A 114,578-nucleotide genomic window follows, 5' to 3' on the forward strand; every position below is an offset into this window, starting at 1 on the left:
CAGTTAAATTGAATAAACTGTAGTGAGACATTTTATTCCAAAAAAACTGACTACATTGTTCAGAGACATGACTGAGATATCAGACAACTAACTTTAAACGGTCAATAGACTTGAGCTGCTGCAGATGAGCAGTCGCCATAGTGACCTTTCTCTATCTGCTCATGAGAATAAAGAGAAGTTAGGTGGGATCAAGGTAAATGTGACCTGTGACTAAGTGTCATTGCTGCTTTTAAAACTGTCATCACTTTCAACCCGATGTGTTGCAAAATGATCATGTGGTCAGTTTGTATAACCGGCCTGAATCGTGAACCAGAAAATACAATATGTTATGCAAAAATTAAAATAGGACAAAATAGGAAAAAAAACCCAAACAAATCTGAATTGAAGCCAAGATGGAGGATGTCTGGGATGTGAAGATAGCGTGGGAATAATTCTCTTCATGGCTACTGCTGATGCTTTGTAGGTACTGAGGTGAAACCAGGGTATGTATTGATTAGCTTTCACAGAAGAAAGAGAAGCAAAGAGAAGTGGGATGACTAACTAAAAACAGTCTTTTTGATAAGATTATCAAAGTTATTGATCAAAACCTGAATAATCAAATTCCACGACAGTGAAAATAAATGATAGTTTAAGGCAACAATTGAAAAATAGTTCCTGTATATACAGAGTTTGAAGGTTAGCTTGTTGTATTTGAGTAGTTTTCAGTTTACTTCTAATTTTGTCTTCATGCAGAAAACATTTATATGCAATGTCATTTGCATTTGTTCACAAAGTCTTTTAAGGACACTGAAGCCACTTTCCTGTTTTCAACAATCAACGCATGATGACCAGCGATCAAGATCCTTGTGCATGATGACTGCTTCATCTGAGGCTGTATCTGATATAAAGCATGTCTGACATCTGATATAAAGCTCTGGCATTCGCACTGAAAATATTACTTTTCTTAGTGGCTGACAATGTCGTTTATCTCATCAGGGGCCATTATCAAAAGCTTTCGGGGAAATGAACACTTGAGCATCCTAATTTCCTTCTTATCACCCAGCTCACTTACCTCTTTTTTTAATCTTTGCTGAGTCTAATAGCCAGAAAGTCCCCAAGTTGCGAAGCAACATGTCTGCATTTGCATGTGCAAAATGTGCTATATACAAACATATATACAAACAATATATTCATAATTACAGCAGGGTTCCAACCAAAAATTACTTCAATATGAATGAGTCAGATAATGACACCCTTAATCTACAATTGAATACAGTAATTAGACCAAAAATCTAAATTCAAAAGGTACGTTTGATTTTGCATGTTTAAAAAAAGGCAAAAAAAAAGAACTAAATCCTCATATGTGAGGAAATGAAACCATAAACATACCCTATATTTGCACAACTCATACACAAGCTTTAACAGAGACTCTTCCTTCTTATAACGTTTTAATCTGGATTATTTTCCAGACATATGCTAAAAATGTAAAATGCGAGAAAATATGTCTTTTTGAAATTTTATCATTCATATTTTTGTGATCAGTGTGGTTCTATTGCCCTCAGTGCAGTATGAACTTATTTGGGAAATAGGCAGGCGAAAGTAAAACATCCAAACTCTGCAGGGCTCCTCTCGTCCTCATTTGTGTTTTCACTCAGTGATGCAGATCAAAAGCCTGCACTGAGTGTCACCTCTTAGCGCCCATTTAAACATATTTAAAGTCACATGTAGCTGTTGTGTTCCTGCCCTTGCACCCTTTCTCTCATTCCACCCCTCCCTCCCTCTCTGACTCATTTTATAAGAGCACTTAATACTGTATACTGCCCCCCTCCACGCACACACACAGCTGGTGACTCTCTCCACTTCCCTCCATCCCCTAAATGCCAGAGGAGATGTGTTCCTATGGAAACTGACATCAGAAAAAAAAATCCCCAGTTTTAGGTGGTGACCATTAACTGGTTTGTATTGTGTGTGTCTCATCACTGCTTCAACACTTTGGTACCTGCACTCTGCCAGCCCTCCTGTTCATTACAGCTTAGAAACCTTTTGCACTCAAAGGGAAGCCTTAGAGCTTATACACTGCTGGCTCACTGAAACAGACACAAGCTAGGAGATCTGCAAAATCATGCTGTTAGCTGGAAGTTAGCCTGAGTGGAGGCAGACACACACTACTTATTAAAAATCGAATCCCTGCAATCAGCACTTACAGACATTTCTCTATGTGTATGTGGTTTCCAGTGAACTCTCTGGTTGATTAGGAGAAATGATTAAAGCCTCCGACCCCGTCTTACAGAGAAACAAAAATACAGTTTCATGTGACACCTGAAAATTCAAGAAAAGTCAGTGTCACTTTGCTAATTTATTCTCTTATTTTACTATATTTTGAACTAGAAATCACGTAAAAAAAAAAAACTCAGCTCAACACATGCATTTGATTCTGATGCCCGATATAGTGTTATATTATCGATATAAGCTACACTATAGACAGATATAGACAGTTTTGCGCCTTTAGATCGGGCCCCATATGTCTTAAACAAATAACTGCATAAACTTTTATTTTCAATTAAAGATGCATAAGATACGAATAGTCTCACAAACAGCTCTCTGACATTGCAGATGTGCTAAATAGATACAAAGAGAGAGTTTAATAGTAAACGCATTGTTCAAAAAATTTCAAATGACTTGTCTGACTGGATTTCATTAAGTCTGAAAAGCTTCTGAGAAAATAAAAGCACAATGGTGAACACAAAATGCAAATAAACTGTGTCATAGTAAGGTATGTGAGTCTTGGAGGGGTGGGAGGTAAGTTCATGCTACTATCCTTGATCTCTTGGTCTGGGTGTAGCAGTAATATAACACACTGGCTGCAATCAGGTTTGTAACATGTAATTTTGCTAGGTTGCCAAAGTATCTGTCAAACTCATTTTAGTTCATAGGCCACAGATCCCTTCATGTGATTGCAAGTGGACTAAAACTTTTAAAAAAAGAAAAAAGAAATCAGTTTTTTTTATTGTAAAGAAGTAGAGGTGCATTTTATCAGCATTAGCATTTGATAACAAAGCAAATGACAACAAGCCTGGGATGTCTTGGGAAAAAAGGCACAGGTTTTCAGTTTCAGTCCATTTTCTGTAATTAAAAAGAAAGAAAACGCTCCTTAAATTAAACAAAATATGCTGCCTTCTTCAGTGTGCGATGCCAGGCTGTGGTTGATGTCTTTGTCAGTGAGAAGACTTTAAAACTTCAGATGACTTCTTTTTGCTTTGTCTGTTACACTCATGCATCCTCATGGGAACCACATTTTAACTCACAAAACCAAAACCATGCATAGACTACTATTCCTCAGATTTTCCACTCATGCATTACTATTATGCAAAATATTAAATGTGGTGAGGTTGGTTTAAAAAAGCAAGACAGCAACCATCACATGACAGTTTCTGTTGAATTTTATGCTTCTTCCAGGGGTCTCTTCAGTGGCCTGAACACCACCTGCTGTGAAGAGACCAGATGTTTGGGAGTAGGACACAGTTTGGCCTCCTACTGTGGCCCTCTACCTGTGATCACTGGTGCCATGGGAACAAGTAGAGCCAACAGGTGAGCCCAGTAATATCAGCCTGATGTAAATTTACTGATGCGGACCATTGGTCTTTGAACTCATTTTACTTGGTGTTGCTGGAATTGTAGCATCTCATTATTACTGTATCAGCTCTGTTTGGGCAGCTATCTTTGAATTCTCAGCTTCATCTCATTATTTCCTGACTAATTTGTAGAGGATCAAAGACTGCTGCGTTCACTGAAACAATTTCATCCTTTTTTAATTTGAACGTTGGTTGGTTTAGAAGTATCCAACCGTCCGGTGAGAATGGGCTTGTTAATTTGGGTTGGCAGGATGAGTCAGGACCAGCTCAGGGATATTTACAGTAAGCAGATCCTTAGAAAAGGCCAAGGCCGTCCTACGCTGTCCTGACCAGCGGCACATGAAGAGCTCTCGGCTTCAGGTAGCTGCAGCAGGTCTCGCACAGTGAAGAAGGAGGTTGCCTTGATGTACTATGCACTATGTTCATTTTTTTCCATTCTGTGTGTAAATCAATAGTCGGACACCTTATTTTTTGAACACACAACACCTAATTTCTTTCTTCTTTAACTGCTTGTTGTGACTTAAATATACCAAGGCGGTTCTTATGGATTTCATTTTGTCTTACAGTTTTGTGTCTTGCGAATCAGCATGATGTTTACCCCCAGCACCACAACCGCTCACATCCCCACCCAAGAAAAACAACACATAACATCGATTTGTCATTGTCAACATAAACTTAGCATCTCTCAAACAGAGCTCTCAAGTGTCAGTGGGTCAATGAATGATTAATAGAGTGTTAACACTCATTTACATATGATGAAGTGCCCCCACAGTACAGGCATGTCCATCCCAAAATGATTTGTCTGACTGACACTGAGTCACGTATAATCCTATAATCTGTGATGACAGCGATCCTTCTCACGCAGCTAAATTGAACTCACCTTCCTAGCAGGTAATCCTCTATGTAAAGGAGATGCTGATACACTCAGGTGAAGATGAGTTTGGTCAATTTAAGTAGACCATTTGTGACTCTGAGTTCAATATATGTTTTGTTTTATGACTGGAGTCATAAATGTTACTTGATGCTGACCTTCCAATCTGACTGGACTGAGAATGAGTAAAAAAAAAGCAGCCAATGTCTAAGGACAAACTTTGAAAAGAGCTTCAGAAACCCAGAGAACTATTTCTCAACACCCCTTCAAAAATTGGAATTGGAAATTCTGGAGCTAATTGGAAGCAACAGATAAAGAAAAGAGTTTTGCACAGTACGCCACAATCAACTAAGAATAAAAGAAAAAAAAATACAATTTTTAATCCAAGTCCCTTTTTTTCCTGACAGGTACAGCATTGTGTCTGATACTTTACCAGAGGAAGAAAGGCAAAAGATTTCTAGCTTAGGACTCCATAACGGCCACAGTTCACCCAGATTCAGACTGCACTTGGCCTGCACCTCAGAAGGAGAAGACAGGAGGAGGTCAGGAACCTCCGCTATCGTGCCCAGCACGACGGAGCAAGGAGTGATGAACAACTACAACGGAAAGGTTCTGACAAGGGGCTCCAACCAAGTACGGAGCCGATTTGTGAAGAAAAATGGACAATGTAACGTTGTGTTCACCAACATGGAAGAAAAGGGGCAGCGCTTTCTAGCTGACATCTTCACCACCTGTGTGGACATCCGCTGGAGATACCTGTTGGCTGTATTCTGCACCAGCTTTCTTGTCTCCTGGCTGTTTTTTGGTTTAATCTTTTACACTGTTGCCCTGGCACATGGGGACTTTGAAGAGCACCCTACACTGAAGGGTGATGGACTGACACCTGGAGGTCTGCACGGAGCCACATCTGGACATACAACTGGAGAGCAAGCACAAAGGATGCCCTGCATACTTCATGTTCAGGGGTTTATTGGGGCGTTCCTGTTCTCCATGGAGACCCAAACTACTATCGGTTACGGATGGCGCTGTGTTACCGAGGAGTGCCCTGTTGCTGTAATAACAGTGGTGATACAGTCCATAGTAGGCTGCATCATTGACTCTTTCATGATTGGCACCATTATGGCCAAGATGGCTCGGCCAAAGAAGAGGAACCAGACCCTCATGTTCTCCAAAAATGCTGTCATTGCGCTGCGTGATGGCAAGCTGTGCCTCATGTGGAGGGTGGGGAACCTGCGGAAGAGCCACATTGTGGAGGCTCACGTCCGTGCCCAGCTCATACGTTCGTATGTCACAGCTGAGGGCGAATTCATCCCTTTAGAGCAGATGGACCTCAATGTGGGCTATGATGAGGGCACAGACAGGCTGCTTCTAGTATCTCCACTGGTTATAGTCCACGAGATAGACAAAGATAGCCCCTTGTATACTCTGAGCCGAGCTGATCTGGAGGCAGATGACTTTGAGGTCGTTGTGATCCTGGAAGGAATGGTGGAGGCCACAGCCATGACCACCCAGTTCCGTAGCTCCTACCTTTCCAGAGAGATCTTCTGGGGCCACAGGTTTGAGCCTGTGATCTACGAGGACCGCGACCGCTACAAGGTAGACTACGCACGCTTTCACAAGACATACGAGGTGCCGTCAATGCCCCATCTCAGCGCCAAAGAGCTGGATGAAGCTGCGAGCAAGGCTTCTTCCGCTGCTTCTCCTGCGTCTGCATGCAGAGCCACAAAAGACTTGATCCCCATGTCACTTAACGCTTTCTGCTATGAGAACGAGGTGGCATTGAGCTGTGGGGAGGAAGAGGATGATATATTTGACTCTTCTCAGATTGTAGGGAAGGAGAGGGCAGAGGAGAGAAGGACTTCAGTTTCTGTTGACTTCCAAAATATGTTCCACGACAACTCGACCGTGACTTCAGGCAGTCACAATGTCATGTGTGTTCTTGACATGGACAATAACCAGATGGAGTTTGATATCTTACAGACTGCAATTCCTCTTGATCCAGTGACCTATAAGAGCGAGCAAGAGATTCAGTGAGAAGGGGGAGGGTATGGTCTCCCATGCTCCTCCTGTTTCTGGACCTGTTTTCTGCATGTCCCATACCCCTTTTGCCTTTCCAGTGTTATTTTATATTCACATTCAGTGGCTCAAAAGTACGAAATGTTTCCTAAATAGTTTTGTGATGGAATTTCTTAGAGCTTTTGTCAAAGGTTCTTTGTGCAGAATAAGTCTGGCTTTTTTTATTTTGGCTCCCGACAGGATTTTGGCTCTTTTATTATGATTTGACAAAGGAAAGCACAGTGGCAGAAAAGCCCACAAACTTGGACTAAGAAATGTATATTTTGCATAATTAAAATGTTCTTTATCTTAACTTAATTTCTATGTGAACATAAACAATATATTTTATGAAAGAAATAGCAATTCTGATTTGAATTCTCTTTATGAAGAGAACCGAAGTTCTTCAAGTTTTATGCTCGATAAACTTCAGCCGGTTCGTGGATCATCATGCTGGCAATAGTTTCCCACATTGTCTTTTATATTCCCATTTGTATTGAAGCTTGTTTCTACTGATGAAAGAAGTCAGAATATTTGACTTACAAATGTACATTGAAATGGAAAATATTTGTGCGCTGCAAATGTTGAAATTTACAGGAGAGAATCTTCTATATAAACGTTCATTCAAGTATATTTCCTAAAACTGCCCTATAATAAGTTATTTAGCATACATTATTGATAAACTTTTTGATTTTGTACAGTAGCAAAAAAAATTCTAAGTGCAATCACTAAGTGTAACAGAAGATGTTTCCTGAAGAACGTAATAAAGTTTCCTTAAGATAAACTTAGAGGGATGTCACTGGATTTAAAATCTAATGTTTAAAACATAGTTTTGAGCTTAAAGTTGATTTGTTAAAATGCTTAATTTTATTAGTGAATCAAGACTAAAATAACTTTATTAAGTTAGGATAATGATTAAAAAGCAGAGTACACTATAAAAAATTGTGTAAAAAAAAAAAGAAGGGGGAAATGTCCTGGTAATTTTCTGCCATTACATTTTTAATGGAGGTTTGCGTATTTGGTAACTGGTAAAATTATTGTGTGATTAAAAAATACAGGAAAAAATCCTTAAAAAGTTCATATGGAAAATGATTTCATTTTAAACCAGCACATTTCACTGTATTTTTACAGATTTTGTTTTTACTGTGCAGATTTCTTGATCGCTCCTTCTGAGGATTTCTTTCTTGGTTTGTTTCTTGCGGAGGTTGCAGGCTGTGATTACAGAATCAATACTGAGAATCGGCTTCAAAACACATTTGCTCTGTTACTGTCCGCCAAAGAAAGGTGTGGTGTTGGATAACAGTGGCCCGTGTACAGTACTTGCGTCTATGATAGTAGGAAGCACAACAGGAAACAAAGGGACGGAGGCTGTTTGTGCAGTCTCAGGAAGTGCAATAAGTATTTGGATGTGGGTGGACGGGATTATTACTGATGTCTTATGAATTGTTGCAGACAAAGTTGACATGATGATTGTATGATAGATGACATGAGAAATAAGTTTCCAATATTTACTGGGAAAGCATGCTGAGAGAGCCAAATGATATGATAGATGATAAAAGTTTACCATGGAAAATACTAAAATACCTGTAAATAAACATTATTTACTTTACTGATTGTATCGTCAAATATTTCCCATCAATTAGTTTCAGACTGAGGCCTGAACAAATATTTGTAATATGTTTACCCCATGGCTTTTACATGCAGTAATCAGACTGTACCGACTACAATATTCAGTCTGATGGTTTTTATTTTATTTTATTTTATCTTATTGTTTTGTTTTGTTTATTGAGACTTTTATGAGTTAAATTTTTTTTTTTTTGCTGACTGCTAGCAGGCGTGTTTGTTTTGTATTAATGTGAATGTGTGGGAGAGAGACTGGATGTAGAAACGATGTGCATCTGAGCAACAAACAGTAAATAGTTTTAGTTTTCATAATGTTTTATTGTCAAAATTCTCAATCCAGATAACTAGGATTATACAAAGCATATGTAAAGCAACTCAACTGACAAACATACACTGCCAGCCAAAGTAAAATACTTACTATGGTTTAATGAATTCAACACTGCAGGATGACAAAATAAAAAATACAAACATAACTGACTTTTAAATAACTTACACTTTGATGTGCATATCAGTTTCACGTTTATCATCATGTTTATTCATATTTATAAATGTTTTTGACAGTACAGTGCAAGTTTTGGTGTAAATGTTTTTTTGTTTGCCCTGGTACATCTTGTAAATAAGACTGAAATTACTGTATCCATAATAATTTTCTCAAACATTCATATGAAATGCATATTTAACACACTTAAATTCAAATTTTACAATTGTGTGAATTTGATTTGACAAGGACACCTTAAAATACGGAGGACCAAAACATTACTTAATTAAATTAACATATTAAATGAAAATGTGCCTGATTTGGCACATTTGATGGCATATTCATTTAGTTACTGAAAGCAGGTGAGCCACCGAGATGCAATAAACAAGTAAAATTGGAGTTCTGGACTTCTGATTCTGACTTTTTTTTAGTGTGGTTGTTCGTGTAATTTCTGAAATTTTACTTTATATTTATTTATTGAGACATATACATTGTTGGTTTTGGTTCTCCATATTTAAATGTCATCAGATTCTGATTAAAATGTTGTTAAATTTCTATACTTGTGTACAGATTATTTTGACATGAACATGGGCAAAAAAAATACAATTTTAAGTTACTCTGAAATTCTTAAGTTATTTTAAAAATAAAAAAGTGAAAACACATTTTTCACAAGGTTTTGACTGGCAGTGTATAAAAGTCTTTATGCAATGTCAGTTCTGGATTGTGTAATACTTGACAAGAATGGGTGTTAACTTAACAAGTATGTGCTTTGTATCCTTTGCTATAAAGTCTTCCTGCTTTGTAGAAATCAAATGATTTTCCATTCCTTCCTTGGGGATTAACACACGCACTGAGCAAACTACTGTCAGACTGAAATAAGCTGAAAAGATTAAAAAAAAAAACAAAAACAAAAAAAACCCCCTGAAGTACAAAGCACTTTATTCTTTCTTGTACATTTTTTGATGTTGCAAATAAATATTTCTGTAATTATGTCTGTAATGCTGTTCTCTGCTCTCTCTCTCTCTCTCTCACACACACACACACACACACACACACACACACACACACACACACACACACACACACACACACACACACACACACACACACACACTCCTTTCTAGTGTATGCACTGAACTCCTCTGCACTGTTTGTCATTCCTCTCCGCAGCCACTAGATGCCTCTGCAGGCGTTTCCATCACACGAGAAGTGTATTGCTGCTTTTAAGTGCAACCTAAATTTATAATTTTGTTTTTCTTAAAGGCAAAACTATAAAAAAGAAATATATCACTGGAAAAACAAGAGTTTTGGCCTCAGATAGTTTGATGTAATTTCAAATGTCTGCCTTTTTGCACTAAAGGGCATTGCCCTGGGTGTGGCATCTCACAAGGGACACCACAATGGTGCCAGAGAGCTGAAAGCATCATCATTATAACATATCACTTGATAAACAGAGAGAAAATGTGACTCAGATTTTGATGGGTTTTGGTCTTTTTTAAACTTATGTCCTGGAAATGTGAGGTTCTTTTTATAGGATTGTTTTTTATTAACAGGAAAACTTTTATGAACCTCATTAGAGGTTTCACTGATGAGAAGACACAAGTTATGTTTGAATGATTCAAAAGGTACAAGCTTTAAACTCACGGCAGCATTTCCTGCTGCATTAAAAATATCTGACCCCCCAAAAAGCAGCTATATTTTCAAATGACAGTAATCACAGCAGGCCATGGTACATATCACATGATTAGCTTTCAGTGCTACAAAGCACAATCCTAGTGACTGATAAATGTTCAAAGGGCTCTAAAGTGTGCATCCATCCAGAGTCACATGTCTGTTGTGTTTTCCTCTGAGATGGATGGTTTGACCAGACAAAAGAAAATCAAAGGAATATCGGCAGAAACTCGGAATGAAAGCAAGCACGTCAAACCAGACTGATCATTGTCTTTAAATGCATATTTGTTTGAATCAAAGGAACAGATTGACAACTGAAGACCCCTAAGGGTAATTTTTTATCCAAAATAGGTCATTTACACATATAAAGCACACATTTTGTTTCTGTATGCAAAGCACGGGTGGAGTTAGTGATAGCTGGATTCTCTTAAGTATCCCGTAAAGCTATGACAGAAATCCTGCACAAAAGCAGGCCAAGTGGACTTCAGCTATTATCGATACACCTGTGCAATCCTAAACTCTGACAACTCAAAATATCTGCAGTATTTAGTGACTAAAAGAGATGATCTAAGGTTATATTTGAAGTTCTCTGTTCAATGTCCAGGGACACTATACCATCATGCATTGTGATGAACAAAAAAGTAACAGACGGATGAGAGGAAGCAGCGAAACAACCTCAACTGATGACGCTTAAAGTCGTTTTTTTTTTACTTATAAAAAAAAGTATTTACTGTTTATTCGTTTTAATCTGTCATATTTCATTTGTGTGGCAGAAATAACATAATAATAGTGCAGGAATAACAACCTATTTCTGTATGTAGGAAAGAGGGGATAAGGATTGATTTGGGAAGCAAGGCATTTGTCTGCTGTCAAAATGAAGATTAAACTACAGAAATTCAGTCACTTACATATTTAGGAAATATAAATATGCTGTGTTTTCTCAGATGTATTTATAAAGCTTTAAAACTATTTTGGAATCGGATCAATTCAAAACAACATTGTAGGATGGAGACATAACACTTTTGAAATATTCTAGTCTCGGAGACTTCCAAACTTTCCAGATCTGATGACTTCATGATAATTTAGCCAAGAAAGTTTGCAAAATTAATGCAAGTACTGGAACTTCTTGTGCAATGGAAGCCAGCGCCCTCTGCTGGACAAGTACTAGAAATTTGTTCTTGACTGGACCTTTTTCATCGGTGACATTCTAGTTTGATGGAAAAGATTGTGTGCAAAGAGGGAAGAAAACTGACTGGCTTCTAATAACTTCATGGACAGCAGTACCAGCAGTCTTTTACACTTCTAGTCAAGCGTGTCTAGATGCAAACTCTCTATGAATCTTATCCAACTATGCAAAATTACTGCTTCTGATAACGTAAAAATGCAGAAAATCCAACATGACACAAACAAGCAATGGTATGTTGATGTCATTTGGTCGATCAATCAATGGAAGTTGATTTTAAGTCACAGTCAAAGATCAGTCCTACACACTGACTATGGCCAATTTAGAATCACATAGAGAGATAAATATATCCTTTTTGGAGTCTTAATGATGTAAAACTGATCCACTGATTTGCAATTCAGCAGGGTGTAGTGTCTTTCAGGTCTAAATACAGAGCAGACCTCCTAATGTTACACATTTGATGAGTAACTATAAAGGGAATCCAGCTTCTCAGTGCATAAGTTATTTCTGCAAATATGGGTGCTTAATAAAAGGGGTCACACTGATGGGCTGCTTACAACATTAAGAGTTGTGAGACCTCACAGCTGATGTTAATATACTAATATCCAAAATGCATTTTGTGGGTTTCTGATTAAATAATTTCTCTCAACTTTCCTGTCTTCTCACCAACTTCTTAATTATATGCCATCTCTGTCTGTCAGTCTAAAGCATTTCCCATGCACAAGAATCCTGACAGCAAAAACAGGCGACCTCTGAGCCACAGGAGAAGTGGAGAAGCATTGAAAATGAAAAGAGGGACAGGAGGATGAAGGGGCAAGCTGCTCAGTAACCTCGGGCCTCGAGGCTATCGGCTTTTCATTAGCGAGTCAGTGAGTGAGTGAATGAGCGCAATCCTTGGAATGGTAAAACAGGAGAAGCCGTGCTGGGCCACGTCGGCTATTAGGGTGATTTGGGGGCTCCCACTGACTCCCATTGTGCATTGTCTCCAGAGTGAGCAAATGAGGCCCAACAGTAAGCCTTTGTGTGGGACATTTAACTGCCGTTTAGCATGCTAATTATGGGAAATGTGTGTTTCTCTGTGTGCCAGCAAGTATCCATCATGTTCTGGTCTCTTCCATCTCTCTCCTGGGATTTACGCTCTTCCAGCTCCTCTCTGTCTCCGTTTTCTATCTTTCCCCAAGGCACCAAGCCCCACTGATCTCAGAGTCACTGCCTGACCCCGGTTGAAGCTCCTTTCCTGTTGTGTCCATCTTCTTCATTTTCTCTCTTCATTCCTAATCCTCTTCTTTTCCCCCCTCAGTGTTATTTATTTTTTACTTATCAGCTGTTTCTGATTATGCCATGCTTGGATTCGTTTCGCTTTCGCTCGATCGTTCAAACATTAAGCCTCTCTTAAAGTCTGTATAGGACATTATCCTCACATTTAGCCACGGAAAATTTCATCTTCAGACATGCCCTTCTTTGATGACTCCTTCTGAAAAGTTTAGCCTGTGCTTCCTCTGTATTTCTTTTTATGTATTATAGGTGTATGACTCCAGATTCCCAAATTATTTTGGCCTAAGAATTCCAAGAATGAGGATGACAAACACATTTTCAAGATATATTTTTTCTTTTAAACACATGAAAATCCAATCAAAATCTTAACCATTGGATTTTCTTATTTCAGCATTTCAGTAAGGCTTGCATTTTAATAATATTATGTCCGAAAATGTGGAATCTGCATTCTTTCTAATGCCCAGAAGTGGGCGACACATGTGGCTACATAAAGCCGTCTGATTCTATAGAAGTCTATGAGAAGACGTCCCTACTTCTTACTTCATTTATGACTTTAGTACACACGTTTCAGTCTCAATCGCTACCTGTAAGTCACACTCAAGACAAGATTATGTTTATTTTGTAAATGAAGCTCTAATTGTTTATGTCAGGATCATAAATTATTAGCAAAAGTTTAACAAAAGTATCGCCTAAACTGTTTAGGAATGACAGCCATTTTTATACAAGTTCCCACATTTTCAGAGACTCAAACATAACTGAACAATTGACTGACAAACAGTTTCATGATCAGGTCAGGTGCTCATTTTATTCAGTGACAAATTACGCTGCTTAAAGTGCTGAATTCCAAGTTATGATCTTTCATTAGGGTCACTGAAATCTTTAAATATGAGGTCCAAAGAAATGTCCATGTAAATGAAGGAGGTCACCATTAGATCAAAAAACGAAACTAGACCTATCAGAGAGATAGCAACAACTTTAGGAGTGGCCACCACAACAATTTAGCTCATTCTTACCATTCTGACCAGCTCAGCAACACCAAAAGGCCTGAAAGACCATAGAAGACAACTGAGGTGCAGGATGATGGTTAAGAAAAACAACTTCACAGCATCTAACCATGTGAAGAACATTCTTAGGGCGGTAGGAGTAACACTGTTAAAGTCTACAATCAAGAAACGTCTCAAAGGGTTTGAATTGTACCAGAATGACAGGAAACGAAACGTCTAATTGAGACCAGTTCATGATCTATAGCAGGGGTGGGGAACTCCAGGCCTCAAGGGCCGGTGTCCTGCAGGCTTTAGATCTCACGCTGTGTCAACACAATTTAATTACGATGATTAGTTCATTACCAGGCCTCTGGGGAACTTCAAGACATGTTGAGGAGGCAATTTTAGCATTTAAATCAGCTGTGTTGGATCAAGGACGCATCTAAAACCTGCAGGACACCCTGATCTATAGTGTGACCTGTCATCTGATCATCTGTCAAACATAGCAGAGATAGTTATGGCATGGGCATGCATGGCTGCCAATGGAACAGGGTCTCCATTGGTTTATTGATGATGTGGCCGCTGACAGAAGCAGCAGGATAAACTGTGAAGTGTACAGGGCTGTACTCTCTTCTCAGATTCACATTCAAATGCTGTAAAACTGATCGGGCAGCTCTTCGCAGTGCAAATGGACAATGACCCAAAGTGTGCTGCAAAAGCACCCCAAGTTTTTCTCAAGGCAAAGAAATGGGATATTCTTCACTGGTCGAGTCAGTCACCTGATCTCAGCCACTAAATGCCAGTAGAGCATGCTGTTCTGTTATTAAAGACAGAACTGAAGGGTGGGAGAGCCACAAACAAGCACCAACTGAAGGTGGCTTCAGTAACACAGCATTTCATGATATCCACGCATTCCGGGCCTATAACGCAATCCTTATATTTATGTTAGTTTGATCAATTACTTTTGAGTCTTGGGGGACTCGAAATGGGCGACTGTGTGTAAAAATGCTGGTACCCATTGAAGTTGAAGGTCTACACTTCAATCAGACATTGATATTTGATTTAAAATCCACCGTGGAGGCAGTACCAAAAACACACCCCAAAAAATCACTATCCAAAAACCTATGGACCTGATTCTAAATGTTGCTATAAATTCCTGGACGATAGGCTCCTGCAACCCTTTACTGGATCAGTGGAAGAAATGGACTAAATTCAGTTTAAGATCTTTTTATCTTATTTTTGTTGTTGTTGTTGTGTTGGTTCTTTTACTCGTCATGGGAGGCAAATTCAGAAACTGAGTCTTACTGCTACTAACTTTACTGTAGGATGCAAAATTAATGGTTTTCACTGGTTGAAACAGGCCATTTAAATTTTCTCTTTACTTTGTTGAATGCCACATTTAAATGACTGTCTACAATCCATTTCCACAACAGAGCCCTCATATGTGTGGCATTCACAGGGTGTCTTCAGTGTACAGTGAGCTGATGTCAGTTAAACAGCATTATTTCAGATGATTCGGAAGAAATTGAAAGAGCGCGACAGAATCAATGAGAAATGTCACTCACTGTTTACACAACAAGGGCAGCTTTGTTGGACCTGATAACTCGAACCATTACTTTGATGTCGTTTGTCATCTGAATGCTTTATACTGTGAGTAATGAAGTTACAGATGCTGAACTTCAATCATGTCCATTACTCAAGCCAGGAGACAAGTTCTGAGGCTAACTGCTGTGCTGGGATATTTGCAGAAACATCATGGAAATAGGGAGCTTCATCTAAAGAAGAGGTCAATAAATTTTTCCTGTGGGGCCGCCTCTGTGGAAGAGTGGACTCAGTTCTGCTCAGTATTATTATTTTTATCTCTTTATAAGATTATTGGTTCAGCTCTCCACAATAGTTCCAGTTTTTCATGTGTACCCTTCAACCCAAACAAAATAAAACCATGCACTGATCTTGGTTTTTGAGTGACCTTTGTAGGAAAGACTGTGGCCATGGAAGAAAATAAAGAAAAAGAAAATTTAAGAAATAATTAATTTGCAAAAATGAATTTGCAATTTGAGTTCACCAACTTTTGTAACACTGTAGCTACAAAACATTCACTTAAAAAATGTTAACTGAACTAGAACTCGTGGCTGTGTTTGTGCCTACAGGAGTATTTTAATACAATTATGTATGGAACAGTGGCGCGGCTGCCCCTCTGTTGGTCTTCCATGGTTTCTTGTGTTCTGGGGGCCTCTGGATGTCTGGAGTTTTGATCTCCTCCATACCTGCTTCACACCCTGGAGGACGGGGCTGTGGCCCCCCCACACTCCCTAGCAGATCGTTACATGGAGAAACCTTTGGAATACAAGCGCGCTGATCCACACAGGTATGCACACGGGTGTTCACTGCTCGTAGACCCAAATTACACCTTTCTTGGCTGCTACTTCGAAGCACATCTGTCCTGCGTGCTGCACAACAACATTGAATATTTAGTATTTACTGCTGTTTACACTTAGCTAGATTAATGCGATGGTGTTGTGTTTAGTATGTTGCTTTGTTTTTTTTGTCTTTTTTTGCTTGTTTTCTATTCTTCTCTCAACAGGTGATCCAGGAGATTTTTATTTTTTTTCTCCCCCCCTTTCTCACTGTCCCTCTCCCCTTCTGTTTTTCCTTTCCTTCCTCTTTCTTTCTCCCTTTCCTATCTCTCACTCATGTCTGTCCCGTCTGTAACATCTGAAAATAAAATATAATAAATAATAAAAACAAAGATCGACCAAATGGACCAATACGGCAATGCCACGATGATCCATTTGGCAAAGTAAATCCATTGGGTATCCTTGTTGGTCTTCAGACAACAATTCTGATGGCTAAAGAACCAAATGGGACAGGCGAAAAAAAAAAATGTTAACAAATCACTTAAAAAAAGATAACTAGTTCAATCATATCCATCATGTCTGCTGTATGGTGTATTTTATATTATGTATTTTATTTCCGAGCCTTCAAAAATAGCATTCAAATTTTAAACCTGACAAATCTGATGATTTATTTTCTTATATGCACATTTTGAATTTGATGGCAGCAACGCATATATATATAAAAAAAGCTGAGGCACTGGTTTGATTACCCATGATGCATCATCTCTTTTTTTAACAACGCTCTGTCGGCATTTGGGGACTGGGGCGATCATCTGCTACAGTTTTGAAAGTGAATCATTTTACGCATTGTTGCTTAATGTCCAATTTTGAGCTTATCAGCAGATCAGGGAAAGCTTTGTTGTATTTTTCACTTCATAATGGAACAAATATTTTTCAGTGGGTGACGACACCGAGCCATTTTAGCAGCTCGGCTCTTAGTTTGCAGCCATGCTGCTGCAATACACACAGGATAAGCTTTGGGATTGGGTTGCTGAAACATGCAATGCTTTTTCTTGCATACATTTTTTCAGCATTAATGGTGCCTTCAAAACTTATACAGACTTAATGCACTAATGCACACCACAAATGCCTGTGTGCTTGTAACCTTCCACTTCACTTTAGGATACTGTGAAAGAAAAATCAGTAAAAAATCAGTAAAGAAATATTGTTTGGTGACGACATAGTTCAATTCATTTTATTTATATTTCTAATTTGCAATAGCAGTCACCTCAAGACACCTTATATTGTAAGATACAGACCCTACAATATCAGAAAGAAACCCCAACAATCAGACGACGCCCTCTGAACAAGCACTTGGCAACAGTGGGAAGAAAAAACTCCCTTTTAACAGGAAGAAACCTCTGGCAGAACCAGGCTCAGGGAGAGGCTGCCATCCTCTGTGACGGATTTGAGTTGTGGGGCCAGAGACAGGATAAAAGACAATTAATAAAATTGAGGTGTATAAAAACACAGATGTGAAAAGAGGTGAGCCACGAAGAAATGCTAAGTCCATCACAAACCAGCTAAAGCCAAGAAAAGGTGCATTTGTGGATCCAATTTTTTCTTTGCATGGATCTTTTTTAATCTTCATTTGTGGACAAAGAATGAAGATCATGAGCCTCCACAGTTATTTCCACTAAAGGATCGTGTCTGTTTCAAATGAAGTGATGTACGATCAGTGACATTATTTTTTCAGTTGACCCAGATGCTTTTTGCATGTGTCCACCCTTGGTTTCTCTATCTCTTTATTTAGCAATTGCAGTATTTTTCTTGCTATGTTTTTTTAAACGCATTGAGCAGATTTAAATGATCTGTAAGATAATTTCATTCTATTTTTATTTACATTTACACAGCAAACTAAGGATTGTAATTTGCACATCTACCTAAATGTTGAAGTTAGGCGTTTTTTTACATGCATGTGGACAAGTATGCGCATTTCAGTGTATGGATGTGTGTGTATGTGTGTGTGTGTGTATATATATATATATATATATATATGAGCAGCTGTGGGCCCTGCGTTTGAACTCTAGCTCACATGGGCAGAGTGAGGGAGGGCTGCAGGGTGAGAAGCCGATAGGAGAGGGGACTGATGCTCGACAAACTCGCCATCTCCCTCTCCCCTTTCATCTCCCTCTCCCAGCATCAAACAACGGACTCTTTCATTCAGGCAACTTTGCAGCAGCCACCCCCAGACCCTCGAGGCCCCCACCCTTTCACGCTGCTTAATTCAATGTTCCGAGAAAAACTCATGATTGGAAAATGACTTCTTTTTTTTTTTTATCCTTCTTGTTTTCCGTATCTCTTCTTAAGCATCGGCCCTCTTCCTCTTCTCCCTGACTCTGGTTTTCTGTCTATCATCAAAACAACTCATGTCCTGTAAACACAAAAGAAGTAAAACCCAGGTCAGCCCTCTCCCAGCGCTGGACTACACAGTGATGGTTCAAACCACTTCCAGTGAGCTTTCACTGCCTGATTCGGTTAAGATGCATGAACATTACATTACGATCACACAAATAATGTTACCATGTTTACTGTTTTGAATGCAGTTGATCAGAAAAGAGAAGAGGCAACTACAATGAAAGTTTGAACCCTGAGTAATAAAGATGTGACGACGTCTTCATTGTATACGCCCTACAGAACCTCCTCTAAAGCTGTATGACTTTAAAAAGATGCTATAAATGTGAACCTGTCATAAAATGTCAAAACATATCCTAGAGTATGTTGAGCAGTGTTTGGTGAATGGGACGTTATCAAACCCTGACATCAATGAGCGAATCTCTGAATGTGTTCACTTTTAGAAAACACTATGAATAGGTTCTGTACAAAATAACTAACACAGGCTACACCAGTCCTGCAATAACACCACCTTTCATTAGAGTTGCACTGGAGTTAATCCAATGTTATGATCATTTTAGAGGCTGTAGTTTATCAGAACTAGTTCTATTTTTATATGCTACCAGGTAATCTCCCAGTTTACATTTATTTAGTATGTGTACAATTAACTAAGGTAAGTAGAATATCTTCAGTTGATATAAAATGGCATCTGTAAAACACGGCAGAGGCACTATCGTGCTTTGGGGCAGCATTTCGGCCTGTGGTGTCAGGGATCTTGTCAAAATTGATTGAATTATGAACACAGAAAAATATCATCAGACTTTGATCCACCGTGCAACCATCTAAAAACTGTCTGATTGGCAGCAGCTTCATTTTCCAGCATGACAATGATGACAAACACACTGTCAGTACACTACAAATAAAAGAAACCACTCATGGACTGGCCCCAGAGCCCAGACCGCAACATTATTGAAGCAGTGACAGAAAATGGATGAAAAACATCCAACAAATAAAGAGAAGGAAACCTGGAAAACTATTCCTGAAAACGGCTTAAAGAAAGCTGCTTAAGAGAGATCAGAGTGTGTTGAGGAATAAAGGTGGTCATGTCAGATATCAACCTAAAGGTTTGTTAGAATTATACAAACTCTTTTGGGGCGATCGTGGCTCAAGAGTTGGGAGTTCGCCTTGTAATCGGAAGGTTGCCGGTTCGAGCCCCGGCGTGGACAGTCTCCATCGTTGTGTCCTTGGGCAAGACACTTCACCCGTTGCCTACTGGTGGTGGTCAGAGGGTCCAGTGGCGCCAGTGTCCAGCAGTCTCGCCTCTGTCAGTGCGCCCCAGGGCAGCTGTGGCCACAATGTAGCTTGCCATCACCAGTGTGTGAATGGGTGGATGACTGGTTGTGTAAAGCGCTTTGGGGTCCTTAGGGACTAGTGAAGCACTATACAAATACAGGCCATTTACCATTTTGCCTCATGTGCTGTATTTACATACATGTCTGATTGCATGGAAAGGTACGTTAAGTACCTTTTGCATGGTGCCGAATGAGTGGAACTATACAGAATGATTAACTGTAAATTCTACAGTATCAAACTCGCTGCAGTTACTGAGTAAATACACTCCATTACTTTCCATCAATTGTGTTTGCACGTATCTGAAAAGCATGTTGTTGTCCTCAGCCACTAAAATGTCAAGCCAAATAAGTTATTTATTAAGACTTTTGTTTGGTGACCAAGGGTAAAACAGTCTGAGAGAATCATTAAAAAATGAACATTTCAGGAAGAAACATCATTGCTGTGCGATGATGTCCCAAACAGCAACCAGCCAGAAATGCAGCAGAGACATCCAAACAAAGGGGACCCTTGTTCCCCGCTGAATTCTTGAACATCATTTTCTACATTTTCCTGAAAATGACTCAATCTCCACATCCCTCGCCTCTCATTCCGCCCAATTATCATTTTTCAAGTGTGTCCCCTCGTCCTACAGAGATGGGTTGTTTGGGAGTTTCCAGATATTACCATGTGTATATGTAGGGACGTGTAACAGAGCTTTCAAAAATTTAACACACACATATATGTATATATAGGTAGATACACATTATATTGTCTGGTATATGCAGAAACTGGTAGATATTTTTAAAAAATCATAGTAATATGACTGGGTTTTCTTACAGAAGAGACAGATGCAAATGATACAAGGCACCATTGAGGTTAATCTTTCTCTTACTCCTTCTGCATCATCCCTCTTTTTGTACTGTGTCTCTTTTTGCAGTCACAGCTGCAGCTGGGCTCAGCAGGCCATGGATTTATAGGCTTCTCTTGGTGGATACAAAAGGATCATGCGATGCAGCAAACTGCAGCCACAGAATGCATTTATTTCCAATCAATGTGTAAACATTAAAAAGATATTTTCTTATCATTTAATATACAGGCATCTGTTTGGTGACTCACTATGTGCTGCATACTGTTTTACTGTAAGTGGAAGAGGTAAAAGCTTCTGAGCTAACAGCCTATTTTAGTAAAAACAAAAAGAAGCTGCATAAGGGGTTAAACTAATGTCAATAAACAGATGGCTTAATTAATCTATCATGGCAATTGCCAGTTTTCCACTTTTCTTACAGTGATTTCTTTGAGTCTTTTAATATTATGTACCATAGACTAGTTTCTGCAATTTCATCTTATTTTTAAATTGTTGAACTATTTGCCCCACAGTGTTTCAGAGTAGTGAACTCCTCCTCATCTTTTCAAAAGACTCAGCCTGACTGGGAGGCTTTTTTCTTTTTTAAACCACATTGCTAAAAAAAAAAAAAACAAGTATCCATAACTCGAAATTTTGAGTTATTTTTTTGAAAAACAGAACTCCGAGTTCTGTTTCTCCAAATTTCTAGTTACTTTTCTCAAAATGTCAAGTTAATAACTCAGAATTTCGAGTTAGCTCTGCCAATCAGTAATCTACGTGAATGAGGTCACTTTCTTGTTACCCGGAAGCATATGGCGCAGAGTAACGCGCACTCAAAACCGGATTGCAAGTACGTTGGCTGATAGTAACGCCATGTGATTCAGCTAATAACACAAGGATTTCATTATTTTTGAAGTCACGATGAAAATACTCAGCAATCTGTGCGTTCATGACTGGATGTAATACTGGTAGCTTAGCTGTAGCATTTGTAGCTGAGGGCTTCAGCTTCCGGGTAACAAGGAAATTACGTCATTCACGTAGATTACTGATTGGCAGCGCGAACTCAAAATTCTGAGTTCTTAACTCGAAATTTTGAGAAAATAACTCGAAATTTAGAGTTATGGGTCCTTTTTTTTTTAGTGGCAGAAACGGGCTTCCATACATTGCTGACCTGTTTCCAGTTCATTAAGAGTGAGATGCGGTTGAATTTCCTGGTGCCTTCATGTAATAAACAGCATTTGCCCTTTTCCTGATTTCTTAGGTTTTTGAATGTTTGTTCAATTTAAAATTTTCAGATCGTCCATCAGATTTTAATGTTAGATAACGATAATCTTAGTAAATATAAAATGTAGAGTTTCAATTTGCATTATTTATTTTTATTTATTAAGGGAGGAAAGTAATTGCGTCCTCTTGTTATATCATGACCTTAGCTGACTAAAAATGTTTTTTAGAAAGCTGAACTCAGTTTAACCAGTTACACCCAGGCCACATCTACCACATCACATCTATCAGTCTGGAAAGGGTTACAAAGCCATTTTTAGGCTTTGGGATTTGAGTGAACCGTGGTGATAAGTGTCCAAGAACGCACCAACAACTCATCCAGGAGGTCATAAAATAACCCAGAACAGCATCTAAAGAACTGCAGGCCTCCCTTCCCAGAGTTCATGATTCAACAATAAGAAAGAGACTGGACAAAAATGCCATCCATGAGAAATTTTCTAAGATGAAAACTGATGACCAACAAGAACACAAAGGCTCATCTCACATTTGCCAAAAAACATGTTGATGATTTTGAAGACTTTTGGGAAAATATTCTGTGGCAGATGAAGCAAAAGCTGAATTTTTTGGAAAGTTTGAGTCCCATTACATCTCGTGTAAAACTAACAATTTTTCATAAAAGAACGTCATACCAACAGTCAAACACGGTGATGGTGGTGTGATGGTCTGGGGCTGTTTACTGCTTCAGGACCTGGATGACTTGCTGTAGTTGATTCGGCTTTGTACCAGAAAACGCTGAAGGAGAATGTCCATCCATTAGTTTCTGCTGTAAAGTTCAAGCACAGCAGGTTATGCTGCAGGGCAATGATCCAGACACCAGCTGGCCCACCTCTGAATGGTTTAAAGGAAACACGTTTAGCGTTATGGAGTAGCATAGTCAAAAGTCTGTACTTTAATCTGATTGAGAAGTTTTGGCATGATCTTAAATAGCCTGTTTATGCTGGTAAACACGCCAATGTGGCTGAATTACAACAATTCTGCAAAGAAGAGTGGGCCAAAATTCCTCCACAGTGATGTGAAAGAGTCATTGGCAGCTATCACAAACACTTCATTGCAGTTCTTGCTGCCAAGGGCGGCACAAACTGTTGTTAGGTTTAAAAGGCAGTGACTTTGGCACAGATGGTCAGATAGACTTGGATAGCTTTTTATTCTTCCCTTAATAACTGAAATCATCATTCAAAAACAGCATTTTGTATTTCCATTGGTTATCTTTGTCTAATATGTAAGTGAGACAAATATGCAAAAAAATAAGAAATCAGGAAGAGGACAAATACTTTTTCACAGTTAATCTGTTAATTTATTATGTTTTTAACGTTGCTGTTTTAGTGACGCCTGTAGCATTCTCTCTGATCTCCTTTTTCTTTTCTTGTCATGTCTCTGTGAGTATTCTCCAGTCTCTGTTTTTGGTATCTGAAGAGAATGGATGCCTGCTCAATCAACTGCAAAACAAATCTTTCTTAGAGCATCAATAAAAATGTTTGTCCAAAATGCACAGCACCATGTTTCAGCACAAACCCCTCTTATACTGTCATACTGTGGAGGCATGATGATTTGGGCTTTTTTGCAGCCACAGTACCCGAGCACCTTGCATTCAGAGTCAACTACAAATTCTTCTGTATAACAAAGTAGGGACGCTTGGCATAACAGGAGAATGATCCTAAGCAGAGCAGCAATACTACAACAGAATGGTTGAAAAAGAAAAGAGTCAAAGTGTTGCAATGACCCAAAGTCCAGGCCTCAACCCAATTAAAAAGCTGCAGTTGCACCTTAGAGAGCTGTAGACAAATGACCTGCCAGCCGGTACAGAAGAGTGGGCCCAAACTGATAAAATCATGCAGAAAATTATTACTTCAAGTTATTGCTGCTAAAAGTGTTTCTAAGATCTACTGGGGTGCACTTAGTTTTTCATAGAACAGTATATGCACTTTGTCAGCATGTGCAGTAGTTTTGTGAAACATGATCAGATCGCTGTGAAGACATTTGTTTTTAAAGCATGCGGTCACCTCTGAATATCCCTCATTTTTGCAGTTGGTGCATGTGATGGACCGAGTTGAAAAACAGGAGGAGTCCCAGGAATTATTAGAAAATATAGTTTCCATTTATTTAACCCCCAAAAATTATATTTACAAGACTAATAAATGTTGAGCTCATAAAAGAGGTCAAAGAAACAAAACTGAACTCAGGCAAAGACTGCAACCTTAACAAACCAAATGACTGCCCAAACGTACATAATTGACCTAAACATGAAATGACATACAAGGGTATATATAATGGCTGATCAGACCATTGTGACACATGAGGGGTAACAAACAAAACACAATCATAAACCACAAACGATGCAGTACAATCTAGTTTGTTAATAAACTAACCACTAAAGAAGAAAATCAAAAACCCCATTAAACCCTAAACTCAAATATTTAATTAAATACAAATACTTTGTTTTTAAAGTAAAGAAAACACACATTCCCCCTTCAGCAGGAAGTGGTGGTGTGGTCCAATTATCTTCCTTTGTATTTAATGGTTTCAAACCCTGGCTACCATCTTTTGTCCAGCAACTCCCAGTGATGATGGCAGGTAAGAAATAAAAAGACAAAGGTTAGTCAGAAAGCAAAGAAATGAAGTAGTATGAATACATAAGCAAGCTAAATGTGCGCGCTTACAAATAGAACAAATGTATCCAAACCAATCAATGAAGTTATTGGCAACTAAAATGTATTACTATGTTCAAATGAAGAATGAAAATACAAAAGTTACCGACTTTAGAGTGTGGCCACGGGTTTGGCCATCACACACCCCCCCACTTCTGGATCTTCCATCAGGCAGCGGGAGAGGTAATCAGCAATGGTGTTGTCTTTACCAGGGATATAGTGAACCTTAAACCGGTATGGCTGCATAGCCAGATACCACCTGGTGATTCTCCCATTAGTGTCTTTCATTCTCTCCAGCCACTGCAGGGCTTTGTGGTCAGTTTGAAGGATGAATTCTCTTCCCAGCAAATAATACTTGAAAGAGTCAAGTGCCCATTTAATGGCCAAGGTTTCCTTCTCAACCGTTGCGTAGCGGCTCTCCCTTGGTAGCAGCTTACGGCTGATGTAGGCGACAGGATGTCGATCCTCTGGTGGTCCCTGCAGAAGCACTGCTCCCAAACCCCTTTCAGAAGCATCAGTCTGCAATGTAAAGTCTTTTGTGAAATCTGGTGAGTGCAGAACGGGGTCCTTACTCAGGGACTGGCGAAGGTCTTTGAAAGCTGCAACAGCTTCAGCTGTCCACCGAATCTTATTGGGACATCTTGAGCCAATCCTGTCCGTCAGTGGGGCTGCTCTAGCTGAGAAGTTGGGAATGAATCTGTTGTAGAACGCAGCCATGCCGAGGAAGGATCGCAGCTGTTTCCTGGTTTGTGGAAGAGGACATGATGCAATTGCATTAATTTTGTCAACCTGTGGTTTAATTGTCCCACCTCCAACAGTAAACCCGAGGTACTGGACTTCAGTCCTAGCAAGAGCACACTTTGCTGGATTGATGGTAAGGCCTGCGGAACACAGCCGATCCAGCACGATCCTTAGGTGATCCACATGCTCTTCCCAAGTTCCACTGAAAACAACAACATCATCAAGGTACGCACAGGTGAATGCTGAGAGCCCACAGAGTACCTTATCCATTAGCCTTTGAAATGTTGCTGGGGCCCCATGCAGACCAAATGGTAAGACTGTGAACTCGAACAATCCCCACGGAGTACGGAATGCTGTCAACTCTTGAGACCGTTTAGTGAGAGGTACTTGCCAGTATCCCTTGGAGAGATCAATGGTCGTTAGATATTTTGCCTTCCCCAAACGCTCAATGAGATCGTCAATGCGTGGCATCGGGTAAGAGTCAAATTTTGATATGGAATTGAGATACCTGAAGTCGATGCAAAAACGTATCGAGCTATCCTTTTTCGGAGCCAACACAACAGGGTTGCACCACTCACTTGTTGAAGGTTGGATGATTCCAAGAGACAGCATGAGGTCCACCTCCTCCTTTAACTCCACCAGGAAGCGTTCCGGTATCCTGTAACTCATACGCTTCACAGCTGCATCAGGTTTTAAAACAATGTCATGCTCCACCAGACTCGTGCGACCTGGGTACTTTTGAAATATGTCTGAATTAATCAGAGGTGTTACCTGAGACTGTTGCTCACTGGTGAGATGGCTCAGGTCCAGGACAGAGACTGTTACTGAAGGCAAGTAGTCATTAACTTCTTCCTCCTCATCCACGCTGTGAATAAGCAAACCCTCTGTTTTATTCTCAGTGCGTGGAATCCATTCCTTAAGAAGGTTAACATGGAGCACTCTACTCCCTCGCTGGAGACCTGGTGTAGAAACTTTGTAGGTAGTAGGTCCAAGTTTCTTCTGTACTTCAAAGGGTCCCTGCCACTTTGCCAGCAACTTGCTGTCAGAAGTTGGCAACATTACCAAAACCTTCTGGCCAGGGACAAAACTCCTGTGGCGAGCTTTTTTATCAAACAAAGTCTTTTGTTGCCTCTGAGCAGCTTCCATATGACTCTGAGCCAGTTCACTCATCTGCTGAAGCTTTTCTCTCATATGAATGACATATGAAATAACATTGACCGATTCCTCTTTACCTTGCTCTCCCTCCCATGAGTCCTTTAGCAGGGTCAATGGGCCTCTCACCTCATGGCCATAAAGAAGCTCAAACGGGGAGAAGCCAGTGGAGGCTTGAGGAACTTCCCTGTAGGCAAAAAGGAGGTATGGCAGCCACTGGTCCCAATCAGACCCTGTATCATTGACAAACTTTCGGAGCATTTGTTTGAGAGTTTGGTTGAAGCGCTCCGTCAGTCCATCTGTCTGTGGGTGATAAGGGGTTGTCCGCATACTCCTGATGCCTAACAGCTTATAGACCTCTTTCAACATTGTGGACATAAAATTAGTGCCCTGGTCAGTTAAAATCTCCTGTGGGAATCCAACCCTTGAGAACAGTTGAATCAATGAGGAAGCTACAGTTTTTGCTTTAACAGTTTTTAATGGAAAGACTTCAGGATACCTCGTAGCATAGTCTGTAATGACTAGCATAAAGCGATTTCCAGATTTACTTTTTTCTACAGGACCAACTACGTCCATGCCAAGACGCTGAAATGGTATACCAATGATTGGGAGAGGTTGGAGTGGTGCTTTGGTGGGGACTCTAATTGAAGTCTTCTGACATTGAGGACAACTCCTGCAAAACATAGCAACATCTGAGCGTAAACCAGGCCAGAAAAAGTATCGCTTGATGCGAGCGGTGGTCTTATGCTTCCCCAGGTGGCCAGCCCAGGGAATGGAGTGCCCCAAAGTAAGCACTGTTTCACGGGCTACTTTAGGGACCACTAACTGTTTAACCTGGCCGTGCTGGTGGTATAAAATGCCATCTTGCAGAATGTACAGCTCTTTATTTGTGTCAGATTCAACAGAGTCCTTTTCCTTAGCCCTCAGCAACATGGCAGACAAAGTTGGATCAGCCTGCTGCATTTGTCTGATGTTCGTAGGTACTGAAAAACCTAAAGGCATATCTGGAGCAGCCTGAACTGATGTCTTTCCAACAGTGTGTTGAAATTTTTCACGTCTTCTTTGACTGCGTGGCTTCCGAGACTTCCCGGGATCTGTCTCTAGTTCAGCCTCAAAGAAGGGTAAAGCACTGAGGGTTGCATAATGCTCATCCTGATTTTTAGTTTGAGCCCTTGTTATAGCAACATTGCACTCTTACACTTCTCTCAACAAATCATAGATGACTGGCAGATCCTCCCCAAGAACTACAGGATAGGGCAGATTATCAGCTACACCAACCTTTAACAGATAGGGTGTCCCCTGCACTTCAATAAACAGATCAGCAGTAGGGTATGGTCTTTCATCACCATGTATACAGCAAACTGATATGGTTTCAGAGGGGCATGTGTAGTCTTTTGACACATATTTCCTGTGTACCAGAGTCTGTGTGCTGCCAGTGTCTATTAAAGCATTAATTTCTTGTCCATTAATCTTAACTGTGGTGATTTTATTTGACTGCTTTCTCTCAGATTTAATATCCACATTCTGGTGAGGCACAAAACACATCTGAGATAATTTTCTTTGATTATTAGGACACATGGGCTTAGTGTGACCTTCCTGTCCACAAAGGTAGCACACTGGTGGCCTTTTACCTGGCTTCGAGGTATTCAGAGGCTGCGTTTCCCTTGTAAAGGGCTTACCCACACCCGTCGCTGACCTCTGAGGATGCTGAGGGGGTTGCGACCGACGTGAATCTCTGGCAGCCTTCCATGCACTGTTGCTCCATGGCTGACTCTTACTTCGGGCAGCTACAAACACATCAGCCAGGATGGCGGCCTCTACAGCAGATTTTGGATTATGCTCCTTAATCCACACCTGAAGCTCAGGACACAGCATTCTTAAAAACTGCTCCAAGATAATAATTTCACCAACTTCTTTTACAGTTCTGTTTTTCGGCTGAATCCATTTTTCATAAAGTTCTTTCAGTCTCGCATACAGTTCCTTGGGACTCTCATCAAAAACTTCAAGACAGCAAAATCTTTGCCTGTATGTTTCTGGGTTTATATCGTATTTTTGCAAAATGGCAGCTTTTACCTTCTCATATTGCAGTGAATCGTCCACATCCATATTAACATAGGCACTTCGAGCCTTACCAGTGAGAAGAGGAATGAGGTGAAAAATCCAGTCTGACTCTGGCCAACGACAAGCAGCTGCAATTCTCTCAAAAGTGGTCAGAAAATGTTCAACATCATCTTCAACAGCTAGTTTCTCCAGTTTAGGATGATGAATATGCACAGACTGACCTGTTAATATGGAGGCTGAGCCAGAACCCTCATGCTGAGATGTTGCTTGTGTCTGATAATCAGCTGGAGTTTCAACAGACTCTGGATCAGTTGATGTGGGCTCTGGAAGTGGGGTGGTTCTGGCCTGCACTTCCATTTGCAAAAGCCGAAACTGGTGTTGCAAACTCTTAAAACGCTGTTCTTGCAGTATAGCATCCTCTCTCTGCTTTTTATCTCGAACTTCCTGTTGTCCCATGAAAGCCTGAAGAATCCCAGCAATATCAAGGAGAGTTGGCTCCCTGGTATCCTCTCCTTCAGTGTCTCCAGCCACAACTGAAATTCCTTCTTCCATCTCCTTCTCCCTCTCTGGCTGCTGCAAGGCCTCTCTGGCCTCCATTTTATTTCCTCTCTTTGGGCGCACAGCATTCTGCATGGCTCAAAAAGTTTGTCAGGGGAGGAAAAAGGGCAGAAAAATGCAAAAAAAAAAAAATCCTGTCTCCTCAACTGAAGGATCCCACTCCTGACACCACATGTGATGGACCAAGTTGAAAAACAGGAGGAGTCCCAGGAATTATTAGAAAATATAGTTTCCATTTATTTAACCCCCAAAAATTATATTTACAAGACTAATAAATGTTGAGCTCATAAAAGAGGTCAAAGAAACAAAACTGAACTCAGGCAAAGACTGCAACCTTAACAAACCAAATGACTGCCCAAACGTACATAATTGACCTAAACATGAAATGACATACAAGGGTATATATAATGGCTGATCAGACCATTGTGACACATGAGGGGTAACAAACAAAACACAATCATAAACCACAAACGATGCAGTACAATCTAGTTTGTTAATAAACTAACCACTAAAGAAGAAAATCAAAAACCCCATTAAACCCTAAACTCAAATATTTAATTAAATACAAATACTTTGTTTTTAAAGTAAAGAAAACACACATTCCCCCTTCAGCAGGAAGTGGTGGTGTGGTCCAATTATCTTCCTTTGTATTTAATGGTTTCAAACCCTGGCTACCATCTTTTGTCCAGCAACTCCCAGTGATGATGGCAGGTAAGAAATAAAAAGACAAAGGTTAGTCAGAAAGCAAAGAAATGAAGTAGTATGAATACATAAGTAAACTAAATGTGCGCGCTTACAAATAGAACAAATGTATCCAAACCAATCAATGAAGTTATTGGCAACTAAAATGTATTACTATGTTCAAATGAAGAATGAAAATACAAAAGTTACCGACTTTAGAGTGTGGCCACGGGTTTGGCCATCACAGTGCAGTTTACTGCACAGCAGCTTCTCGCCATTAGCCTGACTCTGTCAGATAAGAAGAGTGTTTCTTTCTGTGCCTCGGTTAACACAACATTTCCCCTCTGAGAGTCATGTGACAGCTGAATTACATTTGTTTGACCTCGCTTTAAGGAGTGAGTGGCTGGATCACGACTGTGCCTAAAAAATATTTAGGTGTGGGAATTTGGACCAGTGTGGTGGCCTGCCACTGCATCGATCCCACTCGCCTTTTGCAAGTGAAAATCTAAAATATGTCCTGGTTCACAAACAAGTGGAATGAGGATTAAAGAATCCCAACAAAGAACAGCCACAGATAACTAAACGGTCCCTCTCTCCATCTCACCTGGGGCCCTTACCCCATTACCCCCACCCACTCCAACACCAGCACTGCATTTCGACCCACACCCCCCACCTCAACCCCCATATATCAATTTCCTTTAGATGTTCCCCCTCACACAATTGGAGTAACTAGAGTCTTGCCTTTTTGCGGGCGGTGGAGAGATGAAGCAGAACACACAATGGCCTATTCATTTAGGTAACAACACACACAAACACACAAACTTTAAGCACATAGACTTTCATGTAAACACATTGTACCCACATATTACACACTCACACAGCATCCCACCTCACTCCCCAGCTGCAGTAAAAGTCCCCCCAACCCATCCAGCCTTACAAACTGGTAGAGAGAACAGGCGCTTTGGTAGTATAGGCACAAAGATTGGATTCACTGGTGGCCAAAGGGAGACGATTTAAACGAAACACAGCTGCAGGAATTTAAGAATGATAGATGAAAGGAAAACATGAGGAAGAATGATAGATTAAATAATTTTTTATTATCTATTTGAAGATCTCTTGATAGTATAAATTGGATGTAACTGATATGCATCACTCCTATAAAATAAACATAAATTGTAAAAGTTCCATTATTTACAGTGTTTGGCTGTGATGTGGGATTACTACAGGCTAGTTTTAATTTGGAGAAACGATCTAATGTGCAGAATGAATAATGATAATGAAATCAGGATAAACTCCCACAAAGTTCTTGGGAAAGCCTCTGAATCCTTACCGATTCCAGCTGCGCCACTGTCTGCCGGACCCTGACCTCTTTAGGGGAATTAAAGAGGAATCCATCAGTATCTTGGTATTATACTCTCTATTACTCAGACTTGAGTGAATTTGTCAAAAAATATATGAAAAAAAAACGAGTTGATTACATTTGTAATGACTTAATAACTGCACTATTAACTTTGCACCGGATCCTTCTGCAAGGTTCACTGACCTACTTCAACAGGGGGACACTGAAACACCTGCCGTTTGCTGCACAGGTGCACAAAATAAAGAGAAAACGTGATTAGGGTTAGGTAACGTTCTCAGCATCTGAGACCTGGAGACTTACTGAGTGTGTTACTCTTCTCCAACAGTGGCTGTAACATCTTTCAGAGACCTCAGGACATGTTAAATAAATCTAAACAACCAGATTTTTTGCATTGTTTTTTGTTTAAATGAGCCTTTTAGAAAACAAAAGAAACAGTAATATAGTTTTAGATAAAGGTAAAGTGCACCAAGTAACATGCATGAAAAAAGATTTTTAAATATCTATTTAAATACGAAAAAATACAAAAAATTTATTTAAATACATATTTAAATATGTTAAATATGTCATCTTTGTGATTTAGTTGACTACCTTAATACAGCTAATAAAGCCTTTATTAACTGGTGCAAATAGCCTGGTGCAAAGTCAGTTCAGTTCACACAACTCCCAAAATAGATATGGTGAACTTATTTATTAAAGAAAATGATCTAACATTTGATATCCCTGTGAACCTCTAAATGTAAGTAAATCTGTCTTGATTTAAATTTTAGTTTCATTTGTATCAACATTTAATGACTTTTAGGATGTTTTATGTCATATTCATTCAGTGGGGTTGTCATCACAACATTGATATTTAAGCATGAACTATGATTATTGTGTCATTTTTGTATATATGATAATAATGTGTATAATTGTGTATTTGCTCTCCTGATATGTTTTTGAACGAGAGCTTTAACGTTACACCAAAATGTATTTTCATTTCGAATTTAATAATTAAAAAAAACAGATGATTAGACTGACAGCATTAGTCTCTTTAATATTATTTTACATTTTATTGACCTCATTGATTGCGAAATGAAAAACTGCAGAAATATAGACGATTCTGAAGGTTTGAATGTGTCTTCATATAATTTTTAAAACCTTATATATTTTAACTTTTGTGCTATTTCTGCGTAGTGATATACTAGGTTATAGACATATAGAAATAACCTGACACTAAAGACGAGACACAGCATGATATGAAATATCTCTGTGTGATAACAATGCTTAATAATTTAGTTCCTACTACTTTAAAAATTCTAAATTAAATGTATTTTCTCCATTTATCATTTGCTTTGTCCTCTAAAGTATGTTTAACACCGCTGTACAAAGCCAAGTTGAGTCTTAGAGACGATGGTCGGCTGTGAGAGGATAGCATGACCCTGCGGCTCTGATGGGGGTGAGCCCCCACCAACACACACACACACACACACACACACACACACACACACACACACACACTGCCATGGTCACAGGACTGCACCGAGACTTCTCTTTTGACACTGCCAACCCACTAACTGCCGACCTTTAGCTGTCATCCTAAGAGATGTTTTCATGTGTTTGTATCTCCAAGTTTGACTTCGAAAAACATCTTCACATGACAAAAGGACTTTTATCATTTGGGCCTGTTTGGGTATACATTCATGTTGGGAAATATGAATCGCCCACTGACTGCTTCAGTGCAGGAAAGTACAAGAAACTGCTAAAATGCAGTAAAACGACATCCCTAAGAATAAGAATAAAAGATGAGCCATCATGAAATGTACATTCCAGAAACAACAGTGTTTCCACTGTGGCGTTTTCGGTGTAAGAATCTCGACATTATATAGGGGATCGTTTCAGTTCACTACAAAGCTTTTAAAATATTTTTCTAACAGATTTCAGGATGTTATTCAGCAAAAATTGCCCTAATAAAGTTTTTAAATCTAATATGACTTACTTTTTAACTACTTTAATAAAATATATTACTTACGAAAACAATTTAAATAATACAAATAAAGTATTACAATTATTATGATACAAATAATTCTTTCATTTTAAAATGTTATTTTAATTATTTAACCTTTGACGTTTTCCAATAAGAAAATATTAACCGTCTCCAAGACGAAGCCTTGGACAGTAAATACATGTAAGAGAAGAATTCATGATGGTTATGAAAAAGCCACAATGAGCTCTCCCAAGGCAGTCTGTTTAGAAAGACTCGGTGCATATGTGTATCGCACAATGAATGTCTTGTTTTTCTGAATGCTTAATCTATTTCTTTGCTTAATTGAATTTCTCTCTAAACGAAGTGCGCATAATGTCAAGCCATCCATCACCAGGCTATCCGAAGCGCTGGAAGGGCAACATTTTCGTACGAGAAAATAAAAACTAGTCTCATCTTTTCCCAGAAAGACGCCAACACAAAATAGTTCTTAAAAAATTTGTATATCAAAATTATGTAGCTGCCTTTTGTTCTTTATTGCTTCAGAATCAAAATTGTGGTTCAAACATTAAAAAAATGACGCAAATTTCAGAAACCAGCGCATTTTCACAACCATCTCTCTTCCAGAAATTACACAAATTGACGTTTATGGTCTCACACAGAAGTATTTAGCTCTTGTAGAGAAAGGGGCTATATTTTGGGGCTCTTCGCCCCCATTAGCATCATTTCACAAACACAAGCCAAAGCACTCACGTCAACCCGAGGCCGGGCCGCAAATCCTCAGCTGCACAGGAGGGGGGGGGGAATCCCGGAGTGTCTCTCTCCGCAGGTCCTCGATTTACAGCTTCAGGAGCCGGGAAGTCCCAGCACAGCTCCCCGGGTTGTGTCCTCGGCGCTCCTGGAGCATTTTTTCCCTTATATGCCACAGACTGAGACTCGGACAAAGAGTGGCGGTAGATGGGGGAGACACAAGCGTTTTCCACAATTTTCTTTTCTTTTTTTTTTTATAGACACAGAACTGCTTTTTGTCCCACAGTTCTTTTTTTTTAATTTAAGGGAGAAGAGGGTGCTCGTTTTGATCACATGATTACAATTCACCTGAGATAGAAAAAAAGAAGAAGAAGAAGAAAACAAAGGGAGCAAAGAAAGGAGGGGAACCGGGGGAATGAAAGAGGCAACACAGAGATTCACTCGTGGTTAGGATTCCCTTATCACAGTCAGCATTCATGGATAATGAAAAAAAGTGGTGATTTTTGGACTGGGGGCCGGTGTGTCGCATGGCGGGGATACAAGGGGTCATTGTTGCGAGGAACAGCGCTGGTGGTTGTATCCGTGCGGCCAGTTACGTCCCCTCGCCGTCTCTCCTTTCTGCTTACCAGCACTGTTTGGTTTGAAACGCGCGCTCTCTCTCAGTTAGAGGCGCTGATGCAATTATGAAATCCACACGAGATGCAGCACAAACTGCACGAGCTCTGAAATTGGCGCTAACACCTGTGACTCAATCTGGCTAAAATTAAACACGTTAAGCGGTTTGGATCGTTTTATACTAGGCCAAAAAGGTGCCCATTTTATATCCGTTTCATAAGACATGCCTGATTGTGTTGTGGGTTAATTTGTGTTTGTAAACGTAAGCTCCCTATGCGTTGAAGTAAAAGTCAGAGAATATTGCTATATTTCTTTCTTTCTAAACCAAGTGCGCAACTGGTGCGTAAAACCTGCCATTTCCAAACTTATTTGAGGCCTGCATCGCAGAGCGCGTTTAAGTACCGGGTCTCTTTCTGCTCACAAGGCCAAGACTGACGCCCATTTCTTCTCTTAGTAAATAATCCGGACTCGGATCTGTCAGTGCTGTCTGTGAGCATGTTCTGAAATGAAAAACCCCTTCTCCATAGCCACTGTGTTATATAAAGGAGGAAATTTTCTCTCACTCCTTTTCCCCGAAAAAAGCAATGTACAGGATTGAGGCTTCAATGTAGATGTTTCAGACAGTAAATTAAAGATTCTTTTTTAGATAATAATAATAATAATAATAATAATAATAATAATAATAATAATAATAAAGCTGGTTTCCCTGCCAAAATTAATACCCAAACACAGATAGCCCAATTTCACCTTTATCGTCTTATCATTATTGGTGTGATGAAACTATGCATCTCCCAAAGTAAAATAATTAGAAATGGGTGCTCATGTACCCAATTACTCTGTTTAACGTAATAAAAAAATACAAATGGTGCGATGGGTCTGGATAGATAGACAGATAGAGGGAGAGGATGTTAAGGAGCTAGAGAGAGAGAGAGTCCCCGGCCAATCAGAGAGCTCAGAGTCTGCGCCCGTATATGTGCGCTGGTCCTTTAAGATCTCTCCTCCGCATCTTTTTCATTTTTTTTCTCTCGGGCGCGTACAAGGAGCTCTTTAAGCCCTGGTACAGACACACAGAGCAAGCATTCATACTCGGGCGGCGCGAGCGAGGGGGCTGGGGAGCGAGCGTCACTTTGGAAACTCGGACGGGAACTCACGGATTCTCGTGCTAAACCGACGACCTCCTTTTCCTCATTACTGAAGTAAGGCGCTTAGCATTTCCAACTCTTTCCTCTCTACAGCTGCTGCTGCTCTCACTCTGCCGTTTGATTATTTCTTTTCGTCAGAGTCCGAAACTCAGACTTATCATGCACTCTTACCTTTCATAAACATGGATCATTGTTTAGTTATTTATGGTGGGGGGGTTTTTGGGGGGTTTTTTTGTTGTTTTTTGTTTGTTATTTTAGCCACCACAATGATTCTGTTAAACCATGTGAGAATAGTCCTGCTGCCAAAAGTTAACGATGTTGTAGGGCTACAGTAATATCACCTCTCCTCTTTTCAACAAGTGCTGCGAAGTTTTCCAGCCGATTTGTGTTGTGGTTAAAGTTTCATGTGCCGATCGTCATAATTTATTTGGTCTTCAAGTGTTTTCCCCCTTTATTTTCTTCAGGATTTCATCATTAATTAAAGAAAAGTGCACAACAAGCGCAACAAAGGAGACTGCCAGAACTAAAGGCGATTTATGACTCGACACTTTTACACACGTATTAAAAAGTCCGATTATCCCCCATATTTAATCGAGTTATATTTCGGTATCTGGCAGACACTTAATCTTTAGATTATGAACAACAGGCCCTTTTTTTCAAAACCAAATGAAAGCCAGATTTCTGGCAAGTCGGGTGTTGAGTGTTAGTTCAGTGGGTAGCCCACAGTAAATAGCCTCAGTAATGTAATAACACGCGTTATCTAAAGGGTGGGTCGAACGCAGTTAAGCTGTTATCAAATAAATTCAGCGATATCTGTTGTTCTGCTGCACATCGGTAGATGGGTCCAGTTGATTTTTTTATTGGCTTTTCCACTGATTTGATCTTGGTTTGATCTGCTAAAGAAAAAACATACTTAACCAATTGCTCGGTGGCGAAAGCAAATGATCCCCGCTCGGTCAGGTGACGCTGCTTGTTTCATTCTTAAGAAACAACGAAAAGGCACCGATGGTGTTCGTTGTTTCGTAAGAATGAAACAAGCAGCATGTACTACAAACACAAGAGACGCGCGCGTAAATGCGCTTTCCTCAACAGTTTACGCACACAGACCTTTAGAGATGTGATGACAGCCCGCGACGTGCCCTTGCAGACCAGGTGGCAACCGAGCATCAAAATACGCTTCGGACAGATGGAAGCTGCACCAGCCGCTCTGTTGGAAACGAATACAATTCCTAACATCCAATTAGATGTTAGGCTAATTAAAAGCTGGTGTTGGAAACATGTATTTAGAGTCACAGCGCTCACAAATGTAATTTGAACTCCTGTGCCGTTTGTAAAATTATAGATTTGGTTAATTAATTATAATTGCGCACAGCAAACGAACCGCCAGGAAATGCAGAACATTGATTCGGACATGTAGTGTGCTGCATGATTACGAAAAACTGTAAACGTATTAAAAAAGAAATATGAGGGAAGCGGGGCGTTGAGAGGCCAACCTTTAAAAAAAAAAAAAAAAACAAAAACGACCAGAGCGATTTTCTAAATAGAAAACAAATAATCGGACTGCGTGTTGCTCTTTTCCATGAAGTTTAGGACGCAAACTTCCAGACAGGCTGTTGATTTAATGGACAAAACGAGGACAACTTTAAACCTGCCCCTGTTTAACAAGCTAATTTACAGGAGTGCCCATACACACACACACACACACACACACACACACACACACACACACACACACACACACACAAGGGGGGGGGGGGGGGGGGGGGGTTATGTTTCCAGCGGCATGATGTATTTATTCAAGAACCACGCGGTATAAATCCGACTTTTGTGCTGCTGTGGTCTCCTATCATTCCAACACATTTTCTCCGGGGAGCTTGCAATAACTGTAAAACAGTAGCTTGTTTTGGGAGCCGAGGCCCGGACCTGCAGGGGGGATGTGCGCTATAGAGGGCCACAAATATACACATATAGGCATGGTTTCACATATCGTGATATCGTGTTGAGTATTTATGTGGGGTTAATGCTTTCAGATTCAGGACGTTTAGCATCTTAATGCTGGATTCGAAAAGAACAGAAAGTTTTGCTAAATCGTGGCCAACCGTACCCAAATCCGCTGCCGCTCTACCTCTGATTTATTAAGCTGATGCTCCTCATCCCTCTGCTGTTTCAGGTCCTCGCTGTTGGATCTCGATCGCGGGATAAACGGAGGAGAGAAGGAAGGTGTAGTCAGGAGGGAAGTAAGAGCGGGTGAGTTTGGCGGAGAGAGTTGCGCAATAGCAGGTAAACTGGGGTCCGAGGTGCGCATCGAGCCGCCTATGATACCAACAACACGGATGGAAAGAACTTTAATGTGGAATCCTCACAGAGTTTTGCAACGGAGGCTGAGAGTAGAGACAGACTGGCAGTTTATATTATAACTTAGATGAGGCCAGAGAGACAGCCGACCCTCCGTGCGTAAACTGCAGAGCTACACAGAAACAAGAACCAGACAGGTAGAGCTGAGCATTTAAGAACAGCTTTTTACATCCTCTGCGCGCCTGGAGGCTTGTGTGAAGGACGATGTCCAGAGAGGAGCAGAGCTTTTCAGAGGTTGAGCTCAGCCCAGGGATGTCTGACGACAGCCGCTCCCTGTCACCGGGTCATTCCTCCGGGGCCGCTGTTGCTGGGGACTCGCCTCTCCACGGGCAGCAGCATCAGCCGCAGCTGGTCGGGCTGGACGACGCGTCGGCGGGTTGCTCCTCCGTCAAATCCGACGACGAGGACGACCGCTTCCCCGCGGGAATCCGCGACGCTGTGAGCCAGGTGCTCAAGTGCTACGACTGGACCCTCGTGCCCATGCCCGTTCGCGTAAGCAGCGGAAGCAAGAACAAACAGCACGTGAAGAGGCCAATGAACGCCTTCATGGTGTGGGCGCAGGCGGCGCGGAGGAAACTGGCCGACCAACACCCGCACCTGCACAACGCGGAGCTCAGCAAGACCCTGGGGAAGCTCTGGAGGTGAGCAGGCCGGTTGCTTATAGTCCGTCTTAAGGCCCACTTTAAAATCCCGAAAACGTCTGGCTCTCACACACAGTAAATTGAATAATAAATTTAGGTGAATTCTCGTTCCACCAAACAAGAAAGAGACGATTAAGCTTTGACAGATTAAAATGTCCCGAATAAACAGCCACATGAACACCACCGCTCAAGGGTCACAGCTTAAGTAGCTACTCCAGGAATAATTGAATCAGACACTGAAGACTTTTTATCAAAAATGAACACACGCGCGCGCGCACACACACGTTAATTATAGTTACAGAGGCATCATCTCAATAAACCGAAACATATCAGCTCAAACACATCAAACACACGTTTCTATTTCAGCTTCTGCAGGCTCACAGAGAGGCCACTGTATATTCACCACTTTGACTCGTGTGATTTAGTGCACACCCTCCACTTAATGTTCTTAAAGTCGAATACAATGAAAACCAACACAGTTATAACGTGTTTGAAAAAAATGCCTCGCTCTGTTTTACACGTGATATTATCTGTGATATGTTTCCTGAAAAAAAAAAGAAGTATTTTTAGACTATTAGGAGGCAGCTCAGTCTTCTTTCCCGCTTTAGGCCACAGTTCACCAGTTGAGCAGCTCTTGTTTTTTGGTGCAGTGAGTGCGCCCTGGTCACATGTTTCTGAATCCTGGCTAATTCAATTCACTGTTTTAACTCCTGGGAAACATTAGCTGGAAGGAGTTCCCCCCTGGCAAAGTTCATTTAAAGTACATTCAAAGTTTAAGAAGAAGAATGATCTAGCCTTTTTTATAATTAATAAACTTACAGTTCCCTAATATTCTGAGTCTTTCATTGCTTCATTTGCTTACAGAAAACCTGCACTTCTTTCATTTCAACCTTCTGTCAGGCAGGCACTGGAGAGTCTTTCCTTCTTGGTTGCTGACTTCTTCAGATTGCTCATTATTTCTTACCAAGAAGGACAGAAAAGGTTAAATGCATTACCTTGCAGGGATCATATTAATTTGATAAAGACTTGACCTTGGGCTCAGTCAGTAGTAGTTAATTGACCCACAAACACGATGAACAGGGAGGCTGAGGAGGGTCAGGGTTTTCTCATGCCACTCCTGTCAGGGGTGTAATAGTAGGAGCTCAGTCCCATGTTGCAGACAGGATGCAACTTTGGGCTGTATCATTTCATTAGAGTTTGGCAGTCAGAAGCCGCTGGCAGGAGTGACATTAGATGCAGCTGTGGAGATGTAGCAAATGAAACTATTGCTGCTAACAAAGGAAAATATGTCATCCTGGCAGGGTTGATAGAAATATGATATGAAGGATTAGCAATTATTTAAACACATAACTGAAGATAGGGGACAGACAACATGCCCCCCCCCCCCCCCCCCAAAAAAAAGGAAACCAAAAACCCAAACAAACAAAAAACAAAAAAGTATTGTTAATGTTTTTATAAGACAGAAAGTGGTAACATTATTGGGTGTTAAAGAGCATTTCAGAGGAGTAAAGAGAGGCTTTTGGAATCACTTCTTCCTACTCTGGGATCAAATTCATTCCTTTAACTCTTAATCAACCTTAAATCAGTTCACAGTGAAACATGAACTGATTTAAGGTTCAGAAATCCAGATTTATCTCATTATGAAATTGAAATGGAAAACAAAAAAAAAAAAGAAAGAAAGAAAAAAAGCCCCGAAACTCTTCAGCATCTGAAATCCTACACCAAGGAAGAATTGGAAAACATTCAGGTTCCAAAACTGGAACAATCAGTCTCCTCGGTTTCTAATTCTTACAAAGTGTTGGTCAGAGATGAGGTGTGTTCTCTGAGGTGCTCGGTCATCCAGCTTCACGGGAGTGTGAAGTGCTTAAATCAAAGATGAGGTAACAAAGCAAACCAGTAAATTATTTCTGTTGCTGGCTCATTCAAAATGAGCGTATTCTTCAAAATCCAAATATTTTACCCTTTCAGCATTTATCATACTGTCTTTCTACACATTTCAAATAAATCTAAGGTTTTAATCATTTGCAAATCACTGCCAGTCATAAAGGTTTATTCTTTTTTATTCTATGGTCTTTTTGCACCATCCTGTAGAATATGTACTGTATTCAACAGGAAAAAAAGTGACTATGGATCTTCGTAACTTAAACGATCAAATTTACCATTTTTCCCCCCCTGAGGCTTCTTAATGAGAGTGACAAGCGACCCTTCATTGAGGAGGCAGAGAGGCTGAGGAAGCAGCACAAAAAGGACTACCCTGACTACAAGTATCAGCCGCGACGCCGCAAGAATGGGAAGATTGGTTCTGGGTCAGGAAGCGAGGCTGAAGGCCATTTGGAGGGTGAGGTCATCTACAGCCAGTACCACTACAAAGGCACCCACCTGGAAGTGGCCTACAGTGGGGGAGCCGGGTCCCCTCTGGCAAATGGGCATCACCCTTATGCTGTAGGTGGGCTGCCGGCTCCCGCCCGCTACTCCACTGTTATGCCTGAGTCCACTGAACATGATGACACACGCTTAGGTAATTGTCTGTGAATCTGCAGGGCAAACGAGCTGTAACTGCTTTCTCTTTTGCCACAGGTCAGAGCCACAGTCCTCCAACACCTCCCACTACTCCCAAGACCGAGCCTCAGTCTGCAAAGGCAGGAGATGGTAAGAGGGAGGGAGCCGGGAACGGGACTTCTCGTGGTACAATGGGAGCGGAAGGAAGCTCAGGTGCTGCGGGGTCTGGGAAACCTCATATCGACTTTGGTAACATGGACATTGGTGAGATGAGTCATGAGGTAATGGCTAATATGGAGCCGTTTGATGTCAATGAGTTTGATCAGTACCTTCCCCCTAATGGGCACCCAGGGGTTGGGCCGAGTGCGGGGGCTGCAGGAACCACAACAGCTACTCCGGCCTCTCCGTACGCCTATGGGATCTCCTCAGCTCTGGCAGCGGCCAGTGGACACTCAGCAGCCTGGCTCTCCAAGCAGCAGCAGCAGCCGCCACAGCAACACCATGGCTCCCCTCTGAGCTCAGATCCCTCCAAAGCCCAGATTAAGAGTGAGGCCGGAGGTGCTGCGGGTCACTTTGTGGAAGCAGCTTCAGCAGGTTCCCACGTCACTTACACCCCCCTCAGCCTTCCTCACTACAGCTCTGCCTTCCCCTCGTTGGCCTCAAGAGCTCAGTTTGCAGAATACGCCGACCACCAGGGCTCGGGGTCATACTACGCCCATTCGAGCCAGGCTCCGGGGTTGTACTCCGCCTTTTCTTACATGGGGCCTTCCCAGAGGCCTTTGTACACTGCCATCACTGACTCAGCCAGCGTATCGCAGTCGCACAGCCCCACACACTGGGAACAGCCTGTCTACACAACGCTGTCGCGGCCATGACAGATAACGAGACCAGAGCGTGCCGGTGCAGGTTCAGCCCCAACGTCAGACCAGAGGAGCAGAGACAGCAGCAGCAGCAAGAGTCGCGCTGGTGGTGTCAGAGTCGAACGAGATCTGGTCTGGGGGGAGTGGGCAGGCACTGGGGGATGCGTCTGGGGAGGCAGAAGGGGGGAAACACCATTCTGCTCTTGCCCAGATGAAAACATGCTGTCACAGCCTGAGGATGAGCTTGGAGCGTGGTGCTTTTGAGGAGCGGTCGATCATTTGCGGCACTCGGTGGAGGAGTCAGAGTTCAATACATCGATAATGCAAATAAGTAAAATAAAATAAAAATCACCCACCCAACGCCACCAGCAGCACCACAGCAAAGCCTTTGGCACTTCTGGCTGTGTTCATGGGTGGTATGAGATCACGTACTTGTCATCGTGTATCGCAGCAGTCCACAACGCCACGGGCAAACGGAGGGGTCAGAGGTGACAGGGACACAGCGAGAAAAAAGCAAGACTTCGATCTGTGAGCGCGACAAAGGAGACAAATTCATTTTACCCGAGATGTTTGTTTTAACGCCAGGAGAATGGAGTGCCAAACTATTTGCCGGCCTTTCACTTCTCAGGCTTGACTGACCTTTTGTCAAACAAACGTTAGCCTTGTATTCCTTTCGAAAGTCAACACAACAAATACTCATGACATACTGTCCTCTCAGAGCCACAGTCGTCCCTTTTTGAATTCAATTTGTTTATGCTGTGTTCACTTAAAATGCCTTTGTACACTCGACAAATGGGCACGGAGGGGAAAAAATGCCATAAATCCATGCTGTGCTTTTGTTAACTGAAGTGTATATTTAGCTTATTGGGTGTACTTGAAGTTGCAAATGTACTTATGTCGATACACACAAACATGACCAAAGTTTTGAGACCAAAACCTGTACTTTTTATAAAGAAGAAACTGTTCTTTTAAAAGAAAGTTTCTCCCAACATAACATTCAAAGCTACCTTACATTTTGTGGCCAATTAGTGTTTTGTTTTTTTGGTTTTTTTTCTTAGCTTTGACTCAATTCAAAATGCAATCGTGTCAAAAACTTCCTTTAAGTTTGTAGCACAAAGGCACTGACTCATGATGAAAGGCAGTTCTATTCATCTGCTGATAATCCATTATCACTCAGTGTTTCATGACAAAATCCTTAACAGAAACGTACTTGTTGTTTTAACAACGTGCTGTGTTTACTGTACTGTTTAAAATGACTTTTTGCCATTGTTATCCACTGAAGGTCTACAGCACTGCCTTTGTCTGTTGTTTTTTTTTTGGTTGAGTGTGAGACAAAATGATCTTTTGATTATAGTTTAAAAAGTTACATTGTAAATAATGCCAACACTGAGAAACAATTTCCAGGTACTGAATGTTTTAACGTAGCCTGATGTCAAATAGAAAATGTGCCTTGTCCTAATTATGACTTTACTACTAACAGCTTTTGTATCAGTACTTACCTTTTGATGATTACTTACCATCTTTATTTACACGTTATACCTGTTATTTCTCTTCCCTACATCCCGCATTCTTCTTCACTGCTTCTCAAATATATCTGCATTTTAAATATCTTAACCTATATCTGCAAAAGAGCTAAACTGAATTTCTTTGTTTTATACGTAATGTATATCGGTACTGCACACATGTGGACCATATGCATGCACCACAGCTCAGGCAGAGCTCAAAGTCAGTTTTACTTTAACCAATTACCTCCAGCATAAGAGTTAAGCTTACATTCTCATTGCTACTATATATGTGTGTGTGAGCTATGGGTAATGTTTTTAATTCCACATTTATTTATGATTTGGTTTCATGTTTGCGTGCACATCCTTTCTCTCAATTTCTCATTTGAGCATTTCACATTTCTTGTGTAACTGCGTCTGAATAACAGCAGGTGTGAAAGCCTGAACACGATGATGATGATGATGACTTTGTATTCTGACGTGAAATAAAGCTTTGTTATTTCTGCTTGAATACAAGCTTGCCTCTTGAAAAGTCATAAATACTACAAATTATGAAAAAAGGTTCCTTTTGGTTGTGAAGACCACAAAAACTCTTCTCTTCTGGCTACAAACTGCAGTGGAAAAAAAACAAACAAAAGCTCACGTCTTTGGGGCATCTAATGACTCAGCCCATGCTGCTCACATTCCCAACATAATCTCTTCAGCTACTGGATAATTCACTTTGGCTGGCTGATGCTCAATCTGGCCACTGGTAGAGGTAAGCTGGACACGGCTGATAGTGACGTGCATGTGGAGGGCGATGAATGAGACTGATGCAGCTACCTTCCTTTACATAAACTTAAAGTAATGCAGCCTCGGGGGGCAGGGTTGGTTATGCATGCATATTTCAGGTTCCTTATATTGTGTGTGTATGTGTGTGCGTGTTGTGGGTTAAGCCTGACTTTTAATTCCCTCTTTTTAATCGGCTGTGTGATACTTTGCAAAGACAAAGAGGGCCATTGAAAGGGATCTAGGGGGAGGAGGGAAACATGGGCAATGAGGGAGCGTACCCATAACTGCCTGGCCTGCCGCTTCAGCAGGATACAAAGGGACTCCTACACTCCATGCAGAGACCCAGCAACCCTCGCTATCTAAGCGTCCCCAACACTCACCCCATCCTAGTACAAAAAAAAAAATCAGATAGAAGCTGAAATGGGATTCAAATAATGAAAAGGAGAAGATATAGACAGAGTTATGGGATTTTGTGTCAAATGAATGTCAAAGCAGGTGTCAGACAGGTGACTGTTGAGATACTGCTCAAAAGGCTTCATTTGATTCTCGCAGGCAATGAAACGTTAGCTGAGCACATTCTGTTCATAATCTCCTTCGCCTGAGATGTGAAAGGAGGTGGCACGGTCCGCTCTGATGATCCATGAAAAAATAGAACAAAGGCTCTGTGCTGATACGACCAAACTGACAAACGCAAATGAAGAATCAGATGAGAAACTCCAGAGTGCAGTAATAGATCAGCCTGTGATAATCCAATCTACTGATCAAGTATAAAAGAAATCAATTATAGAGAATCAAATGAAAGTTTGGGAGGGTGCAACAGGTGAAAGAAAGAGAGATGAGACTCAGTTGTGTTGCAGCTATGAGATGACCACTGCTGATCAAAGGAAGTAAAATGCAGTTCAATTTGTTAGTACAGGGTTGGACCTTCCTGAGATGTTCCTCTGAGATTCTGGTCCATGTTGACATGACAGCATCACACAGCTGCGGCAGATGTGTCAGCTGCACATCCATAATGTGAATCTCCTGTTTCACCACATCCAAACGAAGCTATACTGGATGGTGATCTGTTGACTGAGGAGGCCATTTAAGTACATATTTAACATGAAATTTCCCACTCGTGGGACTAATAAAGGTATCTTATAAACTCAGAAACCATCAAGATGATTTGAGCTTTTTGACATGGTATATTATCCTGTCATGATAACATGTCCAATCCTTTTATCTCCATCCACAAAGGAAAGGAAATGTTCAGCAACACTACTCAGGTAGGCTTAGTGCTCAAACGGGCCTAAAAGCTGCAAAGAAAATAACCACCATGCGATTACATCACCTTTTTTAAATGTTCTTTTTATATTTTTTTTATTATATCAAATTCTGATCATCCAATCAGAATATCACAGGAGAAATCAGGAAACACTTTTTTATGAGCTGTGCAAATTGTAGCCTCAGTTTTCTTTTCTAAGTTGAGACTAGTGGCACAGGTGTGGTCTTCTGGTGTGCATTCAGACTTTAGTTGGTTAAGTGTTTTTTTTAGCTTTTGCCACATTCCTCTCAGCTTGCCTCTCACCTCTGGCCATTCTCCTCTGTATCCCCTAGAGATGGGTGCGTGGGAAAATCCCAGCAGATCAACAGTTTCTGAAATACTCAGACCAGCCTGCCTAACGCCAACAACCACGCCTCACTCAAAGTCACTTACATCACCTTTCGTCCTCATTCTGAAGCTGAGTTTGAACTCCAGCAGGTCATCTTCACCACATCTGCATGCCTGAATGCAATGAGTTGCTGCCATGTGATTGGCTGATTCAATATTTGTGATAATGAGCAGGTGAACAAGTGTACCTAATACAGTGGCCAGTCAGCGTATATCTAGGAAAGCAATAAGAGAAGTCATGTTGTAAAGGACTGAAAAACAAATCAGACAAATGACAAACAAATCAAGTAGGAGGTGGAAGTTCCTGATCCAGCGAAGGTCTCGGGAGATTGTAGTCATTCCCTCTGCTGGAGGCGACCTGATATTGGCCTCCCTGTGTTGGTGCTGGTGAGCATCACGAGCCACCCTCTCCAGCCCATGAAAGAAGCGCAGCATCACCCCGAGGCGCCGTCTCCTCCAATCAAAAGACTCATAGATTAAAGCAGTTTTTCACACATTTTACACATAATTACTAATACCAGCGCCAACTGGCTCCTGCCTGCTGATGCTCAGAGGTCACAGTGACCGACACGCCTTTGCTTTAAGTCGACTACAGAAGAAAAAAGACGAGTTTCTTCATCAGTTTTATTACCAGCTGCATTTTTTTTTTCCTTTCAAATCAGTTCTGTCTTTACATACATGTCACGGAGCTCCCACAAACACACACACAAGCAACATATAATCCGCTCGCCTATTTACTAGAGTATCATCACACACTGCCTCCTACAAGAAATCCTTTAATCTGCTTTCTCACAAACTTTCTCTCTGTCTTCCCGCATTCACTCGCCGTCTCTCTGCCCGGGCAACAACCCATTTCTCCTAAAACAATACACTGACTGTTTGGCTGCTTTGTGTTTATGGAGTGGGGCGGGGGGAGCCACACACACCATGCATCATGACTGTGACAATACTTCTCCGTGTAAACATCAACACCCACTGTCGGAAGTGAGGATTCTTACTGTTATCTATCGATCTACTACAGTAATGTGTGCATTTAGTGCTTGTTGCAGTAGGATTCCTAAGTCTTTATGACTTATGAACCCAGAGAGTGTAACTTCACCCTCATTGTAAACCTCTGTTTACATTTCATAGTGTAAGTAACATAAATCAAACTCTTTATACAAAAATCTTTATTTATAACAATAAAACTGTAATTTCACTACAATCACCTCTTTTCAAAAACACAAATACTTCATAATACAGGATTCCTTTATAAAACTTAAGTGTTTGACTGAGATATATCTCCCCCTTGTGGCTCTTAGAAGCATTGCAGCCGCTAAAACAATTGAGTTCAGTGGGTACCAGATAAAAGAAAGACGAAAAAATGAGCTGGGTTGTGATGAACACTAAACAAATAGTTAGAGGGGAAAACAATAAGTAAGTTCACAGGATTATGAACTATAAACAGCATACTAATTTGTTTTGCATTATTTTGAGTCTTTAAGTAGTCTTATGCAGTACACCTCATGTTTACAGTCACTGGAGAATTACAGCGACTGGATCTGGGAGTGGGCGTGAAGGAGACTCCTCCACTGGGCTTGTGTAGCTGTAAAACCAGTTAGGGTGGTGGCTGTGAAGCAGCTTAGGCTGATCTGTCAGCGTAGACTGCTTCATAAGATGTTTAATCAGTTATGATGAGCTCGTCGCAACCCCAGTCCTCGTAACTCCCATCGGGAAGGTACCTGCGGATGATGATGGGGATCTTTCTGCTCCTGTCAGTGAGGACAAAAAGACAGAGATACTGTTACAGTCACCTGCTCTTTAAATAATGTCACTCACACATGAAAAAGAGAAATGACAAAAAGTCATCAAAGAAAATTATGGCTTACTTTAGTTCTTTCATAGCTATCTGCAGCGGGTCTGTTTCTCCCTCCAGCTCCACCATAACTGGAGCACACATCCTGTTGGAGACAAGTCAGCAGGTAAACCACATCAGTACAGTGTTAGAGCCTTTTTTCAATGTTCAGTCTACAAACACCATGTTTTCTTCTTTTAGATAATTGAGGGTTAGTATTTAAGGAAGTCTGGATTAATCACTGACAGGTGGAAGTGCCTTAAGAGGAAGCAAGTCATTTTTGATTGTGCTTTACTTTGTGCCGCAGAGTTTCCTTTCTCTTTTTTAAAAATTGAAATGGTTTGTAGAAGGTAAATGAGAGGCATATACTACAAATTAAGTTCAACATAGCTAGGTTTCCCTGCACTATCTGGCTTGACAAAACCTAAAACCCCAGTCAAAGATGACAGGTGTCATCACAGAACTGTTTTTGTTAACTCAGGCTCTTTGTGTGCTCACATATAAGAAAGGGGGCGTCTGACACGATGTTTGACTCTCCTTTAGCGCAGAATGGGTCGAGTGAGCATTAGAGACATTTTTAAGTTCTACAGGTAGCATTTACAAAACATCTCACTTCAGCAGAGAATCTATATCACATTTACAGGCTACTGGAAATAAAAATAAAAAAAATCAGTAAAGATGTGGCACTTCTGAATGATTTTAAACTAAAACTTTAACCACAACATGTTGCTGACCAGGTTGTGTATTTAGCATAAGTTACTGTGGTGATCTGGCCAGGTCAAAGGAAAGCCATCTTTGTGACACTGAAAACGCTGGTTTTAGCCTCGTCTTACCTTGCTAACCCATTAATCTCACTAAGGTTAAGATCAGAAGGTGCTCACGTGAATCCAACTATCATCTGTAAAACATGAACTCTAATCACAGGTAAACTGATATTTCTGGTGCTAAATAATTTTATATTAACATGACATTAAGTGCACCAGCTTCACTCAATTATTCATAGTCCTTACCTTTGCTCCTACAAAAGACAAAGTAACACAATGTACTATACCAGAAAGTCAGATGCACTCAAATACTGCAGTACTCTTTTACATTACCTTTCAGCATAGTTCTATATTCAATGACAAAACTGGACAAAAGGACCAAAGAAGTGTGGACGAATATTTTCAACATCTCACTCTCACCGACTGTGGTGCCTTACGACCCACTCTGACAGTTATGAAATGCTTTGCTCTCATAAACACAAAAGTGGAAACTCCTATGTCAGGTTTTCTTGAATATCGGCAGACTCGTGTGGGAAACATAACCTCTGTATCAGTTGGACGTGGAACGTCAACACCTCCAGCATGATTAACCTTAAACCTAACCGTGAAGCCGTAAATGACAATGAAGAAACACTCACGCTATCTGGAGGGCTCGTGTCCCCAGCACTCTGGCCCTCTCGTATTTGGTCATGTACGGAGTTGTGATCCTCTTCTGGTTTGCCTGCTGGCCCTCTCCCGCGGGCAGGATCTGCACGTTCTCCTGGTCATCCTATTCACCAGAAAACAACCGACAATAAACATGATACAAAGGCAGCGATCAGTAGTGCTAAAATAAAACTGACGACAAACAACAAAAGCAAAGCAGTGTCTGTGCTGTCCAGTTAAGAGAATCATCAACTTACGTCTTCCGCGTTTTCGAGATCATCTAATCCCTCATCCTCCTCGGCATCATCAAAATCTCCATCATCGAAGCTGCAAATTTGACACAAAGTTTTGTTTTTAAAAGACAATAAATAGATTCTAAAGACAGCAAATTGTCAATAAGTTTATACAGAGCACTTAGCAGTGTGGCTAACCGCGTTAGCTACAATGCTAGTTCGCGCCGAGTTATAATAAAGAAACAAGCATTTTAATATGAATTTCATCAAAGTGTCATCATTACTTACTTATCTTCGTTGTCGGACATGTTTTAACCTAAAATTTACGTAAAATATTACTCAAACCGTAGAAGAAAGTCAACACACTTTGTTGTTAACACGGACCCACATGAACGCTACGAAGCTTAAACTTCCGGTGGTTTGGTGCGCTGGAAAATATTCCGGATGAAAAACAGGAAAAGGAACTTTCTTTCCACTTGTACTCCAGTACAATTACATTTATTTATTGTTTTTAAATCCCCAAAAAACAAACAACAAAAAAAGTTGATTGTTGTAATTTAAATAAATAAATAAAATTCGCCATTTGTCGTACGAGCGGTATTTCTGTCTTTTTCTCTCTTTATTTTTTGCAGTCCTGTCAATGAGCCTGTAGCTTTTTATGACCCTTAATTTTACTGCGAAATAAAATACAACAGTATTAATACAGGAAAACATTCTTTTTGTTTGAAACTATGAGAAACAGATAATTTTCTTTGTTAACATAAATGCAGCTGCTGTCGTTCAGCACCACTGAACGACACAGGAAATCTTTCCTGCCTGTGGCCATCTCCCTGTACAACGCATCCACTTAACACACTGGTTACTGCTACAACTACACGTTTCTTTTCCAGCTATTTATTTATGAGTGACTTATGTATGTATATATTGTACTATTCTTAGTTAGCATATTGTCTATCTTGTCTTAATGTTGGTTTATGTTTATGTTGGTTTATAATGGAGCACAACAAAAAATAATTTCCCCCAGGGATCAATAAAGTATTCTGATTCTGATTAAATGCAATTTAACCTGGGTTTCGTTTAGACTTGACAGCCAACACGTTTTTCTCCCTTTTTCATTAATTTTCAGACGTCAAACAAACTTTCAGAATAAGATCTACTAGAACCACAAATTAAGACTCATATTTTGAGTCACCAAGTATTTTCAGCCTCTGCTCTTTATTATTTTCCTTTTACTTAAAATCATAGTGAAGAAAAAAAAAACACTGCAAAATTGAGAATGAACATAATCCTACATTACTGGTGTGTTAACAGGTACATTGTGCATGTATATTAAATATTTTTTGTCTGTTGTTTTGAATTCAAATGCACTACAGACAGTACTTAACACATGAGATTTATTGCACACTTAAAAAAACCCACGAGTATGTGATCATACAATACCATAAAAAATAAGATGATGATAATTTTTAGAGTGAAAAAACACATTAATAATAATGCATATACCGTGCCAACTGAGAACAATACAAATTGTTTGGTGATGTTACTGAGCTGGGCTTTAACACATAATTAGTAAGCATGTACTTAATAAGTGCATATTTCATACTGTTCACACATGAACAATGAGAGCTTCTGACACTTCTTCAACTCTTTTTATCCACAGAGTTCTTCGTGCTTTCTTCTTTGTGGTTCAGGATTTTTAGTACTTTTGTAGGCTTGAAATCTTTTTTGGGCTTCCTTAGCTCTTTTAATCCTTCTTTCTGGAAGTCTGAGAAGAGACGAAAGAGCAGCAAAACAAACATTAAGCAGTAAGCAAACATTGACATAGAGCATTATTTGTGATCCAACGAATCAATTTCTTTCTGCCTTCGTCATACAGGCAAAACAGAAGATACAAAACAGTACCAAAGAGCTTTTATTAGAAGGCTCGTTATCTTACCTTTGTTCATTACATCTTCCCAAAGCACGTTATTTTCTCTCTCCCTAATCAGAAAAACAAAGTTGCACTCAGATAAAATGTACAAATGCAAAAGCATAATTGATTTTTTTTCCTTAAGTACCTCTGTCTGTCCTGATCCAGGCAGCTGATGATGTGGTTCCTCTGTTCAATGATGGTGACCAGCTCATCCATCAGCTTCTTCTCTTTATCTCGATCCTCCTGACTCCAGTTCTTGTCTGTGTGTGCAGATGATGACAATGAAAGTTCAACACAATGAGATTTCATTTAACAAATCAGCGATCTCCATTGGATTCCACTGATAGGATAGCAACAATATTCTTATAGAAACATTAATTCATTTCAGTGCCTTTTAAGAGTCAACTCAGAGCCTTCTTGTAGTGTTTCTTGTTCTTGTTGCACCATTTAGAATCAAAAAGCATGTCAGGATCCAGTGTTACTTACCAGTCTGTGAATGGCAAAAGTATGTGACCCTCTAAGATTAACTGGTAATTCAAATATGTGATTAGAAACAAGTGTTTTCAGTGACAGACGTAACAGTCAAGTGTGAGCTGGTGTTTCTGTTTCTCATCAGGCTTGAAAAGTTCACAAAACCATCTCTAAACTGTTTGGACTTCCACCAGTCTAGACTTACAGTAGCGAGTTTTCAAATGGAGGAAATGCTGGAGCATTGTTACCCTCCACAGCAGTGGGTGTGTTGTAGCGCGGGAGGTCACAGAGGAACAAAGGTTAGTGAAATCTCAGACTCTGTTCCCTCACAGTGGCCAAAACTAGATCACTTTCCCAAACCAATAAATGACCAAGTCTATTACTATGTCACGTTTGTTTAACTGGGTCTTCTTTCCTTCTTTTAGGATCATCATCTATTCTTCTTTCCAGCTGCTCCCTTTAGCACCGCAGTGTCTCATCTGCCTCATTAACACTCATTTCTTCCTTCACTACACCCATGAATTTTGTCTGTGGTCTTCTTCTTAGACCATCAGTCTTTGTCCTCTCTGTGGAAAAACAAAGTGCTCCTCAACACCACAAAAACTAAGGAAATAATGGACTTCTGGAGAAACAGACCCTTAGCCTATCACATCAGCAGGGACTGTGTAGTGACTGAAGTTTCTGCGCCTGCATCTGGATGATGATTTAACCTGGAAAACCTACACAACTGTGCTGATCAAGACGGCACAGTGGCGACTTCACTCCCTGAGGTTTCCTGAAAAACAATTCCCTAGCCAAGGAGCTTAAAGTGTACAGGCGGAACTGTTTCCTGGTGTGGTTTGCAAGCTGCGCTGCTCAGGAAACACTCCAGAGGGTCATCAGCGCAGCACGGAAAATCACCGGCTGTGCTCCTCTCTCTAGGACCTCTACAGGTCCTGGTGCCACAGTAAAGCCCACAGTATCCTGATGGGCACATCACACATCCTGGCTGTTACCCTCAGGGAGGCGGTGCAGTTGGAACAAGGCAAACAGACTTGAAAAACAGCACATCTCCCAGAACTAATAAATGAACACTGAAGAGTTTGCCTCCTTTCACTAACCCGTGCAACCAGTATTCACAGCTGTGAACAACAGTGCAATAATAATGACACACACAGACATACATACACATTCAAACACACACTGATTGAGATAGTTAGATTGCCTTCTGTGCACTAAATAGGACTGCATACAATTTCACTGTACTTTTCTTACATGATCATAAAGATTCTACACGTCTAAACCCTCTAACTATATCTCTGAACCGTGTCGCAGCAGGTCTCGGCTTGTAAACATTCCTTTTCACCCTTTCAGCCATGCTGTCACAAATCACCCCTGACACGCAAAAGTCTGATGGCAGTTATGTCAACTTTCTGCTAAAGACCTTTCATCACGCCTACAGAACCTTGGATAAAAGAATATTGATCCCTGAATTATTTACAGATCAGTAATTCCCGTTAATGTCAAATACAGTGGGTGATAAAAGTGACTGAACAATGCACAGAGCTACATACTAACCCGGTTTATTAAAGAGACACCGGAGGTCGTACTCCACGTCGGTCTGCCTGTCCTCCAGCTTTTTCTGCTTTGTCCTGAGAAATAAAAATTACACATGTGTTTACGATGCTCAGAAAACACGGAAAAAAAGAAAAGCCGCACAAGTGAAAAAACGCTTACAGATGAACCAGCTCCGTGTCGTGGCACATCAGAACATGCCGCTCGTGGATAAGACAGAACCACTCCATTAGCATTTGTTCCTCCTGTTTATCTGAAATAAAAAAGCAGGAAGTGTCAATGTAATGGTATTTACACAAAGCGGCTTCACAATATTGAGAATTTTGTGCCAATAAATTATTTTATTTAGTACGAACCATTTTTGCAGCCTCTCAGGTTCCTCTCCAGTTCCACTCCTTTTCCCTCCAGTGTCTCCAGATGTTGATCCACTTCTCTCATCTGCACCTGCAGCTCTTCTGGGGAAGTGCACTGATCTGTCTGCACCTGTCAAGCAACAAATATCACCAAAACTGAAGACTTCAAAAAAGAAATAATTTCTTAAATAAATCACACACCAAAAAAAGTGACTAAACCTTGTTATTCTGGGTAAACTACTCAGTTTGCTCAAAACGTCTCATCTTAATGATGAGTCTGCATCTACATGACACAAAGGCACATCTAGAAATGACTCAGAATTAGATTTTGTGGCCTTTGAGTTTGTTTTAAATCCAGCTGTTGTACCTTTCTCTTGATGAGTGGGAATCCATGGCCAGGTGCGGGGCCCCGACAAGGCGAGAGGTCCTGAACGGTATTTGATTTGGATAATGTGGGTCTTTGAGCCTTAGGATCGTTTTCACAGGAAGGCTGAAAATAAAAAAATATATATAATATGGAAAACTGTAAGAAACGCCATATGAGACTGTCCTCTGGTAGAACGTGAAACGCGCATTAATGTTTGGCCTTTACTGGTTAACTCTGATCTCTTGTCGTACCTTACTTCGCCACGATGTGGCAGCTTCATCCGTCTGTGTTTCACCGACAGGTGCAGAACGAGGGTCAGACGCAATGGCTGGCACAGAAAGACTTCTGGGTAAAATGCGACTCTGTCTTGATGCAGGAATGGGACGCGGACCTGCTGCTTCTGTCACATCTGACGGAGCAATCTGACCGCCATCTCCACCTCTTTCACCACAAGGTCTCTCTATGTTAGTATCTGCAGTCAATTCTTTTACTGGGTCAGGTTCTGCAACGTCAACACGCCCTCTGAGATCCGGGCTCTTCTGTGGGAGAGCTTTTTTTTCTTCAGCCTCCTGCGATGCCAAGGTGCTGCACTCTGATTGGGTAGCTCCCAAAAAAGGCTTATTTTGGTCTTCAGATTCAGATTTAGCAACCTCGCTTTGAGAGTCGTCCTCCTGCACATCTTCAAAAGGATTTGGAGCAGGAACTTTGGGTCTTTTGGACGACCCATCTAAGTTAGAAGCAGATTTGGATCGAAAAGTGGGAAGTGGAGGTGGAGCTGGAGGCAGCTGTGTCCAAGGTCCCGGATGCACGAGGGCCATCCATGGATGGCTGCTTTTCATTTTAGATCTAGCGCTGACTGGGCTGGTGCTATAGAGTATTGGAATATAAAAACACATTGAAGAAAGTCAGTTATTAAGACCTTATCTCTTGTTCCATTTTATGAATGGGCATTTTCTTTTATTTATTTGAATTCCACCACAGAAACTTTGCACCTATATTTCAAAACACACGATGTGCTGTTAAGTCTGTTGACTTTGGCCACAAAGGGAAGAAAACATCTGATTCAAATTTGGCCCATCTCCCCTTCAAGGTCATCTGTTCAAGCCTCTCTATTGTAGTTGTTTTTAGATCCTAAGCCAAGAGTGTCTGTGATGTCAGAACATACCTCAAACCTGTGTAGAGCCGGAACATCAACGTTTTTGTGAGACTGACACGTTTCAGACGGATTTGTGCATTGAGAATTTGTAACCCAGGATCAAATCCAGGTCAGTGCAAACTTTTACTAATGTGGCCACACTAACGCTCACTGCTCGCTCAATTTAGCCTCCTGGAACTTCCTCTTCTTTCCCAAAATGCTAAAGAGCTCCAAGGTAAGAACCTTGAAAAGCACCCTGGCCAATATTAAATCAGGTCTGGGTTCATATTTTTATTGGCAAATGTGACAATTCGTTTTTCAGCATTTAATAAATAATTAGATACAAATCAGAAAAGATGCATGAGAAAAGACAAGTGCGTGCCAAAAGGAAGCGATGAACAGGTTGTTTTTGTCACACTTACCCTTGAGGCGGACTGGCTGCACATTTGCTTGGACTGGATAAACCACCTGCAGAGAGAAAGAGTGAGGAAAACAAAACACATAATGATTAGGTCTTAACAGAGAAACAGATGTATGACCAGAATACACGCAGAAAGCAGGAATGTAATAATTACGACTGAACAGCTACAAGAAAACAAGTGTGCCCGTTTACCTGCAGCAGGGGAGCTATTTACAGTCTGTGAACTTCTGATCCTGGCTGCAGGAACAGGGCCTACAGAAATCCGCCTTGGTGCTGGAACAGGACGAGTCCTTCCATCTATCCTTTCTGTCCCGCCTGTTTCTGCTGTCTTGCAACTCAGTGTGTCCTGTGACTCGGTTTTCTTTGTGTAGTTAGGGACGCTGGTGATAGGCTGTCCACCCAGAGAATAACAAACTGTCTGAAGTTTACTTTGAGATCCAGTTTGCCTGCTGACGTCGACGTGAGTACCTTTACTGTTTGTCGCATGGTAAGCGCAGATCAAGGAGCCAGCGTCACTTCCCTGCGTGTAAGACTGTGGTAAAAGAGTTGCATGGCACACTTTGCACCTGAAATACAAAAGAGAAATCTAAATCTACCAGATCTACTGAATCAAGAGTGTCAAATATGATCAGATATTACTGTATTACAGTACTTTTCAGAAGAATTGAGCCTGATCTCATTTCTTCATATTTTGCTAGGAAAGTGGGAAACAGGCAGTGAGATTTATTGGAACATGCAAACAGGAATAGTGCTCCAGGCTTTCTCAAGGACATTCAAAGCTCTTCTTTTGTTCAGTTCTCTGTCAAGATGATCCTGCACTGCTTCAATAATGTTGAGGTCCAGGCTCTGGGAGGCCAATCCATGACTGTTAGTGTTCTATTGTTTGTTTTTCTATCCTTCCTTAAGGATCTTTAATGTATTTTTTATGTCACACACCTGTCCAGTTTCCTCAAACCTACTGCACACCATGCCGAGATATGTCTAGTTTTCAACTAATAACTCTTTCTAAACTGTGCAAAAATACTATTTCATGCCTGCAAACTTTTCTATCTCTGGCATTTTGTTGTTGTTGGTAGATTCAGCTAAATAAATGGGAAATAATGACGTACCTTTGCCACAGGATGCTAGTAACAAAGTGCCTAAATATACAATTTAAAACTGGTTCTTCACCAAGTAGTGTGTGATGTGCAAACACAACACTGTTTCATCCGTTAATTTGGGTGGAGTTTTTATGCTGGAATGACTCATAGGCCAGTGTTGAGCAGTTTAACCATGAAATTAAAAAAACAAAAAAGAAAAACAGCTACAAGGACTTTACTAAAAATGAGCGAAAAAGCAGCCAATGACCAAAGAAACTGAAAAACTATTGCTCAAGACCACTTTTAAAAAGTGACAAGAAATTCTGGCTCCATGGAAACAAAATATAAAGAAACCTCGAGGTGGCTTAACACTTTTGCACAGCATTGTGACCTTCTGTTACCTGAAACAGCTGCGGTGGTAAACTTTTCCATCTATTAAATGCCTCTGTATTAGGTGCACGGGCTTCAAACACAAACTGCACACAGTCTGCGGCCTCGCATCAGAAACATTTTCCTCTCGACTGGTTTTGCTGTCAGTCAAGCTCTGAAAACAGAAGAGAAACCAGTCGCTCAAGTGACAACCACAGAGATGACTAAATCAGAACCAAAATAGCCTGTGAACATTCACCTTCATGCTCTTTGGATGATGGTAAGTTTTGCTCTTCGAGAGGCTGTGTGAGGAAGTGCCGTGCGATGACCACAATTTGGCAGGACCTGCTGTAAAGTCAAGATAAGACACGCAAATCACCGTGCATGCACTGTTTCTTTGAGGACGGGCCAGTCTGATTTCATTCACCTGACCTGAAGAGTGAGGGATAACACTGCATCCAAAATATTAATTCAACTGTATATGTTTGAGCAGGACAGCAAACCTCAGCCTGAAAATTTATGCTAGCATCTATAAAAACAACAACATAAAATTAAGGGCTACAACAGGCAGATTATCTTAAACGCACCCGAAGACTTCCCATTGAAGAAGCAGTAGTACTGAGCAAGGTAGGAGATGACGCTTAAACGATCGGGCGCCTTGGTGGAAATCATATCCTTCGGATGCAGGAAGGCAGGGATACCCAGCTTTGTTTCTGCTATCTCAAACGCCTGCAGGCCCACAGGCGAGAAACAGGGAATGAAAGTGAATAAACCGAAACAAAGATGCGGGATGCTTTCGTTCTTGTTTCCAATCAGAAACTCACCAGCTTGTTATTTTCATAAGCATTATCTTTGGAGAGGGACCCGAAGTCTCTGGAGTAAAGTGAAGAAATTGGAGAGATTCAATTAAAAACAAAAAAAACAAACAAACAAACAAAAACCAAAAACAATAAATGAGCGACAAAGTTGATGATTAACTACATAATGAACTTTTCTAAATACAATAGAAGCAAAAAGCATTAAAAGATCAGAGATGAGATGATTCCAGAGGAGTGGTTCAGTGTCAAATAAACCAAATTAACCGATTTCAGGCCAATGAGACTGGACAAAAAAAGGGTTAAAAAGAGATGCAGATTAGCAAAATGACAGCAGATTAACCAAAGTGCACACGAGCCCCTCTGTTTCTGATTAAACAGAAACAGATAGGGGTAAACTGGAGTTAGAAAGTCAGAAGCAAGGCACACTTCACTCCGCACAGCCATGACAGCTCTGTTAACATATGGCATTACTCACATGAGGTCAGGGCGGTGTTTGTGGATGATAGCACAGAACGCAAGTCCATCTGTGAATGAGGTTGACATGTTAGTTATTTCCACGTCGGGATAAGTGGCGCATGTGACGCGGCACCACTCCAGCAAAACTCTCGGTGATGCCATTTCTCGTGCAACTTTTCACAAGTGGGCAGGGAGCAGAACATGGCACCGTGTCAGAGTCGGAGAGATCAGATACAAGTGGTGCAGGTCTGGCTTTTTTTTTTCGGAGGAAACAGGAAGCAAAGCATCTACCTTTGCAACTATTTCTCTGCGGCCAGACTTGCACGTCGTGGTGGCGAAGCAGCAAGAGCAGGAAGGAAGGAAGTTTATGTTTTCCCCCCCCTTTCGTGTTGTTTTTGTCAAATATAAACAAAGGCAAGTAAAGCGACCGCGCATTGCTCCAGCGTTTCAAACCACGACCACAAGTCTCCTACTCGTTTCAGCTCGATGCTATTTCCTCCACCGCAAAGATGCACCGAGCCCCTGAAGTGAAGCGAACTGTTAGAGAAACACTGCCAGACCTCTGGTCTGTTACACGGGGCTGATATTTTAAACTTAGTCCAGTTATTAGCTCTGCAGTTGTGCTCCACAATCTATGAAATGCCTAATAGCTGCCACTGGAGGGAGACACAGAGCTGTTCTTGCCGCCACTCTATAATTAGGAAGAAAAGGTTTGTAATTAAGTTTATTGTCCGGGTGCAAACTTGACAGAACGATTCAAAAATGGCCGTGCCTTTTTTTGCTTATTCCAATCCACTTTTACTACTTTCCCCGCCCCAATTTTTTTTATGGAAGAGAAGCTTTCCTTAGTCTCGGACCACAAATAGATACTCAGTCACATGAGTTGGTATTGTTGAAAAAAAGAAAGTAAGAGGAAAAGTGTGTAAACCTAACGTAAATAAATAAATAAACATCTAAGTGAAAGGTTAGGCTTATTTTTTTTAATGCTTTGGTTTGAGGGAACGCAACTTCCGGTATGTTCTTCACACGAGCTCTTTGTCCTATGAAAATTACTTTACTAGAAAGGTTCGTATTCAAATTATAAAAAATATTTTAAAATACTTTGATACAATCTATTATGCAAATAGACTTTGTAATTTCATTCAGAAATAAAGTGAAAATTTTAATTTATTGTGTTTGAACGGACGTTTTGATGTGAAATTGAGCAATATTTTAATATATGAATTATTTGATAAACAGTGGGGCAAAAAAGTATTTAGTCAGCCACCGATTGTGCAAGTTCCCCCACTTAAAATGATGACAGAGGTCAGTAATTTGCACCAGAGGTACACTTCAACTGTGAGAGACAGAATGTGAAAAAAAAAATCCATGAATCCACATGGTAGGATTTGTAAATTATTTATTAGTAAATCAGGGTGGAAAATAAGTATTTGGTCACCTCAAACAAGGAAAATCTCTGGCTCTCACAGACCTGTAACGTCTTCTGTAAGAAGCTTTTCTGTCCCCCACTCGTTACCTGTATGAATGGCACCTGTTTGAACTCATCATCTGTATAAAAGACACCTGTCCACAGCCTCAAACAGTCAGACTCCAAATGCCGCCATGGCCAAGACCAAAGAGCTTTCGAAGGACACCAGGAAAAGTATTGTAGACCTGCACCAGACTGGGAAGAGTGAATCTACAATAGGCAAGCAGCTTGGTGTGAAAAACCAACTGTGGGAGCAATCATCAGAAAATGGAAGACATACAAGACCACTGATAATCTCCCTTGATCTGGGGCTCCACGCAAGATCTTATCCCGTGGGGTCAAAATGATCATGAGAACGGTGAGCAAAGATCCCAGAACCACACGGGGGGACCTGGTGAATGACCTGCAGAGAGCTGGGACCAAAGTAACAAAGGTCACCATCAGTAACACACTACAACGGCAGGGAATCAAATCCCGCAGTGCCAGACGTGTTCCGCTGCTGAAGCCAGTGCATGTCCAGGCCCGTCTGAAGTTTGCCAGAGAGCACATGGATGATACAGCAGAGGATTGGGAGAATGTCATGTGGTCAGATGAAACCAAAGTAGAACTTTTTGGTATAAACTCAACTCGTCGTGTTTGGAGGAAGAAGAATACTGAGTTGCATCCCAAGAACACCATACCTACTGTGAAGCATGGGGGTGGAAACATCATGCTATGGGGCTGTTTTTCTGCCAAGGGGACAGGACGACTGATCCGTGTTAAGGACAGAATGAATGGGGCCATGTATCGTGAGATTTTGAGCCAAAACCTCCTTCCATCAGTGAGAACTTTGAAGATGAAACGAGGCTGGGTCTTCCAACATGACAATGATTCAAAACACACCGCCCGGGCAACAAAGGAGTGGCTCCGTAAGAAGCATTTGGAAGTCCTGGAGTGGCCTAGCCAGTCTCCAGACCTCAACCCCATAGAAAATCTGTGGCGGGAGTTGAAAGTCCGTGTTGCTCGGCGACAGCCCCAAAACATCACTGCTCTCGAGAAGATCTGCATGGAGGAATGGGCCAAAATACCAGCTACTGTGTGTGCAAACCTGGTAAAGGCCTATAGTAAACGTTTGACCTCTGTTATTGCCAACAAAGGTTATGTTACAAAGTATTGAGTTGTATTTTTGTTATTGACCAAATACTTATTTTCCACCCTGATTTACAAATAAATTCTTTACAAATCCTACCATGTGGATTCATGGATTTTTTTTTTTTTGATTTTTTTTTCACATTCTGTCTCTCACAGTTGAAGTGTACCTCTGGTGCAAATTACTGACCTCAGTCATCATTTTAGGTGGGGGAACTTGCACAATCGGTAGCTGACTAAATACTTTTTTGCCCCACTGTAGTCAGAATTATGTATTGCATACCACATACCAAATATTATTAATTTTACTATATATATATATATAATACAGATGAGATAGATCCTTTACTTGATGTATTACAAATATCGTAGTGCTTTCTATGTCATTCAACTCTGTTTTCTACGTGTCCATCCACTTCTCGCGAGATCGAGGCACCACATAAATCTCGCAGTTATGGCTGCGCCTCCCGATGCAGAGAGTTTGGAGTCACGTATCAGTGAGTGTTTTAAACTTATTCTCCTGCGCCCGTGTTGTCCGGGGACCCCGACACTGAGAAGTTACTATCCGTGAGTTGTTGTAGATGACATGAAAACTCACCGTAGCTGCGTTTGTCCCGTTAGAGGGGACTCGGACCCCGCCGTAACACCCAGGATGCTAACCTAGCTGCGGAGCTCTACCTTCCAGCTGTCAACACAGCACAGACATGCTGGCTTTGGATTTACGACTCTATAGCTAAACCGGGATGCTGGGGGCAAGATCGTGGGACCCAGAATTTGCATTCACATAGGATAGACTGTGATTAAAGCAAACCTGTGACTTCGTGGAAAAGCTCGAGAAGACACTGACACGACTGTGACTGTCGACAGCAAGCTAGCTAACCTTACACTCAGTTAGCACCTGTCCCATGTAGTCTGCTTGATGACATGCTGGGATACACTTCTAGCCTGCTTAGTCCAAGTTTTGTACATTATATTTCGACAAGACAACCTTTATGTTTAGTGAAAGACCTCATGCACTCCGTGGCCAGTATGTTAAATATTTGTAGTTCTTTTATGAACATAGCATAAACGTCCAAAAATGATTAATAAAGGTTGTAATGTTTACTTAAACTGCCACAAAGAAGCGTTTTAGAGGCATTTTGGCGGCTATATTTAGGCTGTGTCGCTGTGCTTATATTTCATTAGTTTTATATGGGTGTAATTAACTGAAGGAAGATACTAGGACATTATAACAACTCGCAGTAACAAAATCCGAAAACATAAGCATTTAAGCATAAAAAATAATAAGATTCGGAAAGGTTGGTAACATTTATACATTTTTATGTGATATCCCATTTCAGACAGAGCCACAAATCCACTAAACAGAGACACAGACTGGAGTAGCATCCATGCCTTCTGTGACCAGCTCAACAATGAGTTGGAGGGGTAAGAGCTGGCCCCAGGGCCAAGACATTATTTACACATCATTACATAATTATAGTCTTACTGAGCCTTGTGATCATGTCTTCAGAGATATGTTCATCTTTTCTACAAAAGGACAGTTTTTCTTCTACAACATTGGTAACACATATATTATGCCAATTTCTAGTTGTTTTTGAAAATGGCAAGGGTAATAGAAATTGAGCACAGATTTTTTTTTGTTGTTGTTGTTGTTTTTGTTTGTTTAGGAAAGAGCTTTTGTCAGCAGTCATTTTAGAATTTTGAATAATTTTATGCATCATTTATTTTAAATAAACCACCCCCAAAAATGTGACATGTTCATAGACCGCAGCTGGCCACCAGGCTCCTGGCCCACAAGATCCAGTCTCCACAAGAGTGGGAGGCCATGCAGGCATTACTTGTAAGTTCAGATCAGAATCAGGATCTGTTCAGTTATTTTCAGATGCTTTAGTTTCAGCTTTTGCCATTTTTAGATTTTTTTTTTTTCCTACCCTTCAATTTCAAGGTCCTGGAGACTTGTATGAAAAACTGCGGGAAAAGGTTTCACAGTGAAGTGGGCAAATTCCGTTTTCTCAATGAACTCATCAAAGTTGTTTCTCCCAAGGTAGGACTTTAGGTCTCTTTGTGTCTGTGCCTCTTTGATACAGGTCTTTTTTTTCCTTCTCTCTTGTTGTTGAGCTTTTTGTGCAAATGACCTGGGTTTCATCTCCAATTTAGTACCTTGGAACACGGTCCCCTGAGCCAGTTAAAATAAAAGTTTTGGAGTTGATCTATAGCTGGACTTTGGCGTTACCAGATGAAGCCAAGATTTCAGACGCTTATCAAATGCTGAAAAAACAAGGTAAGAGTCGATCTGTCATTTGATGAATCCTGTCAAAACCCATTTTTAAAGAGTAATTATGCTGAACTTGAAGATGAAGATGCTGTAATAGAGTTGAACATTTGGAGCTGAAAATTAAAGTAATAGGCCCACGTGGATAAAATGCCTTACGTTGTAAATCAACTAATGAAAATGATTAGACACATTTAAATAACTCAACACCTTCATGTTCTCTGCTTGTTAATCAGGTATTGTTAAACAAGATCCTGAGCTGCCACCTGACAAGCTACTCAACCTTCCTCCACCCAGACCCAAGAATGCTATTTTTGAAGATGAAGAGAAATCCAAAGTAAGGACTTTCGTACTAAAATATATGAATGAGTTATGTAGATGTGATGAACTAGCATCTGATGTTCTTCCTCATGTGAACTCTGACTTTCTACTTTGTCAGATGTTGTCTCGCCTATTGAACAGCTCGCACCCCGAAGACCTCAAAGCCGCCAACAAACTCATTAAGGAAATGGTCCAAGAGGTAAACACTCTTTCCTTTTCCTTCCTATTTTCTTCACCACATTCATTCGGTGCAGCGATGTGTGATTTTTAGGAACAGGAGTAAAATGGTGCACTCAGAGCGGAGCAATAACTGAAAGAGGAAATTGGGAAATTGCCCTGTGGGTGTTTCTGTCTTTTGTACTCATTTCATGTCTAACAGGAATTAGTCTTTGCTCTCATCCATGAACCTGAACTGATTTCTCCCTGACCTTGCTGCGCTCTTGCTTTACTGCCTCTGGCTGTGTTTGTTGTGTTACAGGTCACCACAGTTTGGACTGTTCATGACTGTTTCCTACATGTGCACTTGCTTTTGGCCAAAACCCGGTATGTGTGCAGTTTGTGAGTTTGTGTCTCGTTGGTTTTAGGATCAGAGGCGTGCAGAGAAGGTGTCAAAGCGGGTGAATGCCATTCAGGAGGTAAAGGAGAGCGTCACTTTACTGACCCAGCTTCTGCAGGACTACGACAGCACGGCTACGGATCAGAGCAATGCTGAACTCATTCAGGTGAGAAAAAGACAGATGCTTTAAATCAAAAGATCACACTGTAAATCAACCTGAAGCCATCTCCATTTAAAGTATTTTTTAACGTGGCGTGTGTGCTGTGTGGTCAGGACCTGTATCAGCGCTGTGAGAAAATGAGGCCAACACTGTTCAGACTGGCAAGTGACACGGAGGACAACGACGAGGCTCTGGGTGAGCTTAGTTATTATTCATCTGCCACTGAATAGGAGCTCTCTCCTTTTTTTCCACTGTCATATCACTCAAGTGATGGATGGAATGAAAAGTGAGGGAATGGTGATGGAATGAGGAAGTAAGGGAAATTTTTCAAAGGAAGCTACCAAAGAAAAAGTGAGGAAAGTAGACACAGGGACAAATGTTTGTAGTGAGTTGTATAAGAGGCTGGACACTGTGGAATGAGAAAAAAGGTTTGTACCGACTGACTGGACGGAGCGATCGACCTGGAAAGGGTGTGAGTCAGGTTAGGGGAAATGTCCTAACAAGTGAAGAGTGTGTTGAGAAGATGGAAGGAGTACTTTGAGGAGCTGATGAATGTAGAAAATGGGAGACAGAGAGGAGGAAGTGAGGGCAACTATGAAGAGTTGGTCCAGATGACATAATTGTGGAGGTGTAGAGATGTCTAGGAAAGAGAGAAGTGGAGTTTTTGACCACACAACCCTGGACAGTGAGGTCGGATCTCAGAGGAATGGAGAAGTGTTCTTGCTTTTTCAAGAACAAGGGTGACCTATAGATGGTCTAAAAAAATCTCTCTCATAGTATTTCTTTTTTTTTAAAGAAATAAAGTGATGGTTTCTATTAGCGCATGAATTTATTTTTCTTTTTTGGTTCAACAGTTTATGAGCAGTCTTTCTAACAGAGGCAGGCGATTCTGATTAAATCCAGTGATAAGGATGAGCACTTTGTCATCTTTCCTCAGCGGAGATCCTGCAGGCCAACGACAGCCTGACTCAAGTCATCAACCTGTACAAGCAGCAGGTGAAAGGGGAGATTGTAAATGGAAACAACACATTAAACACACAGAAACAAACCGGTGGGTGAAGCTTTGAACACTAAAGAAGCCAAAAAGATTTTACTGTGTTACAATGAGCTGTCTAAAAGAATCTTTTAGTGAAGGATCAACAGTACTGATGGATTTCTCACAGGAGGAGGCACAGCGCTGCTAGATCTGTCAGGATTGGACACGTCACCACAGTCGCCGCCTTCCTTCCCAGAGTTTCCCACTCCCACAGACAGCCTAAACCCTCCCTCACATGGGGACATGGGGATTAGTCTCCTTGATGACGAACTCATGTCGCTTGGTAATAAAACACGTCAGACAGGCGTATGTAGCATACAACTTAAATCTCAGAGTCCTGAATGGAAACTGAGGGAAAGAAAACTTTTGTTCCTAAATACTACAACACTTTGCACCTCACACAGGTTTAAGTGAAGGAACACACACCTCTAACCCCGCCTCACAGCCTGAGGACTCCACCGCATGGGACTCGTTCCAGGTGAGCGGTGGAGAAAATCTATTATTGCATCTGTGAAGCTCTCATATTTTTTTCCTGTACTCATTTTTTCTATTTATTTATTTTTTTAAACTTTCAGTCCTCTGACAGCATAGATACAGATATCGCAACTGCGCCCAGTCTCCTTTTGAGTCCAGATCCGCCTCCCCACTCTCAGCCTCTTTCATCTGGCTCCACTCCTGGGAACTCTGCCTTGGATGAACTGGACCTGCTGGGAAAAACCCTGCTGCAGCAGTCTCTACCTCCAGAGGGCCTGCAGGTCAAATGGTACCTAACAGGATTTGAGCACGATCACATTTTTGCTGAATTCATAGGAAAAGGCTTCTAGATGGCCATAATACTTTTGTAGTTTTGTAGTTTGGACAGCATCAACATTGAGTCAGGAGTTGGTTAAACTACCGTTTCTGGAAAAAGCAGATCAAAATCATTTAAGAGCTCAGAGCAAAAGTTGACGCAGAGTTGCTCATTCTTCTTCTCTAAGGGACAAGCAGCAGTCTAAACCGACTCTGAGAGACCTCCAGAACAAGACCGGGACAAACATCGCTCCAAATCCAATTCCAGCTTTTACCGCTGAACCTCCTGCACCTGTTCCCAACTCCCAGCCCAGCCTTAAAGCCACACTGCTGGATGTGTCTCCCTCTCACACTGAGGCTTCTTCTGCAGACGTTTCTCTGACTGACGTTTTTGTACCCTTAGAATCCATTAAGCCCAGTAAGTAAACGAGATCACTTATTGGTTTTATACCAAGGAAGCTTGTTTGGTTTTGAGTGTTTTGGGTATATGATGAACTAATTTCCTTTCTGTCCTGTCTTTCTGCAGGTAGTCTGTTACCTGTAACTGTGTTTGACAGCCACAGTCTGCGGGTTCTCTTTCACTTCGCTCGCGACTCTCCTCCGTCTCGACCCGATGTTCTGGTGGTGATTATCTCCATGCTTTCGTCAGCCCCTGTGCCTGTCACCAACATAAACTTCCAGACTACTGCTCCAAAGGTCAGCACTGATATAGTCCAAGGCCTTTGTCCCCTCTGTCAGATGGAGTAAATGAGATCCACAGCTGCTGATTTAGTGTCTCAGTTAAAAAAAAAAAAAAAGAGAGAGAAACAAAACAAAACCCTAATGTTGTTTTTATTTATCAACTGCAGACGATGGCCGTGAAGCTGCAGCCCCCGTCAGGGACGGAGCTCCCCGCTTTTAACCCCATCCTCCCTCCTGCTGCTGTCACACAGATCTTGCTGCTAGCAAATCCAAACAAGGTAGGTCCGGATATTTCACAGAATAGATAGAAATGTCCTTGTGATGTCTGGCTGAGCAAAGGCCAGAAAAAAAGAGCCTTTAAACTGTTCAGCAATAGATAAGTGCAGCATATTTTCAGTGCTGATTATCTTGGCCAAGGTTGGAAAAAAGAATTACAGATCTAGAAAAATGAAGCCCCAACTTAATTTAATGAGAAAGCAGAATTAAACACAAGCTTGAAAGCAACTCTGCACTGGGCTGTACCCCATTTAATTATTTCTTTGGACTGTTCTTTTTGTACAGCATTCCACTTTTTAGCCTTTTAAAAACAAGAAGTTAAAAGAAATCCCTATCCCAAAATTATTTTGACATTCATGCCCATGATTAATGAATTTTAACAAAAACTACAGATGTGACAGAAAATAAGGAAAAGCATAATGGGTCCATTTGAATCCCGTCATCTGATGGGAAGGTCAAGGAGCCTGTCATTCCTCTTGTCCCAGAGCATTAATCCAAGCTGTCATACTTAGCCTCTCTCTGCATGTGTTTGTGTCTCAGGAGAAAGTGAAGCTGCAGTACAGATTAACCTTCACCATGGGAGAGCAGGAGCACAGCGAGAGCGGCAGTCTAGAACAGTTTCCGCCTCCGGAGAAATGGGGGAACCTATAGCATTTAAACACAACCACAACCTGACAGACTTTCTGCTCTCAGACTCGCCCCCACCCCCTAAACTGACTCCTGGGCTGGAGGCCTGCTGAAACCTTTTTCCTTTGCAGTCATGTTGTACTTTCTTTGACTGGTATTGATTGTGTTCCTCTGATTACACTCATGCGCAGTCAGTGTAATGTGTGTACGCTTTGCTATAACAAGTCACGTGTCTAGGTCTAGTCTGCTGTATGTGGTTGCTTAAACAAACCTGCAACAGCTGCTTCATAGTTGTTGCAGTTGTTTTTTTTTTTCTTTCTTTGTTTTTTTTAAACACAGTGCTACAAAGGAAGTAAACTACAACAACTGTGTGCATATTAGGTTATTTGGTGTACTTTATTTTTCACCTCAGGCTGTCGAAATCCATTATCAGCTGTTTACCTTCACATCAGCATGCTGCGGTCGGTGAAAAATGGGACACAGTGCTTGCAAAACCCAACGTCAACACAAAGCGACTCTTAAGTTTGCAAAACGAGGCTGAACTGAATCAACTTGTTGTGGTGTCTGTTTACGTTGATTGCTTTTCTTTCACATTGACTGAGTGCACTTTGTGATCACAGAGAATGATTGTTTTAACACTTTTGTTTTTCTAGCTGACCCCTCGAATCTTGTGTAATGAAAAAAATTTACTGTTAACATCAAAGCTGTGTATTTTCTGCCATATGTGCCTATTTTGCAGTTCTAATATTATTTAAAGTTCAGTTTTCTTTTTCTCATCTGTTACATGTTTGTCATCTGAGGCGTGCAGATTCAGATACGTATTAATATAGTCATCTTTAATACGCTATGAGTTCAATTTTGAGATTAGTTTGACATTTGAGTTGTTGTGTAAGCATTTATTCGGAAAAATGGAAAACTTGAGCATATGCAAACTGAGCTGCACTCCGGTGCTCTGAGCGCGGTGTCCGTCTCAGACGTGTTCAGATCGTTTCTACAATCTGCGATGCATGACAGCCATGCTGAACACTTCCTCCCACAGGATCCCGATCACATTCCACTGCACTAATTTCCAGTAAGACTGCTTTGTTAAATGCCAGATATAGCAGTTCTGTTATGTACATTTGAAATGTGTGAGAGCATAACACTGGTAAAATGGGGAAATAAAATTTATTCTTGGTGATCAAAAGAAGTGTTCAAGTGTTTACAGAAACACACAAACATGTCCTGTACACCAAAGAACTTTATTAAACATGAAAAACAAATTTAAAAAGGGGACTTACTGTTTGCTAGGAAATCTCATTCATCACTGCTGCAAAGACCAGACCACACTGGTGATCCTCTAAACAGGTAAGCCTCAGGAGATTTGTTAGTAAATACAAACTTAGAAATCACTAGTTGGTAAGGCCTCAATTTGCACCTACATAACGAGATCGAGGTAAAGCTCAAAGAAAAACACTCCAATGTGGTAAAGGTTTTTAACCCACTTTTTTTTTTTTTTTAAATCACATCAGGATCTGTTTTTAATATTTCAGAAGGATTTTTTTGGCTTCCAACAATGATCTGAAACAGAAAAAACAAAATTAACTTCAACACCTACCTTTGCCATACCTACACAGAAAATAACACTATCAACCTCTTGGAAGTAGCTCACAAAGAGATTCACAATACAAAACAGCAGCTTTGCTTTTTTCCATCCAATACAGCTGCAACAAACTAAGCTAAACGAACACAGAATTGCTTTAAACCAACTTTAAGCTGAAAAAAAAAGTTTTCCACGCAAACACCTGAAGCCAGTCGAAAACTAATGTTGAAGAAATGAAGATCTCTCAGTCAACTAAAACATGCTTTTAACTGGAATGTTGGAAGAGCGATAAAATGAAAAATTCAACACAAATCTGCCCGGGTGTAGTTTGTGTTGTGCTGTGTAACACTGATGCACATACGACATCATTTCCTCCCAGACAGAGATGCCGGAGGAGGCGCAAACTGGAATGGCGAGTGCCCCATCAAACCCATCATAGGCTGCGGAGGGTTGAACTGCTGAGCCATTAGAGGCTGAGGGCCTGATGAAGGAGGTGGGGCATTCCCCGCAGCGCTGCCTGCTGAGCTGGAGCCACCTCTGGAGCTGCTGTTATTCTGGTACTGGTCATAGGAGCCGGAGCTATAACTACGTCCTCCATCCCTGCTGCTGCGATCTCTGTAAGAAGAAGATTGATCCCCATCCCGGTTGTTTCCGCCGCGGCTGTAGCTGCTGCCACGGCCATCCTTTGAGCTGCTGCCCCCACCAGCAGAACGCATCCGACGATCACACTCATCCTGGTACATCATGTTGGGATTGTTTGAATTGGAGTTGCGGAAACGGGAACGGCCACCTGGGAATTAAAAGTTGTAATGAAACTGCTAGCTCATTCATTTACCCAAGCATTTGTTTATGTGATCAATCACTTGCACCCTTAAATACAGTCAATCTATCCTTCACATACTACCAAAGCTCATCCCCATTTAGGCAAATCAATAAAGACTCTTCTGTGGTGCAGAGAGCTCAGCAGTTAAACGGTTTAAGCAACACATGATGCTTAAACCGTTCCTCACCTCCTCCGCTGCGTCCACTGTCGGCCAGCTGCAGCAGTTTGGGATTGATCGCCTGCCGGGCTTCCTCCAGGACCCGGATCAGCTCTCGGGCCTGCCGGAGGTTCCCCGGAGTGAAAAAGGTGTAAGCGGTGCCTTTGTTAGTGCTGCGAGCTGTACGCCCGATGCGGTGGATATAATCCTCGGATGAGTTAGGGTAGTCATAGTTGATGACAAACTTGACATCCTCCACATCTTTGGCAGCAGGGGAGAAGAGGTCAGTAACAGGGAGGGAAAAGATGCAAACAGAAGTCAGATCAAAACTAACGCTAATTGACTTTTACATTATTTTGAGTGTTCATTAATTTTGTCTTTTAAAATGGGAACAGTCACACAGACAATAACTGCAAGACACCCATCGTCCTCTGAAAGCATCACTTACCAGTCAAATCATCGGCTATTTGTACTCTGCACGCATTTAGAAAATGACCTAACGTGCCAATTAGAAAAACAAATAATGTAGCAGAGAAATAAAGTATGTGCACACATGAAAACAGGTTACATGCAGTCAAATATAAGCTGCAAAAATAAGGAAAAAGTTGCAGTATGAGAATTTGGATAAACATTAAAAAAGAAACAAATTTTCAAAGGCTGTGACCCTAAAATTAAATATATAATGTAGAGAAATTTCTGACAGAAAAGATTAACTCAAAGTTAAGAGGTCTGTTTCTCATTACAGTTGATGAAGGGCTCAGAAAACGCTGCTGATTAGAGAAAATGGACGTCTTGTTTTGGAAGCATAATGACAAAGACTGGCGGAGGAGGAAAAATAGGGAAGGGGGAAGGGTTAGGTACAGTACTTACCCTGTAATCAGAGATTTAGGGATTTCCCTCTCTGTCCCCCCACCCATCACCAGTCATGGGAGGTCTGCAGGGGTAGGAGGAGAGCGCACCGGACAAATGCAGTCCCTTCTCCAACCTCGCCACTCCTCCACAACCCTCCCAAAGCTGGAAGCTGTCTGGGCCAGAGCTCCAGCTGGACTGTGCTGGGTTGTGGTCTTACCCTACTCCTAACTGTGCTTCTTCGTGTGTCCTAGCCGTGATCGGCCTGGAACCATTACTGCTGGGCTTATGTATGTTTCTAGAGGAAGAGGTCAGTGGAGAGGCCTTCTAGATTCTTTTATGTCAACTTCAAGGATCTCGTATCCTTGCCATTTTTTAGATTACAAAGAAGTGGTGATACTAACTTCTAATTAAGAGATTGGTTAGTGAAAGAAGTAGATTTTTTCGAACGGGCTTTGACTAGTGCTGCTTGCTCCAAATGCCTCCTAGGTCACGTCAAAGGGCAGTGGTATTACCGAGCCCAGCTTTTCAATTTTCGTAACAAGAAACAGACACTAAAGGAGGGAGGACGTTCTCTTTAAGAGAGATTTGGGAGTGGGCTCTGCCAGGGAATGTGCTCTAGTTCTTATGATGGTATTTAGAAAGTCTGACCTGGTGATCTGGTGTGATGTATACAAAGACAACAGGCCAAGGAGTTCAAGACAAAGGGGAAAGTGAAAGCTGTGGGTTCAGGGATAGAGGTGAAAGGGACAAAAACGGACAAGTCAGAAATGTTTAAAGGCAAACAAATAGATAAATAAGAGACCAAAATGAGGGGGGGGGGGTAGTGAAAAAAAGAAGAAGAGAAGGAGGGATGAGAGAGAAACAGGCAGACAAATTAAGAAAGACAGAATAAAAAGGAAGGAGAGTGAAAAGGAGGGAGACTGATCACAGTGAGGTGGCTCCTCCAGGCCAGGACTCCTGCCAGCCAGGACCAGACATGACGTCCTCAGAGGGAGAGGTTGGCCTGGACAGCCAGTGGTGGGGGTGGTGTTGGGGGCTGGCATCAGGGGGCAGTTCAGAGGGAAAGTCTCCAGAATAGCCGCCCGTGCCCGGCTCGGCTGCTTTCCACCCTCATTTCCTGGCAGGTGTTTCTGTCTTTATCGTCTTGTGACACACCACTGCAGCACATCTTCACAAAACTGTTTTCTATTTAAGTGCATTAGCTGAAAGTTCAAATTTAGGCACAATTTTATGAGTTTGTTATTGAATGGACTTGAATCTCCTCGAGGACTTTACGGGAAAGTTTTCTTAATCCGTTACAGCCGTTAGATTGAATACCAGCTGTGAATATGAGTGAATGTTATCAGCAAGTGCTTTGGGTTCATCCCTCTGTTGATGGCATGCCAAATAAGAGTCCAGCCTCCTCCACGCCCCCTTCTTCGCCCTCGAGCATACGATCAAATTTTGGAAGCCCAGCGGCACCCTGCGCTTGCCACTCCCTCCCCGCCCGTCATCACCCAGGCTGCCAGTGTCCTGGAAGGCGGGGGGAGAGCTTCATTAGCGGGCTCTTTGTTAAGTTTTCAGCAGAGACGGCCGTGTCTGGGAATCAGATTAATCAGGCTGTCTTTCTCCCCAAGACAGCTTTCGATTTGTCATGCCTAGGTCCGGCTGCAGGCTCCCGAGAGCCTGTGTGCTTCTAGTTGCCAGAAGAGAGACTTGAAACAAAAACAACACAAATAAACAAAATGAAAAGAAAACAAATGAACACAGAATTAGGTTCAAAGTTGGACTGTTGTGCTGTAAGGGGCTGCTTGGCTAGCCTCTCCCCTTACATCGTCACACTTCATTCAACATCAATCCTTCGTTCGGCTTTCTTAGTGTTTCTTTAATAAAGCAAAGAGACTTCAGTGTCTGGAGGAAAGCCTGCTTCAATGACATACTTCTTAGATACACACTTTATCTGAGAAGCAGCGCATGTGTTTGTGGTTGGCCTTTGATAAATTTACTGTGAATAAAAATGCAGACAACAGCCAGATCAATATATACTGATCATTATCATTCTAAATACTGAAGAGGGAAATATATTGCATGTATGTGGGGCTATACTTAGGAAATTACTTGCTTTATACTTGAGCACACATGACATACCAAGCCCACGTGAGGCGACGTCAGTAGCAATGAGGATGGGTGCTTTGCCACTCCGAAACTCTGCAACATGAGATGAATAAGAGGTGATTAGGATCAGCTAATTAATTTAATTCAGTTCAGTTTGTATAATTATGCAAGCAGAGCCAACACATGGTTCAGGGCAGCACAACACAACAGTACAAAGAACTGTCGTACAATGAAATGTCAGTGAGTGTGTTTATTGTACCTGATAATACCCAGTCTCTCTCTGGCTGACTCTTGTCACCATGAATACACATCGCTGGCCACCTAGAAGACAAATCAGCAACTTTAACAGTGCGTCTGTGTGTCTCTGCTCTTTTGATTTTCTCTACAACCACTCATCTGATGTACTACAAACCAGTGATGGGCAATTCAAGCAAAAGTACAATTCAATATTTACAGTGGACCAATTTGACAAGTCTTCAATTATTGCTCCTAAATGACTGTGCTTAGCTAAGGCTGTGGAATAGCTTAAAAAGCTCCAATAGCTCCAGTCCATATACACACTCCAGTGTTAAACTGCCCAACTTCAGCATAGATCATACCACTGGGTGACATCATGGTGTCCATTCTTTATTACAGTCTGCAGTTAAAACGGATGCTGGGATGAGTTGGTATACTCACCCGTCACGTCTCATCCTACGTGTCAGGTCATCACACCGTTTCTTGGTCTCAACGAAGATGATGGTCTTGTTTTCCTTCTCAGCCATAATCTCTTCCATCAGCTGGATAAGCCTGAGAAAAGCAAAAGAAGCAAATGCATTATAATTAAAGGGATGTAAACGCACACACCAAACACAGCAGATGCTGTTATTATTAACGTGAGAAGTTAATTCCTATGTGACCAGATCACCAAACTCTTACTTTTGGTCCTTTTCGCTCTCCACGCAAACGTCAACAATTTGAAGGATGTTGTGGTTAGCGCTGAGCTCCAGAGCTCCAACATTGATCTGGACATAGTCCTTCAGGAAGTCCTCTGCCAGTTGGCGAACTTCTTTAGGCCAGGTAGCGCTCCACATCAGAGTCTGTCTGTCTGGCTGGGCAAGAGAACCCACCAAATAAAAAACTATACACTAAAACAGCTTTGACTTCAAACATAAGAGTAAGCAGCAGAAAACAGAAAAACAAAGAAAAAAAACCAAAAAGACAGAGATACAGCCTTTGAGTATTAGCTTTTACCCTGATCTGATCCACAATTTTGCGTATCTGTGGTTCGAAACCCATGTCCAGCATGCGGTCAGCCTCATCCAGAACTAGGTATGTGCAGCGCCGCAGGTTGGTCTTTCCAGCTTCTAGGAAGTCAATGAGACGACCCGGAGTGGCGATGCAGATCTCAACGCCTGGACAAGACAATGTTAGCATGTTTCAGTATGTAATATAATCAGTTAAACTGAAAATAAATAAGTTACAGACTAATCGAAAGTGGTTCCCAAAAGGACACAACTGTATGGTTGCATGCTCTAGTAGTCTTAGTAGTCTTCACCTCTCTCCAAGTCTCGTATTTGAGGTCCCTTGGGAGCACCGCCGTACACACAAGTGCTTTTGATGCGTGATGACTTTCCATAGTCATATGCCACCTGCTGGACCTGCTGAGCTAGTTCTCTCGTGGGGGCCAACACCAAGCACTGCACAGCACATATATAAAGCCACATCAATCCTCTCTTTAGTGTTTTAGTTTTATGTTGTGCTTTGAGGTCTTTAATATAATTAGGTTATTCCAAGGCAGACTACTCAGTGATTAGTGCTCTCCTTTTCTCTTCACGTACAATGGGTCCATCTCCACGCTCCAAGTAGGGCTGATGATTGATGTGCACGATTGCAGGCAGGAGATACTGAAAGAAGAAAAATATGGAAGACTGGTTCAGTCTTCTTTCACATCTTTCACCTGTGAAATTCATCTGTGTGGTGCGTACAGGTGAAGAGGAAGACACATCTCACCGATAAAGTCTTCCCAGAACCCGTCTGAGCAATGCCCACCATGTCTCTCCCACTGAGTGCCAGAGGGAAACCTTGAGCCTGAATGGCTGTTGGTTCCTTGAAGTTTTGCTGCATCAGTACATCCATTACATATTCTAGTTGGAAGAAGCAAAAATAAGGGACGATAAAGTATCTGGTTATGTATGTCTGCAAACTGTCCACAGTGCTGCAAGTGTATCCATGAGTGCATGTGCTTACGAGGAAACTGTGCATGATGGAAGCTGGTGACAGGTTTTGGGCAGCCTGAGCCTCGGACTGTGATTTCTTTCTTTCTGCGATACTCCTCAACATCATACTGAGAGCAAAGAGAAGAAAAGCAACAAGTGAAGACAGACAAAACAACACAACAGGTGCAGCTGAAGGTCAGACTGTGACATGACGGACATAATACCTGGCTCATTCGCTGCACTTCGGAATTTTCATTATAGAAGTTTTTCTCAAATTTAGGAAGCTCATTCAGGTCCCATCTCTTCTTTCGTAAGCGTTCCCCAGGATTCCGAAACTTCTTACCCGGGGGTGGTCCTCCTCTGCTTGATCCGAATCGGGGATTGCTGGAATATGACAACGAACTGTAAGGTCAATGCAACCGCTGCTAGTCACAATAAAAACATATAATAGGGTTTTATGATAACTAACTAGCATTAGCTGACAAGCTAACTTAGCAGTCCTCTTACCCTCTGTCACGACCACGGTCTCGGTCTCTGTCTCCGTAAGAACCTCTCATTTTGAGGGCTCTTATTAAGTTTTGCTAATGGACCTTTATCTTCTACAGGTTGTACGGCTTTTGCTTACAGATACTTTTTCTGGCCTTGCTTGAAAACTCCAGAAGCTTCACTCGGCGAGACCGTGAATTAGCTTGGAAAACTGACTAAATCAAAAATAAATTAAAATGTCGTCTTCGTAAATGCCTGCTGAAAAGTTAAGTAGCACAACCCGCCATATTTCCGTTGTGACAAGCGTCGTTAGGGTTGCAATAGTAATAAGACGCAGGAGATGGTTGTGTTGTTGTTAGCTTAACACAGAACCGGAAGCTGCTGTGACTGGCTGGCGGCTGGATAAGCCCCGCCCCCATACTGTGAGTGACATATTCATGGCACGCGTACGTCTGTTTACTTACTTGGCCATTTATTAAACAGCTTTGGAAACTTAATGCAATACACTCACTGGCCAGTTCACGTGGTCAGCTGCTCCTTAAAACAAACAGGCCATCAAGATGAGCCGCTGAACTACAAACCGAGCTTTAGAATTGAAGGCAATTTAAGTGACTTGGAAGATGACATGGTTGTTGCTTCCAGTCGGGCTAATCTGAGTATATCAGAAAATAGTGAAATATTACGTTTTTCCCACATCACCGTCTCTAGGGTTTACAGAGAATGGTCTGAGAAAGAGAGGGAGGGGGGCATAACTACTAAATACCAAAAGTTGAGTAAAAAACAAAAACTGTCCAAAACATTACTTGAACAATCGTCTTTCTGTCAATGGTGTTTGCAGGGGTTCTAATATTCTGCTAATGACAATGATGGAGTCTACAAGCCTGCAAAAACTGCCAGAAATGTCTTTTTATTTTACTATTCATCTTTTATTTCTTTTTGAAACATCAACACAAATCGATATAGCATCAAAACATGTCATATTACCAATATACAAACAAAAAAATATCATACAACACAAAATTAAAAATAAAACAGGAGTATATATGAAATGAAACCATTAAAACACAAATATATTCAAACAGAGCACTATACCAAGCAATGGCGTCCCAGTCGTCGTCATAAAGGTTTTGCAGCACTAAGTTTGACTTTATTTACAGCGTTCCTTCCATTTGGATATAGTATTTTCTGGATTAAAATACAATAAGCTTTGCAAAACTATGATCTGACAGTGTTTTGAAGAAAATGCTCAAGTATGAAACGCTCAGAACAAACACACTCGACCTTGATTTTAACTGAAGCAATGCAGGTTTAGTAGAAAGATACACAAGTAATGCGGTCACTGGGGCAGGAGGCGGCTGGATGGGATGTGGGTCACAGATGGAATCCAAACACTTTCACCCACCTTCTATTGGCTGAATATGATTTTCTCATTAGGACAAACTGAAAACGCACACATCACTTTGGCTGGTTTGACTCCTTTTCTCACAAAAGGTTGGGCTGTGATGTACTATGTGTCGACCCGCAGTCACTAACTCCAGTCTGTTAAATCAATATACACTCAACGTAAACAGAATCTCAGCTTTTATACAGCTGTGCTCTGCCATTCAAACATTTAGAGCCACAAACCACATGCAAGTTTCATACCAGCCACTGTGTAAACGCATATTAAACATAATTGGATAAAATATGAATGCATAACTTAAACAGTTCCAGCCATCTTTTGGAAAAAGAAAACATAATGCCAACCAGAGGATTTCTGGCCAGCCCGAAGGAGTTTAGTCACTTTTCGTGTCCCTGTAAATGTACTGACAACCAATTTTAAAATGCTCAATATATTCAAGTACAAATGTGATTTCAATCTGATTTAAAGCCTTGTTTTCACCAGCATATCTTCGCATTCTCTATCTGTAGCGGCTAACAACGTGACTTATTTGCCGCTGCTGTCGTAGTGATGCCATTACAAATGACACCAGCAGAGGCAGGGCCGATCTGTGCAGCACGTAATGCCATTAATTATGAGATCACAATCCAGGGCGCATCACAGCTGGGCCGACTATGCAGGAAAGTGCTGCTCCATCAGTAATCTGTAATCTGTGTGGGCGTTGTCCTTCCGTCAGTCCTCCTGCCTACGCTAAAAATCTCTCCTACAGCTGTTACCGTGCTTTTCCGCAAACAATATAGAGTCTGGCCAACAGCTGGAATGCCATTACATTACATAATGATGACATCCACAGTAAACTCATAAAATTTCTAGGATAACAATAACATACACCTTCGAGCTCAAACAACATTTAGATAAAATATTTATTTGTCATTGAAGTCATATATTAAAAATAACCCCTGCAATTCAAAGGTCACTTGAAAAAAAACAACAAACCTAAACTTTAAGACAGTGTCTTGTTATTTGGAGCAAAGGGTGCTATTTGGCAATATATAATTACAAAGAGCGAGAGCGCTAGCAGAGAGGTGAGGAGGAATATTGATATTGATTATGAATCAGTGTAAAGAGTAAAGAATAAAGAGGCCACGTGTCTCAGAAGAAAATGGCACTTATTTTCTCCAGCTCATATCTAACTTTTTTAATGCCATAGTGTCATTAGTGCAGGATTAAGATGGTATAATGCAGGCACGGTTATCTGTACGAATCCATTTTCCACGGGTGAATACAAAAAATGCATTTCTTTCAGCGATGGCCTAAAATCACAACTAAAACAACACAAATAATAGCTTGGACAGTTAAAGAATCAACCTCACTCCTCCCTCACTTTATTTGTAACATCTACATTCTTTTCACGCTCCTCATTTCCGTGCTGTAGCAAACATTTCCTTTTTCCTTAGAAAGAACTCTGCCCTGCCTCGGTTTCAGCAATCTGGCAACCATGTGACATAAATCTGATCTTTCACTGTTATCTAAATGTGAAATAACCAGAACCACAGCCTGAACTTCCATGTTGAGGTCGGGGAAAAAAGATCAGATTCTTCCGTGGCTGCTAAAAACTTGAGAAGGGCTACAGGAGTAAGGGTTAGCCTCTGAGTGTGTGTTTGAGTCTCAGAACTCATCATCAGAGCTGAGTAGAAGGGTCTTTTCATTGTCCCCGCGGGTGCTGATGTTACTGTGGCTGCGGGAGAGCGGTGGCCCTCCACTTCGCTCTAACGTAGACTGCTGGGTGTACTGCTGATAAGCTGGGGAGAAGTTGTGGATGGCGTCCTGGACCATGTCTCCTGGATTCATCGTCTCCTTCAGGCTGCTGGAAATGCTCTTCATTGGGGCACAGCGACCTGGAGGTGTGATGGGAAGGTGGTAAATATTAAAAAGAGACACTGAATGGAAGCAATACATGAGCGAAAAAGGAAAGAAACTAAGTTTCCATCCCAACTGCCAGCTGGATTGTCCAAATAAACCTAAGCATTGTTGCAAAGAATATAAAATATATTAAGATAAATATTATCCCTCCATCTGGCATATTTATTATCAAGGCAAGGGTTTACGACAAGGGTAGGACCACAGACTGAACAAAGTGGGAAGGTGGAATTAGCTGACTGCAAAATAAATGAGAGAACACAAAACAACACAGCGAAATATCCATCATTTCAAAATCTAATGGAAACATAAATATCTGTATTTTCTATACAATGCTGAAAATGAAACACTGAACTGAAACACATAACACAAGCGATGGAAATGCAATATTTTTTTAAACCACAATCAAGGAGAAAAAAAAGACATCAAATTCCATTTTAACATAAACAACTGAGTCACATACAGACAAAACATAGCTAACATCAGACGTACCGTACTGTCCATAGATAGGAAATGAGCCTTGAGTGCCGCAGAGTGAAGGAGGAGGAAAAGGAGAGAAAGAGATAAGAAACACAAGAAGGTCAAGATGAAAATAAAAGAATAGAAAAGAGGGTAGATGAAAAGAGAACAACTCAAAAATATACAGATTGTTGAAGATAGGAATCAAAGTAAAGAGGAAGGGACACAAAGAGTGAGGTCAGATTAGCTTTGAAAGACTTCATCAAGAACCCTCTGTTAATCACATAATAACAATACTATAATACTGTTAGTTGCTCTTTGAACATTTCACTCTCTACCACAACCAGACATCAACGCACACACATAAACATGCCGCTTACCATATGAATCCAGCCTTTTGTCCATGTAGACCTTGTAAGTAAAAGCATGGCGCAAAGCAATAGCAGCAAAGAACATCTCAATGCAGATGATGAAGTTTTGGTAGCCAGCAGCAACTGTTCCTTCCCCCACAGAGAAATCAGCAGAGTTGATCTGGGGGATAGCGCCACACTTCTCCAGGATGGCCAGCAACATCCCTGAAATATACAAAGATAAGATATGAAAACATAAATCAAAACACTGATGTATTACTCCATGAGAGTTCAGCAACATTTGAATCTGTGCATGGAAATGCCCAAAACTGGCACTAAAATAAACATATTTGGACCTGGCACAAAAAACCTTTTTGGTCTGTAAAGCTAACAGACAGGTTGCTTTAAACAGTAAAAACTCTTTCAATGTTAGCGCCAGAGCCACACCGATTAGTGAATACTGAGAGACAAAATGAGCAGCTGTCTACTGGGGTTCTTTTCCATTAATTAAAGTCACTATGTTTGAGGTTGCAGTTCCTTATATGACATATATTGTAGTTTCCTCTGTGATTAATTCTTCAAACAACCCATCAAAGAATTCTGTGCTCCAGTTTTGGTGGGTTGTTTTTAGCACAAAATAGCAGGTATCTGTGTTGGTATGAACCCTTCATGGAGTCTAACCAAGCTTGGTAGGGTTAGATGAAAAATTTGCACTCCACCACATCATCCAAAATTGTCCATTCTGGCAAAAGCACAGCGGCAACAGAAATGATGCAAGAATCAAGGCTTCAAAATGTAAGAGAACCAGTGGCTATATCCATCTGTTATATACAGCCTAGGCTAGGGAGCCGGGGACTGAAGAGATCACCTCTCACTGGGACTGTTTCTACAGTATCTACAGTATAGTGACTAGAATGAGCAGTCTTCCTTGTTCCAACTCGCAACTCTTCAAGTCTGAGTTTACATTGGTCACCTTTGCTAGGTTTCCAGTTGTGTATAACAAGCTACTTCCAAGGTGAATTAAGAGAGGATGTATAAAGTTAATACACACACACTTACCCTGCCAGAAGGAGAGAAAGATGACTGACTTGACCATGAAGAACTTGAGCACTGGGTTATACGGGACGAGCAGCTCACGTGTGGCAAAGTAGAAGAGGAAGAGAGCGTAGAGGGACAGACTCACAGAGATGTTGTAGATAATTGTGATATACAAGTAGCCACTAGCCACACTGGAGGAGACAGAAAAAAAAAAGATTATATAAATGCAAAATCAAACAGTCATTTCAACTAAAGCTAAACACTAAGATGCTGATGCTCTGGTTGACAGTGCTGTGGAAACATACTTGAAGTCTCCATCTCTGTATTTCCCAAAGGCCTGAAGGATGACAGTGATCACTGCCATCAGTGGTTTTACCACGCAGAACTGGAGAGTTGCCTGCACAGAAGTGAAAGACATAACAGTTGATGATGTGTGATACCTACAGTCATTCAAGCTTAAAATATTTGCAAGTAGATATTTTGGGTATGCTTACGAACACGTTACACTTTTAGTAAATGGAGAAAACATGTATTAATACTTGTCTGTCACAGTGGACACCACAACACTCAAACAGAGTCAGTACAACCTAAACCTCCACCCAAACTAAAACACTCATACCTGTTTGCAAAACCTGAGGAAGCCAATGGAGTAGGTCCTGCCCCACAGACAGCATGTCCCATACATACAGCTTGACCTAAAGTGACATACAGGTTAAAAAATACACACACACACACACACACACACACACACACACACACACACACACACACACACACACACACACACACACACACACACACACACACACACACACACACTTAACATGAAACAACTGAAGTAACCAATTATATGGGCAATTATACTATGAAAAGGAATCAGACTTACTCGATGGGTTTCCCTCTGATTTCAGCCATTATGGCGCTCTCTCCTCCCAGATACTCGTAACACAAACTCAGGAAGTTGTAGATGACAAAAGCTGGAGAGGATGACACAGAGAAAAGGTTACAGTTTTCCAAAGTGGCTCTCTGCATCTGGAAAACAATTGCCAGATTTAAATTTTTTTTATTTTTTTTTTAACTGGAGTTAAGCTGCATCAGAAAGCACAAATGAGAAACTGCGTCATCAAACTAAGGAACTGCATATCAGTGATATGACAGGAAGAGAAACCGCAACCTTCATAATCTTGCAGGATTTAGAACTCCAAAAACTAAGCAAACAAGCTAAAAAAATACACTGAAATGACAGATATACAATGTGATCAACACACAGTGGTAGAGCTCAGGCAGTAGAGTAGCTCACCTACTAATCAGAAGGTTGGTGGTTGCTGCTCCAGTCTGCACGGGCAACATACTACTAACCCCAATTTGTTATCCAGCAGAGTATGATTGTGTGTGAATGTTAGGTAGAAAACACTTACACAGGAAAGACATAGAAAAAAGTACTTGTGTGAATGGGTGAACGAGGCAAGTTGTAAAGCACTCTGAGTGCTCATTTAGTGAGATATAAGAATCAGTCCATCTATCACACTAGTAAAGGAATTACTATGCTTTAATAACTCTGTGTAACTCTAATAGTAACAGTTAGATTTTGCTGACTCTATTTCAGAACTGCTGAGACTGCCATTTCTAGACAGGAAGTGAAACTTATCAGTAGTCTTATGAATGACTAGCAAACACAGAACGAGCCTTTGACTGTGCATCCAGGCACAGTAATTCTTCTATGCAGCAAAAAACACCCTGCAACAGTAAAAGCTTGTGACAGTAAACGCTTACTGAGAGCAGTGTTGGTCAAGTAATACCTAATTACTGATTACTTCCCCAAAAAAGTAATCCCGTTACTTTACTGATTACTTATTTCCAAAAGTAATTAATTACTTAGTTACTTTTTAAAAACACGATTTACAACCTGAATAGGTGATAAAGTGATAGATCTTTCAGCCCAATTCTACTTTTTCTACATAATCCATCATACAGAATGTAATCAAATGGAAAAGTCTCTTTTTAAAACTTGTTTTATTAGTTTTAATCTTTTAACTTTATGCATCAAGCAAAAATTTAATTATATGCAACATTCTCTGACTGGAAGAAATTTGTTTAATATTTAAACCTATTTTCTGCACATTCCAGCACATAAAATATATTTTATATATATATATATATATATATATATATATATATTATATATATTATTATTATTATATATATATATTAAGCAGCTGGATAGCGTAGTGGTTAAACTACACGCCTTTGGAACAGAGGATCGCAAGTTCGATTCCTGCCTGGGGCGTCTGTATCCAGTAAGGGTCCTAAGGCTAGACCCCCTATGCTAAGCAAGCCTACCGCAGACATGAGCGAGACAGATAAATATGAAGGCATGCCGGCTCGGACGTCGCCCGGATCAACAAGGTCCGCGTCAGGTGTTGAGGAACCAGGGCACCCTGACGAAAAGTGGGCTACTGGAACAAGAAGGCATCGGTGGGCAAGGGACGAAAACAGGGCGTTGTTGGAATGCTACTACGCAAGTAACCCCGGCGGAAGGGGCTACATGAATAGGATGAGGGACCTATGGATTCTTCGATACCCAACATCCACAATGACGGCGAAACAACTAGTAGCTCAGTGTTCCAACATTCGAAAGAAGGGACTGCTCTCACAGCTAGAGATTGACGAGGTACAACACAAATGCTACGGCAAGGAGGAGTCAGGACGCCAGGTCAGGGGGGAGATATCATCACCCCCACCCGAGATAAGGACAAATAAGGTGCCTAAGAAATACAGCAAGCTGTCCATACCTGAGGCCTTGGAAACTGCCAAGCAAAGACTCACAGCCTTGGCCAGCCGCTTGAGGAGGTACACCAGAGAGATAGAAGGCAGGAGAATAAACCAGCTGTTCTCCACAGAACCAGCAAAGGTGTACTCTCAGTGGCAAGGGAACAATAAGAGAACAGCACCACCAAGGCTGGAGACGGAGCAATACTGGAAGAGCATATGGGAGAAGGATGCAACCCATAACGGCAATGCTCAGTGGCTAGTGGATCTGAGGGCAGACCACAGCGACCTCCCTGAACAGGGTCCAGTAACCATCACAGTGGCAGATATCCAAGAAAGGGTCTCCAGTATGAAGAGTTGGACAGCACCAGGGCCCGACATGGTTCACGCCTACTGGCTGAAGAAGCTGACTGCACTCCACGAGCGTCTGGCAGCACAAATGAACCAGCTGCTAGTTAACGAGAGACACCCGGAATGGCTAACTGAAGGCCGGACGATCCTGATCCCCAAGGACCCCAAGAAGGGACCGGTCCCCTCCAACTACCGACCAATAACCTGCCTCAGTACTACATGGAAGCTCCTGTCAGGCATCATATCGGCTAAGATGAACAGGCACATGGGTCAATACATGAGCGGGACACAGAAAGGAATTGGCAAGAATACCAGAGGCGCAAAACACCAGCTACTGGTAGACAGAACAATCAGCCGAGACTGCAAGACCAGACTGACCAACCTGTGCACTGCCTGGATTGATTACAAGAAGGCCTATGACTCAATGCCCCACAGCTGGATACTGGAATGCCTAGAATTGTACAAGATCAATGGGACCCTAAGAGCCTTCATCAGGAACTCAATGGGGATGTGGCGTACAACACTAGAGGCCAACTCCAAGCCCATAGCACAAGTTACCATCAAGTGCGGGATCTACCAAGGAGATGCTCTGTCCCCACTGCTGTTCTGCATAGGCCTGAACCCCCTCAGTGAGATCATTAACAAGACTGGCTACGGATACCGACTACGGAACGGAGCAGTTGTCAGCCACCTCCTGTACATGGATGACATCAAGCTGTATGCCAAGAGTGAACGAGACATCGATTCACTGATCCACACTACCAGGCTATACAGCAATGACATTGGAATGTCGTTCGGACTGGAGAAGTGTAGTCGGATGGTAACAAAGAGAGGGAAGGTAGTCAGAACTGAGGGGATTGAACTACCAGAAGGCAACATTGCAGACATAGAGGACAGTTACAAGTACCTGGGGATCCCGCAGGCAAATGGGAACCATGAAGAGGCCGCTAGAAAGGCTGCAACCACCAAGTACCTGCAGAGGGTCAGGCAAGTCCTGAGGAGTCAGCTGAATGGTAAGAACAAGATCCGGGCCATCAACACATACGCCCTGCCCGTGATCAGGTACCCTGCTGGGGTAATAGGCTGGCCAAAGGAGGAGATAGAAGCCACTGACATAAAGACAAGAAAGCTCCTGACCATGCATGGAGGGTTTCACCCCAAGTCCAGCACCCTGAGGCTGTACGCTAAGCGGAAGGAAGGGGGCCGGGGACTGGTGAGTGTCAGCACCACAGTCCAGGATGAGACAAGGAACATCCAAGAATACATTGGGAAGATGGCCCCAACTGACCGAGTGCTCAGTGAATACCTCAGGCAGCAGAAACCCAAGAAAGAGGAGGGAGACGAGGAACCATCATGGAAGGACAGGCCCCTGCACGGTATGTACCACCGGCAGATAGAGGAGGTGGCTGATATCCAGAAATCCTACCAGTGGCTGGACAAAGCTGGACTGAAAGACAGCACAGAGGCACTAATCATGGCAGCACAAGAACAAGCTCTGAGTACAAGATCCATAGAGGCTGGGGTCTATCACACCAGGCAAGACCCCAGGTGCAGGCTGTGTAAAGATGCCCCAGAGACAATCCAGCACATAACAGCAGGGTGCAAGATGCTAGCAGGCAAGGCATACATGGAACGCCATAACCAAGTGGCCGGCATAGTGTACAGGAACATCTGTGCCGAGTATAACCTAGAAGTCCCGAGGTCAAAATGGGAGATGCCCCCAAGGGTGGTGGAGAATGACCGAGCTAAGATCCTGTGGGACTTCCAGATACAGACGGACAAAATGGTGGTGGCTAACCAACCGGACATAGTGGTGGTAGACAAACAGAAGAAGACGGCCGTAGTGATCGATGTAGCGGTTCCGAATGACAGCAATATCAGGAAGAAGGAACACGAGAAGCTGGAGAAATACCAAGGGCTCAGAGAAGAGCTCGAGAGGATGTGGAGGGTGAAGGTAACGGTGGTCCCCGTGGTAATCGGAGCACTAGGTGCGGTGACTCCCAAGCTAGGCGAGTGGCTCCAGCAGATCCCGGGAATAACATCGGAGATCTCTGTCCAGAAGAGCGCAGTCCTGGGAACAGCTAAGATACTGCGCAGGACCCTCAAGCTCCCAGGCCTCTGGTAGAGGACCCGAGCTTGAAGGATAAACCGCCCGCAGGGGCGTGCTGGGTGTTTTTTTTTTTTGTTTTTTTTTTGTGTTTACATTCACTCTTTCAAATAGATGCAAGTAAAACACAACAGACAATAAATAGAGTCAAAGACTAGCGGTCCTGTTGCTCTATTTTCACCTGTAAAGCAGGAGTGGGGTAGGCAGAGGTTTACCCTGGTGCAGGTGAGCCGCGGTCAGTTGAAGAATCCGCGAGTTTCTCTGTGAGTTTCCCATTACGTCGTTGCGCACTCAATGCTTGCTCGGAAGTTTAAGGGTTTTTTTCGCTGTAAAAAGAAGTTTTCTTCCCACGCACAACGGACGCTAATGTTTTTGTCACTTTTTATGGAATCAAACTCAAAGGTCAGTACTTCCACGCTTTAAACTCTGCACGCTCATACTCTCTCCTGCACTCGATATATGATCCATTGTTGATCTGCACGCAACTGTTGTCACAAACGTCAAACTTGCTTACGTCACTGTCATGAGACATTCTCGCAAAAAAAAAAAAAAAAAAAAAATATCACGGTTTTAGTAACGCAGTGTTCCTACGTGAAAGTAACGGTAATCTAATTACCGTTTTTGCAATAGTAATCCCTTACTTTATTCGTTACTTGAAAAAAGTAATTGGGTTACAGTAACGCGTTACTGCCCATCTGACAGAGAGAACATTTTTTTGCCAGAAATTAAAAAAAAAACAAAAAAACAATTTACAGTTATATATGTAGACCATTGTGTAATTCATCATTATCTGATATCAAAAATGTAAAAACATTCTCCTGGATTTAATATCCATTATTCTTTAAAAATCTAAATATTTTTAGAAAAATCTCAACAAAGCATATAGGGCAGTTGCATCATACAGTGGGGCAAAAAAGTATTTAGTCAGCCACCGATTGTGCAAGTTCCCCCACCTAAAATGATGACAGAGGTCAGTAATGGTAGGATTTGTAAAGAATTTATTCGTAAATCAGGGTGGAAAATAAGTATTTGGTCAATAACAAAAATACAACTCAATACTTTGTAACATAACCTTTGTTGGCAATAACAGAGGTCAAACGTTTACTATAGGTCTTTACCAGGTTTGCACACACAGTAGCTGGTATTTTGGCCCATTCCTCCATGCAGATCTTCCCGAGAGCAGTGATGTTTTGGGGCTGTCACCGAGCAACACGGACTTTCAACTCCCGCCACAGATTTTCTATGGGGTTGAGGTCTGGAGACTGGCTAGGCCACTCCAGGACTTTCAAATGCTTCTTACGGAGCCACTCCTTTGTTGCCCGGGCGGTGTGTTTTGGATCATTGTCATGTTGGAAGACCCAGCCTCGTTTCATCTTCAAAGTTCTCACTGATGGAAGGAGGTTTTGGCTCAAAATCTCACGATACATGGCCCCATTCATTCTGTCCTTAACACGGATCAGTCGTCCTGTCCCCTTGGCAGAAAAACAGCCCCATAGCATGATGTTTCCACCCCCATGCTTCACAGTAGGTATGGTGTTCTTGGGATGCAACTCAGTATTTGTCTTCCTCCAAACACGACAAGTTGAGTTTATACCAAAAAGTTCTACTTTGGTTTCATCTGACCACATGACATTCTCCCAATCCTCTGCTGTATCATCCATGTGCTCTCTGGCAAACTTCAGACGGGCCTGGACATGCACTGGCTTCAGCAGCGGAACACGTCTGGCACTGCGGGATTTGATTCCCTGCCGTTGTAGTGTGTTACTGATGGTGACCTTTGTTACTTTGGTCCCAGCTCTCTGCAGGTCATTCACCAGGTCCCCCCGTGTGGTTCTGGGATCTTTGCTCACCGTTCTCATGATCATTTTGACCCCACGGGATAAGATCTTGCGTGGAGCCCCAGATCGAGGGAGATTATCAGTGGTCTTGTATGTCTTCCATTTTCTGATGATTGCTCCCACAGTTGGTTTTTCACACCAAGCTGCTTGCCTATTGTAGATTCACTCTTCCCAGTCTGGTGCAGGTCTACAATACTTTTCCTGGTGTCCTTTGAAAGCTCTTTGGTCTTGGCCATGGCGGAGTTTGGAGTCTGACTGTTTGAGGCTGTGGACAGGTGTCTTTTATACAGATGATGAGTTCAAACAGGTGCCATTCATACAGGTAACAAGTGGGGGACAGAAAAGCTTCTTACAGAGGACGTTACAGGTCTGTGAGAGCCAGAGATTCTCCTTGTTTGAGGTGACCAAATACTTATTTTCCACCCTAATTTACGAATAAATTCTTTACAAATCCTACCATGTGGATTCATGGATTTTTTTTTTTCACATTCTGTCTCTCACAGTTGAAGTGTACCTCTGGTGCAAATTACTGACCTCTGTCATCATTTTAAGTGGGGGAACTTGCACAATCGGTGGCTGACTAAATACTTTTTTGCCCCACTGTATTCTGTGCGGTGGTCAGTGGTTTACTTTCTATTTTGCTGAGGAGTAACACGCAATTTAAAAAAACTGACTGGGCTGCACAGTGATCGCAGTTTTCCTGTTGGCCCAGGTGTTTGTCGGCTAATCTAAGGGTAATCCACAGACCCAGGCTCCCTGCTGCCTCAGCTTTCTTTACAGTTGAAAGCTGCTGAGCTTAAAAGTAAGCCTGTGATTGCAGCACATGGACGACAATTGGGTCCTGGGTTTTTCAGTACTGCATAATTACAGATACAGTATGTTTTAACTCTGAAACAAGAACATACGAAGAAGCTAATATTCTTTTGAATGGCTTCTCCACGTAAACCTAAGGTTTGAACAGTGGGTGGGTTGGGCTTTTGTGCCTAGATCACAATGTCATCATCATAAAGGGTACAAAAAAACTGACATGGAGTCCTTAGAGCAGTTTGAAATCTGAGCTTCTGTCTCACTGGGGTTACGTGTACGTACACCGACATCCTAACCTAAAACTCTGTTTATGTTTATTATAAGCATCCACTACTAGTTACCAACAATATACTATAAATGACAGAAAATACCAAAAAGCACTTTGAATAATGGTGGGATACATCATGATTTATCTGCTTAGAAGTGAGATGCCTTCTCAAGCATTTGCTCTTTTTCCACTCAGTTGCTAGGATACCTGTCCCCCCTCCCTGCAATCCCAACAGGCCATGGAGACATGAGAACAAAGATGGCAACCTTTGTAAATGAACACACTGTAAAGGCCCTCTGTTAGTGGGCACAGCACATAAATTCTTACACCCTCACACTTACTCTCATTGTTGTGTTAAATGCTGACCATACTGTGATGGCACATGTGGCAGCGTATATTCCTGCGTGCAACATAATAGGCTAGTGTATTTAATTTGACTCTGTTACTTTGTCCACTCACCTTCATAGCAGTCTCGGACTGTGTCGAAGTACACGTAATACTCCTCGTTGGTGAAGAAAAGCAGGCTGAGCCAGGAGTCAAAGGCATAGATGGGAACTATGAAGAGGATCCTAACTATGTGCCGCTGCTCGTTTGGAGAGCTGTAGTAACGTAGGTGCATGTAGATCTGAAAAAGAAAAAGAGGTTAGAGAAACATAAGTTCATCTAAACATATAAAGTCATTTATTTAGAAATCTAAGATTAAACTGCTCCTATAAAAGACACCATCATCTAACAAGGAGCTCCATATGCTGGAAAAAGCCTCCATAACTTAAAGACAAAATTAAACGAGCAAGTAAATATTGTGCAGCACTGGCAAAGGTGTATCTACACTCACCACCCATTTGATTAGTTACTGAAGTTAGGTAGTTGCTGAAGTTCGAATTGAGCATGAGAACGAAGAAGAAATGTAAATTATGTGACTTTAAACTTAGCATGGTTGTTAAGGCCAGATGGGCTGAGTATTTCACAAAGTGCTGATCTATTGGGATTTTCCCACACAACCATCTGTAGGGTTTACAGAGAATGGTCTGAAAAAGAGAAAACATCCTGTGAAAATGCCCTGTTAATGTCAGAGAAGACCGAGAAGAATGATCAGGTTACTTTCAGCTGATTGGAACACAACAGTAACTCAAATAACTACTTGTTACAGCCAAGGCACAATACGGTCGACCTTGATGAGCTAGAGCAAATTGGAAAAACAATGCTTGATCTGATGCAACATTCAGATAGTAGGTCCACACAACATGGATGGACCTATCCTGCCTTGTATCAAAGTTTAAGGCTGGTGGTGGTGGTGTAAAGGTATTCAGGGTTATTTTCTTGACATACTTTGGACCACCAACTGCGCATGATTTAAAGGTGAAAGCCTACAGTATATCGATCTTTTAATGACTGCTTCCAGCAGGATAACGCACCACGTTGCAAAGCTCAAATCATCTCAAAATGGTTTCGTGAACATGATAAGATCACCGTACTGAAATGGTCTCCACAGTCACCAGATTTCAATCAAATAGAGCTCCTTTGGGATGTGGTGAAATGTAAAATTCACATCATGGATGTGGAGCTGACAAATCTGCACCAATTGTGTGATGTCATGTCAATGTTGACCAAAATCTCTGCTAAAAATCAATGCCATGAAGAATTCAGGCAATTCTGACGGCAAAAGCAGGTCCAACCAGGTATTAGCAACGTGTACCGAACAAAATGGTCAGTAAATTTAAACCTGCTCATGAGAGCATCTACACCTATAAAAACAGAGATAATGAAAAACCCTGTTGACATGCTATGTATGGGCTGCATAAACAAAGAAGGAAAATGGTATCAGGTTTCCACCAACAACCTAATGTACCACGTAATATTTCTAATTTTTAAAATGCAAACATACTGTATTTAAACTTGCCTATATAATGATTAAATTTCCTAAACTTTATTTAAAGTTTAGTTTAAAAAAAAATAGGACCTAAACTAAAACATGGTAAAGTCTGGCAGGGAGCGTGTTTGGGGCCTGCACATAGAGTGAGACAAAAGCTATCAGTGTCATGGAAAAGGGCGTGCTGGTACTGACCAAATAAAAGCGTCAATGCAAAAATGAAATGTGACCCAATAATTGTTTTATCTTGATTTTCTTGTTTTTATAATAATTGAAGCCAAAAATTGTAACTGAAAAAAAATGGGTTAGTAGTTGTCACATTAAAAAACAACAACAAAGAAACAAAAAACAACTAAAAGCACAACATGAGATCAACATGGATCAGTTTTCTCACTGCAAAACCACAGTTCAAAATGTGCTAGGTAATCAGGGTGGCCCAAAGTAATGGCTACCTCATGAAACCTGCATGTGTGCAGTCAGTATACACTTGCCAGAGTCTGATACTGGAATAGAGTGAGTTTGCAGGGTGTGTGTTGTGAGTGTGTGCTTGATGGGGGTAACTGATACTGAGCTTTTATCACTCCTTTTCAGAGAAGCAGATGGCAGGAAGGACAGGGTGGGCTGCTGTCACCAGCACCTCTGTCTGCGCCCTGTGGCTCTTTTCCACTTACACAATGTCCACACCTATCACCTTTCCTGGCCTGTAAACAGACACACCTCTGGTAAAATAACAAACATTGAAAGGGGAGGGGGGGACAACACACCAGGCCAGACAGTGCACTCACAGGCAATCGTTGTTAGGTGACCCTACTTTCAGCACACACATCTCCTGCTCCTGTACGGTGTTATACTCAAGCCAGGAGCACCTGTTGCCAGAGCGACACAAGGCTATTCTTTAACCGAGTGTGTGAAGAGCATCGGCAAACAATGGAAGAGAAATCATTCAACTATGCCTCGAGGTACAATAGGTCCCCCTTACATAAAGGGGATGTTACCTGAATGCTTCAGTGTAACATGAGGGCTGACAAACAAAGAAACCTGACAAGGTAAACTGCTCTTATTCCATGAATTGCAGTTCTCTGCAGGGCTCGCACACAGCACTCCACAGGCTTTTAGTACTGCTGAGGTCTTGCCATACAGCCATCGTAAATTGTCCCAAGCTGGATAAATTTAAGAGGGCCGGATTAAATTCAGTCAATCAAACTTGGCACTCTCGTGTGTTCGCGCTCAAGGTTGCCACAAACTAGAATATTCCAAGTTTTTACAGCCTGCAAGGAAAATTTATAGCATGTTGTTTTGCCCATCTCTTTTTCACTGCACTTATGTAATCGTACTACTGCCAGCCCCAAATAAAACACAAAGACATGTATTCGTTTTACTTGTTTCTAATGTTTAATGCTTGCAGCCATCTTAAACCTGGCTCCTAAAGGCTGCTTTAAAGATTTAAATGTGGCTCGGTGACTAAAGACACTAGACTAGGACAAAACTCAATGTCAGCAATTTAGGATGACTGTCTCCCTGCTCCCCGCAAGTCAGTGGAATTAAAGCCATAAAGAAGTAAATATTTCTGAGCTGTGGCAATGGGAGCTTTTTTCATATGATGTCTCCTGCAGCTAACACAACTGGGCATGGTAACAAACAGCAGAGTAGGTTTAGCTGTCTGTGTCAGTCCACATTTCAGCAGGAATTGTCAGTATACAGCCTAGATGCATCAAACTTGTTTTCCAAACAACAACAAATTAGATCGACGTGGCACAATTTGGCTTGCAATGAACCTGTAATGTTGCTGAAATCTCACCATGTGTAGGAGCCTTTAGAAAGCAGATTGTAGATGAGAATAAGTACTTATTTAACTTCTTCACGAACACAGTGTAGCCAATTCATGGGAATGGGATGTTATTTATCACCTTCACATCAAAAACAAAACAAATTTGCAGACAGAAAATCCCATAATATTTGGAAGAAGAATATTTCCTCATATGAAGCACATAACACTACATGTGCTTGGTGTGTGAACATCCACATAAAGAGTCAACCAACCTTTAATTAAGTCTAAATAAAATCAAACAATCATGATCATGATTCAAATTTGGGTTTTGAGTCACTTACCCAAAACACTGACATTGAGATCAATGTTTCGGGTAAGTGCTATGGGCAAAGACGGGAAAACAGATGTAACCACATTGAATGAAACCATTAACAACATGTTAGCAAAGACTGCATTTGAGTTTTGCCTAGTGACATATTTTGACCAAATAAAAAGCATAACCTGGTTATTCCTTTAGTGAAACCACCACATAGTCAACAGGTTCCCAAATACCCTTGGACTGTAGAAAGAACTCTCAAAACCCTGTAATTATTATTATTTAACCTCTTAGATCACAGTTTACCCTCTCACAGGTAGCTGTTAGTGGAACATTTCATTTAAACCCGCTGACCATTTAACCACTCTGCTTACCTGGTGGCATGTGATCAGAAGAGCTGTCCAAACAAAAAACCCTGATATAGTTTGGGCAGTGGAGGTCATGAGGAAAATTGGCTCATCTGGTGTTACCACTGGGGTTTTAGGCACCCATGATGTGTTGGATCCTTGTGGGGCTGTAGTGGCTGGGGACCCCAGGGTGAGGCCGCTAGGAGAGTCATTCTCCAACCTCTCTGACAGCCGCTTGACTCGCCACCAAAGCTGACTCATCTGAATGAAGAAAGGACACTTCATCTTTTTTTTTTTTTTTTTTTTTTTTTTTTTTAATAAATAGGACAGGGGGAATGAATGAGAGAGAGAGGGGGAGAGAAAGAAAGAAAACCCAAGGGGAGAAGAGACGGTGAGAAGGGGGGGGAAGAGAGACAAAAAAAAAAAAAAAAAAAAAAAAAAAAAAACTCCTGGGTCACCTGTATGGAGAAAAAACAAACAAACAAACAAACAGAGGAGACAGCAAACAACAAAGAGCAACATAATAATAGAGAAAACAAAGCACCATCACAATAAACTAGCTAGTCATAGATATCAGTATTTACTAAGTAATAAACGATATTGTGCAGCACGCAAGATAGACAGCGCACAGTGTGCTTTGAGGCAGCAGCCAAGAAAGCTTTAGTCCGCGTCTGTAAATACCCATGTGTGCATACCTGTGTGGATCAGCATGCTTGCATTCCAAAGGTTTCTCCATGTAATGATCTGCTAGGGAGTGTGGGGGGGCCACAGCCCCGTCCTCCAGGGTGTGAAGCGGGTATGGAGGAGATCAAAACTCCAGACATCCAGAGGCCCCCAGAACACAAGAGACCATGGAAGACCAACAGAGGGGCAGCCGCGCCACTGTTCCAGTAAGAGCTGAGGAGAGTCCCAGATGAGGGCTCACTCAGCAGCCGCGGAGCAGAAGCCAGGGGGGGTTGCAGTGACGCGCCCGTGAGCTCCGCCGGCCCCCAGCTGCGCCTGAGTGACCGAGCCCCAGGCCGAGAGGCCGGGGGCACCCCACCTCCAAAGGGGCCCGAGCGAGCCCCAGGCCCCAGGCCCCGACAAGCGGCCGCCAAGGAGTGAGCCGGTGTGTACCCGGACGCCCACCCCCAGACACAAAGAATCACCAACACACCGACACCTGAGGGAGTCCGCCACCGGCAGGGGAAGTGGTGGTGGGTGGAGATAGGCCTCCAAACCTTGGAGGGCCTGAGGTGTCCCCAGAGAGGTGGCGTCTGATACCCAACCTGACATATAGACACAGACATACAGGCACACACAGACACAAACATCCATTCCCACCCTCATGCTCTCATATGCACTCACTCCACACTCAACCAACGTGGAGACAGACATAAAGAGACGCTGTACACACAATCACACTCCCCAAGCGTACTCTACAAACCGGGTCTAGGTACCCTTGCCCCTGGAGGGGGGAATTGCACCCAGACCCAGGTGGTGTTACCCTTTTCCCTGCGGTGGGGAGAGGCAGACCACCCCGACTCCGCAGCAGCAGGGAGGCCCCACACCCCAGACCGCAGTCGGACGGCCAACTCCTCCTACTAGCCCTCCCGCTCCAGCAGGCCGCAGAGAATGGGGGTGGGAGAAGACTCCAAACCTCCCTCCACCCGCTCATTGTAGTGTTGATGCATATGTGTTCTAAGGTGCAATTAAAACCCAGGAGGGCATGGAGCTACCTGCCAAGGAGCAGCAGGTAAGCGCATAGTCCCTCCTGCTAACCCTCAATGACTAAGTGTATTTAAAATTGAGAGGTGGGCAACGACGTCAGGGGTGAGGTATACACCCTGATGGTGATTTGGACTCCGTGATTGTGCCCACCCCCAAGATCCTATATGTATGTGTAATGAGAGTGTGAATAATGTGAATGTCTAAGTTGTGGGATAAAATTGAGGCAGAGGCAGCCAGAAGGGGACAGGGGGGGGGGGGTAGCCTCCTCTGCACCCTGGTGACATACCCCCACTCCAAGGCCCTGCATGTGTGGGTGGTTGTGGAGGAGCGGGAAGAGGGAGGCAGCTGGAGATGGGGAGGGAAGGAAGGGAGGGGCAGGTAACCCCTCCCTGGGGCCAGCTCCCCCGCTGACCCCAGTAGGCACTCCCACCCTCCGCGACCCGCCAGGGAAGGGGGGCCCAGGCCCATCAGACCGGGGCCCAGTGCAGTAGCGCCCCCCGGCTCCACAGAGCCCTGGACAGTCCACCCAACCCCACCGCAGAGAAAACTGCACCCACCCCACCAACCACACATCTTCCAGACTACATAAGACGGTAAACGCCCAGGCTGAGATCTTCCTCCACCTCTCCTGTATCTCCCCCTCCTGCAGAGAGTTCCTGAGAGAAGAAAGCTCCTGCCAGATGTGACCATCCCCCCCACCAGTTGAAGAGCCCCCCAGGCGGCTCGATGCACCGGCGGCACCCTGCTCCAGGGCCGGGCCCAAGGACACTTCATCAACAAATATGCTTCTTGTATCACACTTAATTTACCCTCGACATTTTTAATAGCATGCATCGATCAACAGAACATGTTCCAGTTTGTAAAGCCTGAATAAAACACTCTTGATGTGTAAATGCATCTCAGTGGGCTCGTGCGGCCAACGACCTAAATCTCATGCCAATATCTGCCGAAGCTGGAACGAGAAAACAGCAAAAGATAAAGAGCAGAGCAAAGTAGGACAGTGCACAAAAAAGTGCAAATGACACTGCACAGCTGGCAGACGTATGAAGCCAGATCAAATGGAAGGAGTGAAAAGAGGAACCACAAGGTAGGCGGGTGAGGAGGCACTGGTGAAAACGGGCAAAAAACACACACATCAAGACATGGAGCAGAGGGCTGAAAAATCCCTAAATCACACAGTGACAGATCCGTAAGATCTGGTGACCCAGTTTCTCCTCTTCTTGTTCCCAGTGCTCTGCTCTGGGCAGAATGAAGTGGAGTGCAGCTAGAAATAGCACTATGCACAAACATATCTCATGAGAGTAGTGAAACACCTTTGCACAAATTAGTCAAAAAACGCAGAACTAACACGATCATGCCTGTGGCTGCATGTGGTTGGTGAAAGCTGAAAGCAGTAGAAATTAAAGGAAACAACTGCACGCAAATGTACATTAGGAAAATGGATAAAGGTGTTCTGAAGTTTCTATTCCACAAAGCTAATGGAACAGCCTCAGAATCTTGGGGGCTGGAGGGTATCCAGGCTGTGCATCCTGAACAGGCCCATCACATGGCCAGACACATCCATGCTCTCATTCACACCTATAACCAATTTAGGCACAGGGGGAGCACACAAACTCCACACAGCTGCCTGAGTACACCACTTCTGCAGCTCATAATGACATAATTATGAGCTGCAGAAGTGGCATTCATCTCATAATTACACAGGACTGATGAGGACAAGTGAAAACTAGACAGGCGACCGGCCAAACCGGCACTCACAACATCACACACACATCGAGACAGATGCTCTGCTACACTCCCCCGCCCCCAATCATCAAATGACATCTCCCTGCAACCGTCATCTCTCCACCTACGTCAATGTCTTGGCACAGATTTTCAGGAAGGCAATAATCTAATAGTTTGCAGTGAAAACTAATTTCACAATGACTTTCAAAGCCTCCTGAAACACCAGCTAAATATAGGGTGATTGCAGTGTTGTCATGGATGACTCATGCCACTTTGCCAAAGCCTAAATCAGCTTGTGGCAATGCAGCAACTGGGAATGAGCCAGTGTGTCGCTTTCTCTCTCTCTCTCTCTCTCTCACACACACACACACACACACCAGAATATGTTTTAGTTGAAAACAAAACAAACAAACAAAAAACAAACAAACCCAGAAATAAATTTAGAACCCTACAGACAATTCAGTCTAAATGCTTTGCTTGTTTTTAATACCACCACAAAGACACAAGTAGAATATTGTTATTAGCATTATTACTGATTTTAGTTGTACTAGTAAATATTATTATTTGAGTAATTAAAGAGGTTTCAGTGTGATCAGGATCACGTTGATTTAACAGCTGAATTTCTATGTCCAAAATGATAATGTTATGTTTGGTTTTGCCATGTTCTGGTAAGTAAACAGTTAGAAAATGACTTTATTTATAGTATGTAAATCAGTTAAAACATGCCATGTTAAAATAAACATACAAATGATCTGCATATTATCCGTATTAAAGTCTGTGCTCACTGCTGTGCATACGCAATGGAGATGATCAGCACCTTGCACTTACACCTCGCTGGTTCCCAGTGGGCCACAGACAAGACAGATCATCAGTCCTGCTGACTGCACCCGGGGAAAGATTTCAAAACATGCATTGTACTTCGACATCAATCGAATTGGCAGTCTTTGTGACAAGAATTAAGACTTCAGGCCAGGAAAGCTGTCTGAAACATACTGTAACACACCAGGGCACCGAGGCTGTGTTCAGCCAGATGAAGTGAACACAACAGGATTCAGCAGTGGTTACAAGTCATTTTTATAGTGTTAAGAGCAGATTAAAGAAAATACACAAAGGACGAGAAGTCAAGCTTCCCAGCTTTCAACCCTTCGTATTAGTGCACACAGCCGTGCTATACATGCAATATCAGACAGGTGAAAAATTCAGGCGGGATAACAGTTAGCACACAAATGCTGATTTATGACAAGGTGTTTGAGCCATTCCGTTATGAGTGTTAGGAAAGACACAATAAAAGCGGAAAATTACAGCCGCTGATCGGCGCTCATGACTCCGTGCTGCCGCTTTGCTTACCTCCTCTGCAGTTGTTTGATGTGCGCCGATTTGAATCCAGGCATCAACTTAGCTCATCGTCTCGAATCCAATCTCGAGCCTTTCGGGAGTATAAAAAGTTACCGAGCCAAGCTATTGCATTCAAACGAGGGAAAGCCACGTATGTAATCACTGCATCTTTCTTTCAATTCCGGAAACTGGCTTCTTCTGCGGGAAGAGTCGACAGCTGAGCTTTAATGACGCCGACCTCAGCTGCTAACCAGTGTTAGCGAGCCCTTTTCTAGCCTAACACAAACTTAGCAGTTACTTCTTCCAGTAGAGACAAACCAAAGACGTATAAAACGGTTTTAGAAAGCTTTAAATAAAACACGACGCTGAGGTGTAAACTGAGAAAATAACTGGTATTAGCTTGCCATTTCCAATCCAATGCTAATGGACTACTAACGCCGTTATTTCACCCACATCAGCAGCAGCAGTTCTCTGTATCAACAGCAGTGACTCCGCTCAGCGCATGCGCAGTCACGCCTTTGTCGTTCTCCGTGCTTGGCCATTGAACATAACGCAACTTTCTATCCACACCCAGCACCCGATAACAAAATGATGAAAAGTCAGAAATTGTGAGCAACGTTATTAATTTTTATTACTTCATAAAATATACACAAATACTGTAAATAAAGAGTGTTTAAGAACTGTACATGATATCAGTACACAATACATAAAGTGAAATCCCCCCAAATAGGCTCATTCTCCATACCATCCCCAACCCAACAGTTACAATGCCACTGGGTCATGGTGGCCTGTACAAAGGTAATTACACACAGTACACTGCTATTTACAAATCCCTGCAAATTGCATCAGTTAAGCTTTCTTCTTAATGACATCGTCAAGGTTTCTGGAAGTTAAAAAAAAAAAAAAAAATCCAAAAGGTGACATCACACTATTGGCATTTTATTTTTGCAGGATACTGAAAGCCCTAAGTATTGAATAACGATGAAGGTGGACAGGCTTTGAACAACTGAGAAACAAAGGCATTCAAAAAACATAGAAGGTACGTCCAATAAATTACAGGATGATGAGTGACAGTTTAACATAAATACAGTTATTTAAAAAAAACTGCATACAAACTAAGACAAAGGGAATTTATTATTCTTTGCAGGGATTCACTGTATCACGCTTCCTTTCACACATACACAAAATGTTGGATGACCCAGCTGGCACAGCAACAGTAATCCATCCCACAATTTAGCATTTTAAATACCCAAACTTCAAATGCCTATTTCTGTTGTTAGTTTCCATTTTTCTACTTTACACTTTAAAACAAAAATTACCACATTTGGCTTTACATTGAAATAAAAAAATATTTACAGTGGAGTAAACAAACTTGGGTGTGGGAAAAAAAAAAAAAAAGTATAGTTATAGTATATTACTGGATGCCCCCCCTCCCAGACCGCACCCTGAAATGTGATCCCAAATGTTGAAGGAGCCTGCCCAGTACCCCCTATTACCTTCAATAATAAAAGAATAAAAAAAGGTCATGTTAAGAACTATCATAAAAATTGCAGCCACTTTTTGTTAGCCAAAGTAGGCAGCTGTGGTCTCTGGTCGAATATAATCAGTTTGCTGAAAATTTCCTGAGGAGCTTCCCTCAAGACTTCAGAGTTCTGTCTTTATTTTTTTTAATTTTTTTTGTCATCTACCGTCATTCTTTACCATTTCCACTAACATTTTTAAAAGAAAAAAAGATTCAAAACAGGCAAGTAAGGGGTGGCGAAGACTTCCATGGCTACGTTTTGAGGGGCAGCAAGTAATCACAAAAGGGATGAAGGACAAGCAATCACCAAATGCTACTTCACCAGAAACATTACAGCAGCTAAAAACATCACTTACTATTCCTTTTTCAAAGTTACTCTTCATTTTGCCTTCTATCACCTGACCTACATGTCTCCATTTATTTATATTTATTTAAGAGGTTATTAAAAACAAACAGTAAAGGGGACCTATTATGCTTCATTTTCTTCCATAGTCTGTATGTAGTTTCCCTGTATAAGTAATCCATGAGCTAAATGTTTTGGCTTCAGACTGCTCTGAATGCCCAATTTCAGACAGTTTCTCTCTAGTCTTGGCTCTTTGTGATGTCATAGAGAGGGCATATCCTAATAAAGTTGTTATGTTTGGCAGAAACAGAAAAGTTGACTTAGAGGGGGAAGCCGTTCAGGGAAGAGATGAACAAAGAGGCTGCAAGACCCAGTGTAAGACAAACATGGATTATTATAAACTGTGAATCATGCAAAGCTACTTCTATTAGTAGGCTCAAAGAATTCAAATATGGAGCAGGAAACGAGCATAAGAGGCCCCCTTTAAGAACAGGAGAGTACTCCAATGTCATTATGAAAATCAAAAGATGTTTTTGCTGTGTCTAAATTGAAAAATACATTTTTGGGGGGGAAAATAATGTCAGCTTATAATCAACCTTTGATTAAACACATGCATGTCCCGGATACCCTTCTGCTCCTTTGATGCCAACAGTTCTTCACATTTTTCAGAATGCTGAGGGAATGTTTTGAGGAAGAGGAGGGCAGGTATGAGCAACTGTCAAGGTGCAGCTTTGTCATTTGTATTGTGGTAGTGATAATCCAGGGTTCAGTAAAGAAAGTTCATGGAGAAGGAAGAAAGAAGCAGAAAAAAAAAAGTAAAAATAAAATAAAATAAAAAAAAATTGCTGGATACCTTCGTGTATTTTCCTGGATCCTGAAAGAGTTACAGTCCTTTTCGAAAGACCCATGTGTCCATTTGCAATCATCTTTTCTTAGAACAAAGTAAGAATGAAGGAAAATAAACTGTAGCAACAACTATACCTTGAAGCCCTGAAACAAGAGATGTATTGTCATTAAAGAAGAAATTTACAGATAAATAGCAAATATTTAAAAAAACTAAACAAAACAAAAACCACGCTACACCTCACCTGTCAGTTTTACTTGCATGCAGAGCTGGAAAATTCTATTTTCCCATGTGCTCAAATGGCACGCTGACCTGCAGAGGACAGTACAGATTCAAGATAAAGAGTCAGCAATTACAGCTCTCTTTCTCTTTCTCACACACACACACACACGCACGCACACACACACACACACGACAAAATTATCCCACACTGAATCATGTCCTAACCCCATTAGATACAGTTCAAACAACACTGATAACTTTGCAAGCTAATTACAATGTTAATGCTTTCGTATTTTTTTTAAATCTCGTTCTGTCCTTGCTGTTCTTCTTCGTTAGTATTGAGTGCAGTCTTGGCAGACAGTATAGGCGATACTACACCATAGCGTCCTGTAGTGTATTGCAGTTACAAAAACATATATGGGCGAATCGTTGCAGCCCTACATACCATGTATTAATTTATCCTCTCCCAATTACATCAGTCATCTATCTGCCTGTCCTACCCCCAAAGTCTAACCTTCTGTCACCCTTGTATGCCGTTTTTTCTTCTGTTAAGTAGGAGGGGCTAAAATGTCTCTCTCAATGTCGAAGTTTGGCGACTCCAGTTTAGACGAATCAATGCTGTACAAAGTGGCATTATATATATTATTTAAATAATCAGGCCTGAGTCAAAAGCTCAAGCTTCAGACTACTTTAAACACTCTGCTATCTACTCTTAGAGGTTTATGATGCCAGAGCTAAGCCTAAAAGAAGAAATCTTTAACCGAACGGAACTAAAATGGCTAATTACAGACTGTGGATGAACACAGATGTTGCAAAAAGTCCCAGTATAAGAATCAAACAAAGCTACTTTAGTAGGGCTCAAGAATAAAAATGTAGAGGTAAAAAAACAAGCAAAACAAATTATTATCATCACCAGCCTTGTGGGTTACCTGATCAACCCCAGGGCCTTTTCTCACCTGTGACGTAGAAATTCTCGATTGGTCGTGGCGGGCTGTGAGGTCAGAGGATGATACGTTGGCAGGAGCACCACGGTGGAGCCGCATGCTCACCTTCCTCTCTCGCTCTGCACGAGAAATTGCACGTGGTGACGTGTTACCTAAAACACAATAAAAAAAACGCCTAGATTAGATAAAAATATTCAAGAAAAAGAAAAATACTCTGGTGTCCGTCTTATTCTGTTTCCTCTTTTTTTCTTGTAATGCAGCAGTTGGCTGAAAACTCACCAGACTGCTGGACCCGAGAGGCAGGGTTAGAAATGGCTTGCTCAGGGCCGTTCCTGACTCTGTTGGGAGCTCCAGGATTTGGACCTGGAGGGAGGCCTCGTGATGCAGACCCCCTAGGGACTCCTCCGATCCGCTCATCTCTCTCATCCGCAGTCCTCCTCTCCCTATCCCCATCCTCAGCTGTCCGACTGGCACCCTTTTAGATGAGATAAGCCACATTCAAGCCTAACTACTGACAGGTAGCCGTATTATAATGTGGTGAAAATACAAATCAAAGTTCAAGTTAGAAACTGTAGATATAAACTTACAAATTTGAGCATGTTCCAGTCAAAGACATAATCGTAAGAGAAGCCCTGTCGGTGGAACAGATTCCTGAAGAGCTGTCGAAGGTAGGAGTAGTCTGGTTTGTCATCAAAACGGAGTGAGCGGCAAAAGTTCAGGTATGTGGAGAACTCAGCTGTAAGAGGGTAAATAAAAATAATGAGAGTAGAACAGAAAGTTCACTGTAGCGGTAAACTTTGTGTGATTAGATAATTGTTAGCATTCAATTTCATACTGAGAAAATACAATACAACATCTTAAAATAATTTCAGAGGTATGTGTAGTACGCAGAGGCGCCCTGTGAGCCTCACTTACATGGGTATCCTTTGCAAAGAACTTCAATGGGTGTGGACATTTTCTTCTCGCTGATCCGTTCATATTTCTGTCTCTTTGTGGCAGCCTTGAGGCCCTGCCACGGGAGTGACCCCAGGTTGAAGTACATGAGGACGTAGCCAAGAGACTCCAGGTCATCACGCCTGGACTGCTCTGTAGACAGAACGCATGAGAGAGAGGAAGAAAGATCATTAGTCATCATAACAATCATTACAAAAAGGCCTGTAAATTTGTTTAAAGAGCATCAGAATGAAATTACAAAGCAACGGGAACCCTTCCCCCCTATCCCCACAGTCCCAGATAACTCTTCCTTCTTTACAGCCTGTATATATATCAGATACAGTGATGATAAAACGATGCCGCAGCGAAGAGGCACATCCAAAATTAAATGGCTGAATAAGAGGGACTTTTCACTAAACAGAAAACAGAGCTAGAGTCAGTAAATTTCTACACAGAAGAAATATTAAGCACAAGGAAGAACTTCAAACAACATAAATTTTTTTTGGGTGCTTTAACTCAATCATGTTACGATTTGGTGAAAGGGAAAAGATCATAGTAATTTGTAAGATTCCAAGTATTCCACAAATCCAGGTATGTGCTAGAGGGTTTAAAAAGAGATGAGTGCCATAGAGTGGCTCTAAAGAATCACATTTAAAGTAATGTTTAGATGAAATCTCTACATCTGCTGTGGAGCTGATGAGATTTCTGTGAGTCACAAGTCTAAGGCTACTGAGACCACATCTTCATTAACACAGTCACACCAGTTCAATGAAATGTAAACCTTAGGACAGAGAGAGTGCACTTGCTGTCAGCTCCACTGTGGAGCCTGCCCACCTGCCTGCTGTGAGCTCTGTGGACTGACTGACTGACTGACTGACTGACTCACTCACTCTGTTGTTGGTTCGTTAGCCGGCCACGGAGAAGAGCATAGAATGAGCTGAAGTGAAACAGATGAAGAAAAAAAAAAAATACTAAAGTGTGGACAGAGGACTCTTAAAGATTTTTTACTTTTTTTTTTTGCGCCATTTTCCCGTTCCTGATCAACTCCACTGTTGCACCCCACTATACTCCTGCCCACTTGTCAACCAATCAACATTTGGTAGTCGCATACATCATCTGCTTTAAATGGCACGCAGTTAGGATCTTGGAGTGGTGCATGGCCGCACATCTCACATGGGTGAGAACCTCTCTCCCTTCTGTCTGACCAAAAAGTGTACGCAGATGAATATATTTACAAGGATAAACCCGTTTTAAGGTATATCGTCTCCATTGGTCATGATCACACAATTATTTCTATTTGCCCTCCATTAGGGTACAGGAAGCTGTTGAACAATAGGTATCGCCACTCAGACGATAGCACCAGATAGCTGGATAGCATAAAAATGGCCTGTATTTATATAGCGCTTTACTAGTCCCCAAGGACCCAAAGCGCTTTGCACATCCAGTCATCCACCCATTCACACACACTGGTGATGGCAAGCTACATTGTAGCCACAGCCACCCTGGAGCGCACTGACAGAGGCGAGGCTGCCGGACACTGGCGCCACCGGGCCCTCTGACCACCACCAGTAGGCAACGGGTGAAGTGTCTTGCCCAAGGACACAACGACTGAGACTGTCCAAGCCGGGGCTCGAACTGGCAACCTTCCGATTACAAGGTGAACTCCCAACTCTTGAGCCACGATCGCCCCGTAGCATAAGGGAGAAGTTGTTAAACTGCAAACAAGGACTTTGTTGAAAACTTTTTACAATGAACACTGTCCAAAGTCTCAAGTTTTCAAACTATTGCACAGCTCCTGTGTATCTATGCATCTCTGAGCTTCTGTACTTGAGTATCATTAAAATAGTAGTGAAAATCAACATGATCATACTACAGCGGCTGCAGTGCAACATGCTAGGTTACAAAATCAGAATCAGAATACTTTATTGATCCCTGGGGGAAATTATTTTTTGTTATAGTGCTCCATTTTAAACCAACATTAAGACAAGACAGACAATACACTAACTAAGAATAGTACAATATATACATATATATACATACATACATACATACATACATGCATACATAAGTCACTCATAAATAAATAGTTGGAAAAGAAACATGTGTAGCTGTAGCAGCAAACAGTGTGTTAAGTGGATGCGTTGTACAGGGAGATGGCCACAGGCAGGAATGATTTCCTGTGTCGTTCAGTGGTGCTTTTCGGTAATCTCAGTCTCTCACTGAACGAGCTCCTGTGACTGACCAGCATGTCATGGAGTGGGTGGGAGGTGTTATCCAACATTGTCTTTATCTTGGACAGCATCCGCCTCTCCGACACCACCTTGAGGGAGTCCAGCTCCATCCCCACAACATTGCTGGCCTTACGGATTAGTTTATTAAGTCTGTTGGCATCTGCGACCCTCAGCCTGCTCCCCCAGCATGCAACAGCATAGAGGATCGCACTGGCCACAACAGACTCATAGAAAATCCTCAGCATTTTCTGGCAGATGTTGAAGGACCTCAGTCGCCTCAAAAAATAGAGACGACTCTGGTCCTTCCTGTAAAGTGCTGTGGTGTTTTTAGCCCAGTCCAGTTTATTGTCAATGTGTACTCCAAGGTATTTATAGTCCTCCACAATGTCAACACTGACCCCCTGAATTGAAACAGGGGTCAAGTGTTTCCTGGTCTTCCTGAAGTCCACGATCAGTTCCTTGGTCTTTGCCACGTTGAGCTGCAGATGATTCTGCTCACACCACGTGACAAAGGAGTCGACCACAGCCCGGTACTCTGTCTCATCATCCCTGCTGATGCATCCAACCACCGCAGAGTCATCAGAAAACTTCTGAAGATGGCAGGTCTCTGTGCAGTGGCTGAAGTCTGTGGTGTAGAGGGTGAAGAGGAAGGGGGAGAGGACAGTCCCCTGTGGTGCCCCTGTGTTGCTGATCACCTTGTCAGACACACACTGTGGGAGACGTACATATTGTGGTCTTCCTGTCAGGTAATCAACAATCCAGGACACCAGAGAAGCATCCACCTGCATCGCTGCTAACTTATCACCCAGGAGGGTCGGCCTGATGGTGTTGAAAGCACTGGAAAAGTCAAAAAACATGACCCTCACAGTGCTCGCCGGCTGGTCCAGATGGGTGTAGACACGATTGAGCAGGTAGATGATGGCGTCCTCTGTTCCGAGACGAGGCTGATAAGCGAACTGAAGGGGATCCAGGTGTGGTCTTACTATGGGTCGCAGCTGGTCCAGGATGAGCCTTTCCAGGGTCTTCATGATGTGGGAGGTCAATGCCACGGGCCTGTAATCCTGGGGGCCACTGGGACGTGGCGTCTTTGGTACAGGGACGAGGCATGATGTCTTCCACATCACCGGGACCCTCTGCAGACTCAGACTCAGCATAAACAGTTTATGAAAGACTCCACACAGCTGGGGGGCACAGGCCTTGAGGACAAGGGGACTCACTCCGTCTGGTCCAGCAGACTTGCCTGAGTGAAGTCTCCTCATTTGCATCTCAACCTGGTATTGAGTGAAGGTGATGGGTGGGGGAGGGGTGTCAGGAATCTCACAGGAGGCAACAGCGCCATGTGAAGAGAGAGGCTGGCACAGTGGTGTGGTTCTGGATTCCAGGCTGACTACAGGTGAGGTTGTGGGGGTAGGAGCAGACACTGTGGTGTCGAATCTATTGAAAAACAGATTCAACTCATTGGCTCTATTCTCACCTCCCTCAGTTCCCCTGCTGTTGGTTGGCCTGAATCCAGTGATGGTCTTCATGCCCCTCCACACCTCTCTCATGCTGTTCTGCTGGAGTTTCCACTCCAGCTTCCTCCTGTAATTGTCCTTAGCCTCTCTGATCTTGTCCTTTAGTAACACCTGGATCTTCCTCACCTCCTCTTTGTTGCCCCCTCTGAAAGCCCTCTTCTTGTTGTTGAGGAGGGCTTTGATGTCCTTAGTCACCCACGGCTTGTTATTTGGGTAACAATGAACAGTCTGAGCTGGAACAATGGAGTCGGTGCAGAAAGTTATGTAGTCTGTGATAGGGCTGGGCAATATGACCCAAAATTCATATCTCGATATTTTTTAGCTGGATGGCGATATAAGATATATATCTCGATATTTTTTTTAAGCCATAAAGTAAGAACAAAAAGAGTTCTTAGTCAAAGCTGTGTCCCAGATGTCACACAGGCACTTTTATTAACATACAGCACAGATGTACATGAAAAATTACTCAAAATTAAATTATGAGCATTCATTAAATAATAATGCTCCATAAATAAAAGAAAACAAGGTTGTTTTTGTGCTAAACAAAGAGCTCACAATTGTGCAGTCAAAATGTAAACTAAAAGACGCTGAGCGTAATAACAAAGACAGACAGATTTTACAGCTGCTCTGTTCCCAAGTTTTACTGTGTGACTGACAGCCTGGAGTTTGAAATCCGCTTCATAACCACGTCTCTTACAGGTGCCATTTATGGTCCTTATACACACACAATACGGTAATATTACGTTGATGCACAGTACGTATCACTCCGCGAAGCTCCTCGGTAGCCGTAATGCGCCGACAATCTATCAAGCGGTGCAGCTCCGTAGCTTACCAAAGTCGTACTCAAACATTTTTGACAGATTGCTGAACGCCGTGTACCACATAAAATCGGTTCACGGCCACCAAGCACAACCAGAATTCATACATAAGGCGCGCTATCAACTTTTGAGAGAATGAAAGGATTTTAGGGTTAGCGCGGTTAGCGCGGTTAGCTCGTTAGCGCGGTTAGCTCGTTAGCATGTTTAGCTCGTTAGCACGTTGACGCCGTCCAGCCCCACGCATGGGGCGATGCGCAGTAACTCGTTAACGGAGATTTGCCGTGTCCGTCTTGTCGCTGCCTGCACGTGAAGCGATGGGGTAGGAGGGGGAGTTGTCTTCAGTGAAGGCGAGGCGGAGTAACGTTGCGTAGAGACAAAAGTGGACGAAAGAGAGGCAAACTTGCGGCTCCACAACTATAATTATAACGTAACATAGACTATATCGATATAAAGGATATTGTCACATCTTATATCTCGTATAAAAATATATCGATATGTTTTAAAAACTCGATATATCGCCCAGCTCTAGTCTGTGATACACTCAGTAAGCCCATTGATGTCCTCGGCGTGAGGCTCACAGAGTGTTTCCCAGTCGGTCACCTCGAAACAGCCCTGTAGTTCTGCTAAGGCCTCCTCTGACCACCTCCTGACAGTCCTGGTGGTCACAGGTTCCCTCCTCACAATTGGCACATAGCGGGGGGTGAGGTGAATCAGGTTATGATCTGACCTACCAAGTGGGGGGAGGGAGGAGGAGCTGTATGCATCCTTGACGTTAGCATACAGTAAGTCTAAAGTTTTCTCTCCCCTGGTGGGACAGTCCACATATTGTTTGAATGTTGGTAGTGTATTGTCCAGTGATACATGGTTGAAGTCACCCGAGATCACAATAAAGGCACTCGGGTGCTGAGTCTGTAGCCGAGCTATGGCAGAGTGGATAGTGTCACATGCAGCTGTGGGGTTAGCAGAGGGGGGTACATAAACAGCCACCAAGATGATGTGAGAGAATTCCCTGGGTAAATAATACGGCCTGAGTCCAACAGCACACAGTTCAGTGTCCGGGCAACAAATCCTTTCTTTGATTGTTATGTTGGCAGGGTTACACCACCGGTTGTTAACTAAAACAGCAAGCCCACCTCCTTTCCGCTTACCGCTAGCGATGCTGTCCCTGTCCGCCCGAACAGTGTGGAAGCCTTCCACGGAAGCATTCTCATCGGGAATGTCCTGGTGCATCCATGATTCGGTGAAACACATCAGGCTACACTCTCGGTATTCCCTCTGACTCCGTACCAGTGCTGAGAGCTCGTCGATTTTAATTGCCAACGATCGCACATTACCCATCACGATAGACGGCAGACACGGTTTAAACCTCCTCCTCGCTTCGAGCCTCCGCTGTCTCACCGTCACCTTTTTTCTTCTCTTCTGTCCTTGACCTCTGCATCCCCGATGTGTTTTCCTCCAAATTTCAGCTGGTACTTCTGCGGGCCTGGCCAGCGAACCGGCCGGCATCAGGGCGATCAGCTGATCTCTGGAGTAAACAGTCCGTGCGTGTAGGAGATGTGCCGCGGTCCCGTTCCTTGATAAAAGTAACAGTTCCACGGCCACCAGAAGAACAAAAACTCTCTCAATCCACATGATTGAGTAAGAGATAGAAAACGGAGGAAAATACAAGTCAGGAAAAAAAAGAATACGTAGAAAAAAAAAGCTAAACTAAGAGAAAAGCAAGAGCGACTGTAACAGGCTGCACGCTGGTTGGCGCATGCGCACTAAGTACTCGAGAGGTGCACGACCACAAACACTGTGGGGCCACAGCGAGCATAAGAACAACATTACAGAGAGACTGTATCAGTTTAAATCATATAACTGATTATTTTAAAAGGAAAGATCTGGTGCATCAGAAAATCTCTGAACTTGAACTAACATGGCACCTTAATACAGTTCTTTCTGCTTAAGGGAAGCTCTCTCTACTATATCAGTAAGAAACATTAATCACAATACAGAGCTGTAAGATAAATGCTTCAGATTATGTCTAAATAACTCAATAACAGCAGTACTCTGCAAAATTTAACACCATGGTTTCATATCCAACACACCAAAGCCTTCATTAAAATGCAGGCAAATTAGGCTCACGTGTCTCCTCCAAGTCTTACCGATCCCAAGATGTGTGTTGATGGAGGCATAGCGCGCTGTGCCCGTCAGGTTCTTGTTCTCCCGGTAAGGAATGTGCTGGTGTGTGCGGGCATCACGGTACTTCTTGGCCAGCCCAAAGTCAATGATGTACACCAAGTTGCCTTTCTTGCCGAGTCCCATCAGGAAGTTGTCAGGCTTTACATCTCGATGGATGAAGTTCTTGGAATGGATGTACTCAATGCGACTTATCTGGAGAGGAAAGGTGGGAGAGTGGTGAAACAATGTTAGCAGCACAAAAAGCCTCTAGGTAAAAACAAAGGTTACAATGGGACATGACAAGTCATCTTATATTTTACATCCCATGAGTTCAGCACTGCCCCTGTGGAGTTTCCCCGACTCAGAAAAACAGTTATTGTCACATGACCATTTCTTTTCTGAGTATATACTATCAAAACACTATATAAATATGCAAAAACAAAAAGTTCTGGAATCCAAAAATTTCACAATTTGTGGTTGTTATGAATGTGTCATAACAACCAGCGTGAGACTGCATGTCACCTTCCGGCTGTCCTTTACACTTTATGACTTCCTGCCCAGCATATGCAATTAATATCTATTAACTGAAGCTACTGGTGTAAATGATCTCCACAACAGACTGAGCGTCACCACTTCCTGTGGAGTTTGTTTTTTGTTTTTTTAAAATCCCTGCAACCAGCAATGAAAGCTATGTAGACAAAATGTGTTCTCATCCCATCTAAAAAGCCAGCCATACCCTTAGTGCCCTCAATACATCTTGGCTTTCTCATTCCATTGATATGAAAACAAGGCAAAATGTGCCAGAGGATGTATAAAGAGAAGCTTCAGCTGGAACAAAAGGTGAGATCAGTTGTGCTTGAGAGAGAGCCACCAATAAAATCTAACATCTAGACCAGCACAGTCTACAAAAAGGCCAATATTACAAAACACACATATCACAAAATTATCCCTGACTTTAACTGAAAGGTTCGTAGCATACCATCTGGTCAGCCAAAAGCAGGACAGTCTTTAGGCTGAATTTGCGGGAGCAAAAATTGAAGAGGTCCTCCAGACTAGGGCCGAGCAGCTCCATCACCATCACATTGTAGTCTCCCTCTGCGCCACACCACTTTATAGATGGAATGCCCACTAGTGAAGACACATCAAATCAGAACAAAGCCCCCGAATCGTGGCGCACACACTGCTGGTTGGACATTTATCGTCATCTTCACTTTACACATTTAGCAGATTTCATAGGATTTGCATCTCCTATGCCGTCTTGGCCAATAAATTCAAGAAGGAATGTGTTGAAAAATCTTGACAAGCATGTCCAAGCTCTAATTTCTTACCTCCTCCTTGCATCATCTTGTAGAACTTGCTTTCAATGTGCAGCTGTGGGTGTTTGGTCTTCACACATTCCAGCTTGATGGCTACCTCCTCACCAGTGGCGATGTTGGCACCTGAAGAGACACGTGCAGAAATACCCACAGCAGTCAAGACAATTGCACCTTTGCATGTACGAGGACCAAAGACGAATGAGCATAAAGGAAAATCTGAGTTCAGTCCACGGATAAAGGAGGAAAAAAAAAGAAAAAAAAGGAATGGCACAGTTTGAAAAGAGAGGCTCTCCACACACTAATGTGGAAAGAACCTCACCGGGCAGAAAGCTGGGTAAAGCGTTTAAGAACTGAAGAAAAAAAAAAGAAAAAAGAAAGTGGATGCTTTAACTTACCGAGGTAAATGTCTCCAAAAGAACCACTCCCTATCTTTCGCCCGAGCCGGTACTTGTTCCCAACTCTCAGCTCCATGCTTCCAACTTGTCACTGTCACAGTGGGAAAACACAGATATTAAAATAAAGCAACAAACATACAAACTGAGCATCATCGCTCCTCTTTCACCACTTCAGCTATAACCATGACCATTTCCTGAACTTTCCCCTAAAGGCAGAAAGAGGGAATTTATCCTCAAGGGTCAGTCAACTGCTCACATGATGTGTACCGATCCCTCAGCACTCAAGTGTTCACATGTTTTTGAGACAGAATGTGGCCCAAACAGGGCCACTTGATCAGCAAACAGCTGTCTGGTGCCCAGAAATACAAGATCAGATTTGTAGGGCAGCTAGGGGTGAGAGAGAGGCGGCTGCAGTGAGATCAGCAAAAACATGGAAAGGAGGAGAAAGAAAAACAGGAAAAAAAAAAAAAAAAAAGAGAGAGAGAGAGAGAGAGGCCATGCACAAATGCCAGTTTCCACTTGGAAGTGGAGTGAACCAGAATCAACGGACTTGGCACACACGAGGAAATGAAACAGCTTTTTTGGGGGGGGTTTTGTGTGCGTGTGTGTCGAGCTGATTTGCACGTGATGCCGGAGCAGGATCATCACTTATTTAGTGCTCGCTCCACCACGCCACATTGTGCAGCCATTGCAAAAGCAAGACTAAGCTCTCTGCCGTTCTGCGCTGGCACTGCCAAGCGAGTGAAGGCATGAGCAGCCAGCCACTGACTGGCTTTATCTATGTCAAGGCCCTCACACAATTCTGTGTGATGAACTCCACAAAGCGCTGCACAGACTTTATCAGCATGGACATTTCTACTGTCGCCACCCTTTAACACTACTGCAACAAAACATCATATTACACTGACGCTCGTTTATAAAATGCTGTCGCTTTCGAGTTTCAACCCTCAACTTTCCAACCGAACGTTTGCAAAGCACAGAACGCCCTGCATCTTCTTCACCAATCCCTGTGTTGCATCTGCCAACTCAAGAACCTTTATAAAATCCCAACTTTAAATGACTCCACATATTAGTTTTGCTGGAACGCAGACACAAGCTCTAAAAAACACCCAGGAATCACCATCATGGATCAACTGAACCTTGCTTTTCATCAGCAGCAACTGCATCACAAAGGCCGTACATATCCTGATGAACTCTACCTGATGAGGACAGCCTGCTAGGAGATGTGATAGAGGCAGATGGATCTGGGTCATTAAAGAGTGAGAGTTCATGTCTCATGTGCTGCAGCCAGGTCTCCCGATTTAGGGAGGAACACTAACACAAGGTTACATCTAAAGGGTACAACGAAAGTGCCAATGGTTAATTACTTCATATAGGAACAGTGGCACAAGACGCTAAATATAAGACTCTACCCATATTATTTGAGATATTTTCTCATGAGCTACTAAAAGACTAAGACAGACTTTAGTACAGCAAATGCAGTTATTGCAGTAACGTGAAGAGTCTGTGATTTGAGGTTTCAAAGGTGCCTTGTGTGAAGTGAAGCAAGTGGAATTAGCCTGTCACACTGCACTGGAAAAAACACCATGTGCTATTACGGTAGTAATCGTCTACACGAGAGTGGATTGGTTAAGATGGTACAGTACACATCTGCTGGTTGGGGGGAGTCTTAGTGGTGACTGCTGAGACAGGATGTCCTGAGGATGTTGTACACTGTGGTTGAAAAATCACACACACAGACAATATATCACTAAAATGACCTCAATCTGAAGTTAAATTATCGTGCGTTTTCCGTACATGTAATCGTTTAGATGGATGTTTAAAAAAGTGCTATACTTGGAAATGATTATCGCTCTTTTAAAACAAACAAAACAAGTACTGTAACAGAGCCAAAAGATTTCACAATCACACGAAGAACAGAGCTAACGTTATGCCTCTCGCACACGGACAGATGTCACTACTACACAAACAACTCGCGTGTTACAGACTCCACGCTGAATGCGTGTGTTAATATCGCCTAAAGTTGCAACAAAAATGTATGTTGTTGTTGTTGTTTTTTTATAACGGCAACGCTACATTTCTCTTTCCTGTTTGCAATTTGACAAGTAGCAAGCCAGTGGCGAATAGGCAAGAGCAACAAATCTGCCGTAGTTTCAGTTACGTTTTTTTTAAATTGCTAAGATTTACTGAGTATTTACTGAGTGTTTATTGAGTGTTTCTGTATAATTTGAGGACGTTTCGAGTAACGTTAGTGAAAAACATCAGCGCTAGGCTGCTACGTTAGTTAAGAGTTAGCTGCTAAGAGTAAGCTAGGATAAATACGTAAACGGAACCGTGATACGCGTAGCCCCGTTAATACTGTAAAAAATAAAATAAAGAAAGCTAATAATATTTAATATTATACTTCGTCACATTTTATATTATAACCGCACCCATGTATGTCACTGGACAAGCCTGTGCAGATCCCTACTACGCGCCCCCTCCCCCTCTCTTGGAAGCCGTGAATAGGAGCGTCTGATTCGGCCGAATCTGGCCCCCTTTCCCCCTTGGTTTCTCCGGTTCCCTGACCCAGCACTCACCCGATATTAGGTTCGTCCGAGAGCTGGGTTGGTGAAGGTTCTGATCCGATGGTTGTCAGTCGGACAAGAGCCCGGGTAGTGGAGGATGGAAGCGGATTCTGGTGGCTCTCATACCCCCAGCTCTTAGCTCAGTCGTCGACTGCACTCCCTGTTAATAGTCCCTGAGATGCTCCGGCAGTACGACGGCCGTTCTCCGCTCGAGTCTGTCTCCCCCTCTCGTTACTTAACGACGTGCGTGTTCACAGCGCAATGATGTCATTCCCTGAATGTCAGTGCACTGCCATTAAAGGAAAACGCCACATATAACGACTCCTATATCTGCAAATTTACCATTCACGAATAACTATCCAATACCATTATTACTGTCATTCGTTTTTAGTGTAAATAGTCAAGTGTGTGCATACTCCTGCATTAATAATGAGATAATTATGTAGTACTACTACTAATTATGCAAGAGTTTTTTTGTTTTTTTTAAAATCCCTGGTTATGTCCCTGCACAGTTTTTCACTTTGCCATTATTCTTGTTCCTACCTTCCATGTGTTAAAATCTGATGCCAAAGGGCGTTTCTTGAATCCAATCATTTTCAATTCAGTTTTATT

General features: G+C 42.1%; 8 protein-coding genes across 11 annotated transcripts; 3 read left to right on the forward strand and 5 right to left on the reverse strand.

Annotated features, from left to right (window-relative positions):
* Positions 1-3,544: 3,544 nt before the first annotated feature.
* kcnj4 (potassium inwardly rectifying channel subfamily J member 4) lies at positions 3,545-6,516 on the forward strand. Its single transcript, XM_085352129.1, has 2 exons — positions 3,545-3,567; positions 4,890-6,516. The coding sequence occupies exons 1-2, from the start codon at positions 3,545-3,547 to the stop codon at positions 6,514-6,516; spliced, it is 1,650 nt and encodes a 549-aa protein (XP_085208255.1).
* A 31,642-nt stretch (positions 6,517-38,158) lies between these two features.
* Positions 38,159-42,003, forward strand: sox10 (SRY-box transcription factor 10). Of its 3 annotated transcripts, none has more exons than XM_085352130.1 (3): positions 38,159-38,595; positions 40,773-41,041; positions 41,173-42,003. In XM_085352130.1, the coding sequence occupies exons 1-3, from the start codon at positions 38,159-38,161 to the stop codon at positions 41,967-41,969; spliced, it is 1,503 nt and encodes a 500-aa protein (XP_085208256.1). In that variant the 3' UTR covers positions 41,970-42,003. The 3 variants fall into 3 exon arrangements, with proteins under 3 accessions (XP_085208256.1, XP_085208258.1, XP_085208257.1); XM_085352132.1 differs by having other exon boundaries at positions 40,773-40,938; positions 41,178-42,003; XM_085352131.1 differs by having other exon boundaries at positions 40,773-40,933.
* Positions 42,004-47,047: 5,044 nt separating this feature from the next.
* polr2f (RNA polymerase II, I and III subunit F) lies at positions 47,048-49,762 on the reverse strand. Its single transcript, XM_085352133.1, has 5 exons — positions 49,643-49,762; positions 49,379-49,448; positions 49,115-49,245; positions 47,747-47,818; positions 47,048-47,629 (listed from the first exon to the last, which is right to left on the reverse strand). Exons 1-5 carry the CDS (start codon positions 49,660-49,662, stop codon positions 47,539-47,541), a joined length of 384 nt encoding a protein of 127 aa, XP_085208259.1. The 5' UTR covers positions 49,663-49,762; the 3' UTR covers positions 47,048-47,538.
* A 1,232-nt stretch (positions 49,763-50,994) lies between these two features.
* Positions 50,995-58,451, reverse strand: LOC146633298 (MICAL-like protein 1). Of its 2 annotated transcripts, none has more exons than XM_085352135.1 (15): positions 58,309-58,451; positions 57,840-57,888; positions 57,603-57,744; positions 57,275-57,363; positions 57,048-57,190; positions 55,760-56,133; positions 55,569-55,614; positions 54,263-54,872; positions 54,012-54,134; positions 53,648-53,774; positions 53,454-53,544; positions 53,295-53,368; positions 51,412-51,526; positions 51,291-51,334; positions 50,995-51,119 (listed from the first exon to the last, which is right to left on the reverse strand). In XM_085352135.1, the coding sequence occupies exons 1-15, from the start codon at positions 58,449-58,451 to the stop codon at positions 50,995-50,997; spliced, it is 2,295 nt and encodes a 764-aa protein (XP_085208261.1). The 2 variants fall into 2 exon arrangements, with proteins under 2 accessions (XP_085208261.1, XP_085208260.1); XM_085352134.1 differs by having other exon boundaries at positions 54,263-54,878.
* A 2,878-nt stretch (positions 58,452-61,329) lies between these two features.
* LOC146633299 (ADP-ribosylation factor-binding protein GGA1-like) lies at positions 61,330-68,774 on the forward strand. Its single transcript, XM_085352137.1, has 17 exons — positions 61,330-61,382; positions 62,226-62,310; positions 62,650-62,725; positions 62,831-62,929; positions 63,043-63,166; positions 63,394-63,494; positions 63,597-63,677; positions 64,063-64,200; positions 64,308-64,389; positions 65,132-65,245; positions 65,358-65,513; positions 65,635-65,708; positions 65,806-65,993; positions 66,208-66,437; positions 66,546-66,715; positions 66,868-66,978; positions 67,517-68,774. Exons 1-17 carry the CDS (start codon positions 61,340-61,342, stop codon positions 67,625-67,627), a joined length of 1,983 nt encoding a protein of 660 aa, XP_085208263.1. The 5' UTR covers positions 61,330-61,339; the 3' UTR covers positions 67,628-68,774.
* A 717-nt stretch (positions 68,775-69,491) lies between these two features.
* LOC146633300 (putative ATP-dependent RNA helicase DDX17) lies at positions 69,492-76,156 on the reverse strand. Its single transcript, XM_085352138.1, has 13 exons — positions 75,817-76,156; positions 75,534-75,693; positions 75,341-75,437; positions 75,104-75,237; positions 74,932-74,997; positions 74,649-74,790; positions 74,345-74,505; positions 74,030-74,202; positions 73,790-73,900; positions 73,371-73,432; positions 73,145-73,204; positions 70,196-70,426; positions 69,492-69,975 (listed from the first exon to the last, which is right to left on the reverse strand). The coding sequence occupies exons 1-13, from the start codon at positions 75,864-75,866 to the stop codon at positions 69,551-69,553; spliced, it is 1,872 nt and encodes a 623-aa protein (XP_085208264.1). The 5' UTR covers positions 75,867-76,156; the 3' UTR covers positions 69,492-69,550.
* Positions 76,157-76,835: 679 nt separating this feature from the next.
* Positions 76,836-98,622, reverse strand: LOC146633301 (transmembrane protein 184B-like). The gene is made up of 10 exons (XM_085352139.1): positions 98,167-98,622; positions 93,412-93,645; positions 89,543-89,708; positions 81,830-81,920; positions 81,563-81,638; positions 81,249-81,340; positions 80,965-81,134; positions 79,936-80,130; positions 79,589-79,615; positions 76,836-79,074 (listed from the first exon to the last, which is right to left on the reverse strand). Exons 2-10 carry the CDS (start codon positions 93,643-93,645, stop codon positions 78,845-78,847), a joined length of 1,281 nt encoding a protein of 426 aa, XP_085208265.1. The 5' UTR covers positions 98,167-98,622; the 3' UTR covers positions 76,836-78,844.
* A 146-nt stretch (positions 98,623-98,768) lies between these two features.
* Positions 98,769-114,178, reverse strand: LOC146633302 (casein kinase I). Its single transcript, XM_085351434.1, has 11 exons — positions 113,979-114,178; positions 111,400-111,490; positions 111,017-111,127; positions 110,668-110,816; positions 109,673-109,901; positions 102,945-103,115; positions 102,617-102,765; positions 102,309-102,504; positions 102,042-102,181; positions 101,108-101,175; positions 98,769-101,009 (listed from the first exon to the last, which is right to left on the reverse strand). The coding sequence occupies exons 2-10, from the start codon at positions 111,473-111,475 to the stop codon at positions 101,143-101,145; spliced, it is 1,254 nt and encodes a 417-aa protein (XP_085207560.1). The 5' UTR covers positions 111,476-111,490; positions 113,979-114,178; the 3' UTR covers positions 98,769-101,009; positions 101,108-101,142.
* Positions 114,179-114,578: the final 400 nt, after the last annotated feature.

Source organism: Diplotaxodon limnothrissa, linkage group LG4 (genome assembly GCF_057381915.1).
Source record: "Diplotaxodon limnothrissa isolate DT_005_m linkage group LG4, D_limnothrissa_male_GT1.1, whole genome shotgun sequence".
Classification (NCBI taxonomy): domain Eukaryota; kingdom Metazoa; phylum Chordata; class Actinopteri; order Cichliformes; family Cichlidae; genus Diplotaxodon; species Diplotaxodon limnothrissa.

Coding starts and splice junctions, on each gene's coding strand:
- LOC146633302 (XM_085351434.1), bottom strand. CDS start 111,475: ATGGAGCTGAGAGTTGGGAACAAGTACCGGCTCGGGCGAAAGATAGGG. Junction 102,766..102,944: donor TCTTTGCAAAGGATACCCAT/GTAAGTGAGGCT, acceptor ACCCTCTTACAG/CTGAGTTCTCCACATACCTG. Junction 101,176..102,041: donor CGAGAATTTCTACGTCACAG/GTGAGAAAAGGC, acceptor TGTCCTCTGCAG/GTCAGCGTGCCATTTGAGCA.
- kcnj4 (XM_085352129.1), top strand. CDS start 3,545: ATGGGAACAAGTAGAGCCAACAG. Junction 3,568..4,889: donor GGAACAAGTAGAGCCAACAG/GTGAGCCCAGTA, acceptor TTTTCCTGACAG/GTACAGCATTGTGTCTGATA.
- sox10 (XM_085352130.1), top strand. CDS start 38,159: ATGTCCAGAGAGGAGCAGAGCTTTTCAGAGGTTGAGCTCAGCCCAGGG. Junction 38,596..40,772: donor ACCCTGGGGAAGCTCTGGAG/GTGAGCAGGCCG, acceptor TCCCCCCCTGAG/GCTTCTTAATGAGAGTGACA. Junction 41,042..41,172: donor GCATCACCCTTATGCTGTAG/GTGGGCTGCCGG, acceptor CTTTTGCCACAG/GTCAGAGCCACAGTCCTCCA.
- LOC146633300 (XM_085352138.1), bottom strand. CDS start 75,866: ATGAGAGGTTCTTACGGAGACAGAGACCGAGACCGTGGTCGTGACAGA. Junction 73,901..74,029: donor GAGAGCGAAAAGGACCAAAA/GTAAGAGTTTGG, acceptor TGCTTTTCTCAG/GCTTATCCAGCTGATGGAAG. Junction 73,205..73,370: donor GAGAGACTGGGTATTATCAG/GTACAATAAACA, acceptor CTCATGTTGCAG/AGTTTCGGAGTGGCAAAGCA.
- LOC146633298 (XM_085352134.1), bottom strand. CDS start 58,451: ATGGCATCACCGAGAGTTTTGCTGGAGTGGTGCCGCGTCACATGCGCC. Junction 57,364..57,602: donor CTTCAATGGGAAGTCTTCGG/GTGCGTTTAAGA, acceptor TTGACTTTACAG/CAGGTCCTGCCAAATTGTGG. Junction 55,615..55,759: donor AAATAGCTCCCCTGCTGCAG/GTAAACGGGCAC, acceptor TTCTCTCTGCAG/GTGGTTTATCCAGTCCAAGC.
- LOC146633301 (XM_085352139.1), bottom strand. CDS start 93,645: ATGAGTCAGCTTTGGTGGCGAGTCAAGCGGCTGTCAGAGAGGTTGGAG. Junction 81,921..89,542: donor AGTCCGAGACTGCTATGAAG/GTGAGTGGACAA, acceptor CATCCTCTCCAG/CTTTTGTCATCTACAACTTC. Junction 81,639..81,829: donor ATCAGAGGGAAACCCATCGA/GTAAGTCTGATT, acceptor ATGTCACTTTAG/GTCAAGCTGTATGTATGGGA.
- polr2f (XM_085352133.1), bottom strand. CDS start 49,662: ATGTCCGACAACGAAGATAA. Junction 49,246..49,378: donor ATCTCGAAAACGCGGAAGAC/GTAAGTTGATGA, acceptor TCTGGTGAATAG/GATGACCAGGAGAACGTGCA. Junction 47,819..49,114: donor ACACGAGCCCTCCAGATAGC/GTGAGTGTTTCT, acceptor TGTCTCCAACAG/GATGTGTGCTCCAGTTATGG.
- LOC146633299 (XM_085352137.1), top strand. CDS start 61,340: ATGGCTGCGCCTCCCGATGCAGAGAGTTTGGAGTCACGTATCA. Junction 61,383..62,225: donor GAGTTTGGAGTCACGTATCA/GTGAGTGTTTTA, acceptor ATCCCATTTCAG/ACAGAGCCACAAATCCACTA. Junction 64,201..64,307: donor GCAATGCTGAACTCATTCAG/GTGAGAAAAAGA, acceptor CTGTGTGGTCAG/GACCTGTATCAGCGCTGTGA.